Source organism: Hemitrygon akajei, chromosome 6, assembly GCF_048418815.1.
Source record: "Hemitrygon akajei chromosome 6, sHemAka1.3, whole genome shotgun sequence".
Classification (NCBI taxonomy): Eukaryota; Metazoa; Chordata; class Chondrichthyes; order Myliobatiformes; family Dasyatidae; genus Hemitrygon; species Hemitrygon akajei.
This window is the reverse complement of record NC_133129.1, coordinates 93,351,431-93,477,493: the sequence shown is the minus strand read 5'-3', so window position 1 is coordinate 93,477,493 and position 126,063 is coordinate 93,351,431. Positions and strand designations below refer to the sequence as shown.

The following is a 126,063-nucleotide window of genomic DNA, read 5'->3' as shown; positions in this document are numbered from 1 at the left end:
ACCAAACACCTGATTGCTGTGGGTCCCCCCCCCCCAATAGTATCCAAAGAAGCATTCTTATCATTGAGGGGAAGGACCACAGGGGTGCTCTCTTGGCAGTTACCCATGTACCAACCTCCTGTGACTCATAGATGACCACCTACCTGTAGCTCTATCTATCACCTCCTTGGTTTCCCGTATGAGCTGAATGTCATTGAGCTGCAGCTCGGTGCACCTGGTGCAGATGTGGTTACCCAGGAGGCTCAATGTCTCTAGAATTCCCACAATACAGTCTCTGGAGCCATTCTCATTGTACTAACAGAGGAAGAATGAAGAAGAGAAACCTTTCTAGATACTTGCCTCACCCAAGCCTGATGAGCCAAAGCCTCCCCACTCTAACACTGGTCCGCTCACACAATGGCTGCTCTGCTTGTCCCTGCCCTATTTTTATTTGCCCCCGTGAACGAATCACGATTTGACTGGGCTGCCAGAAAACAGTGAAAGCCCGCAGACATTCCTTTGTTAAATCTCACTTACAGACTTGTGAGTAGCCTCCTTGCTTGTTCCTGATTCAGCTAGGCTGCCGTAAAAACTGTGCTGTGCTGCTGTTTTCTAAAACCTAATGTTCATAGCATTTATACCCTGGGCCTTTGTATATATGACAATAAATTTGATGTTGAACTATATTTCTAATCCTGGTAGTGTAAAGCTGCCTCAGAGATCCAGAGCAACACACAACATTCCTCAGCAAGCCAAGCAGCCTCTATGAAGGGGAATGAGCAGTCAATGTTTTGACCCAAGACCCTTCATCAGGGCTGGAAAGTAAGAGGATGAGAAAGGAGAGACCAGAGAAGGTGGGGAAGGGATATGTTGTGAGAAGCTGGGAGGAATCTGATAGTACAGGACAGTGGACCTACCCATTACCTCCCTCTGGTTCTCCACCTCCACCCTTTTATTCCATGGTCTACCTTTGGAGCTGTCTGTGTGGAGCTCGCATGTTCTCCCTGTCACTGTATTTCACCCTGCATATATAAACGGTCATAGAGTACTTCAGCAAAGAAACAGGCCATTAGGCCCACCTGGTCCATGTTGACCATCAACCACCCATTTCAACTGATCCCATTTGGTTCTCCCCGCATTCACATCAACCCCCAACCCCCCAGGTCCTACCCCTCACCTGCAGTGGGCAATTAACCCACCAGCTCCACACATCACATAATTGTAATGTGGGGAAAAAATCGGAGCACCCAGGTGAAACCTGTGTAGTTACAATGAGACCTTGCGAACTCCACACAGACAGTGCCAAAGGTCAGGTTTAAGCCCATGTCTCTGGCACTGTCAAGCAGCTGTTCTGTCACAGCACCATGTGTCGAATGTAGAGCATCCAAATCTGCATATGACCATAAGATATAGGAGCAGAATTAGGCCATTTGGCCCATCGAATCACCATTTCATCATTGCTGATCCATTTTCCTTCTCAGTCCCGATCTCCTGCCTTCTCCCTGAATCCATTCATGTACTCTCTAATCAAGAACACTACAGAACATTAACATGGGCTTTATTATGGTTTTCAAACGTTAGTTTCAATGTAATCAAAAAAATACAGTTCATGGTTAAAATGGTACTGGTGAAGTTAGGCAACTGCTTATCGGTGGCGAACAAAACAAAGAACACAAATAAATACTTTATTAATAACACTTTTCCCGGTAAAATTTATGGTAAATGATTGCCACAAACAACGGAGAGGCAGCTTAGTCAAGGGTCGAAGAGAGCAGGTGCGAGGCGAAGTCGAGGCAGGTTTGAGGTGAGACAAAGTCGGGGAATCGGAAGCGAGGCAGAGTCGTGGCCTGTCCACGTAAATCAAGAGTGAGGAAAAATTCGAGGTTTGATCGATCTAAGATTTGGAGAGGTTGGGTACGGCTGAACCGTGCCGGTAGGTCCAGGCCCAGAGTGTATCGAAATGACAGGGCCTGGGTCCTAGAGCAAGGAACGACCCATTGTTTGGACAGTTTAAACACCAGGACAGATTGAAAAGGCAGGGTGATGGGACCAGAGGCAAGGGTTGGGCCAGTTCCACCCACTGCTCAGTGATGTTTACTTGACTCTGCCTCGGCACTGAACGGAGGCTGAGGCTATGGCCTACTCCAGGCTTCGTGACTGTGGAATCACTTTCATTCTGAATGCTATTTGTTTACTTTTACTGTTTGCACTATTTTTCCCCCTCTTTGCACATTGGGTTCTTTTTTTAATGGGTTCCATTGGGTTTCTTTGTTTTGTGGCTGCCTGTAAGGAGACAAATGTCAGGGTTGTATAATGTATACATACTTTGATAATAAATGTACTTTGAACTTTGTACAATTCTTAGGTTAAACTTACACCTTTAACACTGCCCCTAAAGGTTTCAGATTAATTATGAAGAAAAAAATCTCTTTGGAAACCTGATTTAGGAACAGTTTCTTCCCCACTGACATCAGATTTCTGAGCAGTCCATGAACCCATAAACACCACCTCACCATTTTACACAACTTATTTATTTTTACTAATTTATTATTGTAACATAGTGATTTTTGAATGTATGGAAATATAAGGTATCCCTGAATTTTTTATGAATTTACAACTTTTGTAAAATGTAATGTGACAAAATGGAACCTATGTGACCCTATGTGCTTTGCTGGCTTGCTGATATATTTGGATGGGAAGTTTGCAAGGATATGTGATTTATAGCAGGGAGTGTTTTGACATAACACGATTGAAAGGTAAGAAAAACTGGATGCACCTTTTGGGGGAGAAGCCTCAAAGATAAATGGGCTTATTCAAGACAGGTGCAAGATAAGACAGGAATGCAATTAAGGGATGGAATGGCCTCAAGGACATGGTTGATGAATTACTCAACTCTGTTAATGTATAAAGTTATCTGTTTTGAGTTGAAAGATTGAAGCTATTTACCGATGACTTAATGTACGGAGGTAGTCTTCCCTTGAAAGTAATAAACACTTGGTCCACTCCGAGTCTGTTGTTGTTTCTTACTGTCTGTTTAGAAGACCTAGCTGAACAGTACACGATAAATGTATCGCACTGATTCTGATTTTAATCTGTCTGCTGGATGAACCAGGGTATTTGTGATTTTAATCGTTTATTCATTGAGATAATAGGCCCTTCCAGCCCACTGAGCTGCACTGCCCAGCAACTCCCGATTTAACCCTAACCTAATCACGGGACAATGTACAATGGCCAATTAACCCACTAACGGGTAGTGTTTTTGGCCTATGGGATGAAAGCAGAGCACCCAGAGGAAACCCACACAGTCACAGGGAGAATGTACAAACTCCTTTCCAGACAGTGGTGGGAATTGATCCTGCATCACTGGTAAAGTGTTGCCCTAACCACTACACTACCTTGCCACCCTAATTTTCAAGTTCCTTATTTACATGGTCAATCACCAATCAGTATGGTAATACAGGTTTGAATAACCAATTGAATCTACTCATTAAAGGCTAATAATACTTCAGAAGTAGTAGAGTAACTGACCAATAGTCAAGTTTATTGTCATTTAACCGTCAAACAAGACAACATTTCGCCAAACCAGAGTCTGAAGCATAGTAGTATACATAAAACACATTTGACACAATAACTTATGAAAGTAAGGTGAAATCTACAGATGGATTACACATAAATGAACCAAAGTTTGTAAATTAAATATCGTAAGGTACAGAGCAGATTAACCAGTGACACTTTGAATGTGATGCAGCAGGGAGTTCAGAATCCTAATGGCCTGGGTGGGGGGGGGGGGGGGGTGCAACTTCATCTCCTGCCTGATGGTAGAAAGTCAAAGAGGACGCTGGATGGATGGGAGGGATCCTTATTAATACTAAGGGCCCTGCAGACACAACACTCCTGATAAATGTCCCTGATGGATGGTAGGGTTATCCCTTATGCCCTCTCAACCATAATCCCAGTTCTTTGTAGGGACTTCTGGTCCATTGCTCGGCTGCTCCCAGACCAGATGGAGATGCAACTTGTCAGGACGCTCTCGACGGTGCTGCTAGGTGTCACTCTAGAATTCTTTGCGTTCTTGTCTTGGTATGCCAAATGGATCTGGTTCCTGCTGTGCAAAGGGAAGCCCTAAATCTGTGGCATTCAGAGCTGGCAACCCAGATTCATTTAAGAAGTCCAGGTACTACCTTTGAAAGGTCATTGCAAGCACAGAAATGATCTTGCACTAAACTGTAATGACAGATAGTTGTCTGAAAGCAGTGGTGAGCCTTGCACAATATAACTTCCTACAAACTGAAATCCATGAGCAACTCAGTCCCGGATGAGGACAATGCACATTATACATGGATTGAAAGGGAGAACTATTTTACATCCTCGAGTGGCCCCACATCTCCAGATGACCCTGTAATTTCTTCTCAAAAATGACATTAGAGCATCCTTCAAGAAGGTGAATCTGGCCCAGGCAGAGTACTGAAGATCTGCGCAGACCAGCTGGCTGGCATCGTTACAGACATAAACATAAACCTCTCATTTTTTGCAGTCTGGGGCTCCCTGCTTCAAGAAGGCCTCTATTGCCATTCAACCATCAACCAGGCTCTTGTATCAGCGTGGATGACGTCAACTCACATCTACACTAAACTGATTCCAGAACCTACAGACTGGAACACAGATGTCAGAGAGTCAAAAGTCAAAGTAAATCAGGTGTTCCTGACCTTATTTATGCTATGGACCCCTACCATTAATTGAGAGGTCCGTGAACCCAGTTGGGAACCCCTGAAGTAAATTTATGATCAAAGTACATACAAGGGGTGATTGATAAGTTCGTGGCCTAAGGTAGAAGGGGTCAATTTTAGAAAACCTAGCACATTTATTTTTCAACATAATCTCCTCCTACATTTACGTACTTAGTCCAGTGGTCGTGGAGCATACAGATTTTGGACCTCCAGAAAGTGTCCACAGCAGGGGTGATTGATAAGTTTGTGGCCTAAGGTAGGAGGAGATGAGTTATACAGCTCTCGTTACATGCACATGCAGTTCAACTCTTTGAGTGATTATGCTGAAAGTTTGAAGTTAATAACTCATCGGGGTGATTGCTGTTCTTGGCTTAATGTAGGAGGAGATGAGTTATTAACTTCAAATTTTCTGCATAATCACTCAAAGAGTTGAACTGCATGTGCATGTAACTAAAATTGCATAACTTATCTCCGTCTACCTTAGGCCGCGAACTTATCAATCACTTCTGCTGTGGACACTTTCTGGAGGTCCAAGATCCCTATGCTCCACGACCGCTGGACTAAGTGTGTAAATGTAGGAAGGGACTATGTTGAAAAATAAATGTGCTATGTTTTCTAAAATTGACTCCTTCTACCTTAGGCCATGAACTTATCAATCACCCCTCATATGTATAACCATATACTACCTTGAGATTCAATTTCCTGTGGACGTTTACAGTAGAACAGAGAAATACAATAGAATCAGTGAAGAACCACACACAAGCAATAAATATGCAAAAGAAGAGAAAGTGTGCAAATAGAAATAAACAAATAAATAACACTGAGAATATGAGTTGCAGAGTGAGTCTGTAGGTTAAGGATTCAGTTCAGAGTTGAGGTGAGCGAAGCTATCCTTGTTGGTTCAAGAGCTGGGGTTTGAACTGTTCCTGAACCTGCTAGTGTGGGGCTGAACACTCCTGTACCTCCTTCCCGATGGTGGCAACAAGAAGAGAGCACATGCTGAATAGTGGATAGCATCTCGAAATATACTACCGTGAGATTCATTTTCTTGTATGAATTTACAGGAAAGTTTAGAAATACAATAGAATTTGTGGAAAAACTCTGCATTAATTTAAATTAAGATTAACAATAGATAAACTGTGCAAATTAATAATTAAAGAAATACATATACACACACACACATAAATTTATTTATTTATTGAGATACAGTGCTGAAAAGGCCCTTCAGGCCATTTGAGCTGTGCTGCCCAACAATCCCCCTATTTATTCCTAGGCTAATCATAGGACAATTTACAATGACTAATTAACCTACCGAATGGTAGATCTTTGGACTGAGGGAGGATAACATACACAAACATACACACAGTATGCCAAGGATTATATACATATATGAATCTTGAGAGTGAGTACCTAGGATGTGGAATGAGGCTCCCCTGGAGTCTGTGTGTTAAACCCCTGCTTTAATCTCCATACGTACTGTGTGGCCAAGCATAACTCCATTACCATATATAAATTTGCCAACAGCAATGCTGTTTTCAGAAGAATCACAAGTTGTCTCCTTCTTAAATACCCAGAGATCCAGCCTCTAGCTCCCTCTGGGACAGAGAATTCCAGAGGCTCACCATCCTCTGCACCTTTGATTCAAATGCTGGTGGTAAAAGACCAGACGTGAATGAGAGAACAGTTACAATGGGCCAGATCATTTCCTCTTACTTCCACATCTTGAAAGGTGAAGTCAAGAAATCCTTCTATATTTGGGAGAAGGCTCAGTCCTTTCTTGTTCTTTCACCATGTCCTCTCCACTCTTTTATCAGTTTTATTTGAGGGCGAGATGTCCATTGGGGACGAGTGCATGAGGTGAAGGAAAAGGGAGAGGATGTTTGGAATCCCATGTTCCTTTAAACTCCTTTTAATATCCCATTAAAGCTTGGTGTTGAATCCATAAGTAATCCAAAAGTAATGTGAAGGGTTAGTTCATTTGCTGGCCGAAAGCCGGTTGTCGATTGGCCACTTGAAGGATGCAGCAGCTCTTTCCCATTGGATGCCTTGTGTGCCATGGCACTGGCGTCTCACAGATATAAAATAGCACATGTGAGGGAATCCTCTTTGTCACCAGGGGCTCCTCTTTGCACTGAGGTTGTGACTGTGCTGAAGTACCATTGGGAAAGTGCTGGAGATAAAGGAGGGCCCACACGCACACTTGGTTAAGTATCTGTTGAATGTTTAGCCTTGTAGTTGTGCAACTTGAGGAGACTTAATGAGGTTCCTGTTGAGTTTGAAGTGTCACTGAATGTTTAGTGTCATAGTTTATGTAACTTAGGGTGACTTAGATACTGTATTTGGATGAATGTTTTACTGTTTGCCTGGACATAAATGGCTAATATGCTTATTCAGAATCAGTGCCTTCTGTCTCACTCACCAAACCTGTGAACCTATTTACTCATAATATCGAGGTACCAAAAACCCACCATCTCACCACTACTTCCTCTTGTTCAAGACTTCCCCACGAGTGGAAGCATAAAACCATAAGATATAGGTACAAGATTATACCATTTGGCCCATTGAATCTGCTCTGCCATTTCATCATGGCTGATCCATTTTTCCCTCTTATCCCCAATTTCTTGCCTTCTCCCCATATCCCATCATGCCCTGACTAATCAAGAATTTGTCAATCTCTGCCTTATACATCTCACCATCTACCCTCTCATACCTCCTTCTGAAGATCTTATTAAGATCACCAATCATTCCTTGAAATTCCAATAGTATCAGAACAGTTTTAGATCATCTTAAGACACAGACACAGCAGTTGGAGAATTGTGTTTTATTGGCTATCAACAGTAATGAAAGGAAATGAAATTAATTTTAAAATAATCATGATAATATGCATTCTTCAATCAATAACAGGGATTATTGGAAAGTTACGAAGATCTATAGTAATCTTAATAAAAAGATCTTTGAGAGATCTGGTCACATTACCCAACTCATTTTGTAAGTGCAAGGGATTAATTATCTCATCACTGACAAAAAGCTTAATGAAGGATGCGATTTAAAGAGCTTTAAAAATTTGGTATGGCACAGTATGAAACCAGAAGGTACCAACAGCATATTGTCTTCAACCAATGTCACTATGGGCGTTAGTGCAAAGTCAGATCATCAGTACGAGACTGGGAAAGTTTCACTACATCAACTCTAACCCTCATGTTCATCTCTCTGAAGAACTGGCTGATCCCAGCTCCAGCAACTCCTACATCTAACCCCAAATCTCTAACCACAAATCCTAGCCTTTAACATTGATCCTTAATCCATGATCCCAAAGCTTGAGTCACAAGCTTTTTCTTCTATTTAATTGAGGCAAAACAGGAAATTACAGTCTTATAAACACAACAAAAAAATCTGCAGATGCTAGAAATCCAAAGCAACATACACAAAATCATGGAGGAACTCAGCAGGTCAGGCAGTGTGTATGGAAAAGAGTGAACAGTTGATGTTTCAAGCTGAGATCCTTCTTCAGGATTGGAAAGGAAGGGGAGAAGACAGAGTAAAAGGTGGAGTGAATGGGAGGAAGAAGCACAAGGTGGAGGTTGATAGGTGAAACTGGGGGCCTGGTGAAGTAAAGAGATGCCAAGTTGACTGGTGGAAGGGATAAGGGGATGGAGAAGGGGAGAAGGACAGAAGATCATGGAAGTAAAGGAAGTGGGAGGAGCATTAGAGAGAGGAGATAGGCAGGTAAGAAGAGAAGGTGAGAGAGGGAACCAGGAATAGGGAGTGGTGAAGGACAGGGAGGGCAATCGCTGGAAGTTCAAGAAATTGATGTTCATGTCATCAGGTTGGAGGCTACTCAGATGGAATATAAGGAAAGTATAGCCTTCTATAAGTGGTAGGGATATGATTAGAGAAAATCTTAAGGGGTAGATTCTACTCGTATTTGGAACAGCATAGATTTATTTGGGATAGTCAGGATGGCGCTGTGCAGGGAAGCTCATATCTTACAAGCTGGAAGGAGTTTTCTGAGGAGGTCCGGAATGTCTCTGGAGCATGGAGGAAAAGGAAACTGAAGCAGCTGGAGGATACCCACATGGTCAAGGGCCAGAGGTACAGACTCCTTACAGACTGTGGTGCTGTAACAGTATTACACAAACCACCATGTGTAAATGCTGAATATATTTACTTTCCCCGAGGTATAGGGAAAGGTTGAATAGGTTCACACTATTCCCTGGAGTGTAGAATGAGGGGAGATCTTACAGAGGCATACAAAAGTATGAGAGTATAGATATACCAGCGTTCCTCCTCAGCTGGAGTGAGATTACAACTAGAATCCATCAGCTTAGGGTGAAAGGTGACACTCCGAAACACAGAACCTAGGAAGTGAAGGGGTACTCTCCTTTTATCCACCAGGACTTGAGGTTCCAGTGGTTGGGGTGTGGGAAGGGTCCCAGTGGTGAGTAGGTGGGACGTGAGCAGGGTCCCAGAGGTGAGCGATTGGGACATGGGGATGATCTCTGGTGAGTGGTTGGGGTGTGGGAAGGGTCCCAGTGGTGAGTAGGTGGTGTGGGAAGGGTCCCAGTGGTGAGTAGGTGGGACATGTGGAAGGTCCCAGAGGTGAGCGATTGGGACATGGCAGTGTCTCTATTGTGAGTGGTCGGGGTGTGGGAAGGGTCCCAGTGGTGAGTAGGTGGGACATGTGGAAGGTCCCAGTGGTGAGTGATTGGGACATGGCAGTGTCTCTATTGTGAGTGGTTGGGGTGTGGGAAGGGTCCCAGTGGTGAGTAGGTGGGACGTGAGCAGGGTCCCAGAGGTGAGCGATTGGGACATGGGGATGATCTCTGGTGAGTGGTTGGGGTGTGGGAAGGGTCCCAGTGGTGAGTGATTGGGACATGGGGATGATCTCTGGTGAGTGGTTGGGGTGTGGGAAGGGTCCCAGTGGTGAGTGATTGGGACATGGGGATGATCTCTGGTGAGTGGTTGGGGTGTGGGAAGGGTCCCAGTGGTGAGTGATTGGGACATGGCAGGGTCTCTATTGTGAGTGACTGGGATGTGCGGAGGATCTCTGGCGAGCGGATGAGATGTGGGAAGGGTCCCAGTCGTGAGTGGTTGACACGGGGAGGGTCCCAGTGGTGAGTGACTGGGACTTGGTGAGGGTCGATCTCAAATACTAATGCTGTTCTCGATGTTAGTAGGCTGCATATATTGGTACTTGAGTTCAAGGTTCTGGTTTCGGGCCTCAATCTGTCGCTCGATCTCCTTCAGATCCTGCTGGAACTCCGCTATGATTTTCTTAGCATCCGGCTCGGTGAAGTACTTCTCCTCGAAAAAGCCCAGGAGGATCTGCAGGACAGAATAGAAATCCTATTGAGATCAAACGATCGAACAAGCTCACCTGCCGTCACCCCATGGTCCCATCAGCTGGGCTGCCCCCCTCTCTGGGTAAAAAGATCACGTGCAGGAAGTGCCCATTGTCCCAGGACAGGGATTTGACAGGAGGGGAAGGGGAGGTGGTGGGAGAGAGAGAGAGAAATGGAGGGGAGGGAAGTGTGAGAGATGGAGGCGAGGGTGGGGAGGGAATGATGGCAAGCAGAGATAGAAAGGTGTGAAGGACAAGGGGGAGAGGAATGGTGTATGGTGGGTTAGGGGAAGATGGAGTGGAGGGAATCAGGGAGGGGTAGGGAGGAAAGGGGAGTGGGAAGGGAGAGTGGGAGGGAGAGTGAGAAGTGGGAGGAGGAGGGAGGACAAAAGAGTAAGCAGAGAGGAAAGAGGCCAGGGAATGGGGAGAGTGGAAGAATGGAGAGGAAGGGGGAAGAGGAGCAGAGGAGAGAGAGGGGAGGAAAGTGGAGAGTAAGGGGAGGAAAAGAGAAAGGGAGGGGAAGAGGTGAGATGGCAGAGTGCGAGAGGGGAGGGGAGAGGGAGAGAGGGGAGGGGGGAGAAAGGGGAGGGGGAGAGGGAGAGAGGGGAGGGGAGAGGGAGAGAGGGGAGGGGAGAGGGAAAGGGGGGAGGGGAGAGGGAAAGGGGGGAGGGGGAGAGGGAAAGGGGGAGGGGAGAGGGAAAGGGGGAGGGGAGAGGGAAAGAGGGGAGGGGGAGAGGGAGAAAGGGGTGAGGGAGAAAGGGGAGGGGAGAGAGGAGAGGGGAGAGAGGAGAGGGGAGAGAGGAGAGGGGAGAGAGGAGAGGGGAGAGAGGAGAGGGGAGAGAGGAGAGGGGAGGGGGAAAGGGAGAGAGGGGATGGGGAGGGAGAGAGGGGATGGGGAGAGGGAGAGAGGGGAGGGGAGAGGGAGAGGGGAGTGGGAGAGAGGGGAGGGGAGAAGGACAGAAAATGGGGAAGGGTAGTGAGGGAATCAGGAGTGAGGGAGAGCGCTGGAGAGATGAGCAAGTTAGGGGAGGGTAAGGGAAAAGGTAAGGATGAGTGAAGGAGGAGGAAGATGGATGGGAAGGGTAGAAATGGAGAGTGGGGAGGATGCAGGATCCCTTTGTTGTACCATTCCCAGTTTGATGGACAAGGTGTCAGGCAGGGAGCGAACGATCAGGATGAGTGATTGTGCCTAACTGGCTGAGGATAACCCCCCCCCCCCCCACCCCACACAGTTTCTCCACCCTCCCGATAAACCCAGACAGCCCTGGAAAACAATCCATGTGCTCATACAACACAATGTGCATGAGCATCAATGAGTGAGTGGTATTTACACGTCCTGATGTACATATGAAGGTCAGAGTGTGGTCACTCTGACTGGAGGGGTGGGGAGGTAGGGGTGGGCTGATATTGTGTCCGGTCTGGGGTGTTGGACAGACAGAGTGGCCAGTTGAGGCAGTGGTGAAGAGAGACTGGGATGGACAGCAGGAGGCAACCTTGGAAGGGAGAGGTGTTTCTGCTGCCTCTCATTCTGTGGGTGAGGGAGGGTTAGTGGGGAGGGATTACACCCCCCACACACTCCTACCAACCCCTGGAGTTTGGAGGGGATCTATATCGGATACCAATGAGGCTTCTGTTCCAGCCTATATGGCTGTGGTACTTGCGATATAACTGTATAGGTAATGGTAGGTGCATAGCTTGGGAGGCATGACACTATGTGCATCCATCCCACTGCCGCTATCCCGGGATGCCAGCAACATTCCCAATCCATGGAATACTATTTCAAGCTCAGCTCCTGGGCTCCCATCGCTCATATGAAAAAAATATACACATGTACACATACATACACACAAGTACACACTCACACACATATACATATGTCTACACACATGCAGGCACACCCTCCAAGAGGACCACAACATTGTTGTAGGGTTTGGAGGCTTGCATGTCTCAATAACCCAGAGAGCTATGTTGGCTGGAGTCAGGGCCCTGTGCTTTGGCTCTTGGTAGGGTCACCCATGCCAAACAGGTCAAAGGGTAGAGGTCATACTAAGAGTGGTCCACAGATCCTCCAGGTTTAGGGGTTCAGCTCAGGATATAACAACCATGACTGGTCAAAATATATTGTTTCAGGAACACCAATGAAGAATCCTTCTATATCTGTGTCCGATGGTATATGGCCAAGGACAGACAGAGATGGAGGACCTTAATTTCTGCCCTCAGTGGTGTAAAGGGCAAAAACTAAGTAACCACACACACATACAGACATGCAGACACATCGCTGCACTGCCCACCTTGTTGGGTAAAGGCCGACCCAGGTGCCACGTGAATGCCATCTGTAGAGCGGACTGACTCATATCGGGTAGCGTGTCCATGAGCTGCTCGATTGAGTGGTCCTCCTTGGAGGTGGGTGGAGGCTTCCTCATGGTGCAAGGCGAGTTTGGCACCCAGCAGCTCCAATCGTACTGTCAGGGCAAGATCAAAATTCAAGGGTCAGATTGTAATGGTGAAATAGCATGAAAACTACAGATGCTGGACACCTGAGACAAAATAAAAAATATGCAGGAAACACCCATCAGGTCAGGCAGCATCTGTGGAGAGAGAAACGCAGTTGATGTATTCAGGGTCTAATCAAAGGTCATAGAACTAATTAGCACTGTTCCTCCTTCTGCAGATGCTCCGGAGTGCTTCCGGTGCTTTTTGCTTTGATTAGTTTGAATTTGGAGAGAAGATGTGGGCAGGGATGGGTTAGATTTTTAAAAAAAATTTTTTTATTAGTTTTTCAAAACATTTTACAAAATTAAAAACCCCAAATCCCAATGAGGAGCATTAATACAGAGCAAGGTTAAGCATACAATAATAATATGCTACAGAGGAAGAGAATTTAACAAAAAAGCACCTAAATTAAAGACAAGTGAGCTTAGTGTCCTCCCCAAGCCCCACAACACAAGAAAAAAAAGACAATTCCAGACCAACCACCACACAATATAGAGAGTATAATCCGGACAGTCAAACTCCCAGACTGTGAATACACTTAGCAACAGAGGATAATAATGCCTACTACCAGAAAAAAAAAGGGAGCTGAAAGCAAGGGACCGAAAAGAAAAAAAACCCTAGTCAAGAGGAAGGTTATGAAAGTACTCGATAAAAGGCCCCCAGATCTTATGGAACTTTAAATCCGAATTGAGAACTGAATAGTGAATTTTTTCGAGGTCCAAGCAGGCCATAATGTCGTTAAGCCATTGCGCATGAGTGGGCGGGGCAACATCTCTCCATCTAAGGAGGATCAAGCGTCTCACCAGGAGAGAGGCAAAGGATAGTATTCGGCATTTGGTCGGACCCAGACATAAATCTGTCTCGCCCCAAAAACTGAACAGAGCAATTAAGGGGTTAGGTTCTAGGTGCTGATTCAGAATACCCGATAGTGTAGTGAAGACATCTTTCCAGAATTTCTCCAAGCTAGGACAGAGCCAGTACATATGGATGAGAGAGGCCACGCCCCTCTTGCATTTATCACAGAGCGGACTAATGCCAGGGTAGAATCGAGATAGTTTAGATTTAGACATATGGGCTCTATGAACAATCTTAAACTGTAAGAGACAATGGCGAGCACAAAGAGAGGTTGAGTTAACCGATTTGAGAACTGAGTCCCAGCTCTCCTCGGATAAGGAGATATTTAAATCCTGCTCCCAGGCCATTTTAATTTTATCCACAGGGGCCCGTCGTAAGGCTGCTAGTTTATCTTGGATAATTGAAATTAAACCTTTACCTGGTGGATTAATGGAGAGAAATAGGTCCATAGCATTTTTCGCAGGCATTTCAGGAAAGTTAGGAATTAAAGGAGCAGTAAAGTGTCGGATTTGGAGATATCTGAAAAAGTGAGCGTTAGGCAGGTTGAACTTAACAGAGAGCTGTTGAAAAGAAGCGAAGCGGTTATCAATGAAGAGATCTTCAAAATGTCTAATGCCCTTCCTGTACCAAACATGGAACGCTGAATCGAACGTGGTAGGTAAAAAAAGGTGATTATGTGCGACAGGGCTAGAAATGGAAAACCCCTGGAAACCATAGCATTTCCTGAACTGAGCCCATATACGCAAAGTGTGTCTAACCAGAGGATTAGCTATTGATCTGGGCAGATTGCTAGGGAGTGCAGAGCCAAGAAGTGCAGATATAGATAATTCTTTAGTGGAGCTCAACTCCATTGCCACCCAGTTAGGGCACTCAGGTTGACCGTGGAAGAAAGACCAGAAGGCAGCACAACGTATATTAGCTGCCCAGTAATATAAGCGAAAGTTAGGTAAAGCCATGCCACCCTCTTTTTTAGATTTTTGGAGGTGGATTTTATTAATTCTAGAGCGCTTATTCTGCCACAGATATGACAAAGTAATAGAGTCTAAGGAATCAAAAAAAGATTTAGGAATAAAAATTGGGATAGATTGAAATAAGTATAAGAATTTGGGGAGAACATACATTTTGACAACATTGATACGACCTACCAAGGACATAGATAGAGGTGACCATTGTACCAGACTCTGTTTTGTAGCATATGAAAGATTGACAAAGTTTTCACGAAAGAGATCTTTAAACTTCCTTGTGACTGTAATTCCAAGATAAGTAAATTGATTATGGACTACTTTAAAAGGGAGATCACGAAATATTAGTTCTTGTGCTTTTTTATTAATTGGGAAAAGTTCACTCTTATGTAAGTTGAGTTTATAGCCAGAGATCTGGCTAAACTGGTCAAGAAGTGGAAACATTAGAGGTAAGGATGTAGACGGATATGAGAGAAAGAGTAGTAGGTCATCAGCATAGAGAGAGACTTTATGCTCAACACCCCCTCTCCAAATCCCGGTCAGTTCAGGAAATTTTCGAAATGCTATCGCCAGAGGTTCTATAGCCAAATCAAAGAGAAAGGGACTTAAGGGGCATCCCTGACGGGTGCCACGTTTGATATTGAATACTTGGGATTTCTGAAAGTTAGTTAGAACAGAAGCAGTAGGACACAGGTACAGCAATTGGATCCAAGAGATGAAACTTTGGCCGAGGTCAAATTTTTCTAAGACTGCAAAAAGGTAGTTCCACTCTATACAATCAAATGCTTTCTCCGCATCAAGGGAGATAACACATTCAGGAGTCCCAGTTGGAACTGAGTATAAAATATTAAATAGTCGCCGAATGTTAAAAAAAGGGAGACGGTTTTTAATAAAGCCTGTTTGGTCATCAGAGATAATGGAGGGAATAACGGTTTCTAATCTATGAGCCAACACTTTAGCTAAGATCTTTACATCAACATCGAGCAGAGAGATCGGCCTGTACGAGGAACACTCTGTTGGGTCTTTGCCCTTTTTTAAAAGAAGAATAATAGATGCCTCATTGAAAGAGGGTGGCAATTTGCCGTAGTTAAACGAGTCAGATAATACTGAAAGTAACTGAGGAGAAAGAAGTGAGGAGAATGATTTATAAAATTCCACAGGGAACCCATCAGGTCCAGGAGATTTCCCTGAGGACAGTGCAGAAATTGCAAAAGATATTTCTTCTAGTGATATAGGCGCATTAAGTTTGGCTTTGAAATCAGATGAAAGTGAGGGGATATTCAGATTCTGTAAAAATTGATCCACAGAGATATTGTCATTCAGGGATTCAGAGGAATAAAGCCGAGAATAAAAATTTTTAAATGCATCATTAATTTCTAAATGATCCGATGTAAAGTCTCCGTTGGGTTAGATTTTTAAGGTAAGTTCAGCTTTACTTGTCACATGTATATCAAAACATCGACAAATGCAGCAAAAGGGCATCATTTGCTACAATGACCAACACAGTCCAACGATGGGCCGCAGGCAGCCCTCAAGTGTCACCAAGCTTCCAGTGCCAACATAGGATGTGCACAGTTTGCCAATCCCAGTCCTAACCCTGAACATCTTTGCAATGTGGGAAGAAACCGGAGAACCCAGAGGAAACCCACGTGGCCACAGGGAGAACGTACAGACAGTGGCGGAATTGAACCCAGGTCGCGGGTGCTTAATAGCATTATGTTAACTGCTGTGCTACTGTGCTGGCCTATGGATGTGGGCAGGAATGGATAGGACAAAGGGGATATACGTGATAGGACAGGTTAAGTGTTAGTGGTGTAGTTAGAGGGTGATAAAGAAATGTGCTGTGTTGCAGATAGTAGGTCAGGGTGTTCAAAAGGACATGGAAGGTAACCGATCCAAAGAAGTGGGGGGGGGGGGAGAGACAAGAGCCAGCAGGTGATTGGTAGACTGAGGAGGGGTGAAGGATGACGGACAGGTGGGTGAGGGGGAAAGGTATGGAGTTGGGAGGAGATGGAGGTAGACAAGGGGAAAATGGAGCCAAGTGAGGGGAGGGTGATGGGGGGGGGGGGGACACAGGCTGTGTGGTGGTGATAAAAGTGAACTTTGAACATTTATCAAAGTATGTTACATTGTACAACCCTTAGATTCAACTCCCTACAGGCAGCCACAAAACCAAAAAACCCAAAAGAACCCAAAAAAGAAGACTTTCAAACACTCAATATGCAGAGAGAGAAGGAAAACAAATCATGCAAACAATAAAAGTAAGCAAAGAGCAGTCAGAACAAAAGTAAGTTCATAGACACGAAGTCCAGAGCAGACCACAGCCTCAGTTCAGCACAGAGTCAAGTAAATATTGTAGAGCATCAAGCCTACCATTTCCAGTAAGCAGGGTGAGAATGGGAACCATTAGGGGTGAAATGTAGGGCAGATGGAATCAGATGGTGAAGGGATCCAGTGGGTGAAATGTGTGGGTGATAGGTGCAGAGGGAGGTATAAACAGGCAAAAATCTCCATATTGCAGCATCTGTAACCTCTTGGGTTCTTGATTACTTTAGCTGTGCTTAGCAGATGCTTAGTATTCATCTAAGGAAGAGAAGTTCTTCCCATTGATGCTCCAAATGCTTCTACTGGGGCAGGGACCTCACTCACCCCAGGACGCCACAGCTCTGATTGGCTTGTCTAACTGTCAGCAGTCTCCCCTGCTCCGCGTCCACGGAGCAAGAATGACAATGGAGTGGTGTGACTACTGAGTAATGTACACTTTTAACTGAGTCATAATGGTACAAGCTGTGTAACTTTCAGTGCGTGAGCTACAAACCAAGGCCACTGAGGTGAAAGACCTGTGCACTTGAAAGCCTGCGTGATTTGGCGGCCCAGTCAATTTACTACAGGATCAATTGACTGCATTTGAACTTGCCACCTACTGGCAATTGATCTGATATGGCTCATTCCCCACCACACCCCCCAGATCTTTTTCCCCTCCTATACCAAGGTCAGACAGTCCAACCTGGAACAGGGACTGAGGGATCCCCCGAGTGTGGAGAGGTTGAAGAAGAGATGGGGGGGTACATTGGGGTCGGGAGGATGTAGGTGGAGTTGAAATGAGACAGAGCCCTTACCTGGCCATTGTTCACTGCAGCGTGCTGGGCCGAGCAGGTGAAAATCACCACGGTGAGGAATTTGAACAGCACCTCCCTGGTCTTAAAGCTCGTCGGCATTCCTGAAACTAGTACAGACAAGGTTAGATAGATAGATAGATACTTTATTCATCCCCACAGGGAAATTCAACATTTTTCCAATGTCCCATACACTTATTGTATCAAAAACTAATTACAATACTTAACTCAGTATAAATATGATATGCATCTAAAATCACCCTCTCAAAAAAAGCATTAATAAATAGCTTTTAAAAAGTTCTTAAATAGTTTACTAAAATACATTGAATGGTAACTTAAGCTCAGTCATAACCCCGGCACTTTAACATATCTTTCCCCTGGCGTTTGAATTGTAAAGCCGAATGGCATTGGGGAGTAATGATCTCTTCATCCTGTCTGAGGAGCATTGCATCGATAGCAACCTGCCGCTGAAGCTGCTTCTCTGTCTCTGGATGGTGCTATGCAGTGGATGTTCAGGGTTTTCCATGATTGACTGTAGCCTACTCAGCGCCCTTCGCTCTGCTACCGATGTCATACTCTCCAGTTCTGTGCCCACGACAGAGCCTGCCTTCCTTACCAGCTTATTAAGATGTGAGGCATCCCTCTTCTTAATGCTGCCTCCCCAACACGCCACCGCAAAGAAGGTTAGACGCTGGATGCCAAAAAAACACCTCAGGAAGCTCACTGTAAATCAGCCGTTTGGCTCTCGGACATAGGACATACCTCTCTTCAGCCCCATATTCAATCCTAGCTTCAACCCTCCACATTTTCCTACTCCTTCACCCTGCCTTTCTTCCTGCCCTCTCCGGTAGATGACCCTTCACATACCTGTGAGGGAGAGTGTGCTGGGCTTTGAAGTCGGATGGGCTTGGACCAGTGACATGGCAGACTGTAGCTGTTGGAGGGTGAGGAGTGAGAGGTTGTCTGAGATGAAGTGTGGGATGGACAGTAGTTTTTGTTGGGCTCTAGATCTTGGTCTCTGGGAGCTTGATTTTGCTTGTGTGGTGTGTGGTGGGGGGGCTGATGCGTTTCAATTAACAAATGGGGAGAGGGTTGATGCTTTGCTGCTGCTTGTGTGTGGGAGGGAGGCTTTGACGTTCTAACACTTTTCTGTCACCCATTCTGTTTCGAGGAGGTCTGTGAAGAGTAAGGATTTCCCTTTGTATACTGTACACATTCTCTGTCTTTACCATGCCCAGTATCTGTCCTCCCCTCTCTGGGATCACATGGTTTCTCCAGGAGTTCCCAGGAAGGGGGAGAGGTGATGTCCAAATTTGAAATTCCCTGTCTCTGAAAGGCAAAATTCTGCAGATGACAGAAATCCGACAGAAAGTGCTGGGAAGTCTCGGCAGGTCAGTCAGCAGTTGAGGAGACAGAACCAATGGTGATGTGTCAGGTTCTGGTGGAAGGCTGTCGGACTGACTCATCCACTCCCTGAAGATACTGCTGGATCTGCTGAGGATCTGGATTTAGATTACAGTTACAAAACCTTCCACCCCACCGAGTCCACACCATCTAATTACACTCATGTGACCAATTAACCTTCTAACATGTATGTATTTGGAATGTGGGAGGAAACTGGAGCACTGAGAGAAAGCCACATGATCACAGGGGGAACATACAAACCCCTTGCTGACAGTGCCAGAATTGAACCCAGGTCTCTTCTTATTATTCGGCCTCCAACAGAATCCCTCACACTGAAAACCCTTCAATCCCCATCTGGTTCTGAGGACTAATACCTCCTTATTGCAGACACCCTTTGGCTACCTACAGTACTGTGGAAAACTCTTGGGTGTATATATATATTTTATATAGTTAAGGTGCCTAAGACCTTTGCACAGTACTGTAGTAAGTTTTTGTATTTCACTGTACTGCTGCTGCAAAAAAAGAAACAAATTTCATGACATCTGTGAGTGATGATAAACCTGATCCTGATAAGGGTCTCTATTGTGGACTGAGAGCGGGAAGTGGGGGGGGGGGGGGAGAGGGGAATCATGGGTGGAAAAAGGGGAAAGGAAGATGTGAGTGAGTGGGAAGCACCAGAGAGACACTCCATAATGGCCAATAAACTAATTGTTGGGAATCTAATGACCTTAGATTGTGTGTGTGTGTGTGTGTGTGTGTGTGTGTGTGTGTGTGTGTGTGTGTGTGTGTGTGTGTGTGTGTGTGTGTGTGTGTGTGTGTGTGTGTGTGTGTGAGTGTGTGTGTGTGTGTGTGTGTGTGTGTGTGTGTGTGTGTGTGTGTGTGTGTGTGTGTGTGTGTGTATACACGTGCACGCGCGTGTGATTTTATACATATATATAGAGTCTCATGGAAAGGTTTGGGCGCCCCTGGTCAAAATTTCTATTGCTGTGAATAGTTAAGTGAGTAGAAGATGAGCTGATCTCCAAAAGTCATAAAACTAAAGATGAAGCATTCTTTTCAACATTTTAAACAAAATTAGTGTATTATTGTTGTTTTGTACAATTTTAGAGTGAAGGAAAGGAAAGGAGCACGGTGCAAAAGTTTGGGCACCCCAAGAGATTTGAGCTCTCAGATAACTTTTACCAAGCTCTCAGAACTTAATTAGCTTGTTAGGGCTATGGCTTGTTCACAGTCATCGTTAGGAAAGGTCAGGTAATGCAAATTTCAAAGCTTTATAAATGCCCTGAAATACTCCTCAAACCTTGTCCCAGCAATCAGCAGCAATGGGCTCCACTAAGCAGCTGCCTAGCACTCTGAAAATTAAAATAAATGATGCCCACAAAGCAGGAGAAGGCTGTAAGAAGGTAGCAAAGTGTTTTCAGGTAGCCATTTCCTCAGTTTGTAATGTAATTAAAGAATGGCAGTTAACAGGAACGGTGGAGGTCAAGTTGAGGTCTGGAAGACCAAGAAAACTTTCTGAGAGAGCTGCTTGTAGGATTGCTAGAAAGGCAAATCAAAACCCCCATTTGACTGCAAAAGACCTTCAGGAAGATCTAGCAGACTCTGGAGTGGTGGTGCACTGTTCTATTGTGCAGCGACACCTGCACAAATATGACCTTCATGGAAGAGTCATCAGAAGAAAACCTTTCCTGCATCTTCACAACAAAATTCAGCATCAGAAGTCTGCAAAGGAACATCTAAACAAGTCTGATACATTTTGGAAACCAGTCCTGTGGACTGATGAAGTTAAAATAGAACTTCTGGCCGCAGTGAGCAAAGGTGTGTTTGGAGAAAAAAGGGCGCAGAATTTCATGAAAAGAACACCTCTCCAACTGTTAAACACGAGGGTGGACTAATCATGTTTTGGGCTTCTGTTACAGCCAGTGGCATGGGGAACATTTCACTAGTAGAGGGAAGAATGATTTCAATTAAATACCCACAAATTTTGGAAGCAAACATCACACCATCTGTAAAAAAACTGAAGCTGCAAAGAGGATTGCTTCTACAATAGGATAATGATCCTACACACACGTCAAGATCCACATTGGACTACCTCAAGTGGCACAAGCTGAAGGTTTTGCCATGACCCTCACAGTCCCCTGACCTAAACATCATTGAAAATCTGTGGATAGACCTCAAAAGAGAACTGCATGCAAGATGGCCCAAGAATCTCACAGAACTAGAAGCCTTTTGCAAGGAAGAATGGGCAAAAATCCCCCAAACAAGAATTGAAAGACTCTTAGCTGGCTACAGAAAGCGTTTACAAGCTGTGATACTTGCCAAAGGGGATGTTACTAAGTATCGACCATGAATGGTGCCCAAACTTTTGCTTTGGGCCCTTTTCCTTTTTTGTTATTTTGAAACTGTAAAAGTAATCTTGATTAAAATATTAAAGAAATGTGTCATCTTTAACTTTATGCCTTTTGGAAATCCGATCATCCTTTACACACTTAGCTATTCACAGTAACAGAGATTTTGACCAGGGGCGCCCAAACTTTTGCATGCCACTGTATATACTGTATGTGCTTAAGTACATTACAGCATATCCCAAACTCTGGTACTCCCTCCCTAAACTGCTCTCTTTGTTCCACCCCCACCCCCCAAACTGAGGAAATGTCATCGTTAAATCTATCTCTTTGGCCAAGCTGATGTTCAGATCTCCCTGTATTGTAAATTGCCCCATGATTAGGCTAGGTTAAATCAGGGGATTGCAGGGCCCTGTGGCTTGAACGTCTAGAAGGGCTTATTCCATGCTCTATCTGAATAAACAAACTAACAACATTGAACATTCAGCAACATAATTTGCTAAATTAATCCTAGTATGTAAGTGAGGGGTAGAACCTGGGGACAGCTAATGGGAATTTGGGGAGAATAAACTGGGATTAGTATAAATGGGTGGTTGATGGTTTACGATTTACTAGGATGTTACCTGGGTTTCAGCACTTAAGTTACAGAGAAAGGTTGAACAAGTTAGGTCTCTATTCATTGGAGCGTAGAAGGTTGAGGGGGGATTTGATCGAGGTATTTAAAATGTTGAGAGGGATAGATAGAGTTGACGTGAATAGGCTGTTTCCATTGAGAGTAGGGGAGATTCAAATGAGAGGACATGATTTGAGAGTTAGGGGGCAAAAGTTTAAGGGAAACACGAGGGGGTATTTCTTTACTCAGAGAGTGATAGCTGTGTGGAATGAGCTTCCTGTAGAAGTAGTAGAGGCCAGTTCAGTTGTGTCATTTAAGGTAAAATTGGATAGGTATATGGACAGGAAAGGAGTGGAGGGTTATGGGCTGAGTGTGGGTAGGTGGGACTAGGTGAGATTAAGAGTTCGGCATGGACTAGGAGGGCCGGAATGGCCTGTTTCCGTGCTGTGATTGTTATATGGTTATATGTTATATGGTTATATGGTTAGCATGGACTCAGAGGGCCGAAAGGCCTATTTCAATGCTCAATGACGCATAGACACCCAAGGGAAATCCACTTGGTCACAAACCAGGAAAACTCCACAGATGGATATTATCCAAGGTCAGGACTGAACCCAGGGTCACTGAGACAGGGAGGCAGTAACTTTATCACCTGCACCACGGAGCTGCCCTCAGTATTGTGGCTACGTTTGGATCATCAAACAGGCTTCAGGGAGAAAGCAGGGAAAAGTTATGAGCCAAGTGTCTGAGTGGCTGGAATGTGTATCGAGGCACACACCCACAGTCCGGTAGCTAGAAAATTTATGGCCTTAAATAAACCTGCTGTAACACGCTGACCTTGAAGTTACAATGGAACTGCTACTCATCCTCCTCTACCTTCTACATGACTCCAGACCCAGAACAGTGGCTGAGTCTTAACCCCACCCTCCCCGCACCCAGGGGGCAATGAACAATGGGCATTGCTGCAGCGTCCTTATCTCAAGAGTGGTAAAACCCTAGTGGTCACTTCATCTCTTGGATCCAGGTTCCAAACAGGAGGATATAGTGGTTCAGGACAAGATCCATTTTTTGGAGAGGTTGACAATGGGGCAACACCTGGAGCTGCTCTTTTCTCAACTGATTGCTGTCCCCCCCAACTATACCTCAAAACTAGAACTTCCACTCACCAAATTCAGGAAGCTCTGCAAATCCCTCTTGGACCACATCCTTCAGCCAAGCCTGCAACTCCACGTCTTCAAGTACGTCGGAGTCACTCTTGTAGTAGAGCCCCATGATGTTCTTCACGTACCTGTGGGACAGAAACATGATTAAGCATCCTCTCCATCTTGTTTGTCTGCAAGACCCTTCTCTGAGAAACCCTTCTGTCTTACCCCATCCCTGGTCTCTGTTTCAACTTGGAAATACATTGCTGTTCCTCCATCATCCATGGGTCCAAACCCCGTGACTCTCTTTCCAACATTACTGTTCACCAGAGGAGTGACATTTAAGAGAGATTTGTGCAGGAGAGCAGAGATAACTGGTAAATTTGTGAATTGATAATTGGCTTTATTATTGCCCCTGTTGGAAACCACAGTTTTTCTAAAATAATACTTTGTATAAGATTTGTACTTTTTTATAAACTCGTGTATTTTCCAGAGTATGTGGTGGATAATCTTCACTCACTGGCAGAAAGTGATATAAAGGCTAAACAGTTTCTTACCTATCTCATTTTTCATTGGCTAAGTATTAGCACATGATGTAATTGTTTTAATTATGTAGCCTATTAACTAGTTTATGCCTATCTAAGGAATTTTCCTAATCTTATCTATAAAGTATTAGTATAATATAAGTATTATCTATAAGTATTAGCACATTACCCACATAATGTAGTTGTTTTAATTATGTAGCCTATTAACTAGTTTATGCCTATCTAAGGAATTTTCCTAATCTTATCTATAAAGATGGTGCAAATGCGAGGAGCTAAAGATAGCACCAGGTATTTTTGGACCTGGGTGACTACTTCGAGTTCATTGGCGAAACAGTTTAAATCTTCTGCTCTCAAGTCTTTTTTCCCCTTTTCAAGGTGGCTGGGGTCCTGTCAGAGTCCATAATCTACATTTGCACTCAAATTATGTTCTTCACAAGACAGTAGTTTCTTTCTCTTCAGAACTTGCTGAGTTTTGGGATCTCCAGGATCTTGGAAGATGAGCACCCTTGGGGTGCCACCCTGAGAGCGACCCAATTCCTCCCCACTGTCACCTACTGAAGTGTCATGGGAGATTGAGACATCGAGACAGTGGGTTGGAAGCCCCCGCACACGAGCCACAAGAGAGAGTCTGCTGATTCTCAAGTCAGGGAAGTTGAATAAGCAGCACTGCAGACTGCAACATCGAAACAGTGGGCTGTTGGCCTCCTCTCTTACTGTGGCAGGAGTGATATCGCTCTCTCCCCCGTTAGAGAGGGAGAGAGACAGGGCCTGCTGAGAAGTTGACGTGTTGGGATGGACAGTAGTTTTTATGGTCTCTGTGGGCTTGCTATTGCTCACATTATGTGTGGTGGGGTGGGGGGCGTGGGGGCTAATGCTTTTTGATGGAACAATTGGGGGAGGGGGAGGGCTGATTTTTAAAAAAATTTTATTGAACACAAACAAAAATAGAAACACTAAACATATGCTGACAAAGCCAGGGATTCACACATAAGCAGCAACAAATATACGAATAAACAAGAAAATCCACTCTAAATACTGTTGGACAGAAGGAATTATATCTAAAAGGAGTCACAAAACGAACATTTACAGAGATAACCCGAAACGTTGACAGATTTGTACAGTCTTTGCAGCTTTCTGGTTATGGGAAGTTTTCAGAGTAATAACGTATAGTTTGAAGTCTGACATAAGAAATATAAATGAAGGTTTCTTATTGCTGTATTTGCATTTATGGATATAAAATTTGCTGTAAATTAACAAAAGATTTATGATAAAGAAATGATCCCTATGAGATTTGGTATTATTAGTAAACCCAAATAAGACATTTTCAAAACAAAACGTAAAATCCACATTAATATATTGATGTATAAATTGACAAACAACAACCCAAAATGTTTTAACATATTCACAATCCCAAAACAGATGAAATAAATCCTCTGGATATAAACCACAAAAGGAACAGTGAGCTTCAATATTAGAGTTAAACCTTGTCAAATAAACATTGGTTGGATAATATCTATGTATAATTTTAAATGAAATTTCTTTATTTTTATTCCTCAATAAAAATTTATTAAATAAGCCCCAAATACTCCTCCTCCTCAGATTCCCCAAGCAACTCTTTCAAAAACTAACAGCCGTAGGAATAGAAGTAACGTCTTTTTGAAACAAACTTCTAATACCTTTATTAATTCTTTAAAAGACAGAGGAAAACAAATCTTTCCTACAGCTGTACTGGATGGATCCAAGTTGGGTAATTCAACTACCAAATATGATGTAGTTCTAAACAACATAATTACACCAGAGGGAATTGCATCCATAAGAACAGCAAATTCTTTTGGAGTCACAGGAAGTTCAAAGGTGGATAAAAACTCAGTATAACTCAATAAAGTACCGCTTAATTTAAATGACTGTTTAACTAACAAAATATTATTATCAAACCAATCTTTATAAAACAAAGGTTCATTCTTATAAGTTATATTGTGGTTATTCCAGATAAATTAACTATGTGGAGAAAAATTGTGTTTGTAAATCAAAGACCAAGATAAGAGTATCTGTTTATAAAACTGAGATAAACAGAGAGGAACTTCGTCTATTTTGTAATCACATAAAAGAAAAAATTTCAATCCACCAACCTGGGAAAAGACAAAAGAAGGAATACAATTCCATATAGAAGTAGGATTACGTAAACATTGTTTAACCCAATTAATTTAAAAAGTATTATTAACACTGTCAAAATCAAGAAAATTTAGACACCCCCCCGTCATAACTATTCATGACAGCAGATTTTTTTAATATAATGAACTTTACTTTTCCATAGGAAGTTAAACAACATGATGTCTATCAATTTACAGATTTTTTTTTATCAATGTATAAGGGGAGAGCTAAATATATATATATCTGTATATATATAAAATCCTGGAAAGACCTTCTGCTTTACAAAGCAAAACCCGGCCTTTCAAAGGTAAATCCCTTTGAAGCCACTGGTTTAACCTCTTTTTGGTTTTGTCTATAAGAGGTTGAAAATTACCCACACACCTTAAGTATCCATTTTTAACAATAGTTATCCCCAACTATGTAACTTTGTCGTTTACTGGAATATTATTAATTATAGATTGAGTGTAACCTTTAAGAGGAAACAATTCACAATTCACAATAGGTCTGAGGTTTTGGAAAAAACAGAAACACGGTTTAAAGCCAATGAGATTTCCAAAACATCATTTAAGAAAAGAGTTGTATCATCTGCAACCTGACTAATCAGAAAATTGGAATTTGCACAGGAAATGCCTTTAAGAGGACTAGACTTGATGGAATAGTTGAGCAGCTGAGCACATAAAAGGAAGAAATAAGGTGAGATAAGAAATAAGGTGTAAGAGCCTTACAAAATAATGGACCAAATCCAAATTTACCAAGAGCAGAGAAGATAAACTGATGCTCAATAGTATCAAAAGCTTTGTAGAAATCTAAAATACAATGTAAAATTATCATTTTGAACAAGATGAGAATAATCAATAAAATCTAAAACTGATCTGACACTATTAGAGATATGACAATCCTTCATGAAACCTGACTGTTTTTCATCAATAATAAATGGTAAAACTACTTTCATTCTGTTAGCAAAGATTTGGGCCAGAATTTTATAATCGCTATTGAGAAAGCAAATAGGACACCAATTATCGATAAATAATTTATCTTTTCTTGGTTTAGGAATTAAAGTAATAAGACCCTGTGTTAAAGAAGTGGGAAGAAATTCTTTATCAATACATTCTAAAAACAATTTTAGTAAAAAGGGAGCTAGGATGTCAGAAAGCATCTTACAAAATTCTTCAGTCAGACCGTCCACACCCAGCGACTTATTATTTTTTAAGTTTGAAATGGCAGCCTTAACCTCTCCCAAGGTAATAGGAGCATCACACAGGTCTTTCTGATCATTGGACAGGTTCCTAAGAATATTAATATGATTAATGAAATATAGTGTAGATGCTTCACAATATTTTGAGCTATACAGTTTACTATAAAAAGCAGAAAAATATTTTGTTATTTTTTTGAAGTCCTCTGTAATCACACCATCAATATTAAGCCAATGAATGGAACTGAATTGGGCACGTTGCTTTTTTAAATGAAAGAAATAAGCCGTACTCTGTTCACCCTCTTCCAACGATTGTTTTCTAGATCTCACATATCCCCTTCTGCCTTTATAAGATAAAGATGGTTTACTTATCCTTCAACAAAGACAGCTCCTCTTTATCTTTCCCTGAAAGGTTATCTGGAAACAATTCACATAAATCTGCAATCTTTGAGATCAATGATTGTTCTCCCAATTTTCTTTTCTTTACTAAATCACTACTGTATTTCCTAAAGAATTTGGCAGATTCAAATTTAAAAAGTTTCCAATTTGTAGAGAAATTATTCTCTACCACCTCTTTATGTAAAAAGTAAGTTGCCAGCTTCCTGACGAAGGGTCTCAGCCTGAAATGTCGACAGTGCTTCTCCTTATAGATGCTGCCTGGCCTGCTGTGTTCCACCAGCATTTTGTGTGTGTTGCCAGCTTTTTAATGTGCAAAGAGACAACTTCATGCCCCAAAATGGAATTATTTAATTTCCAATAAGATTTAAAATTGGATTCAGCTGAAGATAATACAATTTTTATATGGATAGCTTTATGATCTGTTAACAGTGAGGGAAAAAATTATTATTATCTCTTAAGGTATCAGATAGTAACCAGTAATCTAGTCTAGACATGCATGTAATAGATTTATTAGTTCAAGTATAATTTCTAACTCCAGGAAAGTGCTCTCTCCAAATATCTATGATATTAAACTTCTGAATAAAGCTAGTAAAGTTATTATAAGTAGTGTGTTGCCTTGGTGGCCATTGATCAATATTTTCATCTAATACCATATTAAAGTCTCCTCCCATAACAATAAATACATCAGGAAATTTAGAGAGCCAATAATCAAAATGTTTTTCCAAAATCTCAAGTAATCTATCATTATAATTTCTAATATTATAACCATAAATATTAGCAATAAGAAACATCTTACCACAACATTGAACAATAAGAACCAAAAAATGTCCATTCGTATCCGCCTCAGAGTGCAAAACATCTCTTTTAAAGTTAAACATCAGAGTAAGAACACCTGCAGCGAGGGCTGGTGCTTTGTTGTCACTTGTGCGTGGGAGGGGAGAGTTGGGAGGGCTTTGGGCTCTAATGTTTTTCTATCATTTATTATTTGTTTTTTTCCCCTCTCTGTTTTGTGGATGTCTGTGAAGAGTAACAATTTCAGGCTGTATATTGTATACATTCTCTAACATTAAATTGAATCATTGAAGCCACTGATTTTTCTAAGCCATCATCTTTGTTCCTTTTGTCTTCACATTCATTCATTCACCTCTTAGCATTGTTTCTTAGCTCTTTATTTAGCTTGCTTAGAATTTGTATGTTTGCTGTACTCTAAAATGAACTATCAATAGAATTAAGACTGCTCATCATTCCTGACATACAGAAGAACCCTAGGGTTCAGAAAATAAACAGATTTCCAACACCATATATACTGATCCATTCATCACAAGCCATCCATTTCATCACATCAGTACATTGAGGTAGTGCAAGGGAAAAGCAATAACAGGATGCAGAATAGAGTGTTACACTTGCAGAGGAAGTGCAGTGCAGACAGACAACATGGTGCAAGGGTCATAACGAGGTAGATTGTGAGGGCAAGGGTCTATCTTATTGTACTGGGATATGTTCAATAACCTTATAACATCAGGACAGAAGCTGTCCTTGAACCATGTGGTGCGTGCTTTCAGGCTTTTGTATCTTCTGCCCAATAGGGAGAGGCGCCAGAGGTTTTAGTCGACCCAGGCAACTTCTTCCAGATCGTCCATAAAACAGCTCATTCTTCCTTTCTCGTGTCTGTCTTTTCCTTTCATGGTGGCTGGGATTCCATGATCTGCAGTTCAAACTACGGTTCGCTGCAAGTGGTCCTGGCATTTCGATATCTCCGTAGTGGCCTGGGAGATGTGCGCCTCCGGGGGGGGGCGGGAGGGAGGGGTGACCGATTGGATAACCCGATTCCTCACCGATTTTGCTGACTGAAGAATCGTGGGAGACGGAAACATCGCTCGAATAGGCAGTGTGCACTACTGTCGGAAGAAGGCCCCCCGTACTCGAGCGATACCTCCCCCCTTCTCTCTCTCTCTCGATAGTGAGTGGGAACCTATTAGTCCTTGAGTTGGGGGGGGGGGAGCTTGGAGAAGTGACATAAAAGATCGTAATATTGGAACAGCGAGTTGCTGCTTTCCCGCTCTCATTGTTGCAGGAGTGATCACTCTCTCCCTCGCTGGTGAGAGAGAGTCTGGCTGAGATACCGAAGTGCTGGGCTATGGACTGTAGTTTGATGGACTCTGGATCAAGGTCTCTTTGAGAGATTTGCATAGTAGTGGGGGGTTACTGTTTCTGCTGGGTCAGTGGCTGGGAGGGGCGAGAAGGAGGGTCGATGTTTCTGCTGCTGTTTGTGTGTGGGGGGGGAGAGGGAGCTTTGGAGTTCTGATATTACCATCACTCATTCCTTGGGGATTCTTGTGACATGCATGTCTGTGAAGAGTAAGAACTTAAGGTTCTATACTGTATAATTTCTCTGATATTAATTTGAACTGTTTGAAAGATAGAATGTCTAGGGTGTGTGTGGCCATTGACTATGCTGGCTGCTTTAGCGAGATAGCGAGAAGTGTAGACGATCTGTCATGTGCCAAGCTATGTCCACAACTCTCTAGAGTTTTTTTTTGTTTGTGGAGTATGGAATTTTGGGTTGAAGGGAACAAGAGGCTTTTGAGAAAATATGTAGGAAAGCTGCAGAGAGTCACCAAGATCCAGGTGATAGAAACAAGAGGCAATTGACACTTTCTAAAGTGTAATTGGAGAGGCACTGATAAAGAATAATTTGCCACACTACTGTGAAAGTACAGGCACGTGGGCTGATGGAATTGTTCTATCAGCATAGAGTCAATGGGCAGAATGGCCTTCTTTCCTGCTGTGACAGGTCCTCTCATCTCTGCAGACCAACCCTTAGCAACTGCAAACCAATAACAATCTTATGAAGCAATTCAGCAAGCCAGGCAGCATCTTTGTAGGGAAATCAACAGAGTGATGTTTCAGGCCAAGACCCTTCATCCGAAGAAGAGATCTTGCTCCCTCTCAGATTAGAGTGGCTACCAGTGTGTTGGCTTCTTCCTAGTGTGGAAACCCATATTGATGCAGCTACAAAGAAGGCACAACAGTGGCTGTAGTTCATTTGGAGTTTGAGGAGATTTGGTTTGTCACCAAAGACACTTGCACATATCTACAGATGTACCACGGAGAGCATTCTAACTGGCTGCATCACTGTCTGGTATGGGGTGGGGCTACTGCATGGAGCAAAGTAAGCTACAGAGATTTATAAATATAGTCAGCTCCTAACAGACTTACAAACCCGCTCTTTGTTCCACATTGACAAATACAGTGCAAAAGTCTTAGGCACTGTTTTGGACTGAGACCATTCATCAAGTTAGATATCGGCTAAACCTTGAGAGGCTACTGCTGGTGTTATACAGTATGGAAACTGGCCCTGTGGCATGTCCTGAATCCACAATGACCGCCATTTACAGCCTCCCTTCGATGGACTCTGTCTGCACTTCTTGCTGCTTCAGTGAAGCAGCCAGTATGATCAAAGACCCCACCAACCCTGGCCGTTCTCCCGTCTCCCCTCTCCCATTGGCCAGAAGACACAAAAGCCTGAAATTATGGACCACTCCTGATGTAGACCTCTTGAATGATAAAGTAGATTCTTGGCCCCTTGACCTCACAGTCACCTCATTATGATCTTGAACTTTATTGTTTACCTCCACTGCATCTTCTCTGCTCCCTTCCCACTCCCTGTTACACAAGCATGGCAGTGGACGAACCCAAGTACAGAACACAGGCGTGGAGGCAGAGTCGGGAGGCAATATTAACATAGCGAGCATGGAGTCGGCATCCAAGAGTGATGCTAGACCTAGAACTGGCAGTCCTAAGAACCATGAAACAAGGTTACTCACACCAGAGTCAACCAACGAACTGGCAGCACCTTGTTGTGGTCACAGGGTTTTTATCCTGCATTTGCTGATGGAAAGCAGGTGTGTGTAGTTAGTGGAACCTGGGAATGATTGGAAACTAAACGAGGGGATTGAGGCCCAATTCCTGAGGTAAATAGACAGGTGGGGGATTGCCAGAAGGGACCATGACACTCCCAGCCCACAATAGAGACCCATATCAGAATCAGGTTTATCATCACACACATCCGTCATGAAATTAAAAACCATGAATACATAAAATTACCACAAAAATCTTGTGCATCCTAGCTATAAATGTGTGCCCAAGATGCTTGCACAGAAGTATATGTGACTATATACTCCCTGAGGTTCATTTTCCTGAGGTGATTCATAGTAGAACAAATAAATACAAAATATTGAAATACAAGAACAAAATAAATCTCTACAAACAAACGAAGACTGGCAAACAACATGTCTCCAATTAAAAATGTAATCCTGTTACTCTGACTTCCAGAGAAACTTACTTGCTGATGGCAGCCCAGATTTGGATTCCATCAGCCTGGTAGAAGTATTCCTTCAGCCCCTGCACTCCTCGGTCCTCCAAGTTGTCAGGGAAACATATGGACCTGTAGGTGAATGACTTAAAGGTCCTCTGGGCAACTGCATCCAAGCCAGGGCCACCCGAGGCCACTACCTGGGGGGAAATATCAAAGCAGATTTCTCCAATCAGAATTTAATTGTTTCTTGGCGACATAGAGGAGTTGAATGCCTCTCAAACCTGGTCCACTGCATAATAGGATCAAGACTGATCTCATTATTAACTCAATACCCTATGTCCGTTTATTGCCCCCTCCCACTGTAAGCCAACACTGATCAGTTTTCACCCCCTTACTTAGCAAGAACAGTGGTACAGTGGTTAGCAATAACAGTATTACAGTGCCAATGAACAAAGTTCAATTCCCATCACAGTCTGCATGGAGTTTGTACGTTGTCCTTGTGGGTTTCCACTGGGTGCCCCTGTTTCCTCCCACATTCTAAAGATAGGTTAGTGGGTTAATTAGATTCATTGAGAGACTGTGTGGAATAGGTCCTTTCAGCCCTTCGAGCTATGCTGCCCAGCAAACCCCGGTTTAAACTTGCCTAATCATAGGTCAATTTACAATGCCCAATAATCTACCAACCGTCTTTAGACTGTGGGGGTGAAACAAGAGCATTCGGAGAAAACACACGTGGTCACAGGGAGAACATACAAACTCCTTACAGGAGGGGCAGGAAATGAACAGGCTCATGAGTGTAATTGGGCAGTGTGAGCTCATTGAGCTGGAAGGGCCTGTTACTGTGCTAAATAAAGAAAGAAAGAATTGAATGAAAACAGATCTTCAGCCAGTTGAGCCCTTGCTGTCCCATTTGCATTAAACCATTTCCCCATCTGCCCATCACCTTCCTCCGGTGCCCCTCCTTCTTCCCTTCCACCCACGGTCCTTTCTGCTCTCCTATCAGATTCATTCTTTTCCAGCTCTCTCCTCTCCCATCTATCTTTCTTTCCTCCCTTGCTTCTCTCCTCCCATCACTCCTTCCCTCTGTAATAAACTAACTATTTCTCTCCTTACATCCTTGCTGGTTTTATTTTTCTTTTCTCTAAATTTTGCCTTGTTTCTTTCTGTCTTTACATTAATTTCCTTTGTCCTCCCTTAATACCTCCTTGCATTCCCTCCATCTTTTAATTTCTTTTAAACATTGAAATTCAGTTTACATGCACCACTTGTGCTCATTCCACATTCCCTCTGAGTGAAGTTTTCACCTCCCACCCTTAACCCATGAACTCTAGTCATAGTCCCACACCACCTCAGTGGAAAAAGCCTGCTTGCATTTACCCTATCTGTATCCCTCATAATTTTGTATACCTCTATCCCTCATGTAAGTAGGGTGCCTAAGACTTTTTGCGCAGTACTGTATTTGTCAACGTGGAACAGATAGTAAGTTTGTAAATCTGATGGGACCAAAGATTGCTGGGAATGGTGAGGGTGGTGCACTGCAGGAGATGTGGGGGAAAAGTGGCAGTAAGGGAGTGCATGGGTGGGCGAGAAGTAGCGCGGCTGCAGGCACACCCAGCCCTGAGGTTCCAGGCAAGGTCATTTCATTCCAAACAATTGTTTTACTAATCATTACAGAATGTCTCTCTGGTGTTTCCTGCTCCCTCCTCTCTCCCTTCCCTTTTTACCAACCATAATTCCCCTCTCCCTACCCACTTCCCACTTTCAGTCTACAATAGAGATCCACATCTGAATCAGGTGTATTGTCAATCACAGCTGTCATGGAGTTTGTTTTTTTTGGAGTAGAAGTACAGTGTAATACATAAAATTACAGTACAGTGCTAAAGTCTTAGGCACACATATACAGTAATGGTACGAGTGGTTTTGCTGATAAATTACTTAGGGTGGATATGGCAAATACTAGAGGGCATAGCTTTGAGTTGAGATGGGGAATGTTTTTTCTGGGTCAAGTTTTTTTTGTTACAGAGTGCATTGCCTGAGGAGGTGGAGAAAGCAGGAATTTTAAGAGGTGTTTAGACAAGCACTTGGACAGGCAGGGGTATAAATTATCCACTGGTTAATGTGCATTTTAAATTGGTGTCATGGTTAGCAATGACATCATGGCCAAAAGGCCTGTTCCTGAGCTGTAATGTTTGAGATTGCCCACACAAAGAAACATAATCCTCTTATCTTCCCAGCCCCCTCTGGAACTATCCAAGGTGCTGAATTCAAGATCAGCCATTAAAGGACACCAGATTCATCAAGATGCAGCTCCTTAGAGACTGTGTTAGGGAATTGGAGTTGCAGCTCGATGATTTTCGGCTTGTTGGGGAAAGCGAAGCAATGATAGACAGGAGCTACAGGCAGGTAGTCACCCCAGGACCACAGGAGACAGATAAATGGCTGACTGTCAGATAATGGAGAGCACTCCTGTGGCCATCCCACTCAACAATAAGTACCGCATTTTGAGTGTTGTGGGGGTTGACCTATTTCTCAAAGGGCTAAGCAACTATGGCTGACAAGGGAAGTTAAGGACTGCATGAAAGCTAAGGAAAGGGCAAATAAGGTAGCAAAAGTGAAAGGGAAGTTGGATGATTAGGAAGTTTTAAAAATCCAACATAAGGTAACTAAAATGCTATAAGAAGGGAAAAGATGAAATATGAGGGCAAACTAGCCGATAATATAAAGCAGGACACCAAAGGTTTTTTCAGTCATATAATGATCAAAAGGGAAGTGAGAGTTGATATTGGACCACTGGAAAATGACACTGGTGAGGTAGTAATAGGGGACAAAGAAATGGCAGATGAGCTTAATAAGTATTTTGCTTCAGTCTTTACATGGAAGACACCAGCTGTATGCTAGAGGTCTGTAAGTGTCAGGGAGCAGGAGTGAGAGCCATTGCTATTACAAAGGAAATAGCGCTAGGCAAACTGAAAGGTCTTAAGGTGGATAAGTCACCTGGATGAGATAGACTACGTCTCAGAGTCCTGACAAAAGTTGCTGAAGAATAACAAATGCATAGGTCATGATCTTTCAAGAATATCTTGATTCTGGTATGGTCCAAGAGGGTCGGAAAATTGCAAATGTCACCATTCTTTAAGAAGCGGGGAAGACAAAAGAGAGAAAATTATAGGCCACTTAGCCTACCGTTGGTGGTTGGGAAAGTGTTGGAGTCCATTATTAAGGACAAGGTTTCAGGGTACTTGGAGACTAATGATAAAATAAGTCAAAGTCAGCATGGTTTCTATAAAAGGGAATCTGTTAAAATTCTTTGAGGAAGTAACATGGAGGGTGGACAAACACGAGGCAGTGTATGTCCTTTACTTGGATTTTCAGAAGGCATTTGATAAGGTACTTCACATGAGGCTACTTAAGAAGATAAAATCCTATGGTGTTACGGGAAATATACTGCCATGGATAGAAAAATGGCTGACAGGAGGCAGTGAGCGGGAATAAAGGGGGCCTTTTCTGGTTGGCTAGTGATGTTCCTCATGAGGTCAGTATCGGGACCACTACCTTTCACATTGTCTGTCAATGATTTGGGTAAAGGAATTGATGGCTTTGTGGCAAAGTTTGCAGATGATACAAAGATAGGTGGAGGGGTAGGTAGCACTGAGGAAGCAATACGATTGCAGCAAGACTTAAACAAATTGGAAGAATGGTCAAAAAAGTGGCAGATGGATTACAATGATAGGAAATGTATGATAATGCATTTTGCTAAAAGGAACAATATTGCAGGCTATTATCTAAATGGGGAGAAAACTGAGGTGCAAAGAGACTTAGGAGTCCTCATGCAAGAATCTCAGAAGGGTAATTTACAGGTTGAGTCTGTGGTAAAGAAGGCAAATGCAACAGTTTCAAGGGGAATAGAATATAAAACAAGGAAACAATCCTGAAGCTTCATAAGACACTAGTCAGGCTGCACTTGGAGTATAGTCAACAGTTTGGGTCCCTTATCTCAAAAAGGATGTATTGTCATTGGAGAGAGTTCAGAGAAGGTTCATGAGGATGATTCCAGGAATGAATGGGGTTAATATATGTGGAGTGTTTGGCAACTTTGTGCCTGTACTCACTGGAATTTAGAAGAATGCCTGGGGATTTCATTGAAACCTACCGAATATTGAAAGGTGATGTGGAGAGGATGTTTCCTATGGTAGGGGTATCCAGAACTAGAGGGCACAGTCAGAAAATTGAGGGACAACTTTTAGATCAGAAGTAAGGAGAAATTTTTCTAGCCAAGGACTGGCAAATCTGTGGAAAGCTCTGCCAAAGAATGTGATAGAAGCCAAGTCTGTGGGTATATTCAAAGCGGAAATTGATAGATTCCTGATTGGTCAGGGCATCAAGAAATATGGTGAGAGGGCAGGTGTATGGGGTTGAATGGAATCCAGGATCAGCTATGATGAAATGGCAGAGCAAACTCAATGGGCTGAATGGCCTAATTCTGCTCCTATATCTTATGGTCTTATGTCCAGTCAGGGGTTTGAGGAAGATTGGGGAAGACTGCAAAGAGATTCTGCATGTGTTGAGTGTGGGTCAAACAAATTTTGAAACCCTGCATTGATAGATTTGAATGCCCTTGATTTAAGATTAAAGATTAGCTTTATTTGTCACAGGCACATGGAAACATACAGTGAAATGCACCATTTGCATCAAATCAAATCAGTGAGATTGTTCTAGGCTGCCTGCAAATGTCACCATGCATCTGGTGTCAATATAGGATGCACACAACTCACTAAACCCAACGTAATGTCCTTGGAATGTGGAAAGGAACTCGAGCATCAGGAGGAAATCAATGTGGTCACGGGGAGAACATACAAACTCCTTACAGACCAGGGTGGGAATCAAACCAGAGTGTTACAGCCAGCGTTGTAGTAATGTCATGCTCACCACTACACTACCCTGCAGAACGAAATTTCAGCAGTTTGTGATCAAGGCCACAAAGGGGAGGCTTACTCTGGCAATGACACCGTGCTTGCCCAGGAGCTCGTTTCTGGCCCTTGTGTTTATCTCCAACGTGTATCTTGTATGTGGAGTCAGAAGCTGAAGAAAGAAAGGAAGGATCACCAGGTTATTCAACACAAGTTTGGGACTGCAACTTAACTCAGACCTGTGCTGACAAAAGAGCTTCCACACAAAAACACTGGAAAAGAGAGTGGAAGGTGAGGCCTATTGTTGGTGAATTACCCTCCCATTATCTCACCAGCAGATGAGGGAAAAAAGGCAAGGAGAGTGTGTAGACCGTGGTTCTAGCCATTCACACAAATAATCCCTTTTTAGTTATCATTTTCAAGGAAACTTCACCTGTGACCAGGAAGTGGTCTTCATCCAGTAATTTTTCATTCAACTTAGGTCTCAGTACAGCTTCACCCACCATAGCCATGAGTGAATCTCTGCCCACCAGTTTCTAGTGAAGCTCTGCCCACTATTGTCTCCAGTGAAGCCCAGCTCCTAGTCCACAGTAGTCATCCGCACAAGTCCCCAATGAAGCCCCTCCCACCATAGTCCCTAATCAAGCCCCTCCCAATATAGACCCCAGTGATGACCCTCCTACCCTAGCCCCCCGGTGAAGCCCCTCCCACCATAGTCCCCAGTGAAGACCCTCCCACCATAGTCCCCAGTGAAGCCCCTCCCACCATAGGCCCCAGTGAGGCCCCTCCCACCATAGTCCCCAGTGAAGCCCCTCCCACCATAGTCCCCAGTGAAGCCTCTCCCACCATAGTCCCCAGTGAAGCCCCTCCCACCATAGTCCCCAGTGAGGCCCCTCCCACCATAGTCCCCAGTGAAGTCCCTCCCACCATAGTCCCCAGTGAAGCCTCTCTCACCATAGTCCCCAGTGAAGCCCCTCCCACCATAGTCCCCAGTGAAGCCTCTCCCACCATAGTCCCCAGTGAAGCCCCTCCCACCATAGTCCCCAGTGAAGCCTCTCCCACCATAGTCCCCAGTGAAGCCCCTCCCACCATAGTCCCCAGTGAAGCCCCTCCCACCATAGATCCCATTGACAACCCTCCCAGCATAGTCCCCAGTGAAGACCCTCCCAGCATAGTCCCCAGTGAAGCTCCAACTACCATAGTTCCGTTTAACTTTGCCCTCCGAAGCCTCAGTGTGTCCTCACCCACTATTGTTCCACCCACAATAAGTAGTAGTGAAAATAGGGTAATACAGGGAGGGAGGAAGAGTAGGAATATGGAGGGAAAGGGTAAGAGAGGGGACAACGGAGGGAGGAACAGTGGGGGAAGGCAGAGGAGAAGCACAGTGGGATATCTCCCGTATCAGCCGCTGGGCAGGGAGATTGATATCTGTGGGGCGATTCACAATATGGGTGGGAGAGCTGCAGAAAGCGCTCCACAGACCGACCTGATATACATAGAGATGGGGGGGGGGGGAGATGGAATGGGGGAAAGTACAGAGCAAGAGAGAGGGAGAACAGAGAGCCAGAGGGGGAGATATACAGTGTCAGAAAGACAACAAAATGAAGGGAAAGAAATAGAGATGGAGAGAGGGAGATGGAGTGAGAAAGGAGGTGGTAAGTGGGAATGGAGAATGGAAGGGAGAGAAAAGGACAGAGGGATCCTGAGAGAGAGAGAGAGCAAGAGGGATGGGTGAATGAAGAGGAAGGGAGGGAGTGTAGGGGACACTCACCTTGAAGATGGGGTGCACGGCAGGAAGCTGCCTCAATGTGGCGATGCAGAACACCTCCCCCAGGAGGTGAGTCCCACACAGGTGGAAGCTGACCTGATGCAGCTGGAAATCGGAGCTCCGCACCCAGATCTTGGCCAGCAGCCAGAGGTTCTCCGGATCTGAGGGCAGGAAGATGGGATTGTTGGGCCCTGGCTTCTGGCCAAGCTGCAGGGGAGGGAGGGTGAGAGTGTGAACCAGTGTGAAACGTTGGCCCGGTATAGGAGCCTCGAACCCTGAGCTCCTGAAGGACCCAACGCTACTCACTCACTCTTTCTGGTTGCTGTACATTCCCAGAGAATACAGAAGGCCATTCTGTCCACTATCCACCCTAACTCTCTGTCACTTTCCCTCTCCTTCCGCTTCAATCTCACTTTTACTTGCATTGCCCCATGGGAGTCCTTCTCTTTCTCCTATCCAAACCTTTTCTCTCTCTCTCTCTCTCTCTCTCTCTCTCTCTCTCTCTCTCTCTTTCTCACTCTGAGGCACTCTTTTGTGTCTATTTGACTCTTCTCTCCATATATTTTATATTCATATTTGCTTGGCTTCTGTGTCCTTAATGTATCTCCTTAGTCTGGTAGCCAGAGCTGTTAACCATTGTTTGACAGTTTCCAGGCTTTGGCTTTGGACATACCTCTGTACTTCCTCAGTAACTGGGAGAGTCTTTGATCTGCAGAACTTTCTTCAGCTCAGTTAGTCTGCTGACTTCGCCCTTGTGGTTATCATCTTGGCTTCCAATTGTCATCTTCGGGGGAGCGAGTGGGGGACAGGTTATGACAGTACTCTCCACTGTATTTCATTTGGTAACCCAGCATTTCTAGAACTGCTGCTGCTGATGCATATATCAGGTTATTGGTCTCAGTTATGTTGGAGGTTGCAATTGTGAGTCGTGCTTCATTGGCTGCTACTAGCATGCTGTCTGTTGGAATTTTACCACCAAGTCTGGGAAGCCTAGTTCATTGAGACAGTCACCAGTTTAGCCACGATCTTCTGTCTGTTTGTAGCAGCCAGCGTAGATATGCCCTAATGTGAGATTTGAACTTGCATTTCAGTGTACAAGGAAATGCTATTACCTTTGTGCCATCTGAGAGTTGTGGAGGTGGGGTTTGAATTTGTGTTTCCCGATCGGCTCGGCTCTGCAGTGATGTTGCTGTGGTGCATCGTGATTGTACGTCTTCCAATTCAATCCTCTGTTGACAATGTTTGATCGCTGGGTAACCAATTGTTTTTCGGTGGATGTGGACAACGTTCTTCGTTGTTGTCAGAGACCCCACATGCGCTTGATGTATCCTCTTTCATGTGAGATGCTGTTAAAGTAGCATTCCATTAACTCCATGTTGCCCAGTCCCGTCCGTTTATGGTTTGATCCGGTAGCCAATTTCTCACTAGACGGCAAGAACCATTGGCACAGACCTTATTAATCCAACGAGGGTGTACAACAGAGACATCGGGATGTCATTTGGACTGGAAAAGTGCATCCGGATGGCAGTGAACGAGGGTGTACAGCAGAGACATCGGGATGTCACTTGGACTGGAAAAGTGCAGCCGGATGGCAGTGAACGAGGGTGTACAGCAGAGACATCGGGATGTCACTTGGACTGGAAAAGTGCAGCCGGATGGCAGTGAACGAGGGTGTACAGCAGAGACATCGGGATGTCATTTGGACTGGAAAAGTGCAGCCGGATGGCAGTGAACGAGGGTGTACAGCAGAGACATCGGGATGTCATTTGGACTGGAAAAGTGCAGCCGGATGGCAGTGAAAAGAGGCAAACTCATCAAGACTGAAGGAGTCAAGTTACCTGAAGGCCACATTCAAGGAGTACAGGACAGTTACAAATACCTGGGGATCTTGCAGGCGCATGGAAACCACGATGAGGACACCAGGAAGGCTGCAACATCCAGGTGCCTTCAAAGAGTGAGACAGGTCCTAAAAAGCCAGCTGAATGGGAAGAACAAGATTAGAGCCATCAACACACTTGCTCTACCAGTCATCAGATACCCAGCCTCAATAGTATGCTGGCTTGGCCAAGGAACAAACTGGAAGCCACTGGCATCAAGACCTGGAAACTACTAACAATCCATAGAGGATTCCACTGAAACCATCCAGCACATTGTAGCAGGGTGAAAGATGAAGGAAGGGACAGCATACTCAGAATGGCACAACCAAGTTCCAGGAATTGTGTACAGGAACATCTGCACTGAGTATGGATTGGACACTCCCAAGTCCAAATGGCAAGCATCCGAGAAGGTAGTGGAGAATGACAAAGCTAAGGTCCTGAGGGACTTCAAAATGCAGACTGATAAGCAGTGGCCAAGTGGTTAAGGCATTGGTCTAGTGATCTGAAGGTTGCTAGTTCAAGCCTCAGTCTTTGATTAAGGCACTTAACTACACATTTGTCTGTGACGACACTGATGCCAAGCTGTATCGGCACTTGCCCTTCCCTTGGACAACATCAGTGATGTGCAGAGGGAAGACTTGCAGCATAGGTAACTGCCGATCTCCCATACAATCCTGCCCAGGCCTGCGCCCTGGAAATTTCCAAGGTGCAAATCCATGGTCTTGAGTCTAACACATGCTTATAAAAGCAGGTACTGGCCAACCAGCCAGACGTAGTAATACTAAACAAGAAACAGAAGAAAGCAATAGTAACAGATGTGGCAATCCTGAATAACAGTACCATCAGGAAGAAAGAATACGAGAAGCTAGAGAGATACCAGGGCTTGAAAGAGCAAATAGAAAGGATGTGGCAGGTTAAAGCCAGAGTAATCACCGGAGGTGACAGGAGCACCTGGACTGGGAGGGTGGCTCTAACAAAACCTTGGAAGAACGTCTGAAATCTCAGTCCAGAAGAGCACTCTACAGGGAACAGCAAGGATAGTGTGCCGAACCCTCAAGCTCCCAGGCCTCTGGTAGAGAACCCGAGATTGAGGAGAAAATACACAAACACACCTCCCATAATGGGGTGAGGAAAATAAATAAATAATATACAAGTAAATACTGGTGAGCATAATGCTATTACAGCTCAGGACATTCAGAGTTCAGAATTCAATTCCGGCGTTGTTCTGTAAGGAGTCTCTGTACATCTTTCCCGTGGAATGCGTGGGTTTTCTCTGGGTTTTCCAGTTTCCTCCCACAGTCCAAAGACATACTGGGTAGGTTAATTGGTCATTGTAACTTGTCCCATGATTAGGTTAGTGTTAATCAGTTTGTTGGGGTTGCAGGGGTGGCGTGGAATGAAGGACCGGAAGGGCCTACTCCATGCTGTGGCACAAAATAAAACTAAGCAGTGCAAAAAGACAGCGTAGTGAAGTAGAGTACGTGGGTTCAGAAATCTGAAGATGGAGGGGAAGAAGCTGTTCATAAAACAGAGTCTCAGGTTCCTGTACCTCATCCTTGAGGGTAGCAACAAGAAGAAGGCATGTCCTAGGTGATAGGGGTTCTTAATAATGGATATCACCTTTTGAGGCATCATCTTTTGAAGATGTCCTTGATGCAGGGGAGGCTAGTGCCCATGATGGAGCTGGCTGACTTTGCAAATTTCTGCAGTGTTTTGTGATCCTGTACGGTGGCCCCTCTATTCCAGATGGTGATGCAACCAGTTGGAATGCTCTCCATGGTGCCATTCCTGTCTGTCTCCACATCTCTCTATCCACTCTCCTATCTTCCCTTTATTTCTTTCCCTTCTTGTCTCCTTCCCTCTCTCTTCTTCTCTCTCCCATGTCTTCCTCCTCCTCTCCTCTCACTCCCTCGATTCTTCCCCTTTCTCCCAGACTCCCTTTCCCATCTCCCACCATCTCTCTCTCCTCCCTCTTCCCTCTGTTTCTCAGAGGCTGATAGATTCTTGATTAGTCAGGGTATGAAGTGATACAGGGAGAAGGCAGGAAATTGGTGCTGAGAAGGAAAATGGATCAGCCTTGATGAAATGACGAAGCAGACTCATTGGGCCAAATGGCCTAATTCTGCTTCTCTATTTTATGCTCCTCTATTTTTTTCTCACTCCCTTCATTTCCCCACCACCCCTTTCCATCCCCTCTCTCTCCCCATCTCCTACGCTCACTGATCTCCATCTCCCCTGTCCCTCTCCCTTTCTGTCTCCATATCTCTTGTTCCCTCTCTCCATTCCTTTCCCAGTGTCTGAACTTCCTCGTTCTTTCATCCTCTCTCTTCCTCTCTGTCTTCAGACCATTATTGGGTGGCAGTAATGGTCCTTCCATCATTCCCAGATCCCGCATGCCCACTCCCCCAGCTACCTGGATGGCTAGAGGCATCAGCCTGTTCTGGGGGTCCTGGAACAACAGGCAGAGGGGGGCTGCCAAGTATTGCTGTTTCCCCTTAATCACATTTCCAACAGTTCCATCCAAGATCTTGTAGTCCACGATGTAAATGTTTCCCTTCTGTGAATGGACACAAGAAACACACACACTGAGTCATAGACAAGAGAGAGAAACATCCCCACTACAAACAAAACAAAAAGCAATAAAATGCTGTTGGAAATTAGCAAGGCAGGCAGCATCGATGGAAAAGAGTAAACGGTCAATGTTTCGGGCTGAAACCCTTCATCAGGATTGGAAAGGAAGGGGAAAGATGCCAGAATAAAAAGGTGAGAGGGAAGGGGGAAAGAGGCTAGCTGGTGAAGAATCGGAGGGCAGCAGAAATCACAGAGAGGGAAGCAGTGAGAAAGGATTTCACTGAGCTCCTGAAGAGAAGATTTAAACTTCTGCAGGGTAGGGATCCCTCGAAGAGACTTTGCGGCGGAGCTGCAAATCATAAACAGGAGAAAGTCTGCAGATGCAACACAGACAAAATGCTGGAAGAACTCAGCAGATCAGGCAGCATCTATGGAAATGAGTAAACAGTAGGCATTTCCAGCAGAGACCATTCCTCAGGACTCAAAAGGAAGGGAAGATGTCAGAATAAAAAGCTGGGTGGAGTGGAAGGAGGATATATGGAAAGTCAAAGGTGAAGTCAGGTGGGTGGGAAAGGTCAAGCGTTGGAGAAGAAAGAATCTGAAAGGACAGTGTGGACAATAGGAGAAAGGGAAGGAGGAGGGGACCCAGAGGGAGGTGATAGGCAGGTGAGAAAAAGTAAAAAGTCAGAGTGAGGAACAGAGGAATGGGGGGTAGAGAATTTGTTCACTGGAAGGAGAAATCGATTTTCATGCCATCAAGTTGGAGGCTACCCAGATGGAATATAAGATGTTCCTCCTCCTTCCTGGGGTGGCCTCATCTTGACATAAGAAGATGCCATGGATTGACAAGGTCAGAATGGTAATGGTAATTGGAATTAAAATATTTGGCTATCCAGAAAAAAAATAATAAAAGCCAGCAGAGAGGGAATAAAAGCCCTTCCTAAATGTGGCACAAAACTACTGTATGTAGCCATGACAATTCAGGAGGCTAGAATTATCTAACTTGGGCTTTCTCTGCCCTTTTTTAAAAAAAAGTTTATTTCAAGTACTCCAAAACTACAACCAAAATTAGAACGACAAATAAACTCCAACTAAATTAAAACAGACCCATCTGTAGCAGGATGCTATGCATTCCCCACAGTTCCCAATGGATCTGGAAGACCTGCATGGTGTCCATGGGCACTGCGCATTCTTTTTTCAGGGATACCTGGGAACGAACATAGATCTTGCCAGGTATTCAGTTCGAGTGGAGCCCTCAGCTGCCTTCCAGACATTGGGAGCGTGTGATGGTACAGTGTAGAAGGAACTTCACTCTGTGTCTGACCTTGGGAATGGGATCTCTGTATCTAAGCTGGCCAATTAACCTGCAAACCAACACATCTTTGGAATGTGAGATGAATCTAAAGAAACCCATGCGGTCACAGGGAGAACGTGCAAACCACCCCCACCCCCCAGCACACACACACACACACATAAATCAGAGGTCAGGAATGAACCCACATCTCTGGCATTGTGAGGTAGCAGCTCTATCCACTGCTCTATTGTGCCACCCTGGTAGTCCTTTGACCCTAATGCAGTAAATACCAGAAACATGCACGCACCTTCATTTCCTGTGCCAGTGTAGAGCCACCGAGGAACTGGTTGACCATGGTGTCTGTCACAGGGAATTTCTTTGGAATCTCCGTGCACCTCTCGATCAAGCAGGGATTGCAACCATTTTTGAACTGGTACCCAAAGAACCAGTCTTCCTTCCAATGCTTTACCACAAAGACTGGTAGATAACAGAGATGGGGGAGGTGGGGGGAGAAAATGAGAGATAAGAAGAAAATCCCCTGATGAGTACTGATCTCCTGTAGAAAAATTCCTTCTACTGGGTTGTTCCATGACCTTAAAAGTACACAGAGACAGCGACCACCCTCTGCCCTTCCTTGCTCATTGGTGAGCTGCTGGTTACTGTTTGTCTGTCTTTGTGTGCACTTTCAGATGGTGGGGAGTATCAGTAGCTTGGGCTGAGGTGTTTGATGTTGCAGTGTTCACTGAGCTTGTCAATTAGCTTGCAGACGTTTCATCACCAGTCGAGTTGAGACCCTCAGTGCCCAGTTGTTGGTGTTTCTCTGGGAATGCTTGCATTTATATAAGCCCCCATTTACTTGCCCCAGTCCTGGTTGGCTACCCCTTCAATTGACCTTTGAATTCTATTGGCTCATGTTTCTTTGACCCTTGACCTTTGAATTTTATTGGCTCGCATTTCTTTGGTTCTTATGGTTTCAAGTAGCGACCATCTACGAATATCTAAGAGCCAAAGAAGTGCAAGCCAGTAGAATTCAAAGGGTAGCCAATCAGAACCAAGGCAAGTGAACTGACAGCCTATTTAAATTGCTACACACCCCGTAATGGGTTAAAAGAACCAGTAGAAATGGAACACGCCTGGAGTCTGGTTTTGCTGCAAGCAAAACACTATTTATTAGTATCTATATAAATCAATAATAAAACCAGATAAATCAAACAGGTTAGCAGAGTTTATGCATAGATAAGTGTGTAAATATGAAACCCCAACTTTCTTCAAGCTCAGGTGGTAAATGACACAGTCTTACAATGGTATAGAAATGAAGTCAGTTCAGTTCGTGATATTGAGTTGAGTAGAATTGAGGAGAAAGAGAGAGAGGTGGCTTGTTTTCCAAGTAAGCTGACGCCATCGATTCTTTCTGTGTTGTCTTCCAAAGTCCTGTTAAAGTCATCTCTTGTACGTACCCCTATCTTAACAATTTGCATTTCAAAATTACCTTATGCAAAGGCACGGACTCAGTCCCCTTTCTAATACCTTTGATAATATTTACTTCATCAGTTTTCATCTCCTCACCAAATTCCAAAACACCGTCCAATATTAGTGACTGAAAAGCCCCAGTATCTCACCAGATTCTCACTGGAACCGGAGTTGACCCCTCCTTTACAGACACAAACCCATTTAAGATGAACCGCTCAAATCTCTCTTGCACTCGGTCAGACCCCTCCTTCCTTAGCGGTGTTGCAACTGACTGAACACAAACATTTGGAATTGTCTCCTTTTCTTTTCCTTTTTTCCTTTTCAGAGCAAAACAATTAGCCACCACCTGACCAGGCTTCTTACAAAAGTGACATGTAAAACTAGAAAACTTTCCTTTCAACTGATTTCTTTCCTCCTTACTTTTGACACTAGTTCCTGATTTACTTTCCAATTTAACCTGTATGTTATCCTTGTTATCTCTGTTACTCTTTTGGTAGCTCTTACTCTGGAAAAACTTAACCTTATAAGTTAAGGCATACTCGTCTGCTAACCTAGCAGACGCAGAAAGGGTCATAGCCTCTTTCTCCCCTAAATATGTCTTTATGTCAACAGGAACACAGTTTTTAAACTCTTCCACCAAAATAAACTCTTTTAAGTTGTTAATATTCTCATCCACCCTTTTCGAGGTACACCAATGATTGAAGTACACTTGTTTTTTATGGGCAAACTCCACATTTTTTTGGTTCCAAGACTTCCTCAAATCTCGAAACTTTTGTCTGTACCCCTTGGAACCAACTCATAAGCCTTAAGCACGGTATCTTTCACTTTCAAATGTCAAAGCAGAATACGCTTGCTGAGCCTTCCCCTTAATCACACTTTGTAACAAAACAGCTCACTGCCCCCTCAGCCACTGCTGATTACAGGCCATTTGTAGGAAGTGGAAGTTTGCACTTTCCTGCATTTCAAAATTCAGGAAGTACTTATCAACTTCTGCTTCATCAAATGGAGGTACCAGCTTAATTTCTCAACTAACACTAAACCCACCAAGGTCTGCCACAAACTCTTTGCTGCATTCTCTCCCTCTCGAACACTCTGTTTTTCTGCCTCTTCTCTCTGCTTATCTGCCTCTCTAGCATCATACTGCCTCCGCTTTTCTGCTTTGTCAGCTTCGAGCTGTTTTAGTTGCAACTCATGCTCACACTTCAATTTTGCTACCTGAAGCTGAAGCTCAGCCTCAGTAAGTTTACCTTCAGCAAGCATTTCTAACACATCCACTTTGAACATTCCCTTGGATTTATAATACTATGCTATTAACATCTGCATATGAGCCTTCTTCATTCTAGTAGTCACCTTACATTTTAAGTTATGAGCAATTCCCAACAGCACATCCCTCTTAGCAACATTCAATGCCTCAGGGATTGATTCTGCCAGAAACTTACTAACCTCAAACTCCATTTCTGCTGATTTTCCACTCAAGCAAATTGAAAGATATTTTCCAAATTGGAGCAACCACTAATCACTCAATTAAGCCCCCAACAAATTTAGAATAGCTCCCAACAAATTTTGCTCATATCCCGGATGAACCCCCAATTTTGTTATGTACCCCGTTACGTGTTAAAAGAACCAGCAGAAATGGAACACACCTGGAATTTGGTTTTGCTACAAACAAAATACTATTTATTAGTATCTATGTAAATCAGTAATAAAACCAGATAAATAAAACAGGTTAACAGAGTTTATGCATATATAAGTGTGTAAATATGAAACCCCAACTTTCTTCAAGCTCAGGTGGTAAATGACACAGTCTTACAATGGTATAGAAATGAATTCAGTTCAGTTTGTGATATCGAGTTGAGTAGAATTGAGGAGAGAGAAAGAGGTGATTTGTTTTCCAAGTAAGCCAACACCATCGATTCTGCCCACGTTGTCCTCTGAAGTCCTGTTAAAGTCACCAACTGTGACCACAGAAAAAGGTATCGTCTTCATGTGGTAAAGCTATCAACCCAGGCAAGGGTTAAACACACCAATCGCCTTCCCCCGGTCACCCCTTTTCCACACTGCGAGCAAAACCCACCCTTCGTGGGCACTCAAAGCTCATCCATTGTCTATTTCTTCTGTGTGTCTGTCTGCAAAGCCAGCTTGTATATATCCCAAACATGCTGAACGCCAGCTGTCCATTATATAGCTCCACCCTTCCATAACCTTGGCAACTCATGAGTTGTTCAGTGCTCTTTCTCGCTCTGTATCAGTATACACACACACTCTCTTTTTAAAGGCACAGTCCATATTGAATAAACCTTAGGATCTTGTTACAAAATGTGAGCACACACAGGGGAAACACCAACAACTGTGCACTGAGGATGTCACCTTGACTGGTGATTAAACACCTACAAGTTATTTGTGTGTAGATTTTCACTGACTTCATTGTATTTCTTTGTTCTACTGTGAATGTCTGCAAGAAGTTGAATCTCAATGTTTTAGCTGGTCAGCTATAGGTATTTTATGGATTTTGAATTTTCTTGCTGGCTTCAAGGTCCAAAAATAACCTCTCATTGGCCATTTTGAGTAGAGCCCTTTGCAATTTATATAAATAACTTGGACAAAACCTCCAAGAGCAGTGCTATTGAATGTGCTGATGATGCCAAGGTGTATAGTACTACTGGAGGATCTCAGTGGGTTAGGCAGCATCTGTGAGAGGCAATGGACAGTCACAGTCAATTTTTCAAGTTGAGACACATGCTGTCCAGATGAAGGGTCGTGGTCCAAAATGTTGACAATCCATTTCCCTCCACAGCTGCTACCTGAATCACTGAGTTCCACCCACAGACTGTAGCACCAGAATCCACCACCTTATCTTTGCAGAAGCCAGCAAAAGGATGTCTGTGGCTACAAAGAAATACAGGCAGCTTACATGAGTGATCAAAGATATGGCAATGGGGTTTCACGTGGAAATATCAAAATTGATGGGAGAAAATTTTTAAGATAAACTTGTTACCTGAATGGTGAAAGATTGCAAGCTTCGATATTGTTAAGTTGGCAAATTGATCTCTAACTGCTACATGTACTGAGGTATAGTGAAATGTCAGATTTGTATTCCATCCACACAGATCATTTCACCACCTCAATGTATTGAGGTAGTTCAAGGGAAAACATAGAGCAGAATGAAGAATAAAACATTCTTCTTCTATTCCCCACTCTGGCCTCTTACCACTTCTCCTCACCTGCCAAACACTTCCCCTGGTGCCTTGCTCCTTCCCTTTCTCCCATTGTCCACTCTCCTTTCTTAGTGGGAAGACAGAGAGGAAGAAACAAAGAAACTGAACTCTTTTTGTCAGAGGATTCAAAGTTTCTTCCTGAAAGGGTGGGGGCAATAGGAATGTTTGAAAAGGTTTAAGGGAGATATTTGATCACGCAAATGGGTGAAGGCTACAATGTGATCAGAGGTGATGTTATTAAATGGTGGGTCTAAAATGGTGCTTCTCTCAGTGCCTCCCCCTCCATTTACTGAAACCTCACTTCCTGTAACATCATACACTCATAGACATAGAGTCATACAGCATGGAAACAGGCCATTTGGCCCATCTGGTCCATGTTGACCACAATTCCCATCTAAGATCCATTTGCCCACATTTGGTTCATATCCCCCTCAAGCTGACAATAAATTGGACTTGAGCTCACAGCCTATATCTTTATTGTCTACCTGCACAGCACTCTCTCTGTAGCTGTTCCATTTTATTCTACACTGTTATTGTTTTACCTTGTTCTACCTCAATGCACTATGTAACAATTTAGTCTGTATGAACAGTATGCCAAGCAAGCTTTTCGCTGTAACTCAGTCCATGTAGCTCTAATATACCAATTAAAATTCCATTTCTATTACCATCAATTTCTTTTTAAATGTTACTAATGTACCTGCCTCAACTACATCCTCTGGCAACTCATTCCATATATGGATCACACTCTAGGTAAATAAGCTGCCACTCCAGTTACCATTAGATTTTTCCTCCTTTCACCCTCAATTTATGCCTCTGGTTCTTGATTCACCAAGTCTGGTGGGGAAAAACTCTGTGCTTTCACCCTCTCTGCACCCCATTATTCAAAGTAAATTTATTATGAAAGTACATATACAACCCTGAGATCCATTTTCCTGTGGGCATACCCAATAAATCCTTAATAGATAATAATCATAATAGAATTGTTAGAGCATTTTTCAGAGTTATGGTATCTAGCAAATACTAATTTGTATGTACTACCTCAATACAGCAGCCAACCTTCAGACCTGAAAGTGGATTGTATATTGAATTTAAAATGCAGCTCTTACAATGGTCTTCCTGGAGCTGGAAACTGGGGTTGATTGCAAACAAAGAAACACTCCATTTGATCACAGATGCCTGCATACGCTTGAATGCAGACCAGAGTCAGTGAGAATTAACATTCATTTTGGGTGTCTGGAGTGTGGATGTGAAGATGGAGAGGTTTGGAAAACTATTACTTAAATCAAAGGAAGCATTGTACTTGCATTGTATCTATAGAATTGTCCTGCTCCTTTCCTTTGATCTTTAGCATATAAACATATCATGTAATATTGGGTCAGGCAGGCCACCTGTTCCAGAAGCTTAATGTTCCAGGGTTCCAATGTTTCAGACATGATAGAGGCAGAGGGGTGAAGGGTGGGGGGGTGGCTTTGCTAGTCAGGAAAAATGTTACAGCAGTACTCAGGCAGGACAGATTAGAGGATTGTCTACCGAGGCCATTTGGATGGAGTGGAAAAACAGGAAAGGTATGACCACATTAATGGGTTGATTTATAGACCACCCAATAGCCAGCAAGAATAGGAGGAGCAAATCTACAGAGAGATAGCAGACAACTGCAGGAAACATAAAGTTGTGATAGTAGGGGATTTTAATTTTCCACATATTGATTGGGATCCCCATACTGTTAAAGGTCTAGATGGGTTAGAGTTTGTAAAATGTGTTCAGGAAAGTTTTCTAAATCAATATATAGAGGTACTAACTAGAGAGGATGCAATATTAGATCTCCTATTAGGAAACGAGTTAGGACAGGTGACAGAAGTGTGTGTACGGGAACACTTTGGTTCCAGTGATCATAACACCATTAGTTTCACCTTGATCATGGATAAAGATAGATCTGGTCCTCGGGTTGAGGTTCTAAACTGACAAAAGGCCAAATTTGAAGAAATGAGAAAGGATCTTAAAAGCATGGATTGGGTCAGGTTGTTCACTGGCAAGGATGCGATTGGTAAATGGGAGGCCTTCAAAGGATAAATTTTGAGAGTGCAGAGTTTGTATGTTCCTGTCAAGATTAAAGGCAAAGTGAATAAGAATAAAGAACCTTGGTTCTCTAGGGATATTGGAACGCTGATAAAGAAGAAGAGAGAAATGCATGTCATGTATGGGAAACAGGGAGCAAATAAGGTTCTTGAGGAGTATAAAAAGTGCAAAAAATACTTAAGAAAGAAATCAGGAGGGCTAAAAGAAGACATGAGGTTGCTTTGGCAATCAAGGTGAAGGATAATCCAAAGAGCTTCTACTGGTATATTAGGAGCAAAAGGATAGTAAGGGATAAAATTGGTCCTCTTGAAGATCAGAGTGGTCGGCAATGTATGGAACCAAAAGAAATGGGGGAGATCTTAAATGGTTTTTTTGCATCTGTATTACTAAGGAAACTGGCAATGAGTCAATGGAAATAAGGCAAACAAGTAGTGAGGTCATGGAACCTATACAGATTGAAGAGGAGGTGGTGCTTGCTATCTTGAGGAAAATCAGAGTAGATAAATCCCCAGAACCTGACAGGATATTCCCTCGGACCTTGAAGGAGACTAGTGTTGAAATTGCAGAGGCCCTGGCAGAAATATTTAAAATGTCGGTATCTATGGGTGAGGTGCCATGGCTTTGTGCACAGTAGGTCATGTTTAACAAATCTATTAGAGTTTTTTGAAGAGGTTACAAGGAAAGGGGATGAAGAGAAGGCAGTGGGATGTCCATTGTTATTTGTCATCTATATCAACGATCTGGATGATAATGTGGTAAATTGGGTCAGCAAATTTGCTGATGATACAAAGATTGGAGGTGTAGTGGACAGTGAGGCAGTTTTTCAAAGCTTGCAGAGGGATTTGGACCAGCTGAAAAAATGGGCTGAAAAATAGCAGATGGAGTTTAATGCAGACAAGTGTGAGGTGTTGCACTTTGGAAGGAAAAACCGAGGTAGAACATACAAGGTAAATGGTCGGGCACTGAGGAGTGCAGTAGAACAGAGGGATGTGGGAATACAGATACAAAATTCCCTAAAAGTGGCGTCACAGGTAGATAGGGTAGTAAAGAGAGCTTTTGGTACATTGGCCTTTATAAATCAAAGTATTGAGTTTAAGTGTTGGAGTGTTATAGTGAGGTTGTATAAGGCATTGGTGAGGCCGAATTTGGAGTATTGTGTGCAGTTTTGGTCACCGAATTACAGGAAGGATATTAATAAGGTTGAGAGAGTGCAGAGGTTTACAAGGATGTTGCCGGGACTTGAGAAACTGAGTTACAGAGAAAAGTTGAATAGGTTAGGACTTTATTCCCTGGAGCGTAGAAGAATGAGGGGAGATTTGATAGAGGTATATAACATTATGATGGGTATAGATAGATTGATACAAGCAGGCTTTTTCCACTGAGGCTAGGGGAGAAAAAAACCAGAGGGCATGGGTTAAAGGTGAAGGGGGAAAAGTTTAAAGGGAACATGGGGGGGGGAGCTTCTTCACACAGAGTGTGGTGGGAGTGTGGAATGAGCTGTGAGATGAAGTGGTAAATGCGGGCTCACTAATAACATTTAAGAAAAACTTGGACAGGTACATGGATGAGAGGGATATGGTCCAGGTGCAGGTCAGTGGGACTAGGCAGAAAAATGGTTTGGCACAGCCAAGAAGGGCCAAAAGGCCTGTTTCTGTGCTGTAATGTTCCATGGTTCTAAGTGCCTCCTATATGATGCCTGCTGCTTGCTTTGCTGAACAAAGACTTCTGTATCCATCAGTGTCAGTGTCTCTGCAGTGACTTTGTTCACAGTCACAACAAGAATCAATAAAAGACCACACCAAACCACTCCAGTGACATCACAGGATGATTTGCCGCAATATTGAACATTGTCTCCACCCATTCAGGCCCAACGCGCTTGAATTTCCTTCTACACTGCTATCAGTGTAAAGGGTCAGGATGAGGGCAATGTGGGAACCACTCCCACACATGGGGCAGAGGTATTGGGCAGATGTACTCCTCAGGCATGCCCACAGTCTCTTGGTGTGCTCCTGATGAATGGTTTTGAGGTTGTCAATACCAGCCTTCCTCCAAACAACTCTTCCAAGAGGCCATGTAACTACACTCTATGGGCTGTGTATGAGGGAATGGTTAGAATAATTGAGGAGCATGGTCAAAGGTCAGTGCAACATCATGAAGTAACGGGGGGTGGGGGGGGGGGTGGGGGGTGCCAAGCTGACTTTGCACCAGGGCTCTAATAGTGAAGTTTTATATCTTTAACCAGTGATCGACCATGAAAGACAGATCAGGTGGACCCAAGTCCGGAGGAGACTAGAGACAAGGATAGAATCCTCACTTGTTGATTTGTCAGTCGGGAGCACAGGCTACAACTCAAGAAGCACTACTCACCAGGGTAGGTAAACTCAAGGCTGAGCAAAAATGAACAGAGGGAACTTAAATAGACAAACAGAACAAGGCACGGGTGCACTGATAACTAAAACAAGACACAGGTGAAAAATAATCAACTAATAATCGGGGAGAAGGGTTGCCAGAGCCTGGAGGTCTCCAACGCCCCCTGGTGGTCAGAGTAAGGCATGAGACATGCAGTGAAGAGCCCAGACTGTGCTGTTCTATGTTTCCAATACCCAGTGAGGTTAGAGGCCTACAGATGGATGGCTCTATGATCAGCTCTCAGATAAGGGGAGAGATTCTGAGGGAATTGAGAAAAAGTCCAGAGGTTTAAGGTGCTTGAAAATTCAGGGCCCTTTCCCTACAGCCTTGACTTTATCATGAAGAGTTTGTAGGGCAGGAGGAAGAAGAGGGGATGGGGCAGACGGTTGGCCAATCTACGAAAGGCTGCGATGGAACAAAAGGACATGCAGAACAGAAAATCTGGGGCAGCACAGTGGGTAGAGCTTCTGACTCACAGCTCCAGGAAATAGGGTTCCACCCCCACCTCCAGCACTGCTTGTGGGTGCAGGAACACCCCCTCCCTTTGCTTTGGGGCTCCAGGTTCCTCTCACATTCCAAAGATGTGGTGAGCCAGTGTGTCAACTGGTTGCTGTAAACTGTACAGGGTGCTGGTGGGAGTATGTATGTCCTTACTGTAATTCACAATTATTCTCTATTATGTATTGCACTGAACTGCTGCCACTGTCAACAAATTTCATGACATATGCCAGTGATATTAAACCTGACTCTGATGTTACCATATACTACCTTGATAAAAAATTTTCTCATGCATTTCCAGGAAATTAAAAAATACAGTAGAATTTATTTTAAAAATCTACACACAAAGACAGACAACCAGCCAAAGTGCAAAAGAAGACAAACTGCGCAAATAAAAAATAAGTTATACTGAGAATTTATAGCTCAGTCCTTGCAAGTGAATCTGAGAGGTTGTGGGATCAGTTCAGAGTTGAGGTGAGTTCACACTGTTCAATAGCCTGATTGTTGAGGGGTAATAACTATTCGTGAAACTCATGGTGTGGGACCCAAGGCTTCTGCGCCTCCTGTCTGAAGGTGGTGGTGAGAAGAGAACATGGCCTGGATGGTGGGGTGTTTGATCGTGGATGTTGCTTTCTTGTGACAGTTCTGCAGGTAAATGTACAAGAGCTGGGATGGTGTTATATAGACAATTCACCCGGCAACCTTGCCGCTGTGGGCAGAATTCCCAGCTCCCTAACCCATCCTGATAAAGGGTCTCTGCCTGAAACATTGATTGTACTTTTTTTCTGTAGGTGCTGCCTGGCCTGCTGAGTTCCTCCAGCGTTTTGTGTGCGTTGCTTGTGTAACAACCTGGGAAAGGTTTCACTTCTCATGTAATGGTTTCTCTGTAGCACAGTGTCTGGGAAATGACTATAGATAACAGGGGGTTTGGAATGTGCGCTGGCCAATGAGGGAAGGTGCTTTCCTTTCTTGTGTGCCCAAGAGAAGGTTTCATGGTCTTTTGTTCAGCAGAAGATGAAAGCAGATGCCAGAACGAAGAAGTTGTAGACTGCAGGATGGAGTGGACTTGGAATGGGGTCAGGAGTCGACAATGCTCGGGGAAAATCGATGAGAACGAACAGAAGGGAAAACCGTGAGCTCCAATGTGTGCATTAGACCATTTCATTAAAATGGGCCCTTTTTCTTTTTGTTTTCTTTACTAACCCTCTAGTCAAATTAAGAATTATAAAGCTCAATCGTTTAATGCATATTGTGTACTATCTGTTATTTTGTGGTACTGATTTGTAACAGGGGAACACATCATGCAGCATCCACCCAAATGAGATTTCTCAAGTTTGGACGGGCCAGAGGCTGTCTTCCTCTAGACTAAGCCGCTAGCCGAACCTGAGGGTTACAATCGTGGGGGTATCATTTGGGGTTGATTTCACTGGATGCTGTGTGATTACCCTGAGCAATGAACCAGTGGATTGTGTGTTTAAGTGTGTGCTAGTATGGATGCTACCAGGGGTGGAGTGGTGGTGTTCATGCATGAGGGTTACTGGTAACTAGCGCGTGCATGTTGAGTGGGGGTAGAAATTCGTACTCCCAATGGATTGTTAATTCACCTATTAAATGCTGTTAAAGTTGTCGACAAAATTACGATTGTGGGGCTGAGGTTTGATAAAATGGTGGGTGCAGCTCTCATTTTAGTGCAGACTAGCGCTGACATAGCAGCCATGGGACGGGCCAAATCACGTCATATTTCCTGTAGCTGGGGGCGGAGACTTCAAAGGCAGGGTGCTATCGTTTCTGAGGAGTGAGAGTAAGGAGTGGTCAGATTTGGAATGGCTAATCAGTTCCCACCTCCCAGGGAAGAGTAAGGATTCTGAGCTAGTATCATCCCTTAACTCTCTGGCGAATAAATGGGAAAATGCCCAGGTCCAAAGTCCCAGCTATGGCAGGCTCCACCTATTCTCTGGAATAACGCCCACCCCTAAAGGGGAAGAGGAGTATGAGACCTGGGTAGAGCAGGCCTCTCAGTTGGTAGATGTGTGGCAGTGCTCTGATGTCGTAAAGTGACAGAAATTGATTGAGAGTTTGAGTGGGTGGGCTGATGTTGTGAGAGCCATCAGGTCATGATACCCTCTAGCAAATACAGCCGATTACATGAGAAAGCTGGAAAATACCTTTGGCACGACATGAAGCCCAATGGAGCACATGACGGGGTTTCAGAACATAGGTCAGGAGAAGGGGGAGATGCTTTCTGCCTATATCTTTCAGCGGGAGAGGCAGCTAAATTGCTTGCGGCACAGGGGGGCCATTCAGGCCGCTGAGGTAGATCAGTTAAGAATGGACCAGATAGCAAAGGGCGCCCAGTCCCAGGACCTGATCGCTTGAGGTCTCTGACTATCTCCTAATACGTGTCCCCCTACCTCATTTGTTGAACTGATCAGATAAGTACGAGAAGAGAGGGAGAGGGAAGGGGAATAGACAGAATGAGCAGAGCACCCCTGTGGCCGTTCCCATCAATAATAAATATACCGTTTTGGATACTGTTGGTAGGGACGACCTACCAGGGACAAGTTGCAGTGGTTGCGTCTCTGGCACCGAGACTGGACCCTCAGCTCAGAAGGGAAGGAGGGAAAAGAGGAGAGCAGTAGTGATAGGGGATTCGATAGCTAGGGGGACAGATAAGAGGTTCTGTGGAAGCGATCGAGAATCTCGGATGGTCTGTTGCCTCCCTGGTGCCAGGGTCTGCGATATTTCGGTTCGAGTTCTCAGTATTCTCAGGAGGGAGGGTGAGCAGCCAGCTGTTGTGGTCCATGTAGGGACCAATGATGTGGATAGGAAGGAGGAGGAGGTCCTGCAAAGAGGGTTTAGGGAGTTAGGTGCAAAGTTGAAGGACAGGACCTCTAGGGTTGCAATCTCAGGATTGCTACCCATGCCACGTGCTAGTGAGGCTAGAAATAGGAAAATAATGCAGCTAAATACATGGCTAAGGAGATGGTGCAGGAGCAAGGGCTTCATGTTTCTGGACAATTGGGCTTTGTTCCAAGGAAGATGGGACCTGTTCCGACAGGACGGGTTGCACCTGAACTGGAGGGGGACTAACATCCTTGCAGGAAGGTTTGCTAGTGCTGCTCCGGGGGGGTTTAAACTAGACTTGCAGGGGGAGGGGATCCAGAGTGTTAGAGCAGATAGTGAGGTGGAGGAGGATAAAGGTCATGCAAGGACAGCATGTATAGACAGAAATCAAAGGTTTCTACATGACAGAAATGTTCTTAGGTGCATCTATTTCAATGCAAAGAGTATTGTAGGTAAAGCAGATGAGCTTAGGGTGTGGATTGGCACATGGGATTACGACATTATTGCCACTAGTGAAACATGGTTGCAGGAGGGGCAGGATTGGCAGCTTAAAGTTCCAGGGTTCCGTTGTTTCAGACGTGATAGAGGGGGAGGGATGAAAGGGGAGGAGTGGCATTACTAGTCAAGGAAAATATCACAGCCCGAAGGGCTTGTCGACAGATTCCACATGGGTGGAGCTGAGGAATGGGAAAGGTGTGACTCACACTAATAGGGTTGTATTATAGACCGCCCAATAGTCAGAGAGAATTGGAGGAGCAAATCTGTAGAGAGATAGCAGACCGACGTAAGAAACAGAAAGTTGTAATAGTAGGGGATTTTAACTTTCCACATTCTGACTGGGATTCCCACACTGTGAAAGGGCTAGATGGCTTGAAGTTTGTCAAATGTGTTCAGGAATGCTTTCTAAGTCAATATATAGAGGTACCTACGAGAGAAGATGCAATACTTGATCTCCTATTAGGGAACCAGACAGGTCAGGTGACAGAAGTAAGTGTAGGCGAACATTTTGAGTCCAGTGACCATGATGTCATTAGCTTCAAGTTAATTATGGATAAGGATAGGTCTGGTCCTCGAGTTGAGGTTCTAAATTGGAGAAGGGCCAATTTTGTGGAAATGAGAAAAGATCTAGGAAGAGTGGATTGGGATAAGTTGTTTTCTGGCAAGGATATGTTCAGTAAGGTGTAATTTCAAAGGCGAAATTTTGAGAGTGCATTTTACATGTTCCTGCCAGGATTAAAGACAAAGTTAACAGGCATAAGGAACCTTGGTTTTCAAGGGATATTGGCAATCTGGTTAAGAAAAAGAGAGAAGTGTATAGCAGGTATAGGGAACAAGGAACATATGAGGTACTTGAAGAATAGAGAAAATGTAAGAAAATACTAAAGAAGGAAATCAGGAAGGCAAAAAGACATGAGGTTGCTTTGGCAGATAATGTGAAGGTAAACCCAAAGGGTTTCTACAAGTATATTAAGAGTAAAAATATAGTAAGGGACAAAATTGACCCCCAAGAAGATCAGAGTGGTCGTCTATGTGTGGAGCCTCACAAGATGGGGGAGATCTTAAACGGTTTTTTTGCATCAGTATTTACTCACAAAACTGGCATAACGTATATGGATGGAAGGAAAACAAGCAGTAGTGTCATGGAACATGTAGAGATTAAAGAGGAGGAGGTACTTGCTGCCTTACAGCGAATAAAGGTAGATAAATCCCCCGGGCCTGACATGATATTTCCTCGGACCTTGAGAGAGACTAGTGTAGAAATTGCAGGGGCCCTGGCAGAAATATTTAAAATGTCCTTAGCCACGGGTGCAGCTCATGTTGTTTGGTTCTTTAAAAAAGGCTCTAAAATTAAACCAGGCAATTACAGGCCGGTGAGCCTGACATTAGTAGTAGGCAAATTATTGGAAGGTCTTCTGTGAGATCGAATATACAAGTATTTGGACAGCCAAGGGCTGATTAAGAATATTCAGCATGGCTTTGGCGTGGTAGATTACTAAAGAATCTTTTAGAGTTTTTCAAGAAAGTTACCAAGAAAGTAGATGAAGGAAAGTCTGTGGATGATGTCTACATGGACTTTAGTAAGGCCTTTGACAAGGTCCCACATTGGAGGTTAGTTCAGAAGGTTCAGCCACTAGATATCCATGGAGAGGTTGTAAACTGGATTCAAAATTGGCTGTGTGGAAGAAGACAGAGAGTGGTAGTGGATGATTGCTTCTCAGACTGGAGGCCTGTGACTAGCAGTGCATCTCAGGGATCTGTGCTGGGACCATTGTTGTTTGTTGTCTATATCGATGATCTAGATGATAATGTGGAAAATTAGATCAGCAAGTTTGCTGATGACACTAAGATTGGAGGCATTTTGAACAGCGAGGAAGGCTTTCAAAGCTTGCAGAGGGATCTGGACCAACTGGAAAAATGGGCCAGAAAATGGCAGATGGAATTTAATGCAGACAAGTATGAGGTGTTGCAATTTGGAAGGACAAATCAAGGTAGGACATATAATGGTAGGGCACTGAGGAGTGTGGAGGAACAAAGGGATCTGGGAGTTCAGAGACATAATTCCCTGAAAGTGACGTCACAGGTAGACAAGGTTGTAAAGAAGGCTTTTGGCATCCTGGCATTCAGGGAGCAGTAGAGGAGATTGTGGCAGAGTTGAGAATGGAGATGCCTCGGTTGTTGTCAGCTGGTGTGAGCTCCCCCCCCCCCCCATCACGAATCATTACACCAGATATGCACAGGCTTTCCCTACCAAGGACCAGAGGGTGTTCACAGTGGTCAAAGTGTTATGGGAGGAGTATTTCATTTATTATGGCCTCCCCAGGTGGATACATAGTGATCAGGGATGGGATTTCAAGAGCAGATTCATCCATGAGTTACTGGGCATGCTTGGAGTCGAGAAGTCGAGGACCACACCCTATCACCCACAGGGTGATCCCCAGCCCGAGGAGTTTAATCAGACCTTGCTAGACATGCTCGGGACCCTGGAGGTCAGCGAGTAGAGCAGGTGGAGTCACCATATTGGACATTTGATCCTCAGTTACAACTGTACCCGAAATGAAGCTACCGGGTACTTGCCATACTACCTGATGTTTAGGGCAAGGCAAGGTTGCCCATTGACCTTTGTTTTGGGACTGACGAGGGCGATTTACCACCAAAGAAGTATGTGTCTGATTTGAGAAGGGAGCTGAAAAGGGCTTATGAATTAGCTGGGGTCGTGGCTGCCAAGCAGAATCAAGGAAATAAGAGGAAGTATGATCAAAAGTTTAGGTTCTTCCAATTCTTGCCGGGAGACAGAGTCCTCATAAGGAATTTGGGGCTACCTGGGAAGCATAAGTTGGCTGGCCGCTGGGAGGCTACATACTACATACTACATACATACATACATACATAGTTACATACCACCCTATGTGGTGGCGAGTCAGATGCCAAACCTACCAGTTTTCCAGGTGAAATCAGAGGATGGGAATGGGCCTGACAAGATTCTGCAAGGAACCACCTTCTGCCTCTGGGACAAGAGGTGGAGGTTGGCCCAGAGCCCGACCTGGAGCCTACACCTAGTAAGAGGACTCTGCGGTGACACGGGGTGACTGACGGACCAACAGCAGGAGAGATCAGACCGGCCCCACCCCTGAGTGGGATACTGATTCTGGGGATGAGGATCTAGAAATGTGGTATATGCTGCATTTTGCTAATTCCCCATTGATTGAGGAAGAAACTCCCAGCCCTTCTCCCGCTGAGTCAGGTGAAATGGAGGGGGGTGCTATCTGTGGACAACCTGGGTTGCAGCGGGGCACTGCAAGGGATGAAGCGGGGCTTAGCCAAGGGACAGAGGGGTCCGAGTTGCAGGTGGGCATGAGTGATAGATTCGGGAGGGCCTTGCCCGGTAGACCAGAAGTATCCCCAGTAGTGTCAGAACATGAAGAGGTAGATGAGGGGGTATGGAGATCTCACAGAATCATGAAAACACCGGATAGGCTGGCCTATGTAGCACCTGGGGAACAGAGTGTGGCACCTACTGCTTTGGGGAGCTATGTCACTGCCTTTTACACCTGGGTTGGACTTTGTGCTTTGCAGGAAGGGATGGCAAATTATCTCAAAGTCATGAGGACATGACTAAATTTGGTGGGGGGGGGGGGGAAGAGTGTAATGACCTGGGAAATGTCTCACTGCTAATATAATGATTTCTCTGTAGCACAGTGTTGGGTTATGACTAGAGATAACGGGGGCTTTGGAATGTGCGCTGGTCAATGAGGGGAGATGTTTTTTCTCTTGTGTGCCCGAGAGAAGGTTTCGCGGTCTTTTGTTCGGCGGAAGGTGGAGAGAGAAGATGCCAGAACGGAGAGGTTGTAGTCTGCAGGACAGAGTGGACTTGGAATGGGGCCGGGAGTCAACGACGCCCGGGGGAAATGGATGGAAAATTGATGGACGGGAAAACCATGAGCTCCAACGTGTGCATTAGACTGGTTCATTAAAATGGGCCCTTTTCTTTTTTGTTTTCTTTACTAACCGTACAGTCAATTTAAGAATTACAAAGCTCAGTCATTTAATCACATATTGTGTACTGTTTGTTATTTTGTGGTACTGATTTGTAACAGGGAACACATCACGCAGCATCCACCCAAACGAGATTTCTCAAGTTTAGCCAGGCCAGACGCTATCTTCCCCTAGATTAATGCTGCTAGCTGAACCTGGGGGGTTACACTTGGATTTTCAGTATTTGCAGATTTTCTCGTTTGTGCTTGGCATAAATCTGCAAGATTCCTGGACACCTGGATGTTGTGCTCATTGGTGCACAATTTACTAAATTCTTACCTCCTACGGCACTCTTGACTCTCCAGAATATCCTCTGAAAGCTCTCCAGACTGTCCCATGAGTTTCCAAACATATTCACAAACTTCTTCAGGAACAGTTCCCCTAAACTGAGAAGAGATATCGAAGAGTGTAGAATACAGAACATAGAACAGTACAGTGTAGTGACAGGCTCTTCGACTCATAATGTCCATCAGATATATGAGCAGAGTGAGACCATCGAGTCTACTCTGCCATTTGATCATGGCTGATTTATTTTCCCTCTCAACCCCATTCTCCTGCCTTCTCCCTGTAACCTTTGACCTTTGTTAAAAAAGACCTGATTAAACTTCGCTTTAAGTATACCCAGTGATTTGGCCTCCACAGCCATCTGTATCAATAACTCCCACAGATTCTCCACCATGGGAGAAAACAGGAGTACCCGGAGGAAATGCACGTGGTCACAGGGAGAACGTACAAACTCCTTACAGGCAGCAGTGGGAATTGAACCCAGGTTGCCTGTACTATAAAGCATTGTGCTAACCACTGTGCTACCGTGCTGCACGTGACCCATATCCCTGCATATCCATGAGGCCAATAGCCACCCCGGCAGTCCGTTCCAGGCATCCATCACTCCCTGTGTAAAAAATATCTTGTTCAGAGACATTGAGTAACACAGCATAGAAATACACCATTCATCCCAACAGTCCACGCTAGCCCCTGTTATCTTCCCAGCTGCCTGAGTTTGTACCATAATCTACCAAGACCCTCCCCTCCATGTACACATTCAAATGCCACTTTAACACTGCAATGGTACCCAGCTTGGCCACTTCCTCTGGCAGCTCATTCCAGGCACTCACTGTCCTACGTGTAAGGAAGTGACCTCTTAGGTCTCTTCTCAATCTCCACACTCTCACCTTGAATCTTGCCCCGTGTATCTCCTTTACACGTTCCTCCTCTCACCTCTAGTATCTAACATTTTGACCTTGGGTAAAACATCTGACTGTCTACCCTATCTCATCATTTTATAAATTACTCTCAGCTTCTGATGTTCCAGAGGAAACAAGTTTGTCCAACCTCCCCTTATGGCTCATATCCTATAATCTAGGTGGCATCCTGGGAAACCTCTTCTGCACCCTCCCCAAAGCCTATGTTACATCCTTCTTGTAACGGGGCAACCAGAACTGCACACAATACCCCAAGGGTAGCTTGACCACAGTTTTATACAGCTGTAAAATGGCTTCCTTGTTCTTCCACTCAATGCTCCAACTAATGTAGGAAAGCATGCCGTTCACCATCATTGCCACCTATGCAGGAAACTGTACATACATGGAACCTAGGAGCCCTCTGTACATCAAATCCTTCTGAACATTGTTAATGTCAAAAACGTTCCCTGATTTGTGATCCTGTGGAAATTATGGAAATCCCAAAAACAATAAGCCAGTTTTCTCCAACCCATTCGTACTCCCAGGGACAATAACCTCTCTCTTGGCTAATCCTGGGATCACTGTCAACACAAAGGAGAAACTCAGCAGGTCAGGCATTATCCATGGAGGGGAATGAATAGATGGCATTTCAGTCTGAGACCCTTCATCTGGACTGAAGAAGGTGGGGGAGATGGGAAAGAGAAGAATACAAGTCGACAGGTGATAAGTGAGACCAGGTGAGGGAGAAGGTGGGAGGGTGGGCAGCGGATGCTGTAAGATGCTAACGGGTGATAGGTGGAAGAAGTACAGGGCTGAAGAAGAAGAAATCTGATAGAAGAGGTCAATGAATGCTGGAAGAAAGGGAAGAAGGATGCCCCCTTACAAGAAGAATATGGAGGCTTTATAGAAGGTGTAGGAGAGGTTTTCCAAGTTGCCAAATGGATTAGACGGTATGTGCAATAAGAAGTGGTTAGACAAACTTGGGTTGTCTTTTCCTGGAGGAAAGGAGGTTGAAAGGAGTCCTGATAGAAGTTCATAAAAATACAAGAAGCATGGATAACATCGACTGTCTGAATCTTTTCCCAGGATAGAAATGTCAAACGCTGGAGGGCATGCATTTAAGATGGAGATGATGGACAGGTGAGGAGAAGAGATGGGGCGAGCTGGGAACCAGATGGGGAATGGAGAAAGATAGAATAAGCAGAGGGGAGTAATTACCTGAAATTAGAGAAATCATTGTTCATTCCATCAGGTTGGAGGCGAGCCAGATGGAATACGAGATGTTGCTCCTCCCACATGAGATTGGCCAAATCATGGCACTAGAGGAGGCCAAGGACTGACAGGTCAGAATAGGGACATTTAGCAACAAATATTCTATTTGAATCCTTGTGAATAAACTTTTGTTTCTGTCTTTACATGTGAGCTGGTCCTTCCTCCACACCTCGGTCCAGACGTCTGTCGGTGCACAGCACGACGTGGCATAGTAGCAGTGTAGCACCTTACAGCATCAGTGAACCAGGTTCAATTCAGACCACTTCTGTAAGGAGTTTGACGCTCTCCCCGTAATTGAATGGGTTTCCTCCAGGTGCTCCAGTTCCCTCCCACATTGAGAAAGACATATGGTTGAGTAGGCTAATTGGTCACATACGTGTAGGTGTAATTGAGCAGTGGGTGAGGAGGGCCTGTTACTGCCCTCTATCTCTAAATAGAATAAGTAAATAAATAGAATCCTGGAGGAGGGGCTCCCCATTCCCACACTCCCAGTCCCACACTGCTGCAACCACACTTTAAGGAGCGACTCAAAGCGAATGCTGAACTCACGCCAAGTGCAGGGAGTTCTCAAAGTCGGCACGTTTGTCGTCGTCGAACTTGATGTCCGGGTGCAGGTCGTCCTCGGTTTCAGCGTCGATGCACTTGCTGACGCCGGTCTTCCAAACCTTCCACCTGTACAACACAAAGCGGGCTGTGTTGGCACACTGTGTGTCATGAGCCCTGTGGGCCTGTGCACCTGTATGTGTTAATAGCTGTCTGATCAAGAATCAGAATCAGGTTTAATTTCACTGGAATATATCATGAAATTTGTTGTGTTTGCAACAGCAGTGCAATGCAATACATAATAATAGAGAAAAAAAAACAAAACCATGAATTACAGAGAGCACACATATATTAAATAGTTAAGCAAAATTAGAAATTTAAAAAGTAGTGAGGTAGTGTTCATAGGTTCAATGTCCATTCAGAAATCTGATGGTAGAGGGGAAGAAGCTGTTCCTGAACTGCTGAGTGTGTGACTCCAGGCTTCTGTACCACCTTCCTGATGGTAGCAATGAGTCATTAAGCTCTTCTGCTTTCTGTTAAATCTTGTTCCGTTTATTTTGACTAGCACGGACTTTTTGCATGCTGTGATTACTTAAAGCGGACTCCCCATTAATGGGGTTCATGTTCTGAGAATAATTCATCTTGAGGTGTGGCTCAGTCGAGCCTCTGATGTTCTGTTGCAATTCCTCCGAATAAACTCTTGTTTCCGTCTCTACATGTGAGCCTGCCGTTCCTCTGCACATGGATTCAGTCGCTTGTCAGTGCTCACTGTGACATTGTGTGGGTGGTGGTTGTGGACATCCCAACCCGCACTCACTGGGAAGGATTCTGAACTCAAATTCATAAGGTTATCTGCACTCTGCAGACTCGAACCTGCAAACCTACGGAGGGTCAGAGACACTGTTCTAGTGCTACACTGAAACCTTTATAAGGTTGTTCCCACTATTTACAGTATATCAATTACACTGGACAACAATTTTTTTCAAAAGTGTTGCTTCCTCACATTTTGTTTTTGAAACTGAACACAAATATAATTTCACACCACTTGTATCACGTAGGAATTTAGAGAAACAAACATTAACTTCTATTGAATATAATGCCTTTAATTGCATAGTAGTCTGATGCTTTGCTAAGACAACTAAGCTGAAAATGTTTGTGAAAAAGTGCTGATCTTTGTTTGTACTCAGTGTCTGAGGCTTCTTGCTTAAGCGTCCAACAATAATTATTGTTAAATCAGCCAGCTTTGATGGATTCCAGTTCCTCCATGACCGCAACGTTCCAGTGAAATCCTTCACCATGCTCGTCACTGACAGCATCAAGATTTACAGGGAAGAAGTCTAAACGGAAATGCAGAAAATGAATCTTCAGTGAAGGGTTGCACTTCAGGTTTTGTGTGCTGAAGGATATTGTCAACCAGCCGCACATAGTTTGGTGCTCTGTAGCTGCCAAGAAATTTTTCAACAACATCCTTGAATGCCTTAGATGGAATTTTCTCCAGTCCCACTAGAAGTTCTTCGAATTGCTTGTCATTGATGACCTGTTTGATTTATGGACCAACAAAAATGCTTTTCTTAATCTCACTATCAGTTATTCTGACTTAAATTATGAATTGAAATAACAAATATAGACAATTTGAGAAAATGGTGCGTGATAAGGAAGTTTCATGGTGATTGTCATGATGAGCAGCCCAAAATCCGTAAGATAGTCCCAGAAGTATTCAGGAAGCAAAATCTTTGTTGTCCAGTTTTAGCAACCATGCCGGCCATCGAATAGGTCATTAGTTTATTTTTTTTATAAAAGGTTCTACCCACTATTTACTTTATCGTATAGCTGGCCCTTCACTCCACTGAGTAGATACTGGCCCTGCAATACTAATAGATCAGTGGTCACATGTACTGAGATACAGTGAATTTTTTTGTTTTGTGTACCATCCAGATGTGCATCATTCCATACCCAACACCAAGATGTCTATCGAAGCTGGTCCCATTTCCCTGGCAAATAGTTCCATGCTTTTTATATCTCTGCACTGTACTGCTGCTGCAAACCTCACATCAGATTAGTCAGTGATAATAAATCTGACTCTAAATCACTGAATTGCAGATTCTTTAAAGACTATTAAAACTGATTTTGCTATTTTAATATTAAGCAATTCTAAAAACAAGAACACTAATAAATAATAAAAACTTTAAAATAATGAAAATCAAATGCATTTTAGATCATAAGACTATAAGATCTAGGAGCAGAATTTGGCCCATCCAAGTCTGCTCCACCATCTCATCATGGCTGATCCATTTTCCCCCTCAGCTCCAGTCTCCCATCTTCTCCTCTTTTCCTTCTAATCTGAGGAAAATCCTCTGATATATCCCCACAGAATCTCAACACCATGATGGAAGGGAGCTAGAAGTGTGGAGCCTGGGATTTGCCTCCTTGGGGAAGAAATCACTGGGAACAAATTTGGCTGCTTGCCCTTCCGCGGGTGAGGGGCCAGCCACCATTACCTGTACAGCTTCTGCCTGTCCTGGAGCTCCCTCTGACGATGCGACCGAAAGATGGGTAATGTGTCATCAGTGGGTCGCTTAGCTGTGGCGAGAAGAGATTACACGATCAAGTTCACAGGCATGCTCGGCAGATCGTACTTACAAAAGCCGATGTAAAATGCACATAGTCTGACATTAACAGACAGACGGACATCCTTTATTGATCCCGAGGAAAATTGGGTTTCACACCAACCAAGAGTAGTGAAGAAATATAGCAATATAAAACCATAAATGATTAAATAATAATAAGTTAATCATGCCAAGCGGAAATAAGTCCAGGACCAGCCTATTGACTCAGTGTGTCTGACACTCTGAGGGAGGAGTTGTAAAGTTTGATGGCCACAGGTAGGAATGACTTCCTATGACGCTCAGTGTTACATCTTGGTGGAATGAGTCTCTGGCTGAATGTACTCCTGTGCCTAACCAGTACATTATGGAGTGGATGGGAGTCATTGTCCAAGATGGCATGCAACTTGGACAGCATCTTCTTTTCAGACACCACCGTCAGAGAGTCCAGTTCCACCCCCACAACATCACTGGCCTTACGAATGAGTTTGTTGATTCTGTTGGTGTCTGCTACCCTCAGCCTGCTGCCCCAGCACACAACAGCCAACATGATAGCACTGGCCACCACAGCCTTGTAGAACATGCTCAGCATCGTCCGGCAGATGTTAAAGGACCTCAATCTCCTCAGGAAACAGAGTCGGCTCTGACTCTTGTAGACAGCCTCAGTGTTCTTTGACCAGTCCAGTTTATTGTCCATTCATATCCCCAGGTATTTGTAATCCTCCACCATGTCCACACTGACCCCTTGGATGGAAACAGGGGTCACCAGTGCCTTAGCCCTCCTCAGGTCCACCACCAGCTCCCTAGTCTTTTTCACATTAAGCTGCAGATGATTCTGCTCACACCATGTGACAAAGTTTCCCACCGTAGCCCTGTACTCAGCCTCATCTCCCTTGCTGATGCATCCAACTATGGCAGAGTCATCAGAAAACTTCTGAAGATGGCAAGACTCTGCAGTAGTTGAAGTCCGAGGTGTAGATGGTGAAGAGAAAGGGAGACAGGACAGACCCCTGTGGAGCCCCAGTACAGCTGATCACTCTGTCTGACACACAGTGTCACATATATATGTTTACTTTGCTCCCGCTGCCTGTAACCTACACAGGACTGTTATTCCCTGTAATATAAAGTGAGACCCCTACTCTCTCTAGTCTAAAGTATATTCAGAGGCTGTGTTTTGTAATATACACATGGACTTCTGTTGTATGAAATATATACAAGGACTGTTACTTCATGTACTATGCAATGGGACTACTGTTGTCTGTAATATACACAGGAACTGGTTTTCTCCATGATCTACAGAGAGTGATATTTATATCATTATATAGGTATCACTGCTCTCTATCACATATAGGGACTGCTATTTTCTGTAGTAAAAATGCAAGAAAGTGCAACCTCAGTTATATACATGGAAAGCACTACTCTCTGTAGCAAGGTTTCTCAACTGGGGTTCCCCTGAAGCCTAGGGTTCCATGAGAAGTTGTGATTAAAAGAAAATAAACATCAGTTTTTGAACTTCACACATTCTGGGATACTAACGATGCTGACCAGTGATGGGCAGTGGTCGAGTAGCCCTGTAAGCAATCTCGTTCAATATCTCTCAGAGCAGTAGGGCAGTGTGCAGTGGGACTGTATTTATTTGCTTCAGTCCATTCTCAATTTTTGACACGAGATAGGGGAGGACAGTAGGGTAATAATTGGTGAGCACTGTATTGCATGGAGGGGAGGACGGTAGGCTGATAATTAGTGAGAGCTGTATTGCACGGAGGGGAGGACAGTAGGGTAATAATTGGTGAGAGCTGTATTGCATGGAGGGGAGGATGGTAGGCTGATAATTAGTGAGAGCTGTATTGCACGGAGGGGAGGATGGTAGGATAATGAGGGCCATGAAGTGCGAATTCCAAGCATTAGATGGACTCGCCCAGCTTGGGCAGTGATGTCAGCCTCTCCCTCCCAAATTATCTCCCAACTTCCCTTAAGGGTCACTGACTAATTTATTGGAGTGAACAAACTCAACCAGTGTAGGAGAAAATTGGAGGGAAATTTTCACACTAAAGGATTTTTTTTAAAAACACACTGCCACTTAGCTGCTGACCTGCTACTTTGCTGTTGTTGTAATCATTGCAAAAGGTCGATTGTGTAGGTTAGAAGTGAATTGTATTGTGAAGTTTTTGTATTTTTGCAGTTTTCTCTTTCAGTTATTTATTACGTCATTCTTGTTATGCAACAACAGACACAATAAATTTCAAATGAAAGCTACTTATCGATGGGTTTTGCACAGAGGGGTGATCCAAGTTGTCCTATTCCAAACAACTATTCCAAGTTGTCCTATTCCAAACAACTATTCCAAGTTGTCCTATTCCAGTCTGTACCAAACAACTTACAAATTTGGCGATGGCTCCAGCAAAATTGAAAACAACATTGAACGATAAATCTCAGCCAGATGACACGTAAAAGTGCTGATTATTTTAAATGAGTATTGGAATCTCAAAACAGAGTAAAGCTTTTGTGAATAAAGTCACAGTAAAAAGACTCAGGAAGGAAGTTATTTAGTAACAGAAGTTATTACCTAGAAAAGGAAAAGTCACACAGTTGGTGAAAACCTATTAATACCAGCATGTAAAATTACAGTGGATAAAATGGGTTGAACATAGTTCAGTGTCAGAAATGGAAAAGGTTTCATTCTCAAACAGCACAGTAATTTGACATATTGACTACATGTCACGTGATGCTGAAGAAGTTTTGTGTGATAAACTGAACAGCAACAGTTTCTCTATGCAGGTTGATGAGTCCACAGATTTCACCAATAAATGTCATGTTGTAGCATTTGTAAGATTTGTAAATGATGGCGAAATTCAAGAAACCCTTTTCTACTGCAAAGAGCTGCCCAAAACAAGCAAAGGGCAAGATATGTTTAATGTTTTGTCTTCATATCTGGAAACATAAAGGTCTGTCTTGAAGGAACTGTGTTAGCATCAGTACTGATGCTGCCCCATCAATGATTGGCTCCACAAGAGGTTTCATTTCTCTTGTAAAACAAAATTCTGACATTGTCACAACACACTGCTTCAACATTGTCAATAACATTTTATGTTGTAAATAGCATAATTAAAATCAATTTACAACCTTTATTTAAATTAAATCTACCTTTAGTAAAACTAAATGCCATTTCGGCTTAAGCCAGTTATTCAACAGAAACTTATGATGTTTGCCTTGTGAGTTTTTAAAATTTATGAAAGGGAGAGACTAATTTCAGGAAAGGTAAGCTAAGCTTAACCACCCATTTTTTCCAAGAACATTTAGCTAAAATTCATTCTCTGCCGAACAAATAATTGACAATTATTTTTGGATCATTATATCTGCAACTTACTCATCATGCTAACGTACTGTGAGCTGTAGATGTAATAATTTTTACGTTGGGATTCCCTGAGACCTGAAAATTATTTCAAAGGTTCCTCCAGGGCAAAAGGGTTGAGAAAGGCTGCTCTATATGGGGACTGTTACGCTCTGTAATATACATAGGGATTGCTACCCTCCATAACATACATAGGCACTGTTATTCTCTATGTTACACAATGGGAACACTACTCTCTACAGATTGCTGCTGTTATCTGTAGTGTGCACAGAAAGTGCCACAAGCACAAGTGACATGAACTTTTCCTGCCATTATCTGCATTACACACCAGTACTGCATTTTATACAGCAGCAGATGCTCACTGTAATGGAACTGTAATGGTTCCCTACAACCTTCTAAGTGATCCATGTTCCACCAGTTTCAGCCTGCAGCTCACTGCCACAAGTAAACAGCAATGTCTGTGTCTCCGATCCCACCCTCCGGAATCCCTTCCTGAACCCTCGCTACCTCCCCAACCCTTCTCCCACAGTCTCACCTGCTCCTTCCCGGAGGCAGACGCTGTCATTGTGGCACAACCATCTGTAGCAGGGGAAGACGAGGCTCTCTCCCGAAGGTGGCCGCACCATCACGTAGCGGCAGAACCAATTGTCCTCCACCAGGAACTTCTCCTTGTCCAGTTGCACCCACCAGATGCAACCCAGGTCCTTCTCACTCTCCACCCCGTATTCATGCACCTGGCCAATCAAATCAGAGGTCGCGTCACTAAATAAGATAGCGCAATGCTATTAGAGCTTGGGGCATCAAATTTGGAGTTCAATTCCAGCACAACCTTCAAGGAGACTGTAAGGTCTCCCTGAGAGACAGTGTGGATTTCCTCCGGGTGCTCTGGCTTACTCCAAGACTCCAAAGACAGACCAGTCGGTAGTTTAATTGGTCATCGTAAATTGTCCTGTGATTAGGCAAAAGTTAAACGGGAGGGTTGCTGAGCAGCATAGCTGATTTGGCTGGAAGGGCCTATTCCGTAAAATGGATGGAGGTGGATGGAGAGAGGGATAGAGGGGGAGAGAGAGAAAGATGGAGAGGGGGAGAAAAAGATGGAGAGAGAGAGAGGGTGTGTGGGGGCAGAGAGAGGGGAAAGAAAGAGGAAGAGAGAGAGGAAGAGGGAAAGAGAGAAAGCAGGAGAGAGAGAAAGATGTAGAGAGAGATGGAGGAGGAAAGAAAGAGGATGAGAGAGGAAGAGGGAGTGAGAGCAAGAGAAAGGGGGGGAGAGAGAGAGAGAGAGAGAGAGAGAGAGAGAGAGAGAGAGAGAGAGAGAGAGAGAGAGGAAGGGAGAGAGAGGAAGGGAGAGAGAGGGAGGGAAGAGAGAAAGAGAGGGAGGGATGAGAGAGAGGGAGGGAGAGAAGAGAGGAGGAAGAAAAGGGGAGAGAGAGCAAGAGAACAAGGGGGAGAGAGAAAGGGGAAAGAGAGAGAGAAAGAGGGTGAGAGAGAGAGGGGAGAGAGAGGAGGAGAGGGGGAGAGAGAGCAAGAGGGGAGAGAGAGAGAAAGAGGGAGAGAGAAAGAGAGCAAGAGGGAGAGAGAGCAAGAGTGGAAGAGAGCGAGGGGGAGAGTGAGAAAGAGACAAAAAAGGAGATAGAAATAGAGAGAGACAGGCGGACAGAGGGACAGAAATAGGAAGGACTGAGCAGAATCCTCAAGGTGATGATTTGGAGCAAATTTAATCAGTCTTGGTTGTCCACAGCTCTGGAAGTCTCCCCTTAAATCTTCTTGTTTTTTTATGCTTTCACTGAAGATGAAAACTGACATATCACTCATCCCTAATTGCCCCAGAGGGTCCATTTAAGATTCAAACTGCAATTGCTGGAAATCTGAAATAAAGACAGAAAATATCAGAAAAGCTCAGCAGGCTAGGTAGCATCTGCAGAGAGTGAAACCAGGTTGATTTTTCACCAGAGAGAGTCTAGCGCAATTTCAGAATAGAAGAGTATCCACTTAGAACAGACATGAAAAGGAATTTCTATAGCCAGAGGGTGGCGAATCTATGGAATTCATGGCCACAGACAGCTGTGGAGGCCAAGCCATTCAGTATATTTAAAGCAGAGGCAGCTAGGATCCCAATTAGTCAGGGCGTCAAAGGTTACAGGGAGGGGGTAGGAGAATGGGATTGAGGAGGATAATAACTCAGTCAATGGGCTAAATGGCCTAATGTCCTGTGGTGTTAAAAACCACTGCAAGAATATGTTAAAATTACATGGCTATTTAAAACTTTATAAACAGTATTTAAAGTTTACTTCTGTTATTTCAGCTTCAATATTAACTTCATAGTCTGATGAAGGATCTTCTCTCTTAGACATTAATTCTGTTTCTCTTTGTATTGATTCTGCCTGAAGGCACACACTCAGCAAGTTAGGAGCAGCTTCTTCCCCTCTGCCATTCAATTTCTAAATGGACATTGAACCCATGAACACTACCTCACCACTTTTTTTTTAATTCTGTTTTTGCACGACTTATTTTAATTAACTATCTAATATAAATACACTTGCTGTATTCCATTTTTCTATATATTTATCTTGTATTGCATTGTACTGCTGCCGCAATGTTAACAGGTTTCACGATATACGCTGGTGATATTAAACCTGATTCTGATTCTGAGCTGATAAATGCCTTTTAGCTTTTTCTGGGGTTTTTTTTACAACATCTCATTAGTTTCTTGGATACTGTTTCTTTTTTTTTTGAAGGACTTTCTTTTTTTTTTAACTAAATTTAAATTCTCCAGCAACATGGAGGCATGAACTCAAACCTCTCAGTCAACAATACAGAACTCTGGCTGCCAGGACCAATTGGCCAGAAGTCAAATAATTGGAATTCCGGAGTTGGGAAGCTACAGGTGTTCATGGCAATGGCAGACCAGTATTGGAATCAGAATCAGGTTTAATAACATCAGCCTATGGTCTGAAATTTGTTCTCTTTGTGGTAACAGTACAGTGCAATGCGTAATATATAGGGAAAACTGAATTCCAGTAAGCATGTATATGAATACTAAATAGTTGTTAAAATAAGTAATGCAAAAACAGAAATAAGTAATGCAAAAACAAAAATAAGTAATGCAAAAACAGAGATAAAGTAGTGAGGTGGTGTTCATGGGTTCAATGTCCTTTCAGTAATCAGTTGGCAGAGGGGAAGAAGCTGTTTCTGAATCACTGAGTGTGTGCCTTCAGACTCCTGTACCTCCTTCCTGACAGTCACCATGAGAAGAGGGCATGTCCTGGGTGATGGGGGTCCTTTATGATGAGCAGCAGTGTAGGAGGTGTAGTTCCATATAGGAAAGAAGCCAGCCACTCTGGTACGAGAGGAAGCGAGCCAACTTCCAAGGTAGGGTCTCAACCCAATAGGTAGTCTGTCCATTTTCCTTCACAGATGCTGCCCCACCCACTGAGTTCCTCCAGCAGTTTGCCATATTTTCCAGCTTCTGCACTTCCTTGTGTCTCCAAGTTTATCTCTATTTGCCATGAATGTTTTGTGGGCAGCTCGAGAACTGCACCCACTTACACAAACACTATCAATCGTGCCAAGAAAGATAACAGCAGTCATAATCCACACTCATATCTGCCAATGCTTTCAGCAAGGTTAGAAAATATTGAGCAATTTTTTAAACAAGATTTGAGTTTGTTCATCAAACATACATCAATATACTCAGTGAACAATCTTGCACTCAACGTAAGTAAGATCAAAGAGCTGATTGTGGACTTCAGAAAGGGTAGGATGAGGGAACAAACCATTCCTCATAGAGGGATCAGAAGTGGAGAGAGTGAGCAATTTCACTTTCCTGGGTGTCAAAATCTCTGAAGATCTAACCTGGATCCAAGATATTGATGCAGCTATAAAGAAGGTTATATTTCATCAGAAGTTTGAGAAGATTTGGTTTGCCAACTAAAACACTTGAAAACTTCTACTGATGTACTGTGAAGAACATTCGGACAGGTTGTATCACTGTCTGGTATGGGGTGGAGGGGGTACTGCTAGGATCATAGCAAGTTTCAGAGAGGTGTAAACTCATTCATTTCCATCATGGGTGCTAGCCTCCGTAGTATCCAGGATATTTTTAAGGTGCGGTGCCTCAGAAAAGCGGCTTCCATCATCAAGGAGCCTCATCACCCAGGACATGCCCTCTTCTCTTTGTTACCATCAGGATGGAGGTACAGGAGCTTGAAGGCACACACTCAGCGATTCAGGGACAGCTTCTTCCCCTCTGACATCTGATTTCTGAATGGACATTGAACCCGTGAACACCACCTCACTAGTTTTTTTTTTAGATTAGATTTATTTGCATCACGAGTACATTTGAACATACAGTGAAAGGCTTTGTTGGCGTCAAATCAAATCGGTGAGGATTGTGCTGGGAGCAGCCCGCAAGTATTGCCATGCTTCTAGCACCAACATACCCTGCCTACGGCTCATTAGCCCTAACCCAGGGTTTCCAACCTTATCTATGCCATGGACCCCTATCATTAACCAGGGAGTCCGTGGACCCCAGGTGGAAACTCCCTGATGTGCATTTCCAGGAAGTAGGAGGAAACCGGAATGCTCAGAGGAAACCATGCAGTCACGGGAAGAAGAACATGCAAACTGCACCTTAGAGGCAGTGGCAGGAATTAAACACCGACCTTACAATCACCAGATTGTAAAAACATTACACTAACCACTATGACACCGTGTCCCCTTGACTTCCTACAATTTGTTCTCTGACATATAGTGTCTACAAAAAGTATTCCCCCCCCCCCCCAGAAGTTTTCATGTTTTATTGTTTTACAACATTGAATCACAGTGGATATAATTTGGCTTTTTTGACACCAGTCTACAGATAAAGACACTTCTGTGTCAAAGTGAAAACAGATCTCTACAAAGTGATCTAAATTAATTACAAATATAAACACAAACTAATTAATTGCTTAAGTATTCACCCCCTTTAATATGACACACCTAATCATCACTGGTGCAGCCAAATGGTTTCAGAAATCACATAATTAGTTAAATGGAGATCTGTGTGCTGTCAAGGTGTTTCAATTGATTATAGTAAAAATATACCTATATCTGGAAGGTGCAACTGCTGGTGAGTCAGTGGCCTGACATATGAAAACAAAAGAACATTCCAAGCAACTCTTGACTTTTCCTGACTTGAAAACCACAAGTCAGGAGATGGATACAGGAAAATTTCCAAGTTGCTGAATAGAAAGAATATGGAACAGCTGTAAGTCTGCCTAGAGCAGGCTGTCCTCAAAAACTGAGTGACCATGCAAGAAGGGGACGGGACTAGTGAGGGAGGCCACCAAGAGACCTATGACAATTCTGGAGGAGTTACGAGCTTCAGTGGCTGAGTTGGGAGAGACTGTGCATACAGCAACTGTTGCCCAGGTGCTTCACCAGTCACAGCTTCATGGGAGAGTGGCAAAGAGAAAGCCACTGTTGAAAAAAATTCACATGAAATCTTAGCTAGAGTTTTCCAGAAGGCATAACAGAGACTCTGAAGTCAGCTGGAAAAAATCCTATGGTCTGATGAAATCAAAATTGGCCATCAGACTAAACTCTACAGTTGGTGTTAGCCAAGCACCACACTTTGGCAAAATAACATCATCCGTGAAGCATGGTGCTGGCTGCATTGTGTCGTGGGGATGTTTCACTGCAACAGGTCCTGGAAGGCTTGTGAAGGTAGAGGCTAAAACAAATGCAGCAAAATTACAGGGAAATCCTGGAGGAAAACCTGATGCAGTCTGCAAGTGAATTGCGACTTTGGAGAAGATTTGTTTTCCAGCAAGGCAATAGCTCCAAGCATAAAGCCAAAGCTACACAGGAATGGCTTAAAAGCAACCGAGCTAATGTCCTGGAGTGGTCAAGTCAGAGTCCAGACCTCAATCCAAATGAGAATTTGTGGCTGGACTTGAAAAGGGCTGATCACTCATGATCCCCATGCAATCTGACAGAGCTTGAGCAGTTTTGTAACAAAGAATAGGGAAAATTTGCAGTCCAGGTGTGCAGAGCTGATAGAGACCAATCCACACAGAGGTGAGTAATTATGCAATTATTTTGTGTTTTATATTTGTAATTAACTTAGATCACTTTATAGAGATCCATTTTCACTTTGACATGAAAGTGACTTTTTCTGAGTCAAAAAAGCCAAATTAAATCCAAGGTGATTCAATGTTGTACAACAATAAAAGATGAAAATGTCTGGGGGGGTGGGGTGAATACATTTTATAGGCACTGAGTGCCTATCAAATCTCATTTGTTTGTTATGTTTCCTACCTGCACCAAGGAATAACTCAAAGCAAGAAGAACTCAATAGGAGTGAGTTTCGGAAGATGTGACTTCTTTAGGTGTAACCTGCAGGAGGAGTAAGGCATGAGTGGCAATTTACACCAGAGTAACACACTAGAGCCAATTTACACCAGGGGTAACTTACAACAGAGCAAACGGGAAGGATGTGAAGGCCATGGAGAAGGTGCAGAAGAGGTTCACCAGGATGCTGCCTTGATTAGAAAGCATATTCTATAAAGAGGGGTTGGACAAAATCAGGTTGTTTTCTCTGAAGCAGCAGAGGTTAGAAGGAGAAATGATTTCAGATTTAATTTTATTTATCACACGTACATCAAAACATGTAGTGAAGTATTATTGGCCTTTAATGAGAAGAATCTATTGGTTATTAAAACCTGTACTGATTGGTGATTGAGGAATTTCAACATGAGGGCAGTACTGTCATGTAGTAGTTAGCACAATGCTTTACAGTACAGGTGATCCAGGTTCAATTCCCGCCACTGCCTGTAAGAAGTTTGTACGTTCTCCCTGTGACGGCATGGGTTTCTTCCAGGTGCTCTGGTTTCCTCCCACAGTCCAAAGGCATATGGGTTGGTAGGTTAATTGGTCATTGTAAACTGTCCAGTGATTAGACTAGGATTAAGTTGGGGATTGCTGGGTAGCGGGGCTCGAAGGTCTGGAGGGGTCTATTCCGTGCTGTATCTCATTAAATTAAATACATTTCTCAATTTTGTCAAACAAATAAATAAAAAGTGTCATTTGCACTACACCCAAGGATGCGCAGGGGGCAGCCAGCAAGTGTTGCCACACCTCCACTCTCATAATCCAATAGACCTCACCTTTCGACCTCCTTCACTTCAAAGAGAAAAACCCAAAGCGTGAAAAGCAGAGCTTTAGAAAAGCGAGTGGCTGAGTGGTCCACTTTAGGGACACAGTCATAGAGTATGACAGCACAGAAACAGGCCCTTCAGTCCATCCAGTGCTTGCCAGCCTGGTTTTCTTCCTAGTCCCCAACTACCTGCTCCCGGACCATAGCCCTTGATCCCTCTTATCCACGTAGCTATCCAAACTTCTCTTAAATGTTACAACCGATCCCAACTCTACCATTTCCGCTGGTGTCTCTTGAGTGAAGTAATTTGGCCTCAGAATCCCCTTAAATATTTAACCTATGACTTCTAGTTCTAGTCTCACCCAGCTTGAGGGGAAATAAGCCTACCTGCATTCACCCTATAAAAGCTGATTAATTTATATAGCTGTTGGATCTCCCCCATTCTCCTGCACTCCAGGGAATAAATTTCTTACTAACATACAAACTATTAGAGGAACCCAGCAGGTCAGACAGCATCAATGGAGAAGAATAAACAGTCGATGTTACGGACCAAGGACCTACATCAGGCCTGGAGAGGAAGGGAGCAGAAGCGAGAATAAGTAGGTGGACGGAGTGGAATGTGGCAAGAGATAAGTGAGACCAGGTGAGGGGGAAGGTAGGTGGCTGGGGTGGGAGATGATGTGAAAAGCAGGGAGGTGATAGGTTGAAATCGTCGTGGTCTGAAGAAGTAATCTGATAGGAGAGGAGAGTAGAGCATGGAAGAAAGGGAATGCAGAGGAGCACCGGAGGGAGGAGATAGGCAGGTGAGAAGAAGAGAAGGGGTAAGAGGGGAGCCAGAATGGGGAATGGAAAAGAGAAGGCGGACGGAAATTACTAGAAGTTAGAGAAATCGATGTTCAAGTTGGAGGCTACCCAGACTGAAGATGAGGAGTTGCTGCTCCAATAAATTTCTGTGTCCTTAGACATCCCACCGTTGCTGGGGGTCGACCTGGCTCCCTCTCCACCAGGATGGTCAGTGTCACTGGACACGTTAATAACCAGCCCTCTTCGCGCTCTGCGGCGGGGAGACGTGCGCGCAGAGAGCGATAGAGATCCTCATTCGTTCACACCCACTGTTAGTGTTGTCAGTGCCTCACAGGTAAACTGAAGCAACAGGGTATTCAGAAAGAGAGAGCGGGAGCCCTGCCAGCAAAACCTTTTCAAGGATGATCGCATCGTAGTCAAGGGGAAATTTTGTAGTCAGTGCTGAAGCAAGGGAGTGTCCGTGGGGGGATGGTCAGCCTGAAAGGTATTATTGTTACAAGCAGATCTCACTGCCTCCGTCTTTTACACACAGCCACGTCCTTTCTTCTCTCTCTTTCCTTTTTTCTCCCTTTCTTCTCTCCACACACTATCTCTCTCCCCACACGCACACTCTTTCCATACTCCCGTCATTTCCTCTCTTTTTCAAATTTCAAATTTCCTCTCAAATTTATTATCGAAGTACGTACTCTGTATGTCACCACAAACAGCCCTGAGATTCATTTTCTTGTGGGCATACTCAATAAGTTCATAATAGAACCATAACAGAATCATTGAAAGACCGGATCTACTTGGACGCTCGACCAGAGTGCAAAAGACAACAAACTGTGCAAATACAAATAATAATAAATAAGCAATAAATATTGAGAACATGAGAAGTTCCACACACTCTCTCTCTCTCTCTTTCCATTTTCACACTCATGCTCTCTCACCCCACGCGCACTCTCCATCTCGCGCCAGACACACACTCACTCCCCACACACTCCCTCGCTTTCCATGCTCACTCCCTTTCTACGTGTGTTTTCCCGCTCTCCTCACACATTATCCCCCAACACCCTCTCTCCCATGTACCTTCTTCCTCTCAAACTTTTACACTCCGTTTCTTCACCGGGTCCTTCCCCACCCCCCCCCCCCCCCGATACACAATCTCTCCCCATCCCCTACATCCTCAGCCACGCTCATATATTCTCCCGTACCCGCACCCATTGACACCCTTTCCTTTACACTCTCCCTCTTTCCCGCCATACTCTCCTTCACACTCTCACACGTTCCCTTTCCCTCTCCCCCGTCCCTCTCACTTACGCTCCCCCTCTCCAGGTCATTGTACAGCCACTTGTCGAGGAGAGTTCTCTTGCTGGACCCCCTCTCTCCCACTAGGGTGACATAGACGTAGTCGTTGGTTCCCGAGTAGTCTGACGTTCCAGTGGCTACCGTGACCCTGTAGGTGACCATCTCTCCTGTCGAGGTACGGAGACTCGGAGCCCAGCTGCAGAGAAATACTTTACAAGGCAGGGGCGGCGCACTTTATGTAAATAACAGCCGCATTCATGTTGAAACGAGTGTTCCGAGTGCCGCCTGTTGGGACACTCCCAGTGACTGTGGTTTGTGGGCTCGGTTTGCGTTGCTTTGGAAGCTGCCGCTATGCGTTCCGACTCCGACACCTTCAGCAGGGGTCTGGAACCAGACAGCTTCCCCGCCGCCGAACTGAACCGGTGACTCCCGCAATGACAGACCAAAAAGGGTAGGTCAAGGAAAGGGCAGAAAGTGGGCACAGCAATTGGCGCTGCTGTCTCAGATCTCCAGAGACGCATGTTCGATCCCCACTTCCGGCGCTCTGTGTGTATGTTTGTCTTTATCCCTCTTTGCATGTGTGTGTTGATTGTGTATGCCTGTTTTGTGCATTTTGTGTGTGGCTGTGTATGTGCGTTATGCGTTTGTTGTGTGTGCATGTGTGTGTGTGTGTATGTCTGTTGTGCGTACGTTGTGTGTGTGGGGGGAGTGCATGTTGAGTGTGTCTGTGCATAGGCATGTGTGTATATTGTGTGGTGTGTTTTGAGAGCATGTGTGTGTGTTTGTGTAACAGTATGCAGAATACAGTGTTACAGTTACAAAGAAAGTGCAGTGCAGACAGACAATAAGGTACAAGGTCTATAACAAATCTTTTTATTTATTACGTATTTATTTATTGAGATACAGCGCAGATTACGATCTTCTGGTCCTTCTGGTGCCACACCACCAGCAATTCCCTGATTTAACCCTAGCCTAATCACAGGACAATTTACAATGACCAATTAACCTACCAACCAGTACATCTTTGGACTATGAGAGGACACTGGGTCACAGGGCGAACATACAAACTCCTCACAGGCAGTGGTGGGAATTGAACCTGTGTTGTTTGTACTGTCAAGTGTTGTGCTAACCACTACACTACCATGCTGACCCAGAGTAGACTGTGAGGTGAAAAGCTGATCTTATTGTACCTGTGAGCAGTTCAATAGACTGGATGGAAGCTGTCCTTGAGCCTGGTGGTACGTTTTCCTGAGGCAATGTGAAGTGTAGGCAGAAGTAGCAGTAGTTGTGTGATCAGTCGAGTTGAGTACGATCTTCTCTTAAGGGGTTGTCTATTGGCGGATCCTCAGGTGTCTGTGGAGGCTGAGACAGATCTATTGCCCCACTAACTACCCTCCACCAGAAACTGTAGGTACATAAGCCCTGTGTCTATTGTCCTTCGTCTCAACCCGTGAAGAGGGGATGGAGGAGCAAATGGTCACAGCATCTACAACCTCTCTAACTACCCTCAGTGGGGGCTGAAAGTACATACAGAGCCAGAGCCTGTTATCCCTCCTAACTACCCCTGGTGGGGTCACACCTTGGAATCACTAGCCCAATATGACACTCCATAACTCCATTCATTCTTGCTGGGAAGAGAAAGAAAGTCCTTCCATTCACCTGCTCCCTCACCTCCGTTCTGGGCCCCAAACACAAAGTACACTGCAGATGCTCTGGTCAAATCAAGATGTACAAAAAAGCTGGATGAACTCAGCAGGTCGGGCAGCATCATCCGCTTCTTTCAACGGATGTCGCCCGACCTGCTGAATTCATCCACTTTTTTTTTGTACGTCTGGGCCCCAAACAGTCCTTCACGTGCGAATCTGCTGGGGTTGACTATTGTGTCTGGCGCTTCTGACGTGGCCTCCTCTACACCAGTAAGACCAGTCGTTAAATGCAGCACTGCTTCGTTCAGCACCTCTGCTCCATCTGCTAAACTGGAACTTCTCAGTGGCCAAACATTTTCATTCCCATTCTTATTCCAGGTTCTGACATATCAGTCCATGGCCTCCTCTGTGCAAGATGAGACCATCCTCAGGGTCAAGGAACAACATCTTATATTCCATCTGTCAGCCTCCAATCTGATGGCATAAATATTGATTTCTCCTTCTGGTAAAAAAAATTCTCCCTCCTCCTCCACTCTTCTACTATTCTCCACTCTGGCCTCCTACCTCTCCTCACCTGCCTAGATAGAGATAGATAGAAAGATACTTTATTGATCCCAAAGGAAATTACAGTGTTACAGTAGCATTATAAGTGCATGGATATAAATATCAGAAGAGAAGTAGAAATAATAAAAAAATAAGTTATCACAAACAGTCTCACAGGAGGGAGTCACTACTTCCCTAGCTATAGGTTGACTCATTATAGAGCCTAATGGCCGAGGGTAAGAATGAACTCATATAGCACCTCCCCCGGGCCCTCTCCTCCTTCCCTTTCTCTTATGGTCTGCTTTTCTCTCCTATAGGATTCCTTCCTCACCGGCCCTTTACCTTTCCCATCCACCTGGCTTCACCTATCACCCTCTATCTATCTCCTTCCCCTTCCCCCATCTTTGTATTTTGGTGACTTCCCCCTTGCTTTCCAGTCCTGAAAAAAATATCTCAACCCAAAATGTTGACTGTTTATTCATTTCCATAGATGCTGACTATCCAGCAGAGTTCCTCCAGCCTTTTGTGTGTGTTGATCTAGGCTTCTCTTATCACTCGGCACCGACATCTGTTTAACAGGACATCTCCTTGGGATTTCTAATGATTAACAGGACAGCCCAGGATATGCACCAGATGCTGGGCTGTCAACAATTCCATACTTTAGAAATAAACACTGAATAACTTTCCTCCCAACATGTGAGAGGAAGCACAAGAGGCTTCAGCTGATCCAGGGATGGGGTCCTGCTTCACATCTGCAGGTGTTATACAGACCCCAGGAAGTATGCTGCCTGTGCACAGCAGGATCCCACAAGCAACTCACCAAGGGCAACCAATACTAGACCTGACGAAGGGTCTCGACCCGAAACGTTGACTGCTTCTTTCAACGGACGCTGCCTGACCTGCTGAGTTCATCCAGCTTTTTTGTACGTCTCAATACTAGGCCTACTTTGGGACTGGCCATCCAGCCAGTCCTCATTAGGAGATTGGAGGTGAAGTAGTCAGTAACATTAAATTCCTTGACGTCACCATATCAAACAGTCTGTCCTCAGACAGCACGTAAATGTCATCACAAAGAAGCACAACGGTGCCTCTAATTTCTTAAGGTTTGCATGGATTCAGTATGTCATCTAATACTTCTGTGAAATTCTATAGATCCCCAGTGCAGAGATTTCTGACCAGTTGCACTATGGCCTGGTATGGACACTCCGATGTCCAAGAATGGAAAAGCCCTACAAAACTTGGTTGACACTGTCCAGTCTATCACAGGGAAAGGCCTCCCCATCATTGAGCACATTTACAAGGAGTGGTGCCACAAAAAAGCAGCATCCATCATCAAGACCATGCTCTCTTCTACACATTACCATCAGGAAAATTGTACAGAAGCCTTAGGGCCCACGCCACCAGGCTCAGGAACAATTATAACCCTTCAACCATCAGGCTTGTCAACTGGCGTGGATAACCTCACCCAACACAACACTAAGCAGATTCCATAACCTAAAACTCACATTCAAGGACTCTACAACTCATGTTCTTAGTTTTAGTTATTTATTTACTTTTCAAAGTTCTTTGCATAATTTTCCTTCATTTGCACATTGTTTGTTTGTCAATCTTTGATTACCGGTAAATCAAAATCAGTTTTTCATAAATTCTGTTGTATTTATTTTCCTGTGCAAGAAAACTGTTCTAAAAGTAGCATATGGTGATATAGAGATACTTTGATAATAAATTTACTTAGAGCTTTGAACGTGGAGGAGAGGGGATGGTTAATGCTTTGAGCGAAGACATGAATTAGTACTGGGAGCAGGTCACACAGTCCCACAAGACCACTGGACTATTCAATGAGTCACAGCTAATCTGTTTGTAACCTCCATTACATACCCTGAAAACACTTAGCATCTTCTATCCCACTTTTATCAGACTCTTAAACTGACTCCTTGTACAACATGATGGACTCTTGACCTCACATTCTACCATGTTATGATCTTGCACTTTATTGCTTACCTCCACTCCACTTTCTCTGCAAATTTTACACTTTATTCTGCATTGTATTGTTTTACCTTGTTCTACCTCAACACACTGTGTCATGATTTGATCTGTATGAACAGGATGTTAAACAGTTTTTTTCACTGTATCTTGGTACAGGTGACAATTATACATCTAACTAATATCATACATCTTCCTACCCTTTATGAAATGTTCCATACCTTTTAAAGAAAGATTAGCTTTATTTGTCAGAGGTACATAAAAACACACAATGAACTGTGAATTTCAAAAGCAAACACGAGGAAATCTGCAGATGCTGGAAATTCAAACAACACACACAAAATGCTGGTGGAACGCAGCAGGCCAGGCGGCATCTATAGGGAGAAGCACAGTCGGCGTTTCAGGCCGAGACCCTTCGTCAGGACTCTTGGGCCGAAACGTCGACAGTGCTTCTCCCTATAGATGCTGCCTGGCCTGCTGTGTTCCACCAGTGAACTGTGACGCTTGCATCAAATCAGATCAGATCAGTGAGAATTATGCTGGAGAGGCAGCAAGTGTAACGTTGCTTCTGGTGCCAACATAGCATGCCCACAACTCACTAACCCTACCAATTGTACAAGTGGTTCAATTTAATATCAGAGAATTATACAGTACAACCTGAAATTCCTATTCTTCAAAGAGACATCCATGAAACAAGAAGGATTTTTTTTATTGGAATGTGGGAGAAAACGAGAGCATCCAGAATTAACCTACACAGTCATGGGGAAAATGTGCAAACTCCTGGCTACAGTGGTGGGAATTGAACCTCAGTCATACAGTGGGCACTGTAAAGCGATATGCTAACCACTAGTTATCTATCTTATTGAGAGTCTACTTCCCTTCATCAAAAATGCATTCCACTGCCTTTCATTAACAGAATTCCAAAGACGGGCAACACTCTGGGAGTCAAAATATTCACCTCTTCTCTGCATTAGATGGACTCTATAATTTAATCCCTTTGCTGTAAACTAACCAGGAAAATGAAATGTTGTTCTACCAGTTTGGGGTTGGCGTCTCCAAGGCAACGGAGAAAGCCTAGTTCAGACAGGTTGGTGTGGGAAAGTGGAGGAGAGTTAAAATACACAGAACTGAAGACAGCCATTGTCAGAGTGTAGGTGCCCAGTGAAATGGTCAGTAATGTAGAGGAGGCCACACTATGACCACAGAACGCGCTCAGCCCCGTTGGAAGAGGTGCAGGTGACTCACTTGGTTCTCTACTTCACTTGGAAATGTTGCTCAGGTCCTCCCGGAAGGCAGTGATGGAAACGGATGTGACATCCCCTATAGCATCACGGGAAAGTACTTGCGTATGGGGAGGGGAAGAGCAGCACGGGGGATCAGAAAGAGGGAGCTCCCTGGGGTAAACAGAAAAGGGGCAGAGAGGGAGGAAGATGGTGGGAGTCACAGAACAGAATCAGAAAAAGCTGCAGAAGGTTGTAAACTCTGCCAGCTCCATCACGGGAACTAGCCTCCCCACTATTGAAGGTTACATCAAAAAGGCACATCCATCATTAAGGACCCTTACCACCCAGGACATGCCCTCTCCTCATTGCTGCCATTGGAGAGGAGCTACAGGAGCCTGAAGGCACACACTCAGCATTTTAGGAACATCTCCTTCCCCTCACCATCAGATTTCTGAATGGACAATAAACACATGAACACTACCTCACTATTTTTGCTCTCTTTTTGCACTAGATATGTTCCACCCTGGGAGTTCCACTCCTGTTACACATATTTAATTTATTTTACAATATGTTTCTTATTGTAACTTACAGTTTATTTTATGTCTTACGCTGTATAACTGCCTTCAAACAACAAATTTCATTGCATACACTCAGGTATCTCCTGTACCTAATAAATTGGCCACTGAGCATGTTCATGGACTTTTGCTGCTGCATGTTCACAGTTTGATGTGTTGTGCATTCAGAGATGCTCTTCTGCACACCACTGTTGTAACACGTGCTGGCATTGTGTCAGCATGAACCAGTCCAGCCATTCTCCTTTGATCTCTCTCACTAACAAGCCATCGTCACCCCCTGCCACTCACTGGATTTTTTTTTTAGTTTTTTGAACTATTCTCTGTAAAATCTAGAGACTGTTGTGTGTGAAAACCCTAGGAGATAATCAATTTCTGAGATACTCAAACCACCCCATCTGGCACCAGCAATCGCTTCACAGCCAAAGTCACTTAAGTCACATTTCTTCCCCATTCTGATGTTTGGTCCAAACAATAACTGAACCTCTTGGCCATGTCTTAATGAGTTTATGCATTGAATTGCTGCCATGTGATTGGCTGATTAAATATTTGCATTAACAAGCAGGTGAACAGTTGTACCCAATGAACTGACCACTGAGTGTATGTCAGTGACAATAAACCTAATTCTGATTCTGGAGCTGGTAGAAGTCGTGGAGATGTTGTGCTGGATGCAGAGGCTGATGCGGTGATACAGTGAGGACCAGGGTCTCTATTACTGTTCTCTCTGGTGAGAAGGGAAGATGAGAGCAGATCTGTGCAATGAAGAAAAGTTTTCTTGTTCCCACACACTCTTATATAAGCACAGGTATGTGCAGAATTTTGAGTGATCTGGATATTATGTAGGTAGAAGGGACTCATTTGGTTGGGCATTTAATTACTAGCTTTGGATCTCTCCAGAGGCTGATGGAAGCGGAGTCTGTGAAGGTCATTAAGGTATTAATGTCATTAGGAAATAAGCAGATAGTGAGGGGATGATAAGTGATTGAGTCGAGGCAGGAATGTGAGGCTGATCATGAGCAGGTCGCTCAGATCAGAGCAGACAAGAGGAGCCAAGTGGCCTTTACCTGCTCCTAGTTCGGTGGCTGGTTACACAGATAGGAAAGGAAGGAGCCATCAATTTGTATCTGAGTTTAGGCCAGTGATCTATTGGGCTCCATGCAGATCTCAGTGACAAGTTGTGTCAGGTTACAGAAATGCTTATTTGCAAGTCTTCTTCTGAAAAATGATTCCTGCCCCAACCTGCTGAGAATTGTGCAGGCCACTCCTAACCCCTCAGGTGGGACTTTCTCAGGAGGGACAGGAAAGAGTAGCCATAGAACAGCACAGAAACAGCTCCTTCAGCCAAGTCTGCTGAATTTGTTAAACTTGTAATTAAATGCCTAAGTAAACTAGTCTATTCTGCCTACATATGTCCATACCCCTACATTCTCTTCATGTCCATTTGCCTGTCTAAGAGCCCCTGAAACAGCTCTCATAAATACAGGTTTCTGCAGAAGCTGAAAATCTAGAGCAACATGTACAAAATGCTGGGGATCTCAGCAGGTCCGGCAGCATCTATGGAGGAAAATAATCAAAAGCTCTCTTTTACTTGCTCACACCACCATTTCTGGCAGCACACTCCAGGCATCTCCCACACTCTGAGCAAAAAAAACTTAGCCTTTTAACTTTGCATCTCTCCTCTTAAGGCATGTTAGATACTTTGACTCTGAGAAGATCCGACTGTCCACTTATGCCTCCATACCCATGGAACACCAGTTTTCTGAGACCTCTAGCCAGTCCCATCAACCCTGCTCCCTCCTGTCTCTTCTTGGCAAGCCAGGTCCAAATCCAAACTGACAAGTTACTATGGATCAATGGGCAATCTTTGGGATTGAGATGCACAGGATCATGTGATCCCATGTGAGACCCTGTCAGACACCTTACTAAAGTCCATGTAGACAACTGCCACAGCTCTACACTGATCAATCACCTTTGCCACCTCCTGAAAAACTCATTGAAGTTAGCAATCTATCCAGGAGGACCACAGACCACTTCACCAGAGATTCAGCGGAAAGCATTCTGATTGGTTGTATCACGGCCCGGCATGGGAATTCCAATGTACAGGAATGCAAGAAATTCCAGAGATTGGTGAGACTCAGCCAGTTCCATCTTGGATACAGTTCTTCCCACCCCACAGGGAGGACAACTACAAGATGTGACAATTCAGGAAAGCAATGTCCATCACCATGGTCCCCCACCACCTCGACCATGCCCTCTTCTCAATACTGACATCAGGAAGGAGATACAAGAGCTTGAAGACCCACAACTCAAGGTTCAACAGCATCAAAGTTCAAAGCTTATTATTAAATTACATATACTATAACATCAAATCACAATATACTACCCTGACAGTCATTTTTTTCCTAGGACTCACAGTAGAACAAAGAAATACAATAGAATCAATGAAAAGCTAAACCTAAAGACTGACAAACAACCAATAAGTGTCTGTTAATGTTTCCTTTTTGTTTTAGTTTTCCCTCCCTTACTTTACCGTTTAAATGGCTATGGTGTGCTCTTCGTACTGGAGGTTGGAGAACTGGGAGACCCAGAGTCTCCCGGGAACTACATCTGCGTGAAGTGCATCCGGCTGCAGCTCCTCGAAGACCGCGTTAGGGACCTGGAGCAGCAATCGGATGACCTTCGACTTGTACAGGAGAGCGAGGATATAATTGATCAAAGTTACAGGGAAGTAGTCATCCCAAAGTTGCAGGAGGCGAGTAGCTGGGTGACTATCAGGAAAAATGGAAATAGGCAGCTACAGCAGAGCACCCCTGTGGCTATTCCCCTCAAAAACAAGTACACAGTTTTGGATACTTTTGTGGGGGATGACCTCCCAGGAGAATGCCATGGCGACCGGAATGCCACGGCACTGAGCATGGGTATGTGGTGCAGAAGGGAAAGAGAGAGAGAAGGGAGCGGTAGTGATAGGGGACTCGATAGTGAGGGGAACAGACAGGAGATTCTGTGGACGTGAACGGGACATTCAGATGGTATGTTGCCTCTCAGGTGCCAGGGTCAGGGACATCTCAGATCGTGTCCATAGCATTTTGGAGAGGAAGGGGGAACAGCCAGATGTCTTGGTACATATTGGTACCAATGACATAAGAAGGAAAAAACAATGAGGTCTTGAAAAGAGAATTTAGAGAGCTAGGTAGGAAGTTGAGAAGCAGAATCTCCCCGGTAGTAATTTCTGGATTGCTGCCTGTGCCATGTGCCAGTGAAGGTAGAAACAGGATGTTTTGGCAGATAAATGCGTGGCTGAGAAGGTAGTGCAGGGGTTAGGGCTTCAGGTTCTCGGATAATTGAGATCTCTTCTGGGGGAGGTATGACCTGTTCAAAAGTGATGAGTTGCACCTTGACCTGAGGGAGATCAATATTCTTATAGGCAGGTTAGTTAGAGCTGGTGGAGAGGGTTTAAACTAACTTGGCATGAGGGTGGGAAACAGAGTGAAGGGACTCAGGAAAGGATGGATGTAAAAAAGTAAAGATAGTGTGCAGTCAGATTGTCAGGAAGGGCAGGCAGGTGATGGGACTTAGTTGCAGTCAACAGGCTGAGTATCAAATCATTAGGGATACAGCGACAGAAAGGATAGCAAATATGTTACTCAAGGTATTGTATCTAAGTGCACGTAGTATAAGAATTAAGGTGGATGATCTTGTTGCATTTTGCCAGGTATGGTGTTGCGGCCATCACTGAATCATAGCTGAAGTATGGTTGTAATTGGGCGCTGAATGTCCAAGGCTACACATTATATTGGAGGGATAGGAAGGTAGGCAGAGGGGGTGGTGTGGCTCTACTGATAAAGAATGGCATCAAATCAGTAGAAAGATGAGACATAGGATCGGAAGATGTTGAATCCTTGTGGGTTGAGTTAAGAAACTGCAAGGGTGAAAGGATGTTGATGGCAGTTAGATACAGGCCTCCCAACAGCGGCTGGGAGGTGGACCACAGGCTACAACAGGAAATAGAAAAGGCGAGTCAAAAGGACAATGTTATGGTAGTCATGGGAGATTTTAACATACAGGTCGATTGGGAAAGTCAGATTGGTAATGGAACTTAAGAGAGTGACTTTATTGAATGCCTAAGAGTTGGCTTTTTAGAGCAGTTTGTCATTGAGCCTACTAGGGGATCAGCTATACCGGATTGGGTGTTATGTAATGAACCAGAGGGAATTGGGGAGCTTAAGGTAAAAGAACCCTTAGGAACCCTTAGTGATCACAATATGTTTCTGTTCAACTTGAAATTTGATAGGGAGAAAGTAAGGAGTAAGGGAAATTACAGTGGTATGAGAGAGGAGTTCACCAATGTAAATTGGGAGCTGCTGGCAAAGATGTCAGCAGAGCAGCAATGGCATGCATTTCTGGGAAAAATGAGGAAGGGCCTTTACTCACTGGAATTTAGAAGAATGGGGGGGGGGATCTCATTGAAATCTATTGAATGTTGAAAGGCCTAGATAATGTGGATGTCAATAGGATATTTCTTGTAGTAGGGGAGTCTAGGTCCAGAGTGCACAGCCTCAGAGTAGAGGGACACCCATTTCGATTGGAGTTGAGGTGAAATTTAGCCCAAATGTGGTGAATCTGTGGAATTCATTGCCATAGGCGGTTGTGGAGGCCAGGTCATTGAGTATATTTAAAGCAGATTGTTGATAGATTCTTGATTAGTCAGGACATAAAGGGATAGCTTTGTAGAGCAGTTTGTCACTGAGCCTACTAGGGGATCAGCTATACTGGACTGGGTGTTATGTTAATAAACCAGAGGCAATTGTGGAGCTTAGGGTAAAAGATCACTTACGAACCAGTGATCACAATATGTTTCTGTTCAACTTGAAATTTGATGGGGAGAAAGTAAAGTCTAATGTAGCAGTATTTCAGTGGAGTAAGGGAAATTACAGTGGTATGAGAGAGGAGTTAACCAAAGTAAATTGGGAGCTGCTGGCAAGGATGTCAGCAGAGCAGCAATGGCATGCATTTCTAGGAAAAATGAGGAGGGTGCAGGATATGTGTATTCCAAAAATGAAGAAATACTCAAATGGTAAAATGGTACTACCGTGACTCACAGGGGAAGTCAAAGCTATTGTAGAAGCAAAAGAAAGGGCATATAACAAAACAAAAATTAGTGGGAAGACAGAGGATTGGGAAGTTTTTAAAAACCTACAAGGAGCAACTAAAAAATCATTAGAAGGGGAAAGATAAAATATGAAAGAAAGCTAGCAAATAATATCAAAGTGGATAATTAAAGTTTTTTTCAAATATGTTAAAAATAAAAGTGAAATGAGAATGGATATAGGACTGCTAGAAAATGAGACAGGAGAAATAATAATGGGGGAGAAGGAGACGGATAATGAACTAAATGAGTATTTTGTGTCAGTCTTCACTATGGAAGACACTAACTGTGGGTGCAGTTACTGTTACAAGAGAGAAGGTGCTCAAAAAGCTGAAAGACATAAAAGTACATAAGTCACCTGGACCAAAGGAATTGCACCCTAGGGTTCTGAGGAAGGTAGCGTTAGAGATTGTGGTGGCATTAGAAATGATCTTTCAAAAATCATTGGACTCTGGGATGGTACCAGAGGACTGGAAAATTGCAAATGTTACTCCACTCTTTAAGAAAGGAGGAAGGCAGCAGAAAGGAAATTATAGATCAGTTAGCCTGACCTCAGTGGTTGGTAAGATGTTACGGTCAATTGTTAAGGATGAGCTTATGGAGTACTTGGTGACACAGGACAAGATAGGACAAAGTCAGCATGGTTTCCTTCAGGAAAAATCCTGCCTGACAAACCTGTTGGAATTCTTTGAGGAGATTACAAGTAGGATAGATAAAGGGGATGTAGTATATTTGTACTTTTAGAAAGCCTTTGACAAGGTGCCACTCATGAGGCTGTTTACCAAATTAAGAGCCAATGGTATTACAGGAAAGTTACTAACATGGTTAGAGCATTGGCTGACTGGTAGGAGGCAGCAAGTGAGAATAAAAGGATCCTTTTCTGGTCGGCTGCCAGTGACTTGTGGCGTTCTGCAGGTGTCAGTGTTGGGACCACCTCTTTTATGCTGTATATAAATTATTCAGATGATGGAATAGATGGTTTTGTTGCCAAGTTTGCAGATGATATGAAGATTGGTGGAGGGACAGGTAGTGTTGAGGAAACAGATGGGATGCAGAAGGACTTAGACAGATTAGGAGAATGGGCAAAAAAGTGACAAATGAAATATAATGTTGGAAAATGCATCATCATACACTTTAGTAGCAGAAATAAATGTGCGGACTATTTTCTAAATGGAGAGAAAATCCAGGAATCTGAGATGAAGAGGGACTTGAGAGTCCTTGTGCAGAACACCATGAAGGTTAACTTGCAAGTTGAGTCAGTGGTGAGGAAGGCAAATGCCATGTTAGCGTTCATTTCAAGAGATCCAGAATATAAGAGCAAGGATGTAATGCTGAGGCTTTATAAGGCACTGGTGAGGCCTCACCTTGAGTATTGTGAACAGTTTTGGGCCTCTCATCTTAGAAAAGATGTGCTGGCATTAGAGAGGGTCCAGAGGAGGTTCGGAAGCATGATTTCAGGAATGAAAGAGTTATCATGCAAGGAACATATGATGGCTCTGGGTCTGTATTCGCTGGAATTTTGAAGGATGAAGGGGGATCTCATTGAAACCTTTCAAATGCTGAAAGGCCTAGACAGAGTAGATGTGAAAAGGACGTTTCTCATGGTGGGGGAGTCTAGGATAAGAGGGCACAGCCTCAGGAGAGGGATGCCCTTTCAAAACAGAGATGTGGAGAAATTTCTTTAGTGAAAAGGTGCTGAATTTGTGGAATTTGTTGCCACATGCAGCTGTGGAGGCCAGGTCATTGTTGTATTTAGGCAGAGATTGATAGGTTCTTGATTGGACATGGCTTCAAAGGTTACGGAGAGAAGGCCGGGAACTGGGGTTGAGGAGGAGATAGAAGAAAAGTTTCAGCCAGTATTGAATGGCAGAGCAGACTTGATGGGCCAATGGCCTAATTCTGCTCCTATGTCTTATGGTCTAAGCAAAAGACAAACTGAGCAAATAATAAATACATACATACATACATACATACATTCATACTGAGAACATGAGTCTTCCTGGTTTTCTTTCTGACTGCCATCAGATTCTTGAACTGACCTGAAAAACCCTAACAGTGCCTTGGACTATGCTTCCTTCAACTTAGACTAATGTTGTTATGTCTATGTATGTTTGTTTTGTTGTGTAAGTTGAGTTGCTTCTTAAGGGGTAGTTAGGGATAGGCAATAAGTGCTGGTCTTGTCAGCAACACCCTCCTCCTGCATTTCTAAGTGATCAACCTTAGATTTAGACTTTCAAAACATGAAACTTAGGCAGGTAGAAAGAAAGTTAGGCAGGTAGTTCATAAGACATAGGAACAGAATGAGGCCATTCAGCCCATCGAGTCTGCTCCACCATTTCATCATGCTGATTTATTTTCTCTCTCAACCCTATTCTCGTACCTTCTCCCTGTAACGTTGAACACCCTTACTAATCAGGAACCTACCACCCTCTGCTTTAAAAATAAACCCAGCGTCTGTGGCAATGAATTCCATGGATTAGCCACCCTCTGGCTATGGAAATTCCTCCTCATCTCTGTTCCAAAAGGGACATCTTTCTATTCTGAGCCTGTGCCCTCTGGTCATAGACTCTCACACTATGATATGGATGGTGGTGTAGTGGTTAACACAACACTTTACAGTAAGAGCGACCCGGGTTCCATGGCCACTGCTTCCAGTAAGGAGTTTCTATTTTCTCCCTGTAACCACATGTTCTCCAGTTTCTTCTCACAGTTCAAAGATACACCTGTTGGTAGGTTAATTGGTCATTGTAAATTGTCCCATGATTAGGCTGGCATTAAACTGGGTGGCGTAGCTTAAAGGGGCTATTCTGTGCTGTATCTCAATAACTAAATAAATTAACTAAAATCCAACGTCAAATATCAATGGAAAGTAACCATTAGTCAAGCCATACACCACCTACTGGTGGTGGAGCAGATTCACAAGTGACAAGAACGACTGGGGAGATTAACTCGATCAAATACCTTGGGCCGAAAGAGGCTGTTCAACCTTTATAATTTCCATGCTCCTTGAGTGATCAATTTGAATCCTTCTATCACATCCTCCTCTTCCTTACCACCTCTAACCTTTAACAGACAGCTCCCTAAATGAGTTGAGGGGTTCATTTAAGAAAGTAAGTAGAATATTTGTATTGGTTTACAAGACACAGAGAACATCCTGTCTTGCATACTGTTCATACAGAACAAATTATTACACAGTGCATTGAGCAAGAACAAGGTAAAACAATAACACAGAACAAAGTTGAAAAGCTGCAGAGGAAATGCAGTCCAATAAAGTACAAGATCATAATGACTGTGAGTTCAAGAGTCCATTTGATCGCACAAGAGCTCTGTTCAAGATAGAAGTTGAGTGTGGTAAAAGATGAAAGAAACCGGATAGAAAGAAGGAGACAGAGAGAACATCAGCAGAAGACTTTAAGACATAGGAGCAGATTTAGGCCATTTGGCCCATCAAGCCAGCTTCGCAATCTGAACACAGCTGATTTATTAGCCCTCTCAACCAACAAAGCCAATGTTTAATGTCTGCCCCTAACTACTACTGAGGAGATAAGTCAGTTAAAGCTCAGCTGGACTGGTGGGCTTGGAGTCACAGAAAGGACAAGGGTGATAATTTTTTTTCTTTCCTGAACACTCCATCAGACAAGAGGGCAGAAAGGGTGAAATTGCCCCAGGCATCCACAGTTAAAAGAGGAAGCAGCAGCAAAAAGCGTGTCAGGATAATGTCTGTCCGATTTGTTCTGTGCGTTCCATGATTGTTGGCTTTCATCTGCAAATTTCTGTCAAAGGCGATAACAAACTTGTGGATGCAAAGGCAGGAGGAATAATTTCTGATGACACTTTGGGTTTGTGAATCATCGAGACTGGAGTTTGAGGCCTGATGTTTGGTGATTGATATGGCCTGGGGTCAATACTGAGGACTGAGGCCTGAGGATTGAAATGGAAGTTTGGAAGTCAAAGCCCATAGCCCAGAGCTGATGCTGTGAATCTCAGGGTCTGCTGGGGAGGTCAAACCCCAGTATCTGCTTGTCCAAATCCATGTCTGGTAGAAACTGAATCCAGAGGCCTGTCCTGGGGCACAAGGACTGTCTATGTGTGGGTGAGAGTGAAGAATGAGCCTTGATTTTACTGTTGCTGTTTCATTATTTGTTGTGTTATGGGTTGTTCTACTGTTTGCCATGGAGGAGTTAACATAAAAACGAAAACACCAAACTGAATGGTTCAAGGATGGTGGAAGCAGACAAACTAATTGTTTTTGTTCTTGCCATGAGCTTGAAAAAATGGAGGCTGCCATTCTGTGAAGCGGATCTGCGTCCTCCATTTTGTGAACTGAAGTTGTTTGGCATGATTACTGCTTAAAGTAGACCAAATGGTGCTCCAGGTAATTTGCAGGACCAGGGATCATTTCCAAATAAAAAGTTATTTGAGAAGTGTTCTTTGGTTAGATATAATAAGCAGGTCTGTGACTGTGAGGTTGGTGTCTGCCCGGAGTGACTCAAACTGGTACTGGTTTGGTAAATGGTTTAAGATAAAGAGCCAGAAATTACCAGTTGTCACTTTCAGAAGAGGGGCAATAAACGGACGTGGGCTTGGACCAGAGCCACCTAAGATGTTAAATGTCAATCCAATGACCCATAGCCGATAACACTGAAAGACAACATTTGAACTAGCAAGGAGTGCACTTAAAACAGAGGTTTTCCAGTACAAGGTAGTGATAGCTCTCTTCAGAGACTCACCATTGCAAGGAAGAACCCCCACATCAGAGGCAGGGAGAAGAAAAGATCGATCATCTGGCCAATTGAGATCCACTATTTTGAAAAGTGAAAAGTGCTCTGATTTGAGTATTGGTACAGAGGGAACAGTAGAATTCATAGTTTAAGTTGTTGGCTCAGGGTCAATATTGTTGTTAAAGTGCCTACTTCGATTAGTTAGGACTTAATTTCCTAACCTACTTCCTTTGATGAATGATCAATGTATTTTGGCATCCCTGGGTGGGTTCGAAAAATAAGTATAAGGGTCTGGGACTCTAGTTTTGAGTTGAACCACCCAATAGGTTGGGATATTAAACTGAGAAAAGGACAAGAAGAACGCAGGGGGTTTGGAGTATCAGAGAGATTACTTTCTTAGTTATATATTAAGAAAATGGACCAATTATGAGGAGTGGATAGGTAAGTTTGATAGTGGAAGGTCAGGGACCCTGGGGCATGCATGGTGAAAAGCTGTTATTGAGAGGAAATAGAATAAATTACAAGAGATCTTAACAAGCTATTATAATTGAGGTGGAGAGAGAAAAAACAAACTGGCAGGGGAATTGTGTGAGTGTAGACAAGAGCTGGAGTGAGAAAGGAAAGGAAATGAAATCCTGAGGGAGCAGGGTCAAGTGTTTGTTTCAGGCTCACAGCGAATGCCGAACGAGAGAAAAGGAGAAACAGGAAGAGGAATGTTAAAACGCAAGTACAGGAGCAGAGAAATGGAAAGATCTGTGTCAGGATTTACAGACTGCTGTGAATATTTTGCAGGAAACAGCAGCAAAGAAGAAAGGCAGTGCTGATCACACCAAATGTTTAACATAGAAACAGAAACCCTACAGCACAATACAGGCCCTTCGGCCCACAAAGCTCTGCTGAACATGTCCTTACCTTAGAACCATCTAGGCTTACCCATAGCCCTCTTTTTTTCTAAGCTCCATGTATCCATCCAGGAGCCTCTTAAAAGACCCTATCGTTTCCGCCTTCACCACTGCCAGTGGCAGCCCATTCCACACACTCACCACTCTCTGCGTAAAAAACTTACCCCTGACATCTCCTCTGTACCTGCTTCCAAGCACCTTAAAACTATACCCTCATGTGCTAGCCGGTTCAGCCCTGGGAAAAAGCTTCTGACTATCCACACGATCAATGCCTTTCATTATTTTCTACGCCTCTATCAGGTCACCTCTCATCCTCCGTCACTCCAAGGAGAAAAGGTCGAGTTCACTCAGCCTATTCTCATAAGGCATACTTCCCAATCCAAGCAACATCCTTGTAAATCTCCCCTGCACCCTTTCTATGGTTTCCACATCCTTCCTGTAGTGAGGCAACCAGAACTGAGCACAGTACTCCAAGTGGGGTCTGACCAGGGTCCTATATAGCTGCAACATTACCGCTCAGCTCCTAAACTAAATCCTCCGATTGATGAAGGCCAATGTACAGTATGCCTTCTTAACCACAGAGTCAACCTGCGAAGCAGCTTTGAGTGTCCTATGCACTCGGACCCCAAGATCCCTCTGATCCTCCACACTGCCAAGAGTCTTGCCATCATATTTGACCTACCCAAATGAACCACCTCACACTTATCTGGGTTGAAATCCATCTGCCACTTCTCAGCCCAGTTTTGCATCCTATCAATGTCCCGCTGTAACCTCTGACAGCCCTCCAAACTATCCACAACACCCCCAACTTTTGTGTCATCAGCAAATTTACCAACCCATCCCACCACTTCCTCATCCAGGTCATTTATAAAAATCACTAAGAGTAAGGGTCCCAGAACAGATCCCTGAGGCACACCACTGGTCACCGGCCTCCATGCAGAATATGACCCATCTACAACCACTCTTTGCCTTCAGTGGCAAGCCAGTTTTGGATCCACAAAGCAATGTCCCCTTGGATCCCATGCCTCCTTACTTTCTCAATAAGCCTTGCATGGAGTACCTTATCAAATGTCTTGCTAAAATCCATATACACTGCATCTACTGCTCTACCATCATCAATGTGTTTAGTCACATCCTCAAAAAATTCAATCAGGCTCATAAGGCACAACCTGCCTTTGACAAAGTCATGTTGACTATTCCTAATCATATTATGCCTCTCCAAATGTTCATAAATCCTGCCTCTCAAGATCTTTGCCATCAACTTACCAACCACTGAAGTAAGACTCACTGCTCTATAATTTCCTAGGCTATCTGTACTCCCTTTCTTGAATAGTGGAACAATATCCGCAACCCAGCAATCCTCTGGAACCTCTCCCATCATCATTGATGATGCAAAGATCATCGCCAGAGGCTCAGCAATCTCCTCCCCCCGCTTTCCACAGTAGCCTGGGGTACATCCCATCTGGTCCTGATGACTTATCCAATGATGCTTTCCAAAGGCTCCAGCACATTCTCTTTCCTAATATCTACATGCTCAAACTTTTCAGACAGCTGCAAGTCATGCCTACAATCATCAAGATCCTTTTCTGTAGTGAATACTGAAGCAAAGTACTCATTAAGTACCTCTGCCATCTCCTCCGGTTCCATACACACTTTTCCACTGTCACACTTGATTGGTCCTATTCTCTCATGTCTTATCATCTTGCTCTTCACATACTTGTAGAATGCTTTGGGGTTTTCCTTAATCCTGTCCGCCAAGGCCTTCTCATGGCCCCTTCTGGATCTCCTAATTTCACTCTTAAGTTCCTTCCTGCTAGCCTTATGATCTTCTAGATCTCAATCATTACCTAGTTTTTTGAACCTTTCATAAGCTCTTCTTTTCTTGACTAGATTTACAACAGCCTTTTGTACACCATGGTTCCTGTACCCTACCATCCTTTTCCTGTCTCATTGGAACGTGTCTATGCAGAACCCCACGCAAATATCCCCTGAACATTTACCACATTTCTTCCATACGTTTCCCTGAAAACATCTGCTCCTAATTTATGCTTCAAAGTTCCTGCCTGATAGCCTCATATTTCCCCTTACTCCAATTAAACATTTCCCTAACTTGTCTGTCCTATCCCTCTCCAATGTTATGGTAAAAGAAATAGAATTGTGATCACTATCTCCAAAATGCTCTCCCACTGAGAGACCTGACACCTGACCAGGTTCATTTCCCAATACTAGATCAAGAACAGCCTCTCCCCTTGTAAGCTTATCTACATATCATGTCAAGAAACCTTCCTCAACACTCCTAACAAACTCCACCCCATCTAAACCCCTCACTCTAGAGAGATGCCAATCAATATTTGGGAAATTAAAACCTCCCACCAAACACCCCTGTTATTATTATTTTTTTCCAAGTGCAACCTTCTAATCCTCTGGTACTTTTCCCATCCCTATTGATGATGCAAAGATCATCACGAGAGGCTCAGCAATCTGCTCCCTCACTTCCCACAATAGCCTGGGGTATCTCTCATTCGATCCCAGCGACTAATCTAACTTAATACCTTTCAAAAGCTCCAGCACATCCTCTTAATGTCTACACATTCCAGCATTTCATTCCTCTGTAAGTCATCTCGAGAATTTACTGGTGAATACTGAAGCAAAGTATTCATTAAGTACCTCCGCTACCTCCTCCGACTCCATGCACATGTTTCCACTATCAGTCCTGATTGGTCCTATTCTCACAGAGTTCATCCTCTTGCTCTTCACATACTTCTAGAATGCCTTGGGGTTTTCCTTAATCCTCGCCAAGGCCATCTCATAGTCCTTCTAGCTCTGCTAATTTCATTCCTAAGCTCCTTCCTGGCACCCATGTAATTTTCTAGAGCTCTAACAGTACCTAGTTTCTTGAAACTTCCATAAGCTTTTCTTTTTTCTTAACTAGATTTTCTACATCCTTTGTTCACCATGGTTCTTTTACCCTACCATCCTTTCCCTGCCTTAATAGAACATACCTATGCAGAACGCCATGAAAATGTTCCCTAAATACTTGGCACATTTCTGCCGTGCATTTCCCTGAGAACATCTGCTCCCAATTTATGTTCCCAAGTTCCTGCCTAAAAGCATCAAATTTCCCCCTACCCCAATTAAATATTTTCCCAAATTGTCTGCTCTTATCTCTCTCTAGCACCATGGTAAAGTTAACCTTCTGTGTCTAACTTCAGTGTTACACTCAGTGACACCGGAGGAAAAGGCATAAGCCCAGGGGACCCTGGGTGATTTACAGGAGGCTATATTAGAAGCTGCAGGGGCTAATCGAGGTGACCCAGTAGAGTCTTTGCCAAAGTGCAGACAGCAGAAAGGGGTGGTTTTCTAGAGTGTCTATTCTCCTACTTTGCATAGACGAAATTTGACCCAGTGACAGAGTGGTACCTGGCAGAGGACCTTGGTATGTTATAGTATAAAGCAGAAGAGTGTGTGAACTGTTTGATGCCAGTGACCCTACACATAATGAGGCATGAGTACCGTAGATTTCGCACTACAGAGCGCACCTGATTAAAAGCTCTAATTTTAGAAAGAAAATCAATTTTGTACTTGTACAAGTCGCACCGGATTTTAGGCCGCAGGTGTCCCACGTTGTAATATGAGATATTTACACAGAAAGATATTACACGTGAGGATTTTTTAACTTTTAATTAAATCCATATGGTAACATAAACAAATACATATTGCAAATGCTTTTTTTCGAACCGTGCCTGTAACGCGGCTACTTTTAAATATACATACGTATCGGTAACACACAAATTACGTTGCGTATACTTTTTTACTGAACAACATTCCAATATCTCCTAACGACTGGTAAAAAATATATATACTGCAGCCTACCAGGAAAAGTTATTGATCGCCTTTAACTTAAAAGCAGCGTTTTCGCTCGGCTAATGTGCTCCCCCCCACCTTCCCGTTTATCGCAAACCGGTATTTCCCACAAGACGCGGCGAAATCGGATGTGACGTCATAGCATCCCGGGATGTAGTACAGAAAACAAATATAGTTAAAACACTTCTAACTTTAACTAGAAAATACTAACAAATGAATTACTAAGCGAAAATATTATAAACTAAATAACTGCCATAAAGGCAGCACAAAGCTTTTCTTCGAGTGTTTTCCATGTTGATGAGGGTGAGTACAAATGACTGATTTACAATAATTTAATTGTGAAAGTGCGCTTGATTTATCGTACAATTTCATTGGACCTCTGTGAACTACTCATCAATTTTATTGGTCTACTGTTACGAGGCAAAATGTTTTTGGCGGCATGAAAAAAAACCATGCATTAGCCGCACCGTAGTAAAGGCCGCAGTGTTCAAAGCTGTTCAAAATGTGGGAAAAAAGTAGCGGCTTATAATCCGACATCTACAGTACTTAAGAAAATAATTAGACCATAGGAGAAGGAAATGCGGGAGTTAGTTTTTAACTTTAGGAATATTCCAGGGGCTGCCAGAGTGTTTTCTCTTTGAGAAAATAAATAGGATATCATGTGGGGAAACACAGATCAGGTTAGAAGTCAGCAGAGAGATTGTAACAGAGAAGTGTTCCTTCACCCAGACATGAAAGATGTTGTCAATGGCAACCATCCCAGTGCAGAGCTCATATCAGTTGTTTCAGCTGTGGGAATTTTAGTCATTATACCAGGAATTGTACAATCAATAGTTCATGTAATCTACATCCTATCACAGTTAGAGATTGGAGTCACAGAGGGTCACGACTGGGTAATTTCATGCTTTAAACTTGCTGAATGTTGTTTACTTGTACATGATGAATAACTCCCAGGATTACTTAATTCTAAAGTAATGGATTGTAACTGGATATCTTGATAACAGTTTAATCCTTGGGAACAAGAAATTTTCTAAAATGGTTTAAAGTGGGAATGGTTTGTATGTTTTAATTCTGTGAAGTATGGCCACATGTGAGTTTACTTGAGAGTGTGTGAGTGTGTCTGTATGAGAGACAGTGCAAAGACAGTTCTGTGTTTGCTCAATCAACGTTGGGAGGAAGTTTCAGACCAAAAGGTGATTAATGCAAATAATATCCTACTCTCGAGCAGTTTCAATCTTGTCTTAAGAGCCTGTGCCTTTAAGAGGTTCATGAATTTGTTAATGTGTTGGGGCCCCCACCTAAATGAATTGTTTTTTTTCATTTGTTCTTTGGAGAATGCTTCAAAGGTGGAAATTAAATGTATATTCTAACTTTTGCAGTTACTTGTAGAGGTTTTGAATGAACAACAGTACAAGTCTGGATTTGTATTTTGTCTTGTCTGTGTTTTGGGGGTTTTTCCATTTGTTTTCCATGGAATTGATTTCAGAGAAACACAGATTTCATACTGACCATGTGTAATCTAGGTTGAGTTGGAAATTTGTGCACCTCTGTTCTGGATATGAGATGCCCCCATTTCAAAGGGAAATGGATATTTAGGGGAATTTCTCATTGGTGGACTGTTAAATTAGGAATTTGAAATTAATGATTTTAGGAAGATTAGCATATTTGGAGACCAATCCTAAAGTTGTTTTACTGTTTCCTTTTACAAAAGATAAAAGATGTTGCCCGAGACCTTTGACATATGGATTTTGAATTGCCATTCCATGGAAAATTGTTTTAATGTAATCAGTGTTTTGTCATATAAATTGCAAATGAAATTTCAGTTTAAATATTGGACTGGTCAAAACAGTATCTCAGCATTAATTCCCTTACTATCTTAAAGCACATATTTATCTAGCTACTGCTGGATGTTCAAATTAAAATGTCTTGCTCAGTTAGCCTTGGCATTGAAGGATTCAGTTGTAGCTATAAAGGGTATTAAAATTTATACCTTCTTTATAGATAATCTTCATTGGACTGGAGAACGGCATGGATGTCAGGATATGATACCAAATGATCCTAAGGGACCACTTTTATCAAAATAATAAGAAGGGGAGGTAGAAGGAGTTCAGAAAGCAAAACCAAAGAACAAAGACACAAACAAAGGAGGAACTTCTTTTTTAGGTGGTTCCTCACATGTACAGGATGGTGAGAGGAAAGCCAACTGTGGATTATATGTGAGGGAAAAAAAGAACACAGTCATAAAGGTGGAAGCTCACATCAAGTATCACAGAGGGAATAATAGTCACTTTTTAGATCCAATTATTGAGCAACCCTTAGCTAATGATGGTCGTGGTAAGATTATAAATCTTTTGGATCACACTTGTGCAAATATGAGTGGGGCAGAAATTCACTCAAGATAAATTTATTGGAGTGCCTACAACCAAGTATTTTCCAAAGGATACTATTATTAACTGTAGATAGGAAAACATTGTACAGGGGGGAAGTAGAGTGAAAATGTTCATTAATGTGACAAAACTTACAAATTGTGTTATCTATACTTATGCAAAATCTTCATTGCTTGAAGATTTTTCTGACAGTTTTTCTGTTTTTCTGACAATATGCATATTGTATAGTAACCACAACAATGAGTTGTACCAAGGCATGGAAGCAATAGCCTTTGAAAAGTCACAATGTCGCAATTGGGAATATGATTTCAGATCTGACTGTTGGAGGACAAACATTCTCAGCTAGCAGTAAATGTGGTAATGAAGGAAAACCTCACAATGCAATGCAGTGATACAGATCAATATTCTTGGGACTATGTTTCCACTGATCTGTCATTTGACTGCAGACTGGATACGTGTTGTGAATGAGGCAAAGGAGATAATCTATTAATGAAGTAAACACTCTGAAGTAATTAAAAGATACACTAGTGTTCGGAAATGATTGGTGTTGGAATACTATTGATGAGTGGCCTCAATGGTCGAAGGTTACATGTACTACGAACGAACTTGTGATGAACTGAGATGAGATTGCATAAAGGAAATGAGATTGATGTTTGTGGATACTTTTGGCCAAATATGGGAAAAAGCTGGGAGTGCTAGGATAACAGTGGGAAGTTATGTTTTTTTGGGGGTCCTGCTTTGGGAAAAAAGGGGTTTATAATTTGAGTACAACTTTATTATGAATGTAGTGGCACTGTGGACTTTGACACAAATCAAAAACAATATCATGGACTAGCATGTACCCCAGGCAGCTCAATCTCAGTGTCTCTAGAACTCCACAATCTTCCATATACACCTTACTCCAATGTGAAATTGACAATAACTGATACCACAACCATTGCAATGCCAACTTTTGCTCGTCCTTTATTGTGTGATGAGGTCTGGAACTACAAAGAGAGTAAATTTGGCTTCTTGTCATCAAGAAGGAGATTATTGGGAACTTCATGAATTGCCCAACTTGCTCCCCACCCCACACCTTACCATGCACAGCAGTTTGTTACAACCTCGCTACCGGATCAGCATCAATAATTTTTAAAATAGGTCATACCCTTTTTTAAAAAGAAAAAAAAAGTGTTTTGAGCTTTTTTTGCCTGAGACACACTTCTTGTAATGGGTTAGTGATGTACTTACTCTTGGTAAAATGGGGTCCTGGGTATGTGGGTTACCAGGATACATAATAAGTATGTTTTTATACATTTCATATTTGTCACACTACCTTGAGTGCCTTCAGCATTCTGATCCATAATAGTAAGAAGAGCGCAAAATTAATTTTTGTTTTGCTTAGCATTGGTGAGTAGGGGAACTATTTATGATGTGTATCTTTTTTCTCTTCCCTCCCCTCTGACAATGCAGCTGAGAGGTTGTGTAACTGCTGTAATGTTTTCAACTATTTGTGCTTTGTGCATCAATAGAACCACTGTATCCTTGTTACTGGTATAAAAAACTATTTAATTCTAAAAAAAAAAGATTGTTGGGTTTGTCTAGTGAATTTCATTAAGAATCGGTTAACAGGTTGTAGGTTTGTTCCTTATGATTATTCTCTATCCATTTTACCTGTCAATGACAGTCCATTGCTGAAATTTGCTTGCTGAAGGATACTAATTACATTCATACTTCAAGCACACATTACAAGAAGGGATTCTTAAGTAATTTTCAGTTTTTAATGTTTTGCAGGACTTAGTTTTGACTGGGCAAATATTATCATAACCTTTTGTAAAGCCACCAGTTCAACTGTTCTTCCACCTATTTCAGTGAGATATGCCAGCTATTGGAGTGGTGTCACATCAACAACCTTTCACTCAACATCAGCAAGATCAAAGAGCTGATTGTGGACTTCAGGAAGGGTAAAATGAGGAAACACAAGCTAATCCTTATAGAGGGATCAGAAGTGGCGAGAGTGAGCAACTTGTAAAATATAGTCAGCTCCATCAAGGATTTTAGCCTTTGTAGTATCCAAGGCTTTGTCAAGTTGCATTGCCTTAGGAAGGCTGGGTCCATCATTAAGCACGACTACCCCCCTCCTCCCCAGGGCATGCCCCCTTCTCATTCTTACCATCAGAAAGAAGCATGAAAGCACGCACTCAGCAATTCAGAAACAGCTTCTTCACCTCTGCTAGCCAATTTCTGAATGGACATTGTATAAAAAACTCACTACTTTTTATTTCTGTTTTTTGCACTGCTTATTTAATTTAACAATTTAATGGACATATAGACATATATATATATATATACTTACTGCAATTCATTTTTCTCTACATTTATTATCATGCATTTCACTTTACAGCCACAGTGGGATTGACTTATTTACCATAATGAAGCTATTATCAAATAATGGAATGAAGTTTCCAAGGCAATTAAAGATCATGTGGATTTAATTAATGATGTTCTGCAGAACTTTTTGGAGTGAAGTTTGAAACTGGGGTTTAAACATTAGTTAAACATTTTTGACAAGAATTAGGTCCAACAAAGCCTGCCAAATTCCTACTCACATGGTGTGTTGAAATAACTATCAAGTTTAGATTGAAAATCTCTGCAGTACTACTCTCAACTACACAACTAGGTATTTTGTTTCAAGTGTCCAAAACTAACTGTGTAAAGAAATTCTTCCCGATGGTAGTCTGAAATCTCCCTTTAACTAGTCTCTACCTATGCCCCGTGTCCTTGATGATGAATTAATTCTGAAGTAGCAGCTGGCATCACCCTTATTTACATCCTTAATGATTTTGAATGTTTCTATCATGTCTCCTCTCATTCTACAAGTGCTTAGGCTAGAAAGATTTAATTCTTTCAGTCTTTCTTCATAGCTCATACCGTGTAGACCTCGGATGAGTCTCACTGCCCTTCTTTGAACTCTCTCCAGTGCCTTCACATTCCTCACAGAATATAAAGATCAGAATTGTATACAATACTCAAGGTGTGGCCTCACAAGTGCACTATACAGCTTAAGGAGGATGTCTCTAGACTTGAACTCCACTGAGTGCATTATATAGCCTAACATTCTATTAGCCTTCCTTAACGCTTCTGTGCATTGTCTAGATGTTGATAGTGATGAGTCTTCCTGAATGCCCAAATTCTCCTCATACAGTGCACTTTCTAACTCAAAACTCCCATTGTATATTTATACCTAATATTTCTAATTCCTATATGTAATATTTTATATTGTTACATACCCCATGGGTATCTTGTGACTGTCACATGAGCATGACGTAAATGAGTCTCTGCTGAGCATGATGTAATGGTCTTGTGATGGTGGAGTGATGTAATTTTTCCGCCAGTGAGAGGTCATGTGATGACCTGTTTCAACTGGTATAAAAGGGGAAGGCCTTCCTGTGACGCAGGTCAGTTCATTGTTTAATTTGTCGGTGACTCTGTTATGCTGCGTATTCATCTCATGATGCAGTTTTGTTTAAGAGTGGAGTTTTACTTTCTGCCTTAAGTCTCAAAGGTTATTGCCTGTAGTTTCACAACACTGCCAGTTTAGTCCAGCCGGAGAGTAAAGATTTATGGAAGTATGGAGACCTGAAGGATTGAGTAAAGTTGGTGTCACCAGCAGTAATACAGGATCGATCTTATTTAATCTTTGTTCAAGGAGGTAGTAACCTGCATCCGAGATAGCTCCTGCATTGTGAAAGCAGAAAGAGCTGGATGCAGTGTTTCACCAAGGAAAGGTCAGTGCCTTTAAGCCATTTTATTTTCTTCGTTGTGAATCCTTTGTGCATGGCATATTTTGGCTGGGATCAGCAGTAACGTCACGTTGTCGAGGAATTCTTTACTTCAGGGAAGTCTCTCCTAATTGACTGTGTAAATCATTGGGCCTTTTGCATTTACCACTTTTAAGAACTGTGTTCATGTTTATCACTTTAAGAACTGTTCGAGTTGCCGTATAGCAGTTAACTTCCGGTTAAGTTAGTCGTTTGTTTACTTTTGGTTTTTTTATTGAGCAGTGTTTAATAAATGTTTTATTTGTTTATAAAAAAGCTGTCTCAATTCTGTATTCATTGTTGCCGTATCATAACAGTATTTACTTACATTAAATTTCATCTGCTATTTATCTGCCCACATCTTGACTTCGTTTAAATCTAACTGTATTTTTTCACCTGCCTGAATGTTATCAGCCTGTCCCCCTAAATTTTTGTCATCAGCAGACTTTACTAGTTTATTTGCTATGTGCTTATCCAAATTATTAATGGAAATTAAAAACAGCAGCGGCCCCAAAACTGGTCCCTATGGAACCCCACTTTAACATCTTCTAGATCTGAAAATGATCCTCTCATCATAACTGTTTAGTTTTTGTCCCTATTCTGCACCCACTTGCACACCTCACCCTGAATCCCTACCTCCTATAATTTGATAATTACCCTTGTGTGGTGTATTTTGTCAAAAGCCTTCTGAAAGTCCAAGTAAATGATATCAACCGCTCTTTTGTTATCATAAATTTTAGTTGCCCCTTCATAGAATTACAGCATATTTCTAAAACAGAATTTCACCTTTCTGAACCCATGCTAGCTTTCTGCTAACATGCTTGTTCTTATCATCTGCTTTCCCATCTCATTCTTTATTATTGTTCCATTATATTACTTATGATACATGGTAAGCTTACTGACCGATAGTTACTATAGTTAAATGCAGTCACCCCTTTAATATACTATGACAACGTTAACCCCATTCCAGTCCTTGGGGATATCACCAGTCTTCAATGACTTCTGAAAAATACATGTTAGGGGCTTGTGTATATAATTACAGACCTCTTTAAGTACTCTTGGATACATGTTGTCTGGCCCTGGAGGTTTATTAACTTTCAGCCTTTTCAGCTGAAGCAGGACCTTGTGATCTAAGATCTCTGTCACTTAAAACAACCTTATTTTTCTCTGCACTTACTGGCATATTGCTAACATCTTTAGTAAAATATAAATTAAGAGTATCCATTATGTCATTCTCTGTATAACTTAACACCCCACTATTATTTCTAATGCACTTAACTTCCTACTTGACTTTTACCACTAAAGTATTGAAAAAAAATCTCTTGGGGTCAATCTGAGCATCATCAACAATGTCCTTCTCAACCTCAGAGGTTTCAAAGGTACATTTACTGTCAGAGAAATGTATACAATATACATCCTGAAATGCTTCTTTCTTCACAGCCATCCACGTAAACAGAGGAGTGCCCCCAAAGAATGAATGACATCTAAATGTTAGAAACCCAGAGTGCCCCCCCAGCTCCCCTCCCTCCCGTACGTAAGGAATACAGAAAAATATAGTAATAGTAATGGTGTTAATCATAGGGCATAGGAAAATATGAGAGCTATAATCAAGAGGAATTTGAATTGCCAAAAGGTAGGTTTGGAAGAGCTTAGGGGGAGACAATGCCGCCTAGTGATCCCCCATCCTCCCACCAGCAAAAAATAAGCATTGGCACCTGCCACCGAGAACTCAAGCGTCCAGCAAAGCATCAGCAAAGACACAGACTTGCAGTACCCCAAAGTCTACTCATTCACCCAGTAATTTGACATCCCACAGGCTCTCTCTCTCCCTAATAATGGAGAAAGCGATGTCTCCATTTCACAGCGAGAGGGGAGACATAACAAACAACTCACTGCTTTACGATGTTAAAAGTCCATTGCTTTGCTTTTTCTGAGCTCTGTGCTCAAAGGTCTGAGGTCTCTGGGCACACAACCACAGATCTTCTGACTCCCACGACACACCAATCTGCCAAGACCCCAACCCGTCTCCAAAGCCATGAGATCTCAGCCTCTTAAGCCGCACCCTTGGTGTGCTAAACAATGGCCAGTCATGAAATCCCAAAAGCGGGTCCCATTCCCGTAAAGAACCAAAGTCAACGTGTAACTCCAGGTCAGGGTCTTCAAAAGAACCCTGAAAGGGAAAAATAGGGATACTAAAGATGGAAACAGAGCTGTTTCTGAAGATGCAAGCAAGGCAGTCACTGTTAGGCACCATTGTCTCCTGCTAAGCTCCTCCAAACCTGCCTTTTGGCAATCCAAATTCCCCTCTTGGTTATAGCTCTCATATTTTCATATGCCCTAAGGTTAACACCATTACTATATTTTTCTGTATTTCTTATATTGCTGTCTTTAATCATTTTTATGTATATCTTTATTCATGCCTGTAGTTGATCTATTGTTTTTATTGCTTCTCCCAACCTTGCATATGAACATTTCCTGCACGGTGCGTACTACCACATTAAATTAACCCCATTGATCCTCAACTGACTCAGCATCAAGCAGTTCCTTCCAGTTTATCTTCTGAAGTCTTTGCTGCATCTGTACAAACATTGCCTTTCTGAAATGTAATGTAATGGCTTTGGTTTTTACTGATATACACTCCCAAAAATCTTCAAGACTAACAATGTTACGATCATTTGTTCCTAAAGACTCAACAACTTCTGTACTCAAAGTTCCATCCTGATTGTTACAGAATATCAAATCTAGACAGAAATCCCCCTTGTTGGTGCATTAACACACTGGGTTAAAAAACAATCATTCAATAACTCAATGAATTCACTTTCCTGTGATCCGTTAGTCACTGGGTTTCCGCACTCAGTGTACATCATTGGATGTGCATGTTATTATTGTTCTGCTCTTTGTTTTAATAGTTATCCAATGTATTTTCTTAAGTGGTTTTGATGCCAACTTAAATAACTTGAGAATTTGCATGAAATTGTGTACATTGTTATCATGTTTCTTCATGCTTTTATACTGATTATATTTTTGAATATGCCAGTGATTTGATATTGTTTTTATCCATGTTTTCAGCCAACAATATTTTGCTAGTATCTTTACCAGTATTATTTGATGTAGTCATGAATGCTAGTGTTCCTTGTCTACTGTATTCACTCAGAGATATAAACAGTAGTGTGACCACCGAGATTATTCTGTGGATCAAAAGGGGGGAGATGTTGACATCAAGGAAGTAAAATAAGGAAAAAAACATCAAACTGGAAAGGGTCAAGGATAATGGAAGCAGTCTTCCATTTTGTGAACTGAAGTTGCTTGGCTTGATTAATGTTTTAAAGTAGACAAAATAACACTCCAGGTAATTGCAGGACCAGGGATCATTTTCAAATAAGAAGTTATTTGTGAGATGTTCTTTGCTTAGATATGTAACATACTGTGTAACATGCTATAAGGTTTCATTGATAATGTAATGGTTTCTCTGTAGCAACAATGTTTGGGTTGTGACTGGACATAACAGGGTTTGAAATGCTGTTGTTCTTTCTTGTGAGCTGGAAGAGAGATTTTCACGGTGTTTTGCCGGGGAGAGATGAGGAGAGAAAACGCGAATGGAGAGAGTTGATAGACCAGCAGAAGGGGTGGACTTGGAGCAAGGGTCGGAAGGGCAGAGACAATCGGAGGAGGTCGATGGCGGACGATCGACTTATCAGTGAGCTCCAACTTAGTACATCAGACTGTTTAATAAGATTGGGCCCTTTTTACTTTTTTTTGTTTCTTTACTAACCACATAGTCAAAGTAAGAATTATAAAGCTTAATCATTTAATCGCATATTGTGTTCTGTTTGTTATTTCGGGGTACTGATTTGTAACAGGGGACACATCACGCAGCATCCACCCAAATGAGATTTCTTAAGTTTGGCTGGGCCAGGGGTTATCACCCGCTATATTAAGCCACTAGGCAAAGCGAGAGTTACAGATATAACTTGCAGGTTTGTGACTATCGGGTTTGGGTCTGCTCTGAGTGATTTAAACTGGTAACTGGTTTGATAACTAATTTAAAATAAAGAGCCACAGATTACCAGTTATCACTTGTGGAAGTGGATGCTGGCTTGGACCAGAGCCAATAAGATGTTACAGGTCAGTCAGATGACCCATAGCCAATAACACTGGAAGGCAACATTTGAACTGGTAAGAAATGCACATAAAAGCAAAGATTTTCAGATACAAGATAGTGATAATTCTACTCAGAGACCTGCTATCACAAGGAAGAACCTCTGTACCGGGGGCTGGCAGAAGAAAGGATCGACCATCTGGCCAACAGAGATCCCCCTATTTCAGTGTTATAAATTGGAAAACCGCAAACTAAGTATTGGCACAGAGGGAATAGTAGAATTCATGCTTTAAGTTGTTGGCCTATGGTCAACATAATTATGTTGTGTTTGTGCAGAGACAATAGAGTGCGGGATTCAATTAATTAAGTGTTCCATAGCTAGTTTTCTAACCCATGACTATTGTTGAATGGTCAACACTACAGAGCACGTTTGGTTCTGGAATACATGAGGAATTTGTGGGCTGCCCCCAGCTCATCATTGACTGTGTTGGACATTAACGTAATTGACACATTACACTATATGATTTGATATGCACATGGCAAGTAAACCTGAATCGTGAATCAATGTGATCAGACTGAGTAATCAGGCTGGCTCCTTCCCTTATCCATTACCCTTTTCATCTCCCCCACTCTTTCTCCCTTCCTCGTCTTGTTTGTCACACCAATAACAGATTGAAATTCTGACCAGCTGACTGCTTGGAACTCAAGAGCTCATGTGCTAAAAAGGATCTTGGGAAAGTTGCAGGAACCTTAACAACCAAATGTGTATGAATGGAACAAAGACTAGGATTTGATTTGGTTATCCCAACTGTAGAGAGTGCCATTTTGTTAGGGACCCCAGATTGCTCATTTTCTGAGATATAATAAGATATAGATGTAGAATTAGGCCATTCATTCATTAAGCCTTCTCTGACATTTAATCACAGTTAATTTATTTCCCCCCTCAAACCATTCTTCCATCTCTTCCTGACAATCTTGCTAATCAAGAACCTATCAACCAGCACTTTAAATATACCCAATGTCTTGGCCTCCTCAGCTACCTGTGGCAATGAATTCTAAAGATTCATCACCCCTAGCAAAACAAATGCCTTCTTATCTCTGTTCTAAAGGGACAGCATTCTATTCTGATTCTGTGCCCTCTGGCCCCAGACATTCCCATTATTGAGGGATATGGGTCAAGTATTGGCAAATTGGACTAGCTGAGACAACTTGTTCAGCATGAACCAGTTGGGTTGAAGCGCCTGATAATGTCCTGTAAGCCTCGAGAAGAAAATTAACTTTCAAATCTTAAAACAGAAAAGGCATTAGCAAAAGCCATTTGACAATCCTGTGTTTTGGGGGTTAATGTAACTTCTGAATTTTCTAGATCTTTAAATGATTATCCCTAATTTATAGAAGTAGAAACAGATGTTGAGAGAGAGTGTGGATAGATTTGGAGGAGGGGATAGGAGTGCTAGGCAGAGAACAAAGATGTAAAGGACCCCGACGGAATCTGGTCAGAAATGGACGTGGCAGCATACAAGAGTAGCAAGAGCTGGTGAATCGTGAGAAAGAGTCAGTAGAGGAGTGAATCTGAAATGCCAGGAAACATGAGAAACAAACTGGGTTCGCTTGCTATCTGAAATTGGTGAAGGGTATTCTGAGGGCTCTAACATATCTCAGTAAAAGAAGAGAAGTTGCATCTTGAACTTCATTGCAACAGTATAAGAAAAGAGAAAATCATGAGCTTAGGACAGAGGATAAAAGTAGGAGCGACTGAAGTGTCAGTTTTTAGTGGTGAAAGTTCACCTGAGGTTGACAGGAAAAAGATTACAGTCCCAGACAAGGTGAACTCTACTGTAGTCCATTTTAGTGAAGGGGTCCAGGCCCTACAATCGAGCAACCTGTAAGATCATAAGACATAGGAACAGAATTAGAACATTTGGCTCATCAAGTATGCTCCATCATTCCACCATAGCTCAAATCCATTCTCTTGCTTCTCCCTATAACCTTTGACACCCTCACTAATCAAGAACCTCCACTTTAAATATACCAAAAAACTTTGCTTTTACAGTCTTCTTTGGCATTGAATTCCACTGATTCAACATTGTTAGGCTAAAAAATGCCTTCTCCACTCTGTTCTAAAAGGATGTCATTCTATTCAGAGGCTGTACCCTCTGGTCTATTATAGGAAACAACCTCTCCACATCCACTCTATCTGAGTCTTTCAATACACGATGGACATCAATAAGATCACCACCCCTTCACCCCTGTGAGTGTTTTAAACTCCAGTAAATTAAATGCTCCTCATATGTTAATCCTTTCATACCACGATCATTCTCATGTACCTCCTTGGACATTGTCTGATCCCAACAGATCCTTTTTTCTGATAACGTGTGTGAAACTCCTCACATTACTCCAAGTGTGGTCTGACCAATGACTTACAAAGTCTTGGCATTACATCCTTGATATTAATCAATGACAGCTTTTGTCTAAAATATGAGTGGTCATTGATGGTAAAGTTGCTTATCAAGATTTTTGGAGGATCAGCTGGTTAAGCAAGCTGAGGAACGGCCAATGGAGTTTCATTTTGTTAAGAATGAGATATTACATTTGGGAAGACAAACCATGGTAAGACTCTCATGCTAAAAGTCAGGATCCTGGGGAGTAGACCAGAGGAACAAAGGTGTATAGGTACAAGATTCCTCGAAAGCGGCACTACAGGTAGACATAGCAGTGAAGGATACCCATTTTTTTCATCACAGCCTGATATGGAAACATAAATCCCAGCAATGGGAAAGTCTACAGAATATGGTATATACAACACAGCCCATCACAGGCAAAGCCCTCCCCATCATGGGGCACGTTTATAAGGTGCCCTGCCACAAGAAAACAGCTCCCATCATCAAGTGGTACAGAGTGGGTGAATGCAAACACTCTTTTTTACAGAGATAGTGAATCAAACACCAGAAGGTATAGTTTTGAGGTGGAGGGGAGAAACTTGATCATCACCTGAAGGATAACATTTTTCATTCAGACAGTTTTTAACATTTGAAATGAGCTGTCAAAGGCAGGTGCATTAACAACATTAAAAACACATGGACAGGTCAAAGTCAAACTAAATTTATAATCAAAATACTTAAATATCACCAAATACTATCTTGAGATTCAACTTCTTGAAGGCATTTACAGGAAAATAAGAAATGCCATAAAATTCATTAAATACCATGCATGAGCAAAGACTGAAAATTCATGAAATACAATTCCTAAACCAAGACTGACAACCAACGTGCAAAGGAAGATGAATTGTACAAATATAAAAATATAGAATACTGAGAACATGAGTTGTAGAGCCCATGAAAGTGAGTCTGTAGCTTGTTGAATCAAGTTCAGAGTTCAGGTTCATGGCATCCCTCAACTGATCTGGGTTAGACAATTCACTACACAGCTCTTAATCAATCAAATCTCCCACTTTATTGTCTCTGCTCAAATGTCAATGTAACTACGTTGACTACAGGACAACAACATAAAATATGAATTCCACTGGTCCCTCTGCATCAATACTCTCTCAGACCACCGATCAGATTTAAAACACTGAAATGGGATCTTCCATTGCTCAAATGACTGATCCTTCTTCTCCCTGCCCCTGGTAGAGGGGCCTTCCTTCCAATTGTTAATCTCTAGAGTTCTCACTGCTTTGCACTCAATGCCCCTCGTTCATAAACTCTCTTTATCACTTCAGATGTTTTATTTCAATGTTGTTGGCCCTGGCCTATCTGGATAACGTGAATCAGCTTCCCATTTGGCTCTGGTGTCATCACTTTTTGCTTTTCTCACAAGTAACAGCTTTGTTTTTTGTTCTGAATCAGAGCAGGCTCAGGCTGGTCAGGTCAGACACAGGCCTCCCTACTCATAATCCTGAATGTCCTGTTGTATTAAAGAACACCTCGCAAACAATTTCTTATCTTTAAATTATCTCTACTTCCTTTAGCAAATTATGAGGAGCATCATTGTGTCCATTTTAAACTGGTTGATGAAGTTATACCTGAGCAAAACCAATTTACAAGAGAAATCACAAAATGGAGGTTACAGTGCAGTTTTACAAAATGGCAACCTCCATTCCTTTAACCACATGGCAAGTACGAAGACAATGAGTTGTTGGTCCACATCCACTGTCTTTGACTCATACGAGTTCAATGTCCTTCCCCATATTTGAATTCCTTCATTGCCAACAACATGAGTGATGTTAACCATGGCAGTACAATAGCCTGATGGATGTAGGATAAACAACTGTTCCTGGTACATGGATAGGAAAGGCTTAGGGTGACATAGGTCAAATATGGACAAATTGGACTTGTTTAGAAAGGGATTTTGTTCCACGTGAACCAGTTGGGTTAAAGGGCTTCATTCCATGCTGAAAGACTTTACATGAAAACTAACTTTGAAAATCAAAAAACAGAAAAGGCATTAACAAAAGCCCTTTGACAAACCTGGGCAAGTTGTTGGAGAAGATCCTAAGAGGGAGGGTTTATGATCATTTGGACATAATCTGATTAGGGATAGTCAGCATGTCTTTGTCAAGGACAGGTCATGCCTTACAAACCTCAATGAATTCTTTGAAGATGTAACAAAACAGGTTGATGAAGGCAGAGCAGTGGATGCAGTGTAGATTGATTTCAGTAAGGCATTTGATAAAGTTCCCCATGCAAGGCTCATTCAGAAATTATTGAGGCAAAGGATCCAAGGAAACCTTGCTGTATGAATCCAGAATTGGCTTGCCCACAGAAAGCAAAGGGAGGTTGTAGATGGTTCATATTCAGCATGGAGGATGATGATCTGTTCTGATGGGATCTGTTCTGGAACCCCTTCTCTTTGTGATTTTTATAAATGACCTGAATGAGGAAGTAGAAAAGTGGGTAAGTAAGTTTGCTGATGACACAAAAGTTAGGGGTATTGTGGATAGTCTGGAGGATTGTCAGAGGTTACAGTGTGACATTGATAGGATGCAGAACTGATTTGAGAAGTGGCAGAGTTCAACCCAAACAAGTGTGAAGTGGTTCATTTTGCTATGTCAAATTTGAAGACAAAATATAATATTAATAGTAACTCTTGGCACTGTGGAGGATCAGCAAGATCCTGATCAGGGTCCATGTCCATAGGACACTCAAAGCTGCTGCACAGTGTTGTTAAGAGACATATGTAGGTTAACCTTCAGTTCAAGAGCTGTGATGTAATGTTACAGCTATATAAGACCCCACTTGGAGAACCAAGTTCATTTCTGGTCACCTCACTACAGGCAGGATGTCGGTGCTATAGAGAGAGTGCAGAGGAAATTTACAAGGATGTTGCCTGGATTGGAGAGCATGCTTTATGAGAATAGGTTGAGTGAACTTGGCCTTGTCTCCTTGGAGTGACGGAAAATGAGAAGTGACCTTATAGAGGTGTATAAAATGATGAGAGGTATTGATGGTGTGGATAACCAGAGGCTTTTTCCCAGGGCTGAAATAGGTAACAAGAGGGGGCATAGTTTTAAGGTGCTTGGAAGCAGATACAGAGGGGATGTCAGAGGTAAGTTCCTCCAAAGTGGTGTGTACGTGGAATGCCCTGCCAGTGATGGTGGTAGAGGTGGATACAATAGGATCTTTTAAGAGACGCTTGGATTGGTACATGGAGCTTAGGAAAATGGAGGGCTATGCAGTAGGGTAATTCTAGGCAGCTTCCAGAGTAGGTTACACTTTGGCACAACGTTGGCAGGCCAAAGAGGCCTGTTATGTGCTGTAGATTTCTATGTTCTATGTTATGTTCATCTAAACTATGAATTATCTTGTACTGCTGAATGCACTGGAAAAGTTCCCGGGCACCATCTCCCAGCCCACACTTTGGTGTATTCACAGCTACAGTAATCAATCGGGCCACGTCAAAAGGGGTAGAAAACCATGTCATCCTGAACCCCCGGCTGTGGTGTCACCTGAACTCTCTTCGTTACCATGGACGCCATTGGGGCAGGTGGACCACTTCCTCAAAAAATCATTCTCACTATTATAGTGCATCCCCTCATATGCTAAATTACACCAATCTGCATCACAATCATCATCAGCCCTTGCACCAAATGCACTTATCACTCCTCTCTGAGCTGAGAGCTGACTTTGCAGCTTTTCCATTTGTTTTAAACGTTTGGCGTGATCGTCACTGTCTTTCTTCATAGCTGCTGTTTCCTGCATAACTTGGCCTTTTCTCCTTGGAATGATGGAGGATGAGAGGTGACCTGATAGAGGTATGTAAGGTTGATTGTGTGGATAGCCAGAGATTTTTCCCGGGGCTGAAGTGGCTAACATGAGGTGGCACAGTTTTAAAGTGCTTGGAAGTAGGTACTAAGGGGATTTCAAAGCTACGTTTCTCCACACAGAGAATGGTGGGTGTGTGGAATGCACTGCCCATGATGGTGGTGGAAGTGAATACAATAGGGTCTTTTAAGAACCTCTTAGTTAGGTACATGGAGCTTAGAAAAATAGAGGGCTATGCGGTAGGGAAACTTTAGGTAGTTCTACAGTAGGTTACATGGTCAGCACAACATTGTGGGATGAATGGCCTGCAATGTGCTGTAGATTTTTTATGTTTCTAAAAACACGTTTTCAGGATTAACTTAACTGAGCCAAGTTTTCTTCTTTTCCTAGAATTTTATTTGTTTGTATTCAATTTCAACACATTCCTTATAAGTGTAAACTGATGTTGAGAGCTATAGAGAGCATGAGTGGGATTGGTGGAGGAGAGAGGGAGTGGTAGATTGAGAATAAGTGGTAAGAGACCAGCAGGGAATATGGTCAGAGCTGGATATGCCATCAAGTGAGAGTGGTGAGGGCTGGTGAATAGAGAGAAGGCATCAAGGGAGGAGTGAATCTGAAACACTGGAAAAATGAGGTACAGACTGGAATGGCTTGCTATCTGAAACTGGTGAAGTGTGTCTAACATGTCCCAACAGAAGGAGAGATGTTGCTCCTTGAACTTCATTGCAACAGTATAAGGAAAGAGGAAACAATGAGCCTGGGTCAGAGGATGAAAGTCAACGTGACTGGCAGGTCAGATTTAAGTGGTGAAAGTTTACCTGAGGTTGCTGAGAATGAGGTTACAGACCCAGGCAAGGTAAAACCCACTGAAGTCCCTTCTAGTGAAGGGACCCGATCCCAAGATATAGCAACCCATGAGACCACAGGGCATAGGAACAGAATTGGGCCATTTGGTACATTGAGAATGCTCCACCATTCCACCATAGCCGATTTATTATCCATCTCAATTCAATTATCTTGCTTCTCACCTTAAACTTTGACACAGTTTCTAATCAAGAACAAATAAACTTTCCCTTTAAATCTACAAAATAATTTAGCCTCCACAGTTTTCTGGATATGGCAGTGACTGGAGTGAGGCTCGGGGGGGGGGGAGGGGCACCAGAGGGTTGGGGAGGCAGAAAAGCACAGCTTGTGTCTGTAGCTGGGGAGGAAGACCAGAAATTGGGCGACCGACTAACCACATTGAAAGCTGTAGGGACCCTGACACTACTCTGCCATCAGGGGGCGAAACAGCAATAACTGGTGATCACCGGCTGCCGACCCTGCAGCTGACCTAAGGCCACTGTTGGAGGTGCACAGGCTGCAATGCCAAACAGGAAACATCTTCGTTGGCAATGAATTACATCACAGGGAAAGCCCTCCCCATCATGGGGCACGTTTATAAGGTGCACTGCCACAAGAAAACAGCTTCCGTCATCAAGTGGTTCAGAGTGGGTGACTGCGCGCACTCTTTTTCACAGCGTTAGTGAATCAAACACCAGAAGGTATAGTTTTCAGGTGGGAGGGGAAAAACTTGACCATAACCTGTGTTACGTAACCTCGTAACCAGGTAACTTACCAGCAAAGATAGCGGGATCAGCTGAGTCGGATGCTACTATTTTCAAACGTTTTATTCAAAAAGGGGCACAAACGTATGGTTAATACAAAACATTCAGATCATATACATCGTCAAAACTCAATCTAAAACACCGGTGTAATAATAATCAATCAGAAATAAGCTCTATAGTTGTCTAGGGGTAATACTGAGTCCAATTGAAATATAAAGAGTCACTCAGAAGTTTGCAGGCTTTTCCCCTTTTAGGAACCGCTGGGGTTTCACGTTGTGGAGAGAGAGAGAGATGGTTTAGAAAGGATAAACACTTGCCCGTTGTCTTTACAGAGCAAATCCTTGGAATCAGGGGAGCAGGCTTCCCCGTTGTTATTTAAAAGCGGTCTTCCGTTGGTTCTAGCCACAGATTCAAAATTTGGAATCTAACGCATGTGGCTTCCTTCAAAATGGCTTCCCGCTCCCACGGGAATCGGTATCGTGCTTCCTTGGTGTCTCCTTGGTGCGTCTGAGGGTTGTCCCCCCCTCAGACCCTCCTTTATACTTCTTCACGGGATCGCAGGTGTCAATCAGGTTGCAGGTGATGCGATCTCTCTCTCAACCAGCCCACTTTGCCCGAGGGCTTTTCACGTGGTCTCCATGAGACAATAGTCAATGTCGCCTTTATTCTGCTTCTCGGGAGAACGTGGTTTTCCGCACGTCTCTCTCTCTCTCCCATTTCCTGTGTCTATTCAGCACGTCTCTTTCTCTCTTGGGTCAGTTGACCCCCCCTTGACTAGGGCTCTTGCGATTCTCACAAAGGAGGGGGCCGAGGTCATAACACCTGAAAGGCAATATTTTTCTCACAGACGGCTTTAAACATTTGAAATGCGCTGTCAAAGACAGTGGTTGAGGCAGGTTCATTAATGACTTTTAAGACATATGGACAGGTCAAAGTCAAACTAAATTTATGATCAAAATACTAAAAAAAATTACCTTATACTACCTTGAGATTCATTTTCTTGAAGGCATTTACAAGAAAATAAAAAATGCAATAAAATGCATGAGGAAAAACTGAAAATTCATGAAATACTATGGACTGACAGCCAATGTGCAAAAGAAGACAAATTGTACAAATATAAAAATAAAGAATACAGAGAACATGAGTTGTAAAGCCCGTGAAAGTGAGTCCATAGCTTGTTGAATCAAGTTCAGAGTTCAGGTTCATGGCACCCATCAACTGATCTGGGTTAGACAATTCACTACACAGCTCTTAATCAATCAAATCTCCCACTTTACTATCTCTGCACAAATGTCAATGTAACTACGTTGACTACAGGACAACAACATAAAATATGAATTCCACTGGTCCCTCTGCATCAGTACTCAACTCTCAGATTTATAACAATGAAACAGGGTCTTCTATTGCTCAAATGTTTGATCCTTCTTCACTGAGACTCTGGCGTGTGGTTCTGCATTCCGATCATTAGTATTCAGAGTTCTCAAAGTCCCTCACTCTCTGATTCTTTATCTCTTCAGATGTTTTATTTCAATGTTGTTGGCCCTGGCCTATCTGGATAACGTGAGTCAGCTTCCCATTTGGCTCTGGTGTCATCACTTTTTGCTTTTCCCACAAGTAACAGATTTGTTCTTTGTTCTGAATCAGAACAAACCCAGCCATCTACTAGGTTCAGGCTGGTCAGGTCAGACACAGGCCTCCCTACTCATAATCCTTCATGTTCTGTCATATTGAAGAACAACTCTCAAACAATTCCTTACTTTTAAATTAGCTCTACTTACTTCAGCAAATTATGAGGACCATCATCATGTCCACTTTAAAGCACTCGATAAAGCTATACCTGAGCTAAACCAATTTACAAGACAGCTCACAAAATGGAGGTTACAGTGCAGTTTCACAAGATGGTAGCCTCCATTCCTTCAACCACATCACAAGAACAAAGACAATCAGTTTTTGGTCCACAGCCACTGTCCTTGGCTCATATGAGTTTGATGTTTCTCCCCATACTTGAATTCCTTCATTCCCAACATCATGAGTGATGTTAACCATGGCAGTACAGGAGCCTGATGGATGTCAAGTATTGGCAAAATGGACTTGTTTAGAAAGGCATTTTGTTCCACATGAACCAGTTGGGTTAAAGGGCCTCTTTCTATGTTGATTTTACATGAAAACTAACTTTCAAAATAAAAAAAAAACAAATAAAAGGCTTTAACAAAATCTATTTGAATATCCCATTTTCAGGATTATTGGGACTGAGCCAAGCTTTCTTAATTTCCCAGAAACTTATTTGTTTATATTAAATTACACAGATTCTTCACAAATATAAACAGATGTTATGAGAGAGAGAGCATGGGTGGGTTTAGTGAAGGAGAGGGGGACTGATGGGTTGAGAACAAGAAGTAAGAGACCAAGTGGGTAACTGGCCAGAAATGGACATGCCAACAAGTGAAAATGGCGAGGGCTGGTGAATAGAGAAGGTGTCGGCAAATCTGAAACACTGGGAAAATGAGGTATATACTGGAACGGCTTGCTATCTGAAATTGGCGAAGTGTGTTCTGAGGGCTCTAACATGCCCCAACAGAAGAAGAGATGTTGCTCCTTGAACTTCATTGCAACAGTATAAGGAAAGAGGAAACAATGAGCCTGGGTCAGAGGATGAAAGTCAACGTGACTGGCAGGTCAGATTTAAGTGGTGAAAGTTTACCTGAAGTTGCTGAGAATGAGGTTACAGACCCAGGCAAGGTAAAACCCACTGAAGTCCCTTCTAGTGAAGGGACCCGATCCCAAGATATAGCAACCCATGAGACCACAGGGCATAGGAATGGAATCAGGCCATTTGGTCTGTCGAGAATGCTCCACCACAGCTGATTTATTATCCATCTCAATTCAATTATCTTGCTTCTCACCGCAATCTTTGACACAGTTTCTAATCAAGAACAAATAAACCTCCCCTTAAATATACTAAATAATTTAGCCCCCACAGTCTTCTGCATATGGCAGCGACTGGAGCAAAGCTCATGGAGGCGTCCAGAGGGTTGGGGAGGCAGAAAAGCGCAGCTTTTGTCTGTGGCTGAGGAGGAAGGACAGGAACTGGGCGACCGACTAGCCTCATTGAAAGCTGTAGGGACCCGGACCCTGACGCTGTCACCCTTTCATCCCAAGATGATCCTCATGATGCCTTTAAAACAGGAGCATTTTGCAGGGCTCAGCGCATTAGCGGCGGACCGATCAATTTGCAATTCATTAGCAGCAGCAAATAAAAGTAAAGCCAGGTCAAAGTGGAGTGGCCATTGTGTGAGTGGACCAGTGTAGGAGTGGGAATTTGAGGCTTTGACAAGGAGGCACAGGTAAGTAGCAGGTAAGGCTTTTGTAGTGATTGAATGAAAAGTCACTAACTTACAGCTAACTAAATAAAAGGATGATGCAGGATCAGGTGATGTGCTGTAGCTGCGTGATGTGGAACATGGTGGACCCTATTGTGGTTCCTGGTGACCACATCTGCAACAAGTGTTGGCTGCTCGAGGATCTCAGGATCAAAGCTGATGAACTGGAATCTGAGCTTCAAACACTGCGGCACATCAGGGAGGGGGAGAGTTACCTGGATTCTCTGTTTCAGAAGGTAGTCACACCCATTAGATTGGCTGCCTCAAAGTCAGTTCGTGGTCAGGGACAAGAGGGTGTGACTGCGAGTGAGGAGGGGAGTGGGATCCAAGAGACAGTGCTGGAGGAGCCTCAGCCCTTGAGCTTGTCCAACAGGTCTGAGATTCATGTTCCCTGTGTGGATGAGAGTGGGGGCTGCAGTAAGGATGAGCAACCTAACTGTGGCACCGTAGTTCAGGGAGTCATTCAAGGAGGGGGGGGGAGAGAGAGATGAGAAATGTGGTGGTAATTAGGGATAGTATAGTCAGGGGAATAGACAGTTCTTTGTTGTGAGGATAGAGCTTCCCAAAGGCTGTGTTGCCTGCCTGGTGCCCGGATTTGGGACATCTTATCTGGCCTGCAGAGGAATTTGCAGTGGGAGGGGAAAGATCCAGTTGTTGTGGTCCATGTGGGTACCAACGACATAGGTAGAATGAGGAAAGAGATTCTGCTGAGGGAATTTGAGCAGCTAGGGAGTAAATTAAAGAGCAGAACCAAAAAGGTGGCAATCTCTTGATTACTACCTGAGCCACGTGCAAATTGGCATAGGGTCAAGAAGTTTAGAGAGTTAAGTACGTGGCTCAAGGATTGGCTTGGGGAAAGTGGGTTTCAATTCATGGGAAATTGGCACCAGTATTGGGGAAGGAGGGAGCTGTACCAATGGGATGGGCTCCACCTGAACTGTGATGGGACCTGATCCAAGCGAATTGCATAACTGGGGCTGTGGATAGGGCTTTAAACTAAATAGTAGGAGGGGTCGGTTCAACAGATTGGAGAAGTATGGATAAAGTAAAAGAGAAAAGTGTAGATAACGATAAAGTAAAAGCAAATGATAAAAAGGGAAAAGTAAGAGTGGAGTGAAGATAAGTCAAGTGCAAAAGAGTAGAAGATTACAAGATTTTAAAAGCATAATCAGAATCAGAATCAGGTTTATTATCATCGGCATGTGAGGGGAAAGTTGTTAACTTAGCAGCAACAGTTCAATGCAATACATAATCTAGCAGAGAGAAAATAAAATAAAAATAATAATAATACTCAGTAGTCAAGTAAATCGGTTACGTATATTGAATAGATTTTTTAAAATGTGCAAAAACAGAAATATTGTATATTTTAAAAAGTGAGGTAGTGTCGAAAGCTTCAATGTCCATTTAGGAATGAGATGGCAGAAGGGAAGAAGCTGTTCCTGAATCACTGAGTATGTGCCTTCAGGCTTCTGTATCTCCTACCTGATGGTAACAGTGAGAAAAGGGCATGCCCTGGGTGCAGGAGGTCCTTAATAATGGACGCTGCCTTTCTGAGACACCACTCCCTGAAGATGTAATGGATACCCTGTAGGCTAGTACCCAAGATGGAACTGACTAAATTTACAACATTCTGCAGCTTCTTTCAGTCCTGTGCAGTAGCCTTTCCATACCAGACAGTGATGCAGCCTGTCAGAACGCTCTCCACAGTACAACTATAGAAGTTTTTGAGTGTATTTGTTGACATGCCAAACCTCTTCAAACCCCTAATAAAGTATAGCCACTGTCTTGCTTACTTTATAACTACATTGATATGTTGAGACCAGGTCAGATCCTCAAAGATCTTGACACCCAGGAACTTGAAACTGCTCACTCTCTCCGCTTCTGATCCCTCTGTGAAGATTGGTATGCATTCCGTCGTCTTACCCCTCCTGAAGTCCACAATCAGCTCTTTCGACTTACTGACGCTGAGTGCCAGGTTGTTGCTGCGGCACCACTCCACTAGTTGTCATATCTCAGTCCTGTCTGCCCTCTCATCACCACCTGAGATTCCAACAACAATGCGTCAGCAGATGTATAGATGGTATTTGAGCTATGCCTAGCCACACAGTCATGTGTATATAGAGAGTAGAGCAGTGGTGTGCCCGTGTCGATCGTCAGCGAGGAGGATATGTTATCACCAATAAGCACAGATTGTGGTCTTCCAGTTAGGAAGTCGAAGATCCAATTGCAGAGGGAGGTACAGAAGCCCAGGTTCTGCAACTTCTCAATCAGGATTGTGGGAATGATGGTATTAAATGATGAGCTATAGTCAATGAACAGCATCCTGACGTAGGTGTTTGTGTTGTCCAGGTGGTCTAAAGCTGTGTGGAGAGCCATTGAGATTGCGTCTGCTGTTGACCTATTGTGGCAATAGGCAAATTGCAATGGGTCCAGGTCCTTGCTGAGGCAGGAGTTCAGTCTAGTCACTAGTAACTTCTCAAAGCATTTCATCACTGTCAATGTGAGGGCTACCAGGCCATAATCATTAAAGCAGCCCACATTATTATTCTTAGGGACTGGTATAATTTTTGCCTTTTAGAGGCAAGTGAAAACTACTGCCTGTAGCAGTGAGAGGTTGAAAATGTCCTTGAACTCTCCCACTAGTTGGTCGGCACAGGTTTTCAGAGCCTTACTAGGTATTCCATCAGGACCTTCCACCTTGGGAGGGTTCACTCTCTGTAAAGACAGCCGAACATCTGCCTCTGAGATGGAGGTCACAGAGTCATCAGGTGGAGCAGGGATCTTCACAGCTGTAGTTGTATTCTCCCTTTCAAAGCATCCATTGAAGGCGTTGAGTTCATCTGGTTGTGAAGCATCGCTGCCATTCACGCTATTGGGTTTTGCTTGTCCAATGTCGCCTCCAACCTCATTCGAAATTGTCTCTTCGCCCTTGAAATAGCCCTCCGCAAATCATACCTGGTTTTCTGGCACAGGCCTGGGTCGCCAGACTTGAATGCCACAGATATAGCCTCCAGCAGATTACGTACCTCTTGGTTCATCCACGGTTTTTGGTTTGGGAACATACAGTAAGTCTTTATAGACACACACTCATCCACACAGGTTTTAATGAAGTCAGTAACAACTGAGGCATATTCATCCAGGTTTGAATGCGAATCCTTGAATACAGTCCAGTCCACCAATTCAAAGCAGTTCTGTAGGTGTTCCTGCACTTCCCTTGTCCATAACTCCTTGGTCCTCACTGCTGGTGCTGCCATCTTCAGTCTCTGCCTATTGTTACGTACCTGTGAGTATCTGGTACTTGTCACGTGATCGTGGTGTAACTGAGGCTATGCTGGACATGAGGTAATGGTCTTGTGATGGTGGAGTGATGTCATTTTCCCACCAGTGAGAGGTCATGTGATAGTTTTTTTCAACAGGGTATAAAAGGAGAACACCGCCCTGTGACGTGGGCAGTTCGTGGCTGAATTCGCCACTGACTCCATGATGCTGCGTATTTCGATGTAATGACGCAGTTTTATTTTAAAGTGGAGTTTTACTTTCTGCCTTAAGCCAAAGGTTACTGCTGGCAGTTTTGATACAATACTGCCAGTTCAGCAGTGGAGAGTGAAGATTCATCGAAGTTTGGAAATCCCAAAGGATCGGGAAAGTTGGTGTTGATGGTGAAACCGGTACGACCTTACTTAATCTTCGTACAAGGAATTAGTAACCTGCAAGCCAAGATAACTCCTGCTAAAAGGGACAGAAAGAGTTGGATGCAGAGTTTCGCCAAGGAAAGGTCAGTGCCTTTAAGCCATTTCATTTTCTTCATCGTAAATCCTTCGATCAAAGCATACTTCGACTGGGTTCAGCAGTAACGCCACGAAGGAGAACTTAAATTACTCTCAAGGAAAGTCTCTCCCAAGCGTCTGTATAAACTTTGGACTTTCGCATTACTACTTCTAAGAACAGTTTTTGCATTCTCGCTTTAAGAAATGTTTTCGCATTATCGCTTTAAGAACTGTTCAAGCTGCTGCACAGCAGCCGACTTCCGGTTAAGTTAGCCGTTTGTTTGCTTTTGGGTTTCTTTTAGCAGTGTTTAATAAATGTTTTATTTGCTATAAAAACCTGTCTCAAACATATAATCATTGTTGCTGGATCATAACATTTGGGGGATCGTGTGATCTGAATCCATTTTTGAGTTTAAATGCCTGTTTAATTTTTGATCGGTGTTTTGGAAAAGGGGAGTCTTTTGTTTGATTGGCTTGTGAATGATATTCGGCAACAATGAATATTGAAGGATTCCTGGAATCACCAGACGCGAAGTTATTAGCGAAGGCAAAAAAAAATGATGTATTGCAGATTGCTGGCAGGTTGGAACTTGAAGGCATTTCAAAAGATACAACAAAGCCTATAATTCAGAGAAAAATCGCGGAACACTATATAGATTCGGGTGTGTTTGATGTATCGGTTTTAGATCGGTTTCCTGTGAGTAAAGCAGCGGTTCAGTTACATCTGGAACAGGTAGTATTAGGAAAGTTAAAAATAGAAGCTGTATTAAAACAAAAGGAATTAGAAGCTCGCTTGGAACTAAGTCGATTAGAAGCTGAGAATAAGAAGAGGGAATTTGAACTTAAGATGGCGGAATTAAGATACGAGTATCAGTCTTCTGGTTCTAGTAAGACATTTGTTGTTAGTCAGTAAATTAAATTGGTCCCCCCATTTAGTGA

At 43.3% G+C, this 126,063-nt stretch overlaps 1 protein-coding gene across 1 annotated transcript; it reads right to left on the bottom strand.

Annotated features, from left to right (window-relative positions):
- Positions 1 to 7,512: 7,512 nt before the first annotated feature.
- Positions 7,513 to 79,635, bottom strand: alox12 (arachidonate 12-lipoxygenase). Its single transcript, XM_073048887.1, has 14 exons — positions 79,234 to 79,635; positions 70,531 to 70,729; positions 66,539 to 66,620; positions 64,047 to 64,169; positions 61,324 to 61,430; positions 44,307 to 44,476; positions 42,548 to 42,691; positions 38,261 to 38,464; positions 36,575 to 36,661; positions 31,610 to 31,779; positions 23,002 to 23,123; positions 17,477 to 17,583; positions 12,339 to 12,509; positions 7,513 to 10,031 (listed from the first exon to the last, which is right to left on the bottom strand). The coding sequence occupies exons 1-14, from the start codon at positions 79,381 to 79,383 to the stop codon at positions 9,852 to 9,854; spliced, it is 2,016 nt and encodes a 671-aa protein (XP_072904988.1). The 5' UTR covers positions 79,384 to 79,635; the 3' UTR covers positions 7,513 to 9,851.
- Between the last annotated feature and the right edge of the window lie 46,428 nt (positions 79,636 to 126,063).

What these genes read in the sequence shown, in the direction of transcription:
- alox12 (XM_073048887.1), bottom strand. Translation starts at nt 79,383, where the DNA reads ATGGTCACCTACAGGGTCACGGTAGCCACTGGAACGTCAGACTACTCG. An exon ending in GAGAACTCCCTGCACTTGGC is followed by an intron (nt 61,431 to 64,046) that starts GTGAGTTCAGCA and finishes ATCTCTTCTCAG; the next exon opens with TTTAGGGGAACTGTTCCTGA. An exon ending in CACTGGCACAGGAAATGAAG is followed by an intron (nt 42,692 to 44,306) that starts GTGCGTGCATGT and finishes GTCCATTCACAG; the next exon opens with AAGGGAAACATTTACATCGT.